General features: G+C 47.8%; 3 protein-coding genes across 8 annotated transcripts; all 3 read right to left on the bottom strand.

Annotated features, from left to right (window-relative positions):
* Window positions 1-4,719: 4,719 nt before the first annotated feature.
* On the bottom strand, window positions 4,720-46,196 carry ST14 (ST14 transmembrane serine protease matriptase). 3 transcript variants are annotated; one of them, XM_020874684.2, is made up of 19 exons: window positions 46,049-46,196; window positions 20,937-21,096; window positions 20,706-20,833; window positions 20,416-20,486; window positions 19,704-19,861; window positions 19,471-19,506; window positions 18,962-19,202; window positions 15,074-15,213; window positions 14,802-14,899; window positions 14,126-14,235; window positions 13,913-14,043; window positions 12,439-12,543; window positions 12,108-12,218; window positions 11,897-12,010; window positions 11,573-11,695; window positions 10,695-10,881; window positions 5,881-6,155; window positions 5,500-5,636; window positions 4,720-5,361 (listed from the first exon to the last, which is right to left on the bottom strand). In XM_020874684.2, exons 2-19 carry the CDS (start codon window positions 21,091-21,093, stop codon window positions 5,200-5,202), a joined length of 2,484 nt encoding a protein of 827 aa, XP_020730343.2. In that variant the 5' UTR covers window positions 21,094-21,096; window positions 46,049-46,196; the 3' UTR covers window positions 4,720-5,199. The 3 variants fall into 3 exon arrangements, with proteins under 3 accessions (XP_020730343.2, XP_070313515.1, XP_070313516.1); XM_070457414.1 differs by lacking the exon at window positions 46,049-46,196 and adding an exon at window positions 41,800-42,040; XM_070457415.1 differs by lacking the exon at window positions 46,049-46,196 and adding an exon at window positions 30,942-31,130.
* A 5,241-nt stretch (window positions 46,197-51,437) lies between these two features.
* Window positions 51,438-52,135, bottom strand: LOC110125581 (cytochrome c oxidase assembly protein COX16 homolog, mitochondrial). Its single transcript, XM_070457101.1, has one exon. It carries the CDS (start codon window positions 52,015-52,017, stop codon window positions 51,694-51,696), a length of 324 nt encoding a protein of 107 aa, XP_070313202.1. The 5' UTR covers window positions 52,018-52,135; the 3' UTR covers window positions 51,438-51,693.
* A 10,860-nt stretch (window positions 52,136-62,995) lies between these two features.
* APLP2 (amyloid beta precursor like protein 2) lies at window positions 62,996-124,509 on the bottom strand. Of its 4 annotated transcripts, XM_020874689.2 has the most exons (18): window positions 124,295-124,509; window positions 91,405-91,578; window positions 90,442-90,565; window positions 85,562-85,674; window positions 84,219-84,421; window positions 83,432-83,634; window positions 82,223-82,390; window positions 79,294-79,424; window positions 78,355-78,429; window positions 76,897-77,055; window positions 76,074-76,202; window positions 72,821-72,920; window positions 71,275-71,427; window positions 69,914-69,949; window positions 67,296-67,381; window positions 66,746-66,820; window positions 66,100-66,255; window positions 62,996-64,414 (listed from the first exon to the last, which is right to left on the bottom strand). In XM_020874689.2, exons 1-18 carry the CDS (start codon window positions 124,397-124,399, stop codon window positions 64,313-64,315), a joined length of 2,292 nt encoding a protein of 763 aa, XP_020730348.2. In that variant the 5' UTR covers window positions 124,400-124,509; the 3' UTR covers window positions 62,996-64,312. The 4 variants fall into 4 exon arrangements, with proteins under 4 accessions (XP_020730348.2, XP_020730350.2, XP_020730351.2 ...); XM_020874691.2 differs by lacking the exon at window positions 69,914-69,949; XM_020874692.2 differs by lacking the exon at window positions 82,223-82,390.
* Between the last annotated feature and the right edge of the window lie 11,083 nt (window positions 124,510-135,592).

The raw sequence follows: 135,592 nt of genomic DNA, 5'->3' as shown, positions 1-135,592 counted from the left end.
CTTCCTGCCTCTCACTCTCATCCTCAGCGATGGACCACAGCTGATGCGAGCTGCTGGTGGAGGAGTGACACTCCTCAGCAACTTCCCCAGACCTTGACATGAACACGACTGAGAAGCCAGAAAACAGCCCCAGGGAGAAAAGGCCGACAGGACTGTTTCCACATATTGTCCGTGTATGCTCAATCGTCTCCAACCCTTTGTGGCCCCATGGACTGTGGCCCACCAGGCTCCTCTGTCTGTGGGATTCTCCAGGTGAGAATACTGGAGTGCGTTGCCATTTCCTTTCCCAGAGGATCTTCCCAAAACATTAAGTGGGATGAAATAAATCCACGCCTTGTGAAAAGCCACCCAAGGAGCTTCTGTGGGCCCTCTACTCATCCCCCCCAACCCATCCCAAGAAGAAAGAAAAGAGGATACTGCATCCCCATGGTAGTGACGATCCCAGCCCCCTGGGCCTCCCGTAAACCTGCTCCAGCCTAGGAGTCTGCCAAGCGAGGCGGCGCCACATGCAGAGGTAGCGCCTGCCAGCCTCTCCAGGATGGTGGGCTTCCCATGGGGACCACTGCCCGGGAAATTCACATCCTGGAGTGGCCTGGAAGAGGAAGCACAGCACGGCCCCCCAGAAGGCTGCCTTCACGGGGCCCACATGTGGTGTTCCCACACTTGGCAACACAGGGACGTGAAATACTCACGGTGAATTGGGTGGGAGAGGGTCATGGAGAGAAGTTGCCCACCACGCCTTCCTTCTGGACGTGGCTGCGTCAGCCACTGCACCTGTGACGTGCAGAGCGTGGGCGCCCTCTGCTGCCCTCACCTAGAATGGGCCCCAGGGCGGAAGAATCTCTGCCTTTAACCCAAACTTACAAACTATATATATGTACGCATGTGGTTGGCTGCACCATACTAAGTTCACCAGGTCTTAGCTGCAGCACATGGAATCTCTTAGCTGCAGCGTGTGGGATCTAGTTCCCTGATCAGGCATTGAACTTGGGCCCCTTGTGAACACAGAGCCTTTAGATCATGAGGGAAATCCCAAACTTACAAAATATTTATTAAGCCTAATCAAAAGGCTTTTGTTTACAATAAATACCTAGTGAAGACAATTCAGACTGTTAACCACTCACATATTTTTCAAAAGCCCTTAAACTAGAATGAGATGGACCGTCTTCTCAGCTCTAGGGGTGATACTCCCCCCCCGGTCCTGGTTGAAAGTCCCTGTCATTGGTGACCAGAAGTACTTCTGTCCCTCACACATGCTCATTTCATGGCTCGCTCTTCGGAAGAATCTTGAGAAAGGGGATTTCCTGGACTCAGCTGGCTTTCCGTCAGCCCCTCTATTCCAGGCTCTCCTCCAAGCCCAGGTGCCCCATCACTTTTGGTCTCTGTTCCTTTTGCTCCAGCTTCCCCCACGGCCAGCCAACGCTCAGCAGAAATGGCTCCAGGGAGGAAAGTGGGGCCAGAATAATTGATCTTTCTGAATCACAGGTCAGAACATGTTGTTCAGCTGCCCAAAGGCGAGACCTCAAGGAAACATTTTCTCCCTCTAGTCCATGCTAGCCTCGGGCAAGGGGACAAGGGAAAAGCAGATGGTTTGGCCCCTGAGAGAAGGAAATACCCAGGGGCTGCTGGGGCTGGCCAAGGAAATGGGGGCGGGAAAGATTTTTAAATGCTGTAGGAGCCCTTCCAGAGCCCAGCTAGCTCATTTTGACCTCGTCCACGTGTGCCTGAGCCAGGGAGCTGATCACCTGGCAAGAGGTCCCGGATCCCTGAGGCTTCAGGTGGGGAGTGCCTTGCTCCCGGAAGGCAGTGCAGGACGTTACTACACAGTGGCTGGAATTCATCCTTCCTCTTTTCTACTTTTTTTTTTTCTCTCTACTTCTTTTTACATGTAGTTGTTCTTTTCTTTTTTTAAAAAAATATTTATTTTGCCACATCAGGTCATAGTCATTTCTCAGCCTTTTGGCTAAGATCCAGTGTGGGGGCTTCCCAGGTGACTGCCAGTGCAGGAGATACAAGAGACTCAGGTTTGATCCCTGGGTCAGGAATATCCCTGGGAGAAGGGAATGGCAACCCACTCCAGGCCTCCCTTGCGGCTCAGCTGGTAAAGAATCCGCCTGCAATTCGGGAGAGCGGGGTTCAACCCTTGGGTTGGGAAGATCCCCTGGAGAAGGGAAAGGCTACCCACTTCAGTATTCTGGCCTGGAGATACTATACAGTCCATGGGAATGCAGAGTTGGATATGACTGTGTGACTATCACTTTCAGTTTCCTGTATCCTTGGCGGGAGTATCCCATGGGCAGATGAGCTTGGCAGGCTAGTCCGTGGGGTCGCAGAGAGTTGGACATGACTGAGGAGAGCACATGGGATCTTTCACTGTGGTGTGTGGACTCTAGGGCACGTGGGCTTAGCTGCCCCATTGCATGTGGGATCTTAATTCCACAACCAGGGATTGAACCCACATCCCCTGCATTGGAAGGCGAATTCTTAACCACTGGACCATGAGGGAAGTCTGGATTCCTCTTCTCTTTCGGAGGAACCCTGAAGCAGATGCTCCGGTGAGGAAGCAGTGATGGAATACACACACAGCACTCAGCACATGACGCCCCTTGTTACTGACCCCTCCTAGATACCATGGGAGCAGCTGATCAGCAGTGGGAGACAGACATACAGATGCCCCGATGACTTCTAACAGTCAGCAGGGCAGGTGTGTGGACGTGGGTGTCCTCGTACCTGGCACTCTGTCTCCCAAGGTTAAGCAGGTTCCTACCCACCAGACCTTCGAGTTTCTTTCCAGCTGTGAGATTGAATGGAGGTGTCCTCTCAGTTCTAAAACTCAGGCAGCTGTTATACCCCACCAAGTAACTGGGGGAGGCACACAGTCATCTTGCCAGGCACCCGGAAAGGACACCAGCATAGGCCCAGGAGACAGGTGGCCAGATCTGGGGACCCCACACCTCCCAGGAAAGTGAACCCCCAACCTACCACTGCCCGTTTCCCCTGTCACGAAGGGCACAGGCCAGCCCTCGGCAAAATCTTGTTGAATTGACCACTTCCTTCTCCATCTTCCCTCTGCTATCAATAAGCTTGTTACCATCTTCTTGCAAGTCACATAGATTTCAATTTTCTCTAGTCTATTTGTACACATTTTTCCTGCCCTATTAGTTATCTGGACAGTACTTAGGTTATGAAATTCAAAGAGGTATTGGATGCCCTGTTTATCCTGGGAGCCTGTGGTCCCTGACAGGAGAGAGACGGAGAGACCTTCCCCACCCTTCTCTCTGGACCTGGTCCTTCTTGCCCACCCCACCCCAGCCTCCTTCCCCCGCCCCACTCCACAGCCCCACCACACACAGCTCTTTGGAAAAAGAGCACAGGCTAAGGGGAGAAGAGTTTCCTTTTTGAGTTAAACAAGTTCGTATGAAGTTCCAGCAAAGAGGTCTGGCGGAGAGACTGAGTTATTCTGGACCACAGGGGCGTGGGCAGGGAAAATGCTGATAACCTCAAGGTGAGGGAAGCATGCGGTGGAGGGAAGCAGAGAGCCAAGGGGAAGGGCGAGCTGGGCTTGCACCCCAGGAAAATACACAGCCCTCCCGCTGGAAGGTTCTGAGACAATGGAACAGACAGACAATGGGGTTGATTCCACCTCGCCTGGAAACAGTCTGGACCCTGACTTTTTAGGAAACAGCTGGAAGTGAGGGCAAAGGACAGACTGAACAGTCTCCCACAGGGTAGTGATGACATGGGAGTGTGCACCCTCTGAAGACAGAGAGGGGAAAACATGATGGTACAGACTGAAATCCTCAGAGCTGGGGGGTTTTCACCAAAATGCAGGCATTGCCGTAGGCATGTCAGACCCTGAAGCATCAGTGCCTCGTCAAATGCTAACCTGAGACTCAAGGCTGCTCTTTCCTCAGCCTCTCTCTTGCGGTGGGGGGTGGGGTGGTGCAGACAGCCTGAACTTAAAGACAGCCTAAACCCAGGCCTCCCCTCAGGCACAGCCTGCTTGCTCCTGCTTTTCCTGATGTTGTGAGAGTCAGCTCACCCTCCTTCCATCCGCCATGAGCTCAGTGGGCTAGTCCCGGGGCGGAGGCTGGCCACCCCGCAGGCCTAGAGGAAGGGCCACTCACTCAAAACCTCTCTGACAACGTCCCTCCCCAGCGGCAGTGCCCGTGTTTGTCATCTTCTGCAAGGACTCTTTGGACCACCTTCTAGGTAATCCCAGGATGTAAGCGCAGGTGATAAATATTTAAATTCTGCTCTGGGGTTTGATCTCATCATCTGAGTGGTATCTGGTGGCTTTCCAAACTCTGTTCCTGATTGCCACCCTAAGGAATCCCAGACCGGCAACCAGATACCTGACCTGGCAGCATGTCCCCACCCGCTTCCAACAGACACCTTCCCCTTCCCTCCCTCAGCCAACCACCTTTACAGGGCAAGAGGAGATGCCCAAGGGCTGATGCAAACCCAGGAGCATCCTCACCACCTGGGACTTCGCTGAGGCTCCTGTCCTGGGGTGCTTCACACCCTCCCCCCACCCTCCCGTCTGGGGAGCCTCAGATAAGAGCAGAAACATAGCTCCCTGCTGGCCCTGGGGAGGTCACGGGGCACTGTGGTCCCCGCTCTCAGCCCGACCCTTTAGGATCTGGGCTGAGGAGAATTTAAACCCAATTTCTTGCTAGTGGAGCTAGAAGAGCCCATCAAGTCCAATAAGAAAAAAAATTACCTAAAAAGAAATAAAGCGTTTTACTTATACACACAAATACACACAGTGAACCCCACCCTGGGAGCCGGTAAGACATTCTGATCCTGGACCCGGCTGACGTCCAGGGCCTTTGGGCCTGGGCTTCCTGAAGACTGTGACCCTGGGGGCGCCACCAGCCCCACCGAGGGGTCCCAGAGGCCACATGACAGCTGCTTCCGTGCTCCAGGACCAAGCGAAGCAGGCCAGCTTGGAGCGGGGAGGTTCCGTCCTCCAACGCGCCTCCCGGCACAGCCGGGTCCTCGCCGCACAGCCGGGTCTTACCCCCCACCCCCACCCCCACTTACGAGGCTGAGCTGGAAGAGAGCACCCCCCCCCATCCGCAGTCTCGGGGATCAGTTCACAGTCTGGGTTCCGGGGCCCGAGGCGGGGTCGTGCGGAGCAATCCCGTCCTCGGCCCACAGGTGTGCACCTGGGGTGACCGCGGCTGGACCTCGCATCTATACACCGATCTGCTCTTTAATCCAGTCCCGGAACACAGGGAGCCTCGTGTACACACCGGGCTTGTTCCTCTGCGCGCAGCCCTCGCCCCAGCTCACCACGCCAGCCTGAAACATCCGCCCATCCGCCTCCGGGCTGGACAGGGGGCCCCCGGAGTCGCCCTGCGGAGAAAGCAGGCCTTGGAAAGGCGTGCCTCCACCATGGTCGCCACCCCCCACCCCACTCCCACCATGCCAGCTCTGCCCCACCCCACGTCCCCACGCGTCCCCCCGCCCCCTGCGTCCCTGCACCACGCCCACCTGGCAGGCGTCCACGCCGCCGCTGAGGTAGCCCACACAAATCATGCGTGGGGTGATCTGCTGCGGCAGCAGGTGCTCACAAGTGGTCTGGTTGATGACCCGGATCTCGCCCTTCTGCAGGATCATAGCCCCCTGGCCTGCCGAGGAGCAAGGGCAGACATGGGCAGCTCGCCAAGCTGGGCCACGGAGGCAGGACCCGGGTCCAGGGCTCACGGAGCTGGGTGGGATGCTGCGCAGCCAGACACAGTGGTCAGGGTGTCCTGACCAGCGCGGGGGGCGGGGGGGAACCCTGGGAAGGCGTGTGGGAAAGGAAGGGACAGAAGGACAGACACGAAGCCCCCGAATCCCAGCGGTGGGAGCAGACCCTCGGCCCCCACTCACCGGCCTCCTGCGTATGGCCCCAGCCGGTGACCCAGATGGCCTTGCCGGTGGGGAAGGTGTGGTCGGCCGCGGGCAGGCAGATGGGCCGGATGGTGGCGCTGTACTCCACCGGCCGGTCCAGTTGCAGCAGCGCGATGTCGTAGTCGTAGGTGAAGTCGTTGAAGAACGGGTGCGTGATGATGCGCTGCAGCCCGCGCTCCTGCACCCCCGGGGCGCTGCGCTTGCTCTGGTCATGCAGGCCCAGGTAGGCCGTCCACACGCTGTGTTCCGAGTACCTGCAGCGGGCAGCGAGGGCCCAAGAGGGAGGCCTGAGCCAGGACCCCAGCCAGATGCCCCGCCCCAAGCCTGCACCCACTTGGAGACAATGCTCAGAGGCCTTCCTTCCTGCTGCCCTCTCTCAATACACTCTTATCTCACTACTAAAAATATCCCCCTTCTTAACCTACCCTTCCTGCCCGGAGAGATTCTTGAGAGGCCCCTGGACAGCAAGGAGATCAAACTAATCAATCCCATAGGAAATGAACCCTGAATATTCACTGGAAGGACTGATCCTGAAGCTGAAGCTCCAATACTTTGGCCCCCTGATGCGAACAACCGACTCACTGGAAAAGACCCTGATGCTGGGAAAGAGTCCGGGCAGGAGGAAAAGGGGACAACAGAGGATGAGGTGGTTGGATGGCATCACCGATTCAATGGATATGAACTTGGGCAAACTCTAAGAGATGGTGAGGGACAGGGGGGCCTGGCGTGCTGCAGTCCATGGGGTGACAGAGACGTGACATGGCGACTGAACAACAGTAAGCAGGATGAAAATAGCACATCAATCCAAGTACTTCTCTAGTGCAGCGGTACATATTTTAAGTACCAAATGTGCTGAAAAGTAGATGAAACTTTGTCTCCCAGGTTTGTAGATGGTAGAAGGATGCAGCAATTCTGACCATGGCACATAGGAGGACTGAACCCATAAGGACAAGACCCTGCTGTTGCTGGGAGACAGGGAGATGCCGGCAGGCAGAGGTGGAAGAAGAGGAGAACTTGAACTGGGAGGAGGGCATGGCAACCCACTCCAGTATGCTTGCCTGGAGAATCTCCATGGACAGAGGAGCCTGGCGGGCTACAGTCCATAGGGCCTCAAAGAGTCAGACATGTCTTAGTGACTAAGCAACAAAAAACACCAACGGGGGAAGTACCTTTATAATGGAGAAAGCTGGTGGACATCACCCTAACCAAGTAACCAGACTTTTCTCCAAACTGTCCTCCATTGATGGGGACTCGTGTACTTCTTGAGAACACATCACCTGTGCAGCGTTTCCTGACCAAAAAAATATTGAACCTAACTCTCCTCATGAAGCAACAACCAGGAAAATCCACATCAAGAGACATTCTACAGAACAGCAGCTAGGACTTCTCAAAAATGTGATGCCATAAAAGAACAAAAATTAAAAGGCTGGGAGAGACTATTCTACACTTAACGAGACTAGCATTGTAAAGCAACTACTCTCCAATTTTAAAAAAAAAAAAAAAAAAACTAATAACTAAAACAAAGCATATCCCTTGACTGGATCCTAGACTTTTTAAAAAAAACGGGAGAATTGGAGGACTCAGAAACCAGGCCATATGCCAGCTAATGGTGCTATGTCAATGCACTTGTTTCTGGGTGATGACTGTATGGTGGTGACGTGGGAGGATTTCCTTGTTCCTGGGGGAGACCAGTGGCTGTACTTAGGACAGAAGCGCCATGAAGGCTGCACCTAACTAGGAAATGGCTCAGAAGGGTGTATGCGAACGTCTCGGGAAGCACGGCTGAGATGTGACCCGCGCGATGGATGAGTATAGTGTCTGAGAGAAGAAAGAATCTGGGAAGACTTTGGTGTCAGTCAGCAGAGAGGGCCTGGAACTTCCAGAAGACAAGAGAAAAAGAAGCAGGGGAAGAAAAGACCAAGTGTGAAAGCCCCCGCAAGGTCATGAAGAACGCTGGTCGTGTCGAGGCAGCGAGCGACACTGCATGCTGCACCGTCACATGTGCATCGTGCTGGATGGCCGGCAGGGAAAGAATCAAGAAGGTCACGCGTCAAGAGGTAACTCAGCAGACAGCTTGACAGCAGCACGAAGCACCTGCAGTAAGCCCATCCCGTTGAGGCCCGAGTCAAAAAGCAGAGGTCGACCAGTCAACCAGAACAAGCACTCTTCCAGAGGCTGACATGCTAAGTCATCCTATCCCCAGACACCCCATCAAGGTGGTCATGGGCCACCGACTCAACCCGGCAGCCTGTGCTCTTGACACATGATGCTACCTCCCAGGAACAGCCTGGGGTCACCTGCTGACTTAAAATGTGTGCAAAGTACCTGCACTTCAGGTCCTAGCATACTTCACCCCTGCCTGTCCCTGCTCACAGCCCTGCCTTTACCTGGAAGGTCTGAGTCACCCGGTCCAGTGACAAACACCCTCGCGTTTCAACACCAGACTGGACACCCTGCCCACACAGGCACTCCCCAGCGGTCACGCTCCCCAGCCTTCAGGGGAGCTCTAACCCCACACACTGGGCCCTCGACAGCCTCTCTCACACATGTGCACATGTACACAGGTGTGTACCTTGTCCCCCGGCCCCGGGACACCTGTAAGAGCAGGGACCAAGTCTACTTCAGCCGTGTCTTCCCAGCCAGTGATAACAATGGTGCTGAGTGCATTCACCGACAGAAGGGAGACTGCTGAGCAGGAGAAGATGAAGGAAAAGGAAACAAGAAATGAGAAGATGCAGCAGGGAAGCCAGGGCCTGGGGGCGGGTGCTTCAGGAAGCACTTCCCAGCTCACCCGGCTGAAACAGGGTGGAAATAGGACTGCGGTAACCAAGGGGGTGCACAGTGCTTGATCTTGGCTTCTTCTCAGGGGAATACCTAGCTCTGGGGCTGGGCCAGGAAAATACAAGATGAGCATGGAGCACCAAGCAGTGTCAGCAGGGAGGTGGCTCAGGAGAACAAAAGAAGTGGGGGGCATGTCAAAGGGAGCCAGGAGCCAGCCTGGAGAGTTCCCACTGGCCAGCCCCACAACAGTCAAGAGACAGCACACAACACGGTACCAATACACACACGAGTCCCTGCACACATAAACAGATGATTAAATAAACACACGGGAGAGAAGGGACAAATCCTCCTTACAGAACAACGCCAAACTGACTCACTTCCAAAGAAGAGAGACCAGAAGAGGGAGATCCAGGGAGGGAGTGGAGGAAACTGGCATCAGCCTCTGAACCAGATGACCAAGCCGAGCATCACCAGCGATCAGCCACGGTGACATCATTTACCTGCTGATAAGACATGGCTGTCTTCCAGACACTCATGACCCCAGGCTAACCATGAGAACAACGTCAGCACCCACCGACCTTCAGACAGTCCAGGTCACGAAACACACACAAAGACGACCGAGAAACGGTCCGGGACAGAGGAGACTGGGGAGACAGGGCGGCAGACGCTAAGGGGGCACCTGGACGGACGCTTGCTGCAGAAAGGACACTGGTATGAAACTGGCACCTGGGGTGGGGGGCGGGAGAGGAGCCCTGGGGCAGCCCCGAGGCGAGTTTCTAGTACGGAACTGTGTGTTTCTCGGAGCTCACAAACGCAGCACGATAACATCAAGGGAAAGTATGTGTGGGGGGTGGTATAGTGAATTCTGTCCTGTCTTTGCAAGTTGTCCACATTCCAAAATGATAAGTTCATTCTAAACTTTCCTCAGTAGGTTCCCACCACCCCGAGAAGAAAGCAGCTCACTTCTGCCCAGGGTGGTGTGGAGTGTGATAGTGAGAAGACAGGCCACGTTTCACCCACCCAGCCAGGCCCGGTGACCACCGCTGATCCCGAGCCCCCACAGGCCGCTGGGACCCCTCCAGCACATGCACCTGTCAGGCCCCACCATCTGGACACAGGCCTACTTCCTGCTGTGGGCCCTTCCTGTCCCAAAAGTCCATGGTGCTCGTTCTCTCTCTTTGCAAAAGGGTGACCGTGGCAGCCTGGGTACCCTCCTCCATCACCCTGGGTCCCCTCCTCCCACAGCTGCCCAGGGCTGGAAGGCTGGCGCCCGGCAGGAAGGGCCTGAGGGAGGGGGGCCCTCTGAGCCCTCAGTCTCACTCCCACAGCCGATGGCCTGGGCGGGCTGGACCCAAATCACAAAGAGCCCCAGCCCCGGGCCGCCTGCTCCCGCTAAGCCGCCCTGAGAGGCCAGCTCGGCCCAGTGACGTGCCTGGTGACCCTTCCCGGGGTGGGTTTGGGTCTGCACAGGCACCAGCATGGGCTCAGCGCTTCATCGTCACCCTCATGTTTCCTTCTCACACCTCTCAGCCTACAAATCACAGCATCACCATGAGCCCCCAGGAGCCTCAGGCTCAGAAAACTTGCCCATGGCAGCCTGGCAGCCTAGAGCTGGGCCGTGGATCTGAGGGCCCTGAGGGGGGATCATACCCTGCAGACACTGACCGCTCAGGCTCAGGAATCCACACACTGGGGCTACAGTCTGGTTCTGCTGCTTAACAGCTGTACAACCTCAGGCAAATATCCTTACCTCTCTGATCCTCTGCTTCTGTAAGACAGGCACACATGAGACCTGCCCGCCTGGCTTTTAGAAGAGGTACTGAGAGCCCGCTGGACAAGCAGGGTCTCCCACTAAACACTTAGTGTTTCCGTTACCAAGCCCCACCCCTCCAGTCCTGCTCCTGCCTCACCTAGGCAGGACTCACAGACACAGGGCCTTTCCACCCCAGGAAACACAGAGGGGCCCCACTCAGGGCCCTGGAGAGGCCTCCTGGCTCCTGCCTGTGACCCACCTGAATCCTCTGTTGTCGATGAAGCAGTGTGCGGCGGACACCATCCAGCTGGGGGAGATGAGAGAGGCCCCGCACAGGTGGCCTTGGCCCAGGGCGTGGAGGCTCACCTGCCAAGGCCACTCGCCTTGGTCTGAATTCTCACCTCCGACGACTCGGGACTGCCTGGTGAACGACCGCCGCCCACAGTCTGGGAGAGCCAGAGGCAGGAGTCATGGGGTGGGAGTGGGGGGGGCAGGGGTAGCCCCGCTAGACCAGCCTCCTGGCCCCTCTCCCTGGCCCCGGACTCAAAACCCTCACTCCCCACCCCTGAGCTCCTGCACAGGTGCCATCGCGGGCCTTCAGACCCTGCTGGTTTGCTGAGATTTAATTTGGGTGTCATTTGCCTAGATGTCCTCACTGGGTGCTGAAGGACACAGCTCTCAGAGACAAGAGCGATGGGTGACGGCAAGTCAGAAGGGCCCAGCTCTGCACACACTGAACCTGTGGCTAGCGCTTCTGAAATATGCAAGGGGCTGCAAATATGGGCAGGGTGTGGACAGAACCCTGCCCAGGGCTCCAGGAGCTGTGCTCTCTCCTCCAGGTAGCATGGAGAAGCCCGGCCTTGCCCCCATGGCCAGGTCTACAAAGCAGGAGTCAGCCCAGCACTGCAGCCCGGCCACAGAGGCCTGACATACTAGCTGCCCTGGGCCTTGTCTCTAGGATCAGAGCTGCCGGTGAGACAGCACCTGGGTGCCAGTCAGCAAAGTCATCCTTTCCTCCAGGCAGACACATCCTCTCCCCGGGACACAGCTGGGTGAGTGAGGCCCTGGTGTGATTTCTGCCTCTGTATGCGCCTTGCTCAGTGAACCTGCACAACTGTACGCAGCAGCCCTGCTCACCACAGTCCTTCTCATCCGAGCCATCAGCACAGTCCTCGTTCCCGTCACACTGGGGGTTGCTCTTGTCCACACAGAGCCCGTTGAGGCAGCGGTAGGTGTGTTTGGTGCAGGTGACGACTTTCACTGTTCGAGCAGGAGGACATAGGGGAGGCAATCCATTCTCTGGGGCACCCGACCTGATGCCCCTCTCTTAGGCCTGCCCCACCCACCCACAGTGACACCCACTCTCCTCCTGGCCCTTCTGGACGATTCTCTCCCAGCTGACACCCTTTCTCATCATGCTCCACATTGAGTGACCCTGTGGGAGGCGGGCCCCGGCCTCACCGTCTTGGCACTTGGCCTCATCGGACCCGTCGCCACAGTCGTCCTTCCTGTCACACTGCTGGCTCTGAGGGAGGCACCTCCCGTTGTCACACTTGAAGGCATCGGGCGGGCAGCCTGGGGAGCACAGGGACTCAGCAGGGACTCGAGGGCCAGCAGCAAGGCCACGGGGAGCTGGGCAGAGACCCCCCAGCCCGCCCCCGGCCACGCTCACTGCAGCCCTCCTCGTCGCTGCCGTCCTCACAGTCCTTCACGGAGTCACAGACCCAGAACAGGGGCTTGCAGAACTTGTCCCTGCACGTGAACTGGTAGGTGGCGTTGCACTCTGGAGGGGCGGGCAGGCAGTTAGATGCCAGGCTCACTCGGTACTCAGCCACTCGCCGCGCGCCCCTGGGGATCCCATCCCGCCCAGTTGTGGAGGCTGACTCAGCGCCATGGGCTGCAAAGGACAGGAACGACCCCCACCCCCCCAGCTGGGGCCTTCCCGCTCGGGGTCGCAGGCAGAAGCCGGGCACAGAGCGGGCAGAGGACGCCAGGGGACTCACTGCAGTCGAGCTCATCACTGTAGTCAGTGCAGTCGGCCCAGCCATCACAGCGAAGTTCCTTCCGGATACACCGCCCCGTGTTACACATGAAACTGCCTGGGCACGCTGCGGGCAGAGGGTAGGCCTGAAGTCCACAGCCACCCCCATCACCTCGACTGCTGGCTTCCTGACCTTGCAGCCAGCCGCTCTGGGTGCCAGAGACCTCCCAGCCCAGCCCCCAGTTCAGAGGAGTGAGGCTGCAGCTGGGGGTCTCCAGGCCCACTGAGCTCTGGCAAGGGGTTCCTACAACCGGTGTGGCGGCCGGAGAAGGTGGGGAAGGCGCTGGTTGAGGTCCCTCCTGGCCCCCATGACCAGGAGGCCCCGGGAAGAGCAGAGAGAGGCCGGCAGGTGTGCACTGATTTCTACTGCCCTGTGTCCTTAGCCGGCCATGACCCCAAGCACCAGGCTCCCCATCGGCAACCCAGAGCAGCAGCCACTCAGCAGACAGATGACATGCGTGTCCTCCCCCAGGCACTGGGAATCGCTGGATCTCCTTAATTCTAAGATGTTTCCACACTTGAACGTGTCTGAAACTAGGATGTGTCTGACAACTGATGTCATCGGGCAGAGGACAAATTGAGAGGAACCTGTTTCCCTTTCTCTGCACAAGTAGCTTTGTCACTTACCAAAGGGGTTTGCTCATCTGATTACACTTCGGGTGGTGAGCCATGCAGCTGAATGTGAACTTAAATTTGGATGCTTGTGTGCAGTTAAAGTGTCTTCCAAAAGGTTATTCTATGATTTGTTATTGTTTACTAGCTAAGTCGTGTTCCACTCTGCGACGACATGGACTGCAGCCTGCCAGGCTCCTCACTCCATAGGACTTCCCAGCCATGAATACTGCAGTGGGTTGCCATTTCCTTCTCCAGGGGATCTTCTCAGACCAGGGATTGAACCTGCATCTCCTGCATTGGCAGTTTCTTGACCATTGGTAGCCACCTGGGAAGCCCTATTCTATGATACAAGGTTCAAACAAACAAAAAACCCCACTGTGGACAGAGAAAAACTGATATTCACAGCAGACAGTGAAATTAAAGGCCATGGAAACAGTTAAGATCTCTTCAGTAGAGATCTCACAATTCTCAGAGCTAGGAGTGGTTCATGCGATGATCCATGCCTCAGTGTGCTGTCTCAAAAGCATGCTATTCATCTGACAGCTGCTGAAAGGCCAGAGACAAGCACAGATTCTCAAAGTGGTGCAGAGCCAAAGGGACAGTGGCCCAAAGGCACTTTGGGTTCCCCGGCCTGAGGGGCTGCTCCCAGGGACCTAAGGTCACTGTTGCCTCTTTTTTTCTCAAAAAGCTACTGCAATGACTGAGATGCACCCTACGGGGTCTGGTGGCTCAGCGTCAGAAATGCCAATGAGATGCAGAACGGACGGCCAATCTCGGGTCGCCCCTCCAGCCAGGCCCCGCTTCCTGAGCACGATACTCACGGTCATGGGCATCGAAGGACAGGAACTCTGCCAGGAATCCGGTGTCGGTGTAGGACTGGTCCGAGTGGAAGTGGACGGTGATCTTGTTGCTTCTGCTGCTGGCGACAAACTGCGGCCTCTCTCCGCAGTACCTGGGGGCGGCGGGCAGCTCAGCGGAGGAAGAGGATCCACCCGGGGCTGGGGCACCCCCACTCACCCTCCCCTGGCACTCACTTCTCCCCGTTGATCTCCACGTAATCCTTGGTGCAGGAGCCCACTGGGACATTGGGCTCCTGCAGGAAGAAGGCTTTGAAGCGCACTTTCACGTTTTTGTTGCTGGGCACCTGCAGAGAAAGATGCTGCTGTGGGCCTGATTCTGCACAGCCTCCCTCTTTCCTGGGCTGGGGGGGAAGGGAGGGGTTCTTTCCTCCCACCTGCCTGCCTGCCCACCCGCCTGCAGGGCAGTGAGGACACGGCAGGAGGGAGCTGGAAGGAAGCCCCTCCCGACTCGCCAGCAGCACACACACTGTGGTGTTCTAAAGAAGGCTGGGCAGTTCTCCCACATCACTGACTGGACAGCGAGCGTCTCCTGCCATCCAGTGAGTGTGTCCTCCTCTGCATGGCACTCGCTGTCCCCACAGCTCCTCTAGGAGGTCCCAGAGCCAGCTGCATCCCAGACCCGGGTCCCTCCGGCAGGCACCGGCCACAGGAGGGGTTGAGTTTGGGTCTGCTGGACGCTGCTTTGAAAACTACCCCGCCCACAGCCTCCACACACACCCCTTAGGAGTGGCCAAAGGTGCTCACTGCCCTCTCTCCTGCCTCCCTGGAGCACCCCCAACCCCTTCCCCTTTCCTCCCCCCATCTACCCCTCAACCAGCTTCTCTAACCCCCCACAGCACACAGCTCCCACCTCAATGTGCCAGGTACAGTTGACATTGGGCGGGTAGTGGCCTGGATAGTAGGGGCTGTTAAATGTCCCCTGGGCTGCCCGCAAGTAGCCTCCACAGCCTGGAAGGAAAGGCAGAGAGACGCATGTGACGACTGAGGTCCCAGGAGGGCAAGGGGCCCTGAGGAGCCGGCCGGCCTCCCTCAAGCCTGGGCACCAGACGCCCCACTTCCAGGAGGGCCTGAGCTTCAAACCCCACAGCCCCGAGGCCTGTCCCCGCCTGGGCCGCCTCTTACTGCTCATCCGGGGCAGCTGGAAGAACACAGCCTCGAAGCCGGGGTGCCTGCGCTTGGTGCTGGTCACCAGCGTGATGAGCAGGACGTTCTGGGAGGAGAGGAAGGTCAGGTTGTAGGAGGGAGGGTAGGTCCCACACAGCCTGCGGGGCAGAAGGGGGAGTGTTATGGGAGACACAGAATCCCAGCAGCCATTTAAGTGAAGATCTCCTCATAAGACTGTCTTTGTTTATAAACAACTCAGAAACACTGAACAGCTAATGATAGAGGACTCGCTAAGCAGTTAACAGCAGAAACTGTTAACACTAACACTTACTAAGAATATGCCAGGCACCGTCCTTACTGCTTCTATATCCATTAACTCAAGTATTCATCACAACAACCATTAAATACTATTACCCCATTTTACAGATAAGGAAACAGAGGCGAAACAGGTGAAATAGCTTGCCCAAGACTGCACAGCTGATACGTGGCAGGACTAAATGAAAAAACATAGAATGGGAGATAATATTAGCAGGTGATACAACCCACAAGGGATTAATCTGCAAAATATACAAACAGCTCATGCAGCTCAATATCAAAAACAAAAAACAAACAAAAGAAACAATAAAAAAATGGGCAAAATATCTAAATAGACATTTCTCCAAAGAAGACATAAGACAAGGCCAAAAAGCACATGAAAGGATACGCAACACAGCTAAATATTAGAGAAATGAAAATCAAAACTACAGTGAGGTATCAGCTCACACTGGTCAGAATGGCCATCATCAAAAAGTCTACAAACAGGAAACACTGGAGAAGGTATGGAGAAAAGAATCCTTCCTACACTATTGATGGGAATGTAAATTAGTGCAGCCACTATGGAAAACAGTATGGAGGCCTTAGCTAAACAAAAATAGAGCTATCATATGACCCAGCAATCTCACTCCTGAGCAAATATCCAGAAAAGATGAAAAGCATAATTTGAAAAGATACATGCACCGGAAAGTTCATAGCAGCACTATTTACAGTAGCCACAATGTGGAAGCAACCCAAATATCCACTGACAGATGAATGGATAAGGAAGATGTAGTACGTACATACAATGGAGTATTCATTCAGTCACAAAAAGGAATGAAATAATGCCATTTCCAGCAAAATGGACCTAGAGATCATCATCCTAAGTGAAGTAAATCAGTCAGAGAAACAAAAATACCCTATGATATCACTTATGTGTTGAATCTAAAAACAATTATACAAATGAACTTATTTATAAAACAGAAAGAGACTCCCAGATAAAGAAAAGAAATTTCTGGTTACCAAAGAGGGACGGGAGGGAGGGATAAATTAAGAGATTGGGATTAACAGATACACACCACTATATATAATCAACAAGGACCTACTGTATAGCACAGGGAACTCTACTTGATCCTCTGTAATAACCTATATAGGAAAATAATCTGAAAAAAGAATAGATATAGATATGCATAGCTGAATCACTTATATACTTATATACTATTAACAGTGTAATAGGTTATACTATACTAACCTATACTCGGAATAGGTTAATAGGTTATACTCTGTAATAACCTATATAGGAAAATAATCTGAAAAAAGAAGAGATCTAGATATGCATAGCTGAATCACTTTGCTCTACACCTGAAACGAACACAACACTGTAAACAACCACACTCCAATATGAAATAAAACATGTTTTTTAATTTTTTAAATGAGTGAATAAGTCAATGATGGAAAAAATCTCCGTCCACCAAATAAAGCAGCAGGACTGAATCTCAGACTCGTCACTTGGGCACCGGAGCCCTCACTGCTAATGAGCATGGCATATGAGCTGACCGACACCACCACCATTAACAGTGACACAGACATGCCACTCATCTGGGAGGGCCATCATAACAAGCTTCATCTTTACACAGCAGACAATGCGACCAGGTGTGCCATATAATCCTACTTTTAAATAAATACACAAAGCAAAAAAAAACCTGCAAGAAGGTACAACACACATTTAACAGTGACCATTTCCAGATGGTAAGATTATGAGTGGTGTCTGTTCTATCTGCGCATGTCTGTTCTACCCTCGGCCTCTCAGGACCAGGTACTTACTGGTTGTACAGACGATCAGTTAAAGAAAGAGAAAGAAACCCGGCATGAAAGGGGTGTTTAGATAGAAGTCCTGGCTGCAAAGCTGTGGCAGCAGATGGCTCTCTCTGGGTTTCGGCCTCAAGTTTAGCCCCTTATTAATCACAAAACATCTGTCCAGCTCATTTCTATAGACAACAATCAAAGGCTCCGGTCCACTAAGTCCAAGGCGGCGGGGGGAGCTGAGTGGAGGCAGTTCACCCCTACCTGCAGACTCTGATTCACCTCAGCACCCCCCAACAGGTGTATTATGCCTTTTTTAAAATAATTTATTTCATTTTTGGCTGCGCTAGGTCTTCGTCGCTTTTGCTTGGGCTTTCTCTAGTTTTGGAGAGCGGGAGCTGCTCTTCAGCTGTGGTGCACAGGCTTCTCACTGCAGGGGCTTGCTTCTCTTGCTGCAGAGCAGAGGCTTGAGGGTGCACGGGCTTCTGCAGCTGCGGCACGTGGGCTCGGCAGCTGTGAGTCCTGGGCTCCAGGGCACAGGCTCAATAGTTGTGGTGCACGGGTTCAACTGCCCTGCAGCACGTGGTATCTTCCCAGACCAAGGATGGAACCCCTCTCCTGCAATCGCAGGTGGATTCTTTACCACTGAGCCACCAGGAAAGCCTCTAGGCCTTTCCTAATTGAAGCGTAGTTGATTTACAGTGTTTCTGGTGTACAGCCAAGTGACTCAGTTATACATATATATGTTCTATTTTGGACTCTTTTCCATTATAGGTTATTACAAGATATTCAATATAGTTCCCTGTGCTTATGTATTTTATATACAGTGATGTGTATCTATTATGCCTTTTTATTTCCTATAATTCTGATGCTCTGACCCCTGGGGGCTTGCTAATCCTGGAAAGGTAGCCTTCCCCCTCCCTGCCCCCCAGGGCTAGTCAATCCCTCGAGACAGTAAAGACTCGGGCAAGACTTTTACATGCAGACAAACCGGAGCCCACACCCCAACACCTTCTCTGTGGGGCTCTTCTGCTGGAGACCACTTTCTACCTCGCCTAATTGCCCAGGTACCAGTCTAGTGGAGACGGCCCCAGGCTGCAGAGGCTGCTGGAGTTACTCAAACCAACCCATCCTAAGGTGTAACTCTGCCTTGCCTTTCCTGCAGAATCCACACAAAGGTTCTTGCCCACGTTATCCTCCAGGCCCCTCTGCTTCCTGAACAACCCTGGTGCCGCGCCCTGTCGCCCTGTGTGGCTCCTCCTCTCAGCAACTGTCAGCTTGTGAGTAACAAACTGTCTTTTCAACAGCAGTCATCTCCCATCTGTAGGCCTAGGCATCACTGAGCAACAATAAAACCTTCATTCACAATAGCAAGGGCTGGGGGAGGGGGAACTTCCCTGGTGGTCCAGCAGCTAGGACTTGGCATTTTCACTGCCATGGCCTGGGTTCAATCCCTGGTTGGGGAACTAAAATCCTGCAAGCCTTATGGTGTGGCCAAAAATAAAAATAAAAAAGAGAGAAAGAAAAAAATACAGTAGTAGGCAGCACCTTCACAGTGGCAGGTAAAGGACAGATAAAGGAGCACCCTGCTCACCAGCATCTAAGGACCCATGGGCCTCCAGCACCCTTGCCAAGGCTGACAGTCACCTCTAGATGCCCCCTGCAGCTCATGCTGAGGACCACGCCACCCCCGCTCTGTGATGCCTGCAAGTTGGCTGTGGCCTGAAGCGTCAACCTCCACAGCGGTCATGCCGGAGGCTCAGCCCGCCACGGGCAGCCCACTGCCCACCTCCACTCGCCCGGGACACTCACTGCACCACGGCCCGGGGTTCCACGGGGCTCAGGGTGTCATACACCATGACCAAGTCACTGCCACGTTCATCGCAGGTGGAGACATCGAAGCTGCGGAAGGTGAGGCTCAGCACAGAGTCAGCGTCCCCCCGCAGCGTCCACTGGCAGCGGGCGTGAGATGGGTAGGGGCTGTCGGGGAAGCCAGGCGTGCTGAAGCGGGTGGGCTCGCTGCCCTGGGCGTGCAAGGCAAAGCTGCAGCTGTCTGTGCGGGGCAAGAGGACACAGGGCAGAACTGGGCAGGAGAGCCACCATGACCCCCGCCCACAGGGGTGCAGCCAGGCCTGGCCTCTCTGAGGTGCCCCAGGCTGCTCTGGACCCAGGAGAGGCCAGGAAGGGGGTTTGTCCTGGCCTGAGAGAGGCAGAAGGATGTGCTGGCCATCACCACGTGTGACTCTGGGGGACCCCCTTGACTGAGCGGGCATCTGGCCACATCGCTTCCCTTCTCCTTTGGGAGGAGGGCAGATACTTACTGTCCTGGGTGTTCTGTGCTATTCTGGGGTCACTGGCTGAAGAACAAGAGGGAGAAGAAAGCACTTACTCATGCAGTCCATTTCCTCATTCCCCTAGAGGGAGGTGCCCGGCCGGCTCGCAGTCTCTTCTCCCAGGCACTGACTCCGGGAGAGCTGAGGCCCCCACACCAGCCCAGGAGCAGGCCGTGCTCCAGGCCGGACCAACACCCACCCCTGGTGCCCCCTGCACTCACGGAAGGCCACCACCGAGGTCATCACGAAGGAGCTCATGGAACGGGCTCGGGGCGGCACTGTGACCATGCGCTTCTCCGCCATGGCCTGCTCGGCTTCCTTCACCAGGTGCTTGGGGATGTCGAACTCTGACCAGTAGTAGGCGATGACGCTGCCCTCGCTGGGGAGAGAGGGGAGAGCCTGAGACCCCGGGGCCCACACCTTCCCGGGTGCTCAGTGAAGACGGGGCAGGATTAAGAGCCTCCCGGCTGGAGGAGACACTCACCAAGAGACCTTCTCCAGGCCAGTCCCCCCCATGCTGCCCTAGGCTCTAGTATGCCCACCCACCTGCTGACCCCTGAGCCAGAGGCCTGGGCCCTTGATTCTCATAGTCTCACACCCAACCAGACTTGCTGGGGTTGCAGCTCAGGCTCGGGAGTGACAGAAAGCCTGGAGTGGAGTGTGGGTTCTCCCTCTAGCCTGGGCGCACTGACAGCTCGAGTCTCTTTCCTGAACCTGAAAGGGGCTGATGGTGCCGCCTGCCATACTGCCTCCATAGAAGATTAAATGAGACTAGCAAAATCTAAAGTACTTTCCGGATAAACTCAGAAGAAGGACTGGCGGGCATCTTGGCTCTTCAAGCAGGGCCTCACGGTCTCATCACCCCGGCGGGCCCCACACCCTGCCTGCCCCCTGCAGCGGACCCCCCTTCCCGCCAACCCTCCCAGCACCCACCTGAAGGCGGTCACAGTCGACGTCTTGTAGTAGGGGCCCAGGACCGGGATCCCGCTGTATAAGAACTTCAGCTGAGGGAAGGAGAGGAGGCTGATGGCGGGCCAGAGAGCGCCAAGGACCCCGGCCCCCAGCCCCCAGCCCAGGCCGCACCCTCCCTCCTGGGACCTGGGCCCCCTTCCCAGGTGCTGGAGAGCCCCTGTCACACGTCTGAGGGCAGCATGGGCCTCCTTTCTGCCAGGCGGAGGTGGGGGTGCCAGAGTCGACAGCAGCGCTGGGGAGCCGGGACTCACCGCCTCCTTCACCTTCTTGGCCAGGTTCGCAAACTCAGTGGAGTTAGAGTTCTCGTAGGCATCCAGGAAGTTCTCGTTCCGGACACTCAGGTAGCCGTTGAAGATCTTCTGGACTCGCACGTTCCGGTCTGCGAGAGACCCGGGGAGGACGGTGGTCAGGAGGGACCTCAGCCAGCCCGGGGAGCGCACCCTGCCGTCTCCTCTCCCTCCCCCCCGAGGAGGGTCACTCACCCTGGAAGTGCCACGCCAGGAGCCCCGCCAGGAGGGACAGCGCCAGGAAGGCGGCCAGCACGGCCACCAGAACCACCCACCGCCGCGGGCCGCCCTTCTCCACCTTCCTGCTGTTGTTGGCCGGCAAGAACTCCACGCCCTCCTCACAGCCATCCATATTCTGCAGAGAGATCAATGCACGGCCGTCAGAACCCCCAGCTCTGCACCCTGCCAGCCCCGCTGGGGAAGGACAGCTCCAGGCTCTTGGGTCCACCTGTGCCAGAAAAGCCGGGAGGCCGGAGCAGCGGCCTACCCTCCGGGCATCCTCAGGCACACACTGCCTGAGAACTGTGAGTGTAAATAAAAATGAAACAAGCAGCCCGTCTGAGCTCAGTCAGTGGAGACTGTCACCTCCGTGAGTCACCTCGGACGTGGGAGGAGGGCCAGGCGTGGGAGGAGCCAGCCCATCCCAGGGATCACCCCCTCAGCACCACCCGGCAAGCTGCACTGTACACACTGACCCCAATCCTTGCTCCACCAGTGTGGAACCAGCCAGAGTAAAAAGGCAGTAACCCGGTCATCTCTGCCGTGCCACGGCAGGACAAGTCTCTCTGCCTTGAGCCTGAAGTCTCCCAGCCCAGGACACCATGGTGAGCTGGGAAGGCCAGGTCTCTACTGGAATCCACACATGTCCATGCTCAGACGCAAGAGCATGAAAAACAAACGAAACTTCCAACAAATAGGACGGTGTTGGGAGGGGGCCTCCAGGACTAGGGGACACAACTACGGACACGGAGGTGGGGTGTCTGCAGCAGGCGATGGCAGGTAGGCAAACTCATCTGCCTACAGCACACAGGCTATCTGCCGCCCTAAACCCTGGGGAGGGGCTGTGCCCTTTCAGAGTTAACTGCCTCATGCCCACTCCAACAGGGTTTGCCGTAAAAGCAAAAGCCCCACCCCAAATTCCACAGAGGTGCCCATTTACTGTTTTCAGACGTGGCTGTTTTCGTGTGAACGTCATATTTGTACTTGAGCTGACATTTCCTGGTTTGTCACATTCAGACATCATTGCACGGCTTACTCGCTGCTGTGAGAGTTTCTCCCCACGCCTGCACATTTGGGTACCTGTATCTAGAATTTAATTTCCTAATGGGTTATGTTTGTGACTTTATCTAATATCAAACCCAGACATACATCCCATAGCTAACCCTACCATGACCATCATGCTACAATACATAAACGCATCAAACCAAAACATTGTGCCCCTCAAAATTACATCTCAAAACGAAGTAAAATTTTAAAAACAAAAAAGAAGCACACCCCAGAGTCAACCACTTAAGATGTTTTCAACCTGCTTGTTCTGGAATTTGTCTCCATATTTTCTGAATAATATGCCAATACCACCAACTCGATTCATCTATAAAATATAATCAGCTGACTTATATTACGGTAATGTGTATTTCAAAGTCCTTCCTTCTGTCTTTCACTCATCTTCCCAAAAGATACAGAGCTAAAGTTTAAAAAAAATTATATCCATACTCTTATGTTTTCATTATCAGTCTTGAGAATATTGTTCACTATAGTTTCCTTCTCACTACAATTGATTTGTTTTTCCTGCTGTGAATATTCATTTACTCGGGTTTTTTTTTTCTCTTTTTCACATATATCTAAGTCTTTCCATACAACCTAAGCGCTCTGTAACGTTCTTCTCACCTTCCACATAAACTCTGTCAAAGAACCTCTCATTTCATTTTCCTCTTGGAGGTACTCTGTCCTTTCCCGTAGCTGCTGTCTGGAACTTCCCCCACCACCATGACTCTGGGGAGTTCCTGAATTCAACTTCCTCTTGGGTGGATAGCATCTGTGACTTTTAGGATTATAGTTCCCCGACCAGGAATTGAACCCAGGGTCATGGCAATGAAAGCATCGAGTCCTAACCACTGGACTACCAGGGAACTTCCAATTCCCTCTTGCATTAAAACCCCTATTTCCTGGATTCCATGTCTTCATTTCTGTTGGCTTACTTCATTTTGGTGGACACATACTTCAGTAGTTTCTAGAGACGGACATTTCTTGCAACTTTGTATGTTTCAGAAGGACCTTAACTCTGTACTCATGTTTGTTGATGTCTGGGCTAGGTATAATTCAAATAATTTTCACTTAGAATTTTGAAGTCCCCAGTGTTCTACAGTTTTAATTATGCTTTGCAGAAATAAGATAATAGTAAAAATCCATCATTTTTTATTCGTAATTTGTTGTCTTTCTCTGAAAATCTTGAGGAAGTGCTCGGAATTGAGTCTTTCAACTTCACAATGCTAAGCTCTCCATCTGCCCTTTGAGCTTGGAAAGTCATATCTTTCAGTCTGGGAAAGTTTCCTGTGTTATTTTAGATTATGTTCTCCCCTTTATCTTCTCTTTTCTCTTTCGATAAGTCCTACTATATGGATCCTTTATTTATCCTTTCTCTGCTACTATTATTCATCTTGGGTTTTAATCTTTCTACTGAGTTTTTCACTTCTGCTATCAAAACTTTCATCTCCAAAAGTTCTGACTTGTTCTCTGACTTTTGGATGCAAAAATCTTCTCATCCTGATATTTCTATTGCATAACTTTTCTCAATAGAGAAACTGCTGTTGACTTTCTCTTTTGTGTTGAAGGCTTTCCTTAAATGCCTAAGAATAGGAGGCTATTTGCTCAGATTCAAGAATGAAGTCCTAAAGGTTGTTTGGAAGCTCTGTGGACATGGCTGGCCACAGGTGGCTTCACTTTGGGCCACAATTCAGTGACTAGCCAGATACTTTAATGGACCCTCCCCACTGCTAGGCTGCGTAGATCTTTTCTATGGGATGGCTTAGTTACTGTAGAGAATAATTTTCTAATCTCCGGGATGGGGTAATTTAAACCTAGCCACTAGCATTCAGAACATGGGAGAGAAGAGACCTATGACTGTTTTCGCCCTCACTGCAGCTCTCTGGCACCCAGTGTCCTCGAGTCTGAAGAAATCAATTTCCCATCCCTTCTAGAGGATGTGTGGGTAGGAGCATTTTTGTTTGGAGTGGAGGTGGGGCTCTGGAGATTTCTAATAATGTCCTTCCCTGTCTCACCTTTATCCTCTATAAATACCTGAGCCCCATTCCTGAGTCTGGCAGAGGACGTTACCAGAGAAATACTAGAAGCATATTTCCAAGTATTAAAGAGTCGTATCCCTTCAAAGGGCTCACTGAATAATGAGAAAGATAAATGAAAAAGCACACATAACAAAATACACCATGATGAAGTTTCAGAACACCGAGGTTTAAAAGTACATCCTCTATTGCATGATGTGACCAACCAGGGCTTCATTTCCAAAATATCCGAACAGCTCATACAACCCAGTAACAAAAAACAAACACCTCAATCAAAAAATGGGTAGAACACCGAACCAGCCATTTCAAAGAAATGCCTAAGAATAGCCAACAGGCACATGAGACGATGCTCAACCTAGATAATTATTAGAGAACTGCAAATCAAAACTACAATGAGGTATCACAGGTATTTACTGGTCAGAATGGCCATCATCAAAAATCTATAAATAATAAATGTTGAACAAGGTGTGGAGAAAGGGAAACCCTCTTCCTGTTGGTGGGAATGTAAACTGCTTCATCCACTATTGAAAACAGTATGGAGATTCTTCAAAACACTAAAAACAGAGTTGCCATGTGATCTCACAATCACACCTGGGCCTATATTGGAATAAAACTGTAACTCAAAAAGATACATGTTCCCCTGTTCAGGGCAGCACTATTCACAGTAGCCAAGATACGGGAACAACCTAAATGCTGACCAAAGATGAATGGATGAAGAAGATATAGTATATTTATACAATGGAATATTACTCGGCCATAAAAAAGAATGAAATATTGTCATTTGCAGCAACATGGATGAACCTAGGGATTATCATACTGAGTGAAGTAAGTCAGACAAATACCATATGATATCACTTATATGTGGAATCTAAAAATTGATACAAATGAATCCAGCAAACTTTCATGGTCATGGGTTGGAAGACTCAAGATAGTTTCTTCAGTTGCCTACAGCATGAACACTATCTTGATCAAAACCTCAGCAGGTTATTCCAGAAATTGATGAGCTGCTTCTGAAATTCGTACACAACAAGATCTGAAAAAGAACAAACTGAAGGACTTATATCGCCTTATCTTGAGATTTACTGCAAAGACAACAAATCTTTTTTTTAAGTCAAGCATTTCATTTCCAAGAGTGACTTTTATTCTTAGATGGTTCTTTTTTTAACCATAGTCTTTTCGATACTATGAATTCACCACCTTCTTGTTCTTTCTTAGGATCCCAACTTGATTGTTTTTATATGATCTTCAGAATCATGTCTTTGCCCATCTAGGTTGCAGGTTTGCTTTAAATGTCCAATGGTCCTTGGTTGTCTAAACATACTGGAAAATGAAAAACTAGTAAGGCTTTAGCTAGACTCTGAGCAAACTGTGTGTCTATGTTTATATGTGTTGGAAGAAATGTAACAGAATAATAGTTTATTCAGTTTATTTTCAGCGTACAGGGTAACTTCACAACAGTTTTCTTACTCAAGCCCCACAACAACCCAGAAAGCATTCAGGACAGGTATCCTCACTACCATTCTACAGAAAGGCAGGGAGAAAGGATGACTTTGTGGGATCACACAGCCACGAGGTGGCGCTCCAGATTTGACCTTCATCTTCGGCCTCCCTGGATCAGCATCCAGAACTCGGGGAGCAAGTATTCTGGGAAATGGGAAAGCAAACTCCTTGGGAAGGAAAGGTGGCTGACAGCATGGACAGTGGACGCCAGGGGCAACCCCGGGCTGGCTGCGGAGCACGGTGTCAGCGGTCGGGCTGGCTCCTAAGTCTGTTCATCCCTGCAGTGTGAATCCTGGGCTCCGATCAGCCCAGAAATGCTGTTTAATCAGTAACTAGATGACCTCTTTTATTACCCTACTCTTGGCTCCATTTTCAGGTATATGAGAGATCATCTTGCCTAACCCAGTCATTTTACTGATAAAGAGACTGAGGCTGAGAGACAGGGAGTGACCTGTCCAAAGTCACAAGGGAGGTCTTGCTGCTGTTGTTCATCACTAAGTCGTGTCCGATTCTTTGTGACCCCATGGACTGCAGCAGGCCAGGCTTCCCAGTCCTTCACCATCTCCTGGAGTTGACTCAAACTCATCTCCATTGAGTCGGTGATGTCATCAAACCATCTCAACCTCTGTCACCCTTTTCTCCTTTTGCCTTCAATCTTTCCCAGCATCAGGGTCTTTTCTAATGAGTCAGCTCTTCCCATCAGCTGGCCAAAGTGTTGAAGCTTCAGCTTCAGTCCTTCCAGTGAATATTCAGGACAGATTTTCTTTAGAATTGACTAGCTGGATCTCCTTGCTGTCCAAAGGACTCTCAAGAGTCTTCTCCGACACCACAATTTGAAAGCATCAGTTCTTCAGCACTCAGCCTTCTTTATGGTCCAACTCTTACATCTGTACATGACTACTGGAAAAACCATAGCTTTGACTCTATGGACCTTTGTTGGCAAAGTGATGTCTCCGCTTCACAGAGGGAGTGAAGCCAGTAAAACAACAAAGAGGGACAAGCCACACCAACCCTTGTGGCTGGCATTTTACAGATGCATGGGACCGGGAGGCCCCCAGGGAAATAGGAGGCAGGCAGTTCCCACCAGCTCAGGCTCAACGGCAAACATAGCCTTCTCCCTACGTGCAACCACCTCTACAGGCCACAGATCCGACGGAAGAGTGAGGATGCGCATGCACACCTGGGCCGCTCCTTTCTCTTTCATAAAGTAAACACGTTTGCAGGTGCACACATAAAACCCAGTGCTGTGCTGTGAAGCAGGCGCTGGCCTACCACAAACAGAGGCCATACAATGCTCAAGGCCTCTTCTCACCAGCCGGCTTGAGTCAGATCCTGGAGGCTCAAGGCCAACTCAGAAAAGAGAGTGAGCAACGACTGCCTGGAGAACAGACAGACATCACAGGTGCACACGAAGCTCCTGGAGGATGACCCAGGGAGCGGGACACTGGGGCAAATCAGATCGCCACCGTGTCCACCCGACTTCCTGGAGAGATGGGGGGACACCACCCAAAGACCCAGGAGGAGAGACATGTAAGCCCTGGAGAATACCATATTTTCTGCCGGTTTAAAGCACGCCAATGCAAATGATGTCTATCCTCCCCAAAGTCAGGGGTTGTCCAAAAAATGAATTTATAGATGGTAAAAAGGGAAAGGTATATTTTATTTGATGTTATAGGAAAGATCCTTGTGGGCTTCCCTGGTGGCTCAGTAGTAAAGAATCCTCCTGCCAGCGCAGGACACGTGGGTTCGATTCCTGGATCAGGGAAGATCCCCTGGAGAAGGGAACGGCAGCCAACTCCAGTATTCTTGCCTGGAGAATCCGGGACAGAGGAGCCTGGAGGGCTACAGTCCATGGGGTTGCAAAGAGTTGGACATGACTGAGTGACTAAACAACAGACCCTTGTGGCCACCCTACTTCTGTTAAGTACCAAACTCACCAGAGCTAAAAGCTACATGCTTGGCAAGCAAAACTGTGTCCAAGTCAGCCTCAGAAGCCTCTGGGCAGCACCCTTCGCCCGGTTCCCCTGGATGGGCTGGGACCGCTGCTCGCCCGCCAGGCCGGCTCTCCCACCGGCTCCAGGGACCAGCAGATCCAGAGCCAGCAGCTGCAGCTGGCAGGTCATTATGGTCCTTGCGGGAGAACAGCTACTGGTAAGTGCTCGTGTTTACAAACAACAGAAACGACAGTAATGACCCCAAAATCCACATGAGACTCCAGTCAAAACAGGGAATAAATCAATCTTCACACCAGGCTCTCCTTTTTAAGACTGTTCCTCATTTGGCCAACATTGGGTGTGATCTGTTAGGAAGGCCAGGGATGAAGCTGAGGCTGAAGAAGTCGCGGGGAGTCCTGGGAGGGGCCGCAAAACGCCCTCAACGTGATGCCTGGTGATGTGCTCCTGCAGCTGAGGATCAAGGTCAAGGCAGAAGTGATGTCACTGGCTGCAGACACTGACCTGAGGCTAGACAGGGTGGCTGGCTTCAAGCGCCACTCCCAGCTCCACCATGAACTGCTGGTCACGGGTTCGGTCACTCAGTATACCCACCAGGTGGGACAGATTTCAGTTCTTTTGTAAGAGTTATTTATTCTTTATTTTTGACTGTTTGGGGTCTTAATTGCACACAGGCTTTCTCAAGTTGAGGAGAGTGGAGGCTACTGTCTAGTCGCAGTGCACGGCTCTAGGGCACGGGCTCAGTACTTGGAGCACACGGGTTAGCTGCTCTGCAACATGTAGGATCGTCCCAGAACAGGGATCGAACCTGTGTCCCCAGCATTGGCAGGTGGATTCTTAACAACTGGACCACCAGGGAAGCCCAGGATGGATGCCAATTCCATGATGAGAACCAGAAAATATCCGTGAGATGGTTCAAACAAGAAAGCACGGTGTGCATGCCTGCAATCATTTCCCCAGGTGAGGGTCCATCTTGTGCGACTTCGAAGATGCCTTTATTTTCAAGAGGAAAAGAAAAAGCCAGCATAACTCTCTTGGCCACTCCCCAATGCCAGGTTGAGTTGGATCCTGGCCAGAGTCCCTAGAAACTCAGCATGACTCAAGGCCACCAGAGATGACAGAGCAAGGAGTGAATTCCAAAACCTAACACTGTATTTGTCACCCTGGGAGATGCTAAGCACAGTACAATGCATAGCACTGAGATACCAGGGGTGAAACTGAAGAAAGGCCCCTTCTTCAATTTGCTAGTTATGAAAGGACCCTGTCTCCAGGCAGGAGGGCCCTACTTAGATGGGCTCTCTCCAGTTAAATCAGCACCATGGGCTTCCCTGGTGGTCCAGTGGATAAGAATCCATGTTGCAATGCAAGGCATACTGGTTTGATCCCTGGTCCGAGAAGATCCCATATGCCTCGGAGCAGCCTCAATGCCACAACCACTGAGCCAAGCGCTAGGGCCCACGAGCCCACAACTACGGAAGCCCACGTGCCCTAAAGCCTGTGCTCCACAACAGAGAAGCCACTGCAGTGAGAAGCCCGTGCACCTCAACTAGAGTCGTCCCCGCTCTCTGCAAGTAGGAAAAAACCCAGGCGCAGCAATGAAGACCCAGCACAGCCAAAGACTAAATAAATACATCATAAAAAACCAGCACCCATCAAAAAAACCTCGAGCGGCTGTGGGCAGAAAGCAGCCGACATGCAGGCTCTCAAGGGCAGGGACTTCACTCACTCTGCGGTCACTGCAATCCCGGCCCCACACAATGACCAGTACAGAAAGGACACTTGATCCGCTCGTCACAGGATGACCGAAGCAACAGAAGAGAAGGGGAAAGACGCCCACATCAGAATCCACTCACTCACCAGCCCTGGGGTGACTGATTTCCCCAAAGAAGCCAGATTCTCAAAAAGCAGGAGGCTCCCCTCGATCGTACCACCCCAGCATTTCCCAGACTTGCCTGCTTGTGAAAAATAATGATTAAAATACATCAGCGAAAGGAGCATAGCGCTTGCCCGGCATCCAGATCCCCTGGCCCCTCTCCCGGGAGGTTCCGATGCTGCAGGCAAGGGCATGGCCTCCGGGTCTGCAAGCTTAACCCGCATCCCAGGTCATTCTCGGGAAATGGATCTGGAGAGTACCAGCTGCCTACCCTTTCCTGGAGGCTGCTGGCCCGGCCCACCCACCTCCCCTCTCAGTGAGAAGAGCTGGCCGGCCAGGTCATGTCAGTTTCAGTCGGCCTATTTTAAGCAACCACCTGGGATGCAAGGTACCTGCAAGAGGGGCTGGACTTGGCGCCCAAGCTCAGGGCCCTCCCACACAGCTTATGAGCAGCACCCAGAAGTCCCGGAGGCTGCCAGCAGACACACACTGCCAGCCAAGGCTCATCAGCGGCTGATGGGATCCCTGAGCTCTCTGCCTTCTTGTTGCTCGATCCTCTGACCCTTCCCTTTCAACCTGGTCACTTTTCTCAGCTGCTGACCTGCCGGGAAATGGGTGAGGCAGCAGGGCCCTACAGAGGATCCAGAATTACCTGCAGATCTGTGACCCCAAGGCATCCAGGAGAACAGAAAGCTGACCCAGAACCAACGGCTCCCACTGGAGGAAATAAAGCCAAACTCCGTACACCTGGTCAGAGTCAGACGGAAAGTTCCCAGGGTCTGACTCAGTCGACCGTGGGCACTGCGGGCCAGGACCCGGTGATTCTCTGCCAGTCAGCATCCGGCTCCTGCAGGTTTCATGCCTGTATCCCCTCCCCATTGCTGGCACTGCCCAGGGCCCCGCCTGGCCACACCACTGTGGCCCTAGGACCACACACACCTGCAACCAGACTCGGCAGACACAAGCCTCTTCTTTCTTTCACGAGGGGTCGGGGTGGGGGGATTTCTACCCCTCCAACACTGGCCTAGGCGTGCTGACCTTGTCCTCAGCCAGGCAGCCCCCAGACCTGTGAGGAAGTACGTCAGTGCCCATCCCGCCACCCTGAAAGACTCGGCTCCCATCACCACCTCCGAAGCCCAGGGTGTCCCCGAGGACAAAGCCAGGGCCCAGCCTCTCCAGGAAGTGTCTGTGGACCACCTCAGTCCACAGTCTTTGTCTCTGGAACCTCTCCTCCCTTAGACCCTTGGCATCAGTGATATCCCCAGGGCACAGCGGGCAGGCAGGCAGGCCTGGGAGGCCAGGCGCCCCAGTTTCCTCTTCCTACTGCTTCTGTCCCCCACACTCTCTACCCTTGACTTTGCCCAGGGTTAGAACCTGATTGACAGACTGACTGAAGGACTTCCCTCTTCACAGCCAGAATTAAGTAGCCTAGCCAAGACAGGTTCCAGGGCCCAGGGAACTTTCCAGACCTGTCTGCACTCCTCTGGAAGGGGAAAGCAAGCTCAGTCTACACCCCAGGGATCAGCTGACAGCTCGCCAAGCTCTCTGGTGTCAGCCACCCCGCCACGTACCATACCTTCAGCATCTAACTTTAGATCCTCCTGGTCTCTTCCTCTCCCAGTCCTCAGTTAAATGCTCCCCCTCTTTTGTAATTCCAAGCACAGAATTCTATCTCAGATGGGCTCCAAGATTCATAACAGAGCAGCACCCCTCAATACAGCCAGTCTTTTTGATCCCACAAAGTTTGCCCCCACCATGTCCTTTTTGGTCAGAAACCCTCTTCCTGGGCCAGCCACGCCCACCTTTCTCCTGTCACCTGACCGGCAGCAGAAGTATCTGCCTGCTGGGGCAGAACCAGGCACATTCCCCCAGAAGCTAAACCAGAAAGAAACTGAACAAAAAAGGAAGAAATCAAGAAGACTAAGAAGCTAACAAAGGAGAAACTGAAGACAGAGGTGAAAGCAGCACCATGTAATTTCTTCTCATCTTTCTTCTTGACTTTTTTCTCACTGAACCCACATTCCAGTTTCATGGGATAGTGCTTTTTTAGTCGTTAACACTTTTGTTGAGATCACTGTAAATTCAAACTCAGTCATAAGAAATAATACCAAGATCCCTTGTACGCTTCACCCAGTCTCCCTCAATGTTACCATCTCCTAAGACTATAACACCATGACACTGCTATAACCCACAGATCTGATTCAGATTTCCCATTTTACTTGTACTCATTATTAAGTTCCATAAGATTTTATCACTGGTGTATGTCTGTATCTACCAACAGTCAGGATTCTGAACCAAGACTTCCCTGGCAGTCCAGTGGTTAAGACTACTCACTTTCAGCGCAGCAGGCATGGATTCAACCCCATGGACTGTAACCCACCAGACTCCTCTGTCCATAGGATTCTCCAGGCAAGAATACTGGAGTGGACTGCCATTTCCTTCTCCAGAGGATCTTCCTGATGCGGGGATCGAACCCGAGTCTCCTGCATTACAGGCAAATTCTTTACCATCTGAGCCACCAGGAAGGCCCCGGGAATGTTAGAACAGTGAAAGTGTGAAAGTGTTAGTTGCTCAGTCGTGTCCGACTCTTTGCGACCCTACCGACTGCAGCCCGCCAGGCTCCTCTGTCCATGGGATTCTCCAGGCACGAATGCCGGAGTGCGTTGCCATTTCCTTCTCCAGGGCCAGGAACATTAGCTCAACTACAAATCTAGCAGTTTGGGAGAAGGCACTGAATATGCAAAGAAGAAAGCCCCATCACCAGGGAGAGGCCTGGAGGCCCCAGTCTATGATTACAATCTGTGCAAGGACAGAGCCAGGAGAGAACACGGTTCCGCAGTTCTCCTGTCCCTTCCCCTGGGGGCCACCCTTTCTGGGAGAAATAGCTTCTTTTTTGGCTCAGGCCAGCGTTACAAAGTTATCCCCTCCCCCAGGGCGCTCGGCATCACAGTAGCCCAGCATATTAGCATTACAATAGAACCAGGCTTCCCAGGTGGCTCAGAGGTTAAAGCATCTGCCTGCGATGTGGGATACCTGGGTTTGATCCCTGGCTCAGGAAGATCCCCTGGAGAAGGAAACAGCAACCCACTCCAGTATTCTTGCCTGGAGAATCCCATGGACGGAGGAGCCTGGTGGGCGACAGTCCACGGGGTTGCAAACAGTGGGACACGACGGAGCAGCTTCACTTCTTCAGAACCAGCCTCATTCCTCCCAGCTCCTCCAGCTCCAAGCATCTACAGAAACACTCCTCTGGGTCTGCTCTTTGTCCAGCTCAAATGCTCAACTCAACCAACTGTTCAAACTGAACCTCTGGTCATCTGGTGCCACTTCACAGGAGCGACGTTCCTGTTAAGACCTAGAACCCAGAATTCAGCAGCAGAATTCGAATGGGTCGGGGCTGTTCATCAACTTCTTCCCTTAGCCCCCAGGCTCTGTTTCCATTCATTGTTCCATAACACAGGCCATTAGCACACACAAATACCACAAATAAAATAACAATCAGAATGGCACATCCACAGCAATCAAGAATGTTTTTTCAAAGAGTAGATAATAATGTGGAAAAAACTCTCCTTAAAAAAGTCAAAGTCAGTGTTGGACCCTTCCCACCCTTCCAAACTCCCGCTTAGGTGCCTCCTCTGAGAAGTTCCCCAGGAAAGCCCTGCCGCTTCTGGTCTCCCCAGCATCCCAAGCACAGTTCCAGCCGCAGCTGGTCAGCATCTCAGGGTCAACCACCTGCTCCTTAAGCATGGAGGCAGGAGCGGGAGGGAGCCGTGTCTTGTTCCACAATCCTAGCATGCATAAAGATCTGCAATAAATGTGTGATGGATTAGTTCATTACAATCATGCCTTTAGCGGCAGAACAGGAAGAACATTATGATTCCATCTGGGAAAGAATACATGTACATATATATATTAATATCCACAGAAGTATTGGTTCATGCATAGAAGACTGTAGGGGAATAGAAACCAAACCACTTACAGGGATTATGAAACCTGGGAGAGAGATTATTTCAGAGGAATTTCACTGTGTATATTTCTGCATTGCTCAACTTTTTAAAAAAAGTCCTGAGGCATCCCTGGTGGTCCAGTGGTTAAGAATCTGCCTGCCAATGCAGGAGACACAGGTTCCATCTGCGAGTTTGATCCCTGGTCAGGGAAGATCCCACATGCAGTGGAGCAACTAAATCCGTGCGTCACAACTACTGAGCCCACATGTGCTACTGAATCCCACGCGCCCTAGAGCCCGTGCTCCGCAACAAGAGAAGCCACCGCAATGAGAAGTCTGCACAAGAGCAGCCCCTGCTCGCCACAACTAGAGAAAACCCACACAGCCAAAAATAAATAAAAGTCCTCTCCTAACTCCAATAATCAGAAAGAAGAAAGCAACTTTTTAATAGAAAATATACACAGGCAATACCAAGATATTAAAAAGCCTCTCTAGAGAATTCCCTGGCGGTCCAGGGGTTAGGACTGCATGCTTTCACTGCTGAGGGCCTGGGTTCAACCCCTGGTCAGGGAACTAAGATCCCACAAGCTGTGCAGTGTGGCCAAAGATAAATAAAATAAAATATGAAAATAATTGTTTAAAGTATGACCAAGTAAAAACGCTGCGGAGCGGGGAGATTTACTTGACATTTTAGGGAGACACATTACAGGCCTGGCTTCACAACTCAAAACTCTGGGTCTGCCGTGGCGCCCTGCTGGCTCCCTGGCCTCCTCCGGTCCCAGCCGTGGGAGGCTGAAGGCGTGGCATCTGCAATCAGGGTGGTGCGCTCACTCTCAGCAAAGCCGGACACAGTGCTATTCTGTGCGGCCTCCCCGGCAGGCAGCCCAGGGCCTTCTGACTCATGATTAAGTCAGCCCAGGTGTCAGCCTTTCCCTCCCGGTAGGATGCCACCGACAGAGCCGATTTCTCCAACACCACGTCAGAGCTGTTCCGATACAAGAAACGACACAGGAAGGACACAGGGGCAGCCCCAAGGCCACCGCCCTGAGCGACCCGGGTGCGTGAGGGCAGCCTCGTGGGCACAGCTGTGCAGCGAGACACTCATTCCTCCAGCCTGCAGTCTTCCACTCTGCCCTGCAGACAGGAGGCCGAGATGCCTTCCAGAACATACACCACACATGTACAACAACACACTAGGTAAAACCCCTGTACGTGGCACAGACTGCACAGAGCATGCCAAACATAAACAATCTGATTGGTTTCCTCTGGCAGGTGAAGTTCTTCTAAAATTCCCATTATGGGCTTCCCTGGAGACTCAGTGGTATAGAATCTGCCTGCCAATGCAGGGTTTGATCCCTCGTCGGGGAATGGAGCAAGAGCAACTCAGACCGTGTGCCACAACTCCTGAGCCTGTGCTCTAGAGGAGTCGAGACTACTGAAGCCCATGTGCCCTTGAGCAGGTGCTCCGGAGCAAGAGAAGCCACCGCAATGAGAAATCTGCGCAGCGCAACGAAGAGTAGCGCCCACTAGCCGCAACTAGAGAAAGCCCACACAGCAACCAAGACCCAGCACAGCCAAAAATAAATAAATTTTTTTTAAAAATGTTTTTAATGCCTGTAATGATTTTTAACCATGTGTATCCTAAACAGAAGCTACATTTTTCAGTGTCATCTCCACTTGGTCTCCTGGTTTACTAGGTGAGGTTTACCAACCTCATCAAAGGAGAAACCAGTCGGGTGTGGTGTGACAGGTTGGCAGTGGACCCATGGTTGGCGCCTGGTGCTCAGGACCCTGTCCAACCACGTGTTCCAGGGCTTTGTTGGGGATGTGCGTCAATCACCCACCCTCTGGAATACAACTGTACAATGGCTTTACGGTTAAGGCCGTAGACTTTGAAGTCGCACAGATCTAGGTTTGAACTCTCACTCTGCTTCTAACTGCCTTTCGGCCATTCAGTTCAGTTCAGTTCTGTCACTCAGTTGTGTCCCACTCTTGGTGACCCCCATGGACTGCAGCACTCCAGGCTTCCCCGTCCATCACCAACTCCTGAAGCTTGCTCAAACTCATGTCCATTGAGTTGGGGATTCCATCCAACCATCTTATCCTCTGTCGTCCCCTTCTCCTCCTGCCTTCAATCTTGCCCAGCATCAGAGTCTTTTCAAATGAGTCAGTTCTTGCCATCAGGTGGCCAAAGTATTGGAGTTTCAGCTTCAGCATCAGTCAGTCTTTCCAATGAATATTCAGGACCGATTTTCTTTACAATAGACTGGTTGGATCTTCTTGCTGTCCAAGGGACTCTCAAGAGTCTTCTCCAACACCACAGTTCAAAAGCATCAATTCTTCGGCGCTCAGCTTTCTTTACAGTCCAACACTCACATCCATATGTGACTACTGGAAAAACCATAGCTTTGACTAGACAGAACTGTGTCAGCAAAGCAATATCTCTGCTTTTTAATATGCTTTCTAGGTTGGTCATAGCTTTTCTTATAAGGAGCAAGTGTCTTTTAAATTCATGGCTGCAGTCACCATCTACAGTGATTCTGGAGCCCCCCAAAATAAAGTCTGTCACTGTTTCCATTGTTTCCCCATCTGTTTGCCATGAGCTGATGGAACTGGATGCCATGATCTTCGGTTTTTGAATGCTGAGTTTTAAGTCAGCTTTTTCACTCTCCTCTTTCACCTTCATCAAGAGGTTCTTTAGTTCCTCTTCACTTTCTGCCATTAGAGTGGTATCATCTGCATATATGAGGTTGTTAATATTTCTCCTGGCAATCTTGATTCGAACTTGTGCATCATCTAGCCCAGCATTTCACATGATGTACTCTTTATATAAGTTAAATATGCAGGTGACAATACACAGCCTTGACATACTCCTTTCCTGATTGGGAACCAGTCTGTTGTTCCATGTCCAGTTCTAACTGTTGCTTTGTGAGTTGCATCCAAATTTCTCAGGAGGCAGGTAAGGTGGTCTGGTATTCCCATCTCTTGAAGAATTTTTCAGTTTGTTGTGATCTACACAATCAAAGGCTTTGGTGTAATCAATAAAGTAGAAGTAGATGTTTTCCTGGAACTCTCTTGCTTTTTCGATGATCCAACGGATGTTGGCGATTTGATCTCTGGTTTCTCTGCCTTTTCTAAATCGAGCTTGAACATTCGGAAGTTCACAGTTCACGTACTATTGAAGCTTGGCTTGGGAGAATTTTGAGCATTACTTTGCTAGCATGTGAGATGATTGCAATTGTGTGGTAGTCTGAACATTCTTTGGCCTTGCCTTTCTTTGGGATTGGGCCATTATGCAAACCTTTTGAATCTCAGTACTGTCATCTGTGGGGGCTTCCCAGGAGGCGCAGTGGCAAACAAGCCACCTCCCAAGGCAGGAGAGGCAAAAGACACAGATGTGATCCCTGGTGGGGAAGATCCCCTGGAGGAGGAAATGGCAATCCACTTCAGTATTCTTCCTTGGAGACTCCAATGGACAGAGGAGCCTGGTGGGCTACAGTCCATGGGGTCACAAAGAATCAGACAGGACTGAACGACTGAGCACACGCACACACACATGGTCATCTATAAACTAGGCATTTTTCTCCTATAGTTGCTGTGAGGATAAAGAATAAACCAAAGTGCTCATATTTAGTCATGGGTAGTAAGGACTGTCATCCTACTCTTCTTCACCTTTCACCACCATCACCACCAACTCAAGAGAACAAAGGATCCAAGATTCTGAGCCGTTAGTCAACCATCACAAGGATTCTAAAGATTCTGTTGCTAAGCCTAGAAGAACAAGTAAATTCTGAAAACGCGAGCTTCCAAGATGGAATTCTCAGTAGGACTCTGCTTCTAGAAAAGTTCTTAGCAAAGAAAAAAGGGCAAATACTGCCCATGAACATTGGGCAAACCCCAAACACTCTTCTCACCACTGCCAGCCAGGGTGAGAGTTCCATGAGCCTCTCAGAAGTTTCCAGTGACCCTTCCTATACTACCAAATGGTTATTACAAATATGTTAGTCCCACAAAGTCCCAAGAAGAAAAATCCATCTTCTTACCAAATCAAATCAGCTATTACCCTTAGTGCTTCATCCCTTCCTGAGCCCACTGGGCTACTAGCCCTGTCTTTCACTGAGGCGGTCCAAGTGGAATACAGCAAAGCCAGACTGCTTGGGTTCAAATCCTGATCTCACCACTGTTTTGCTCTGTGACCTTAGGCAAGTTACTTAGTCTCTCTGTGCTCCACTTCCTTCACTTACAAAAGGATAATAATAATAGTACTGATGCTAAGAGGTATAATACGTGGTCCATGCTCAATAAACTCAGCAGCATGCATGTGGTCAGAAGCCACATCTTTGGGACCTGGGCTCCTTGGGGGCTTGTCACAGTCACTACTTTTCCAAGAACAGACTTTCTCTTTTAGGAGACATAAGCCAATAGCCTGGGCAGAACCACAGGCCAAAGAAGGAGGTGGTACCAGGGGAACTCCAGAACCAAGACAGCCACAGACCATGGCTGGCCGCGAGAGGCTCAGGTGCGGGCGGAGGGAGGGGGCTGTGATGAGACGCACCCCCACCAAGGAGCCAGCTCATGGCCACTCCCAGGGGTTTGCAGGCGACACAGGCTTCTTCCTTGGGCAGCTGTCAAGCTAGTGTCATCTTCTCTTACCCTCAGTTTCCCCATGTCCTAAATGAAGGCCATGGATTTCCAGGTCTTCCCAGGACCGAGGTGGAGGGAAGGCTGGGTAAGAGCTGAGGAACACAGGCTTCCTGTCCATTCACAGCACTCAAGGTCTCAGTACCCCCCCCAGCCCCTCACCGCACACACCTCCCAGCACAGGGCCTTCTTCTTCCGGAGGGGCCAGCACAAAACCAAGAAAGAGGGAAGTGCTTAAAGTTCTGTTTTGTGTGGCGGGAGGGAGAAAGGGTCAAGTAGCCGGTCTCAGCACCATTTCCCTTTCCCAGGAGGACCTTGCTCATAGAAGGCGAGTGAAGGGAGGAGAAATAAAGACTGTAAGAGGGTCTCCATCACTGGACAGACATTCCCTGTGTTCCGGAGGCAGGCCACACACCTATACACCAGGCTGCACCTTATAAAGGGCTTGCATGTAAATTACCCCTTTTAAAAGCCTGTAACATGCATATCATTTTTATAACATAGAAACTGAGGCATAGAGATATTAGGTAACATCTCTGAGATCACCTGGAGAGAAAGCAGTGGCACCAGGTCTTGGCTCCACATTAAACATTCCTGTCACCACGTCACAGGTGGCTCTGGCTATAATTCACCTACCCTGGTCCTTCAAGCCTTAGTCAGACACCCTCCTAAGTGGCCCCTCAGCTTTTCCAGACCCAGTTCTTGCCATGAAGAATCAAATATCTCTGTGCTACACTATGGTATCACTGACTCAATGGACATGAGTTTGAGCAAACTCTGGCAGATAGTGAATGACAGAGAAGCCTGGCAGAGACTGTGTGGCTGGGCTCTCCCTCAGGACTACTGCCCAGGGCCTGGCACTTGCTCTGTCGATGGGCACCTAATAACTATCTGTCATGTGGATGACCAACTAACAAAGAGAGGAGACCCTGAGAATAACCAGAAGTGCAGAGTCTGGCCCCCGAGACATCTGATTTTGACCCCACCAAATCTGCTCTCCCAATCCTTGTCTCTGCATGCCGAGGGGACACTGAGTCTCACCTGGGCAACACCGACTTGAGAAAGAACCCAGGACTCCTTCCAAGCAGCTGCCTGGCCACCATGTAAGGTTCGACTGGGGCCAAGACACCCAGTGAGGCAGGCTTCCCAGTTATCGTCAGTGTCCATGATAACTGACATCCGTGCCCCTACTCTCATGCAGGCTGGGCTCACGGTCCCCAGACAGGACATGTACATCAGGTCTCTGCAAACACTGGGGAACATATAGGTGACCACCTCCCACTTAATAGTAATAGGATCAGGTGGAGGGCGCTGGGGCCAGAGTCATCAGCCTTGGGAAGGAGGCAGCCAGATCCAAGCATCACCAAACAGAACCTTTCTCCCTCCACGAAGGGATGGAAGTGGCCAGGAGAAAGGAGCTCAAAAGCAACAGCACTCCTGAGGGACTCAGCGTGACCCGGACTGGCTCTGCTGACGCAGAGGACAAGCCCAGGGGCAGCTGCTGCGCTCCTGGTCGGAAGAGCCAAGGCAGAGTCCGCAGACCCTGGCTGCAAACACGGCAGGGTGATCCAGAGGGTGAGAGAGCTGGGGAGGCATGAAGCAGGAAGGTACAAGGGGAGACTTCCTGGAGAAACTGAAATGAGCTTTGGGCACAGCAAGCTACTTTCTTCAGGACAGTGTTAAGCAACTGCTCAGTCATGTCTGACTCTTGGCCACCCCATGGACTATAGCCCACCAGGCTCCTCTGTGCATGGGATTCGCTGGGCAAGAATACTGGAGTGGGTAAAAAAAAAAAGAATACTGGAGTGGGTAGCCATTTCCTTCTCCAAAGGATCTTCCCATCCCAGGGATTGAACCTGGGTTTCCTGCATTGTAGGCAGATTCTTTGCTGTCTGGGGAACCAGGGGAGCCCAGAGTCACATCTAATTTTCATGCACATCTCTTAGCATGGCTCTCAAGAGCATAAGGGCCTCCAGGGAAATAACCAGATCTTATTTGTCTTTGAGAGCCCAGCCCAAGACCAGGACATGGTACTGCCGGTTCCAAGGAGGTTGGCGGGAGGAAAGATGGAAAAAACGGCAGAACTGACATGGAGAGTGGATGAGCTTCACGGAAGGTGAGAAATGAAGAGGCACCAAAGGGGAAGGAAGTGAGGGCTGACGGGTGGCCGTGGGAGCTCAAAGGCCAGTGTGGCGTGTGGGCAGTGTCAGCTGGAGAGGGTCCCTGGAAGGGAAGTAAGGAAGTGGGAGAGAAGAAAAACAGTCCTGAAATAACACCACCAGACAGCAGGCTCTCTGCTGAGAACGCAGGACTCTAGAGCCCCTATAACAGGCAATTATCAGGGATTCGCAAACATGGGAATTACGGAAAGGAAACAGAGGCAGGCCACTCGGCTGCATCAGCCACCAGCAGGGCAGACAATTGGCCACAGACCCCAGCCTCCAGACTGGGTGCTGAGTCCTGCTTCCTCCCGCACGGGGTGGACAAGTGGAGAAAACAGAGTGCGCACCTCAGGTGCGATTGGTGGCTCAGCGCACCAGGGCAGACCCAGAATCCAGTCTTTGGCAAGCTCCCTCAGTCCGCACGCCCCTGGGGAAACGGACTGGTCCGTGAGACCTCCCGAATCAGGCCCAATGCAGGCCCAGCCGCCGAGCGCGGGCCAGTAGAGACTCTCACTGGCCCCAGGATCCCGGGAGAGAGGGGGACAGGCCCCTGTTTGCAGAGCCCCGAACAGCTTCTGCCTCTCAGCAGCCCTCAGCACCGGTGACCTGGTGTGCAGGGGACGCTAGGGGCCCCCACTACAGGGAGGTGGAGGCCTGGCTGCCAGTCCTGCCTGGGCACTGACACCGAGAGTGACATTTTACTGCCATCTGTAAAGAAACTTAACAACCCATTTCCACTCTCTATGGTAAGATTTAATGTTTCCAAGTTCCCGACTCATTAGAAAAGACCGTGAGGCTGGGAAAGATTGAAGGCAGAAAAGGGGTGGGGGGGCGCGACAGAGGATGAGACGGTTGGTTGGCATCACCACTGACATGAGTTTGAGCAAACTCCAGGAGATGGAGAAGGACAAGGAAGCCTGGTGTGCTGCAGTCCATGGGGTCGCAAAGAGTCAGACACAACGGAGCGGGACAGAGCGACGGAACAACAGCAACAAAGATTCTTTCCGCCAAATGAGAGCTCCCTGTTTCAGGGTCTCCGACAGGTTCAAGACACAGGTTCCCACTTCCTTCCCAAAGGGCGCCATCCGCTTTCCGAGAAGACCAATCAAGCCCCACCCTGGAGTCCTAAGCTCCAGTTTCTACGGCAACCGAAGCTCTGGGCTCCCGGTTGCCTTCTGCCTGGGGGGCTTAGATGCCTTCTGACCAGCAAGACAAGAGCAAATTCCCGCAGCGGCCAAGGATTCCAGAACGCCAGAGCGGCCTGGAAACTTCCCTCCCTTGCCCAAACCCCCGCTCGCAGCCTGCGCCGCGGCTTCCTTCCCGAGGCGCACGGACAGCGCGGAGATAACCAGATGCAGAGACGAGCCCACTTCCAGGCCAGGGAACGGCCCGGGGTTGGGGTGGAGGAGAGGACCGGGGGAGGGGACTGCGGGGCTGAGCCGAAGGTCCGGCCAGGCACCCGCCAAGCAGGAAATTCCACCTGTCCGGCCGGCGCCGCGGTCACAAACCGGCAGCGCAGCGGCTCCCTCGGCCGAGACAAGCGCGGCGCTGCCGGTTCCCCGGTCCCCCTGGTCCCCCCGGCGCCCAAGCCCCCCCCCGATTCCCCTGCCCCCCGGCCGCCCCCCGGAGCCCCCCGACCCCCGAGCCCCCGCGCGTCCCGCCTCGACGGCGCCCGCGCCGCCCACCTCCGGCCGCGAGCTGTACTTGAGTCCAGCGCCGAGGCCACCGGAGCCTCCTGCGCCCCTGCGCTCCCTCTCGCTCTTCATGGTCCCGGAGGCCGTGGGGCTCTGGCCATCGCCGGGGGGCCGGGGCCGGGGCGCGGGATGGGCCTCCTTCAGGTCGCAGGCCCAGCGCTCCGGCCGCCCAGGCTCCGCCCGGCCCTTCCTGTCGCGCGCAGGTAGTTTCAGGGTGTGGCTCCCAGGTCGCCCCGCCCCGACCTCGGCGCCGCCGCACCTTCCCGGCCCGTGCTCGCCCCGCCCACTCCTCCCCCGCCCCCCACTCCTGCCCCATCTCTGCCCCCTCCCCTCCCCATTCTCTGCCCCCACCCCATCCCCGCCCCCACCCACCGGGCTCGCGGCCGCCTCCTCCCCTGGGGAACCGGGAAGCGCGGCCACCTCCCGGAGGCTGACTACCTGCCCGGTGGTGGCCCTCGGCTCGAACAGGCCCACGGGAAGGAACGAGCGATGGCGAAACTTAACCCCCCTGCCCTCCTCCTCACCTAGAAGTGGCCCTTTCCGCTGGAAGACAGTCGCCCAGCCGCCTCTTGGAGGCCCGCCACGATTTCCCTCCGTCCCTGCCTCCCTCCATCTTCAAACTCTCCCCACCTTGCTCCACATCCAGGTCCCACGTAGAACCCTTCCAAACCCAAACAGAACTCAGAACCGCCCTTGGGGCAGCCTGCCGCTCCAGCCACTGCCCTCAGCTCCCTCCTGCCAGCAGCTGCCCGCCCAGCCCTCCCCAAGTTCTTCAACTCTGGGCCCTCTTCTCTGTCCCTGGCTCCATCACCCATCTGCAGCATCTGATACCCATACGGGCCTCCAATGCCCACCTTCCCTGGATTGTAGTCCTACTTTCTTGCCCCTAAATATCAAGGTTCCCAAAGCTCTCTTTTTCAGCCTCTTTTTCCTCTACACTTTCTCAGCAACTCATCTTGTGGTTTCAAGGAGGTAAATCTGGGATTTCCCTGGTGGTTCAGTGGCTAAGATTCAGGGGGCCAGGGTCAATCCCTGGTCAGGGAACTAGATCCCACATGCTGCAATTAAGACCTGGCGAAGCCAAATAAATATTTTTAAAAACTCACAAAGCCAACATGCCCTGCATTGTTAAAATAACTTAAAAATAAAAAGGAGGTAAGCCTGCCTTCCTAGCATTGACATCACAAAAGAGTGGCAATCTGGCATTAATAGTTCTTTGGGAACTTCTCCATGCTCTACTGGTATTACACAGTCAACAAGTAATACTGAGCACAGACTGTGTTTTGCTCTAGGTACTGGGAGACAAGAGTAAACAAAATAAAAGCCCTGCTTTGCAGCTAGGAAATGTCCTAGTCAAGGCTATGGTTTCTCCAGTAGTCATGTATGAATGTGAGAGTTGGGCTATAAAGAAAGCTGAGCCCCAAAGAACTGATGCTTTTGAACTGTGGTGTTGGAGAAGACTCTTGAGAGTCCCTTGGACTACAAGGAGATCCAACCAGTCAATCCTAAAGGAAATCAGTCCTGAATATTCATTGGAAGGACTGATGCTGAAGCTCCAATACTTTGGCCACCTATGTGAAGAACTGACTCATTTGAAAAGACCCTGATGCTGGGAAAGATTGATGGCAGGAGGAGAAGAGGACAGAGGATGAGATGGTTGGATGGCATCACCTACTCGATGGACCTGAGTTGGAGTAGGCTCAGGAGTTGATGATGGACAGAGAAGCCTGGCGTGCTGCAGTTCATGGGGTCTCAAAGAGTTGGACACGACTGAGCAACTGAACTAAACTGAACTGAACTTGCAGTCGGCAAGCTCCAAATGTCCTTCCCAGACTTGTTCATCTTGCACTGTTTCCTCCAGCTTTAATATGATCATTCTCCTAGGCTCCAAACCTGGGAATAATCTCTGACTCTCTACCCTCTTTTGCATCTCGTATGTAATTTGTTCCAGACCTCACCAAGTCTTTTTCTTAAGTGAGTGATGTGTAGTGTCCTCTCTTTCCTCTCCATTTAGAGGATCCCACTCCAAGCTCTTACCCACCGTTGCCTGGATTAGAAAGTGAAAGTGAAAGTCACTCAGTCGTGCCCAACTCTGTGCAACCCCCATGGACTATACAGTCAATGGAATTCGCAAGGTCAGAACACTGAAGTGGGTAGCCTTTCCCTCCTCCAGGGGATCTTCCCAAGCCAGGGATTGAACCCAGGTCTCCCGTATTGCAGGCAGATTCTTTTTGCCTGGATTAGTGTAAGAATCAAATGGAGAACGCACCCACCGTGTCCGTGGAGACAAGCCGTGCTGCTGCGCTCTGGCCTGAGGCGCCAGGGCACCTAGACAGGGAGGAGGTCAGCTCCATAGTCTGAGCCACTGTCCAGACAGTGGCCCAGACTATGAGCAAGAGGATCCCTTCAGCAGTAAATAAGATAAAACAACTTCTTAAAGATAAGCCTGAGGACTTTCCTGCTGGTCCGGTGGCTAAGACTTCACACCAACAGTACTGAGGATCCAGGTTCAATCCCTCGTCAGGAAACTAGATTCTACAAGCCACAACAGAAAAAGATCCTGCATGCCACAACTAAGATCTGGTACAGTCAAATATATATATATATATATATATATATATATATATATATATATATATATAATTTTTTTTTTTAAAGATAAGCCTGAACACATAGTTTTGAAAATTGGTGTCCCAACAAGGGGTTGTAATGGCCTTTCCTGCGTGCTAGAATATACAAAGACAAAAGGAAACTGTGACAAAGAAATTGTTCAAGATGGAGTCAGACTGTTCATCAAGAAGAAAGCACAGCTAGCACTCTTAGAAACAGAAACGGATGATGCTGAAGACACATTGTTTGTGTTCAATAACCCAAACATCAAAGGAAGGTGTGGCTACCGAGAAAGCTTAATATTTGACTCTTCAGGACTATGCAGTCTGTGAGCCCCAGGAGAACTGCAGAAGCTCCAAGGTTTATTGAAGAAACCACGTGACTATCACATGCTTAAGGTCTGCAGTATCTGGCCACCCTACAAGGAGAACAAAGTGATGCATTTTGAAAAAAAAAAAAATAATAATAAGCAAATGGATCTCCTGCCTCCAGTTTGGCCACCCTTTTATCTCTCCTACACATGGCAGTCAGATCACTCATCGTACATCGCAGCTCCTTTAAAACCCTCGGTGTTGGACTTCCCTGGCGGTCCAGTGGTTGGGAATCTGCCTGCCAATGCAGGGGACACAGGTTCAATCCCTGATCCAGGAAGATTCCACATGTCAAAGATTCCACAACTAAGTGTGCCTCAACTACTGAGCCCACAGAGAGCCCGAGAGCTGCAACAAAGACCAGCGCAGCCAGTAAATAAATAAATGAAGCCCACAGTGTCTCCTGGATCAAATCCTGGACCTCCTTGCCTGGCTGTCACAGTGTGACCTGTCTTCCTTTGCTAACTCACCTCCCAGCACTCCTACTGGAATCCCTTCTCGGCAGCCAGACTTCCCCACTATTGCACTCTTCCTAATGCTTCTCACCCACTGGAAGCCTTTCTCCTTCACAGACATCTCTGCACATCAGGAGAAAATCACCTGCACAACAATAGTCATTTGTATTCTTCACAGAATATTTGTAGGTCTCTGCCTTCTAGGCACAGGTTAGCATTTGCAGTTAGATGTGGCCATATGGCTAGCTGTGGGCAGGGAAATGACAAATAGCAAATGATACACACCTCTTCCTGGTAGGAGCATGAGGAGGCAATGCACAACCCCAAAGTCATCTAGGCAAGACCCCCATCACCCCACAGCGCAGTTGCAGTGAGCAGAGATAAATTGTGGTATGTATCACCTTTTCTTTGCATTTCTGTCAATGTCTTATGTACCTTTGAGTCCTCAGAGCCTAGCACACTGATTGGCACAGTAAATCATGTCCACTGAATAAGTAGCAAAAAAAAAAAATCTGCCACCTTCCACCGTATGAAGCATTCTAAAGCTAAATAGAAGATGTCAGAAAGTAATTTTCTGCATAGTGGGACAAAATCACCCACGGAATTTGTAGATGTACAAAGTAGGTGCTCTGCAGTTACCAGTGATGCAGTATTCTTCAGATAGGGTAGATGATCGAAAGTAACCCACCCAAGTAATGAAAAGGAGAGACACTCATGGCACTGAAACTGCTGCTCCACCCCCACCCCACACACAGAAGAAGCGTCTCCTGTTGTCTGCCAGGTTCCTTCAGCATCCCCTCTTACCTCATGGAGCTGTGAATGCCTTACACGTAGAAGGCGCCCAGTGCTGTCATTTGAATGCAATGTCCATGTGTGTGTTTACTGCAATCCCAGATTAAAAGAAGGTGATGCAGGGCCAAGAGCCTTCCCATGACACTGTGTCCTGTCAGCTTACTGACTGCACACCATGCATGTGACAGAGGAAGAAGTGTAACCACATATCCTAACACTAAACCCATGACATTTGAGGTCAGTGCCTCTGTTCCTAAATGGTACGTGAAAAAAGCCAAGAGCAGAAGCCTGATCTTCGTAATATGCTCACATGCTCATCAGTTTCATGGCCTCGTGCTTTCCTGCAGCCACGTTTAGAGACCTCTTACGTGGACCAGGAAAATCAAAACACCCTGGTGTGCAAGCTCTAGTTGAGAAGAGCTCCGGATTCTGGGGGAGCTGAGGGGGATAGATGAACTCTGCCTGTGACACCTTCATAGGAGTGACATTTGGGCTGAATTTGGATTTCACCGGGACAAGGAGAGATGGCAGGGTGGGGTGATAAGGGGAAGATGCCAGGAGGATGCGGTGTTGCTGTCAAGGTGAGGGGCGTGGGTGGGCTTCCTGCAGGGAGATGGCAGAATCCTTGTGGCCACCAGACAATGGTTATTTAGAATCTAGTGCATGTTTACCCTCCACAGGGAAGTAGGTGTCAAATACAGTCCTTGTTCTAGAAGGTTAGGATACATTCACAGACGAGGGCTCCCTAACTGGTTGACTCTGCTCTCCCCCACTCTTTTCAGACCTCCTTGAGTGCAAACTGGTCCTCACAGGAGTGGCAACTGCAGGCAGGCCTGGCATGATCTGCCTCACCTGGGTTTGCACCCGATCTCATCACCTTGAGCAGCAGAGCTCAAATGATTTTAAACTTGAGCTGGAGCTGCCTGACATGGCCCCCACTCCCTTCCACGCCATCATCCATTGAAGCCAATGTCTTTCAGCCTGTGGCCAGGTCCACACATGAACACACTATGGCCCCAGGGACGTTTGGGTGATTGGAGCAGCCATCTGAGGAGGCCCCCATGGACAGAGTCCCGGGGTCAGGAAGAGCAGGACTTACGGGGGAGGGGATGGCAGCTTTGGACACGGAGTGTTTGTGGGGGAAGAGAAAGGTGATGGTAGAGGCTGTGTGACACGGGTTCGAGTCTGGACACACCCCTTAGGAGCGTGAGAACATGGCTGTAGCCGACAGGCTGTCTGCTTTCAGGTTTCCTCTGTGACCATTTAGAAACAGACGCGCTTACCCACATGCATAATTTATGAGGATTAAAGCAAGCAGGTTTAGCGTCAGGATATGTGGTTACACTTCTTCCTCTGTCACACGCATGGTGTGCACTCAGTAAGCTGATGCGACACAGTGTCGGGGAAGGGTCTTGGCCTGCATCGCCTTCTCTCAGCCTGGAATCTCAGTAAATGCATGGCATGCGCATTGCATTCAAATGACAGCACTGGGTGCCTTCCATGTGCAAGCCATTCACAGCTCCATGAGATAAGAGGGGATACTGAAGGAGCCTGGGAGGTGGTATGAGACACCCCTTTTGTGGGCAGAGTCGGGGGGCAGCTTTCAGGGCCACGAGTGTCTCTTTTATGTTACTTCAGATCTGCCCATCTTAGTAATATTGGCTTCATCCGTTTAATGAAAAAATTGTGAAGACATCTCTGGGGACTCCCCTGGAGATCCAGTGGTTAAGACTCCAAAGTCACAGGTTTGATCCCTGCCTGGGAAATGAAGACCCCCGCATGCTGTGGGGGTCTTCAAAATAAATTAAGACAAAAATTGATGCCAAAAAAAAAAAAAATCCATGATGCAGGCACACACACACACACACACACACACACATACACACAAGACATCACTGACTTCCTTTTCTTTGTCCCACTCAGCCACAAGAAACAAATCGGTCAGTTTTACCCCCAAATGTATTTGGAATCTGTCTACTCCTCCATTTTTCTACTATGTCTCTCTATTCCAAGCCATTGTATTCTCCTTCCTGGACTACACATGACCTCCTGAAGCACTGCCTTCTTCCACTTGGTTCCACTCCAGCCCGTTGTGATGACAGATACATGGCGCTACATCTGCCACCTCTCAAAACACAAAGCGCCTGACTTCCCTGGTGGTGCAGTAGTGAAGAATCCACCGGCCAATGCAGGGGACATAGGTTCACCCCCTGGTCCAGGAATATCCCACATGCCACGGGGAAACTAACCCCACGAGCCCCCACTACTGAAGCCCGTGTGCCCTAGAGACTGTGCTCCGCAACAAAAGAAGCCACTGCAACGAGAAGCCCACTCACCACAGCTAGAGAGCAGCCCCCGCTCCACAGCTAGAGAGAAGCCGGAGCAGTAACGAAGCCCCAGCACTGCCAAAAATAAATAAATAAAAATTTTAAAAATAGTAATAAATTTTAAGAAACCCCACAAAGCTCCTGAGGGCCAGGATTGGTATCTGCTTGTTCCCCAGCTCATACTCAATAAATGTTTGTTAGATTATTGATTTACTTACTTTTATTCAGCATTCATTCAACACGTTTATTGTATATTTACAGCATGTTTGGTACTGCTCTAGCGTGGAGGATACAAGGGCCTATAGGAGGGAAAATGTTCCTTTTCAGAAACTGTTCCTACTGTCATGGGAGCTTACGTTGTAGTTGTGGGGGTCAGGGGGAGTAAACACTTAAAGAAGAAGATAATTTGATAGAGATACACGCTATGAAGTGTTAAATTATTTTAAAACTAAACGGATAAGTGAAAACATTTTCTGGTTTTATGTTGTCACTTAAAACTTTTTGTTGTTAAATGCAACACAAATATAGAAAACAGCATAAAATAAATACACAGTGTTCTGGATGACTCTCAGGCAACAGCATCTTGTCAACACAGCCCACCCTGAGCCTCCATGTGTGGTCCCCAAACAACCCCCCTTCCCCCGACTAGCTGTGATCCCACCTCTCTGGGGATTGCTTGCGTGTTTTTTTAGTGTGGTTTTTATCATGCAGGCTTGAATCTCTGCGCATCAGGGTTTAGTTTCAACCTGCTTTTGGTTTGTCTGTTTTGTTTCAAATATGTTTTTTTGGTCTCTTTTAATCTAGAGATTCCTTTTTTTCTTCCTTTACGATTTATTTACTAAAGAAATCAAACCATTTGTCCTGCAGACTTTCCACAGACAGGATTTTTGTGAATTGTCTTCTCCAATTGTTGTCTATTTAGTGAATTTCCTCTCCATTTGTATTTTCTACAAATTGTAGTATCTAGAGACTTGAGCTTCCCAGGTGGCTTAGTGGTAAAGAATCCTGCCAATGCTGGAGATGCAAGAGACACAGGTTCAATCCCTAGGTCTGGAAGATCCCCTGGAGGAAGAAATGGCAACCCACTCCAGTATTCTTGCCTGGAGAATCCCATGGACAGAGGAGCCTGGCGGGCTACAGTTCATGGGGTCACAAAGAGTCAGACACTACTGAAGTGAACAGAGGCTTAATCAGATAAAGGTTGGATTGTTTTTTGTTTTTTAATTAATTAGTTTTCTGGCTGCATTGCATGGCATGTAGGATCTTAGTTCCCCAACCAGGGATGGAACCTGCACCCTCTGCTGTGGAAGAGTCTCAACCACTGGACCTTCAGGGAAGTCCCAGTTTGATTGTTTTTTGGAGGGAAGATGCTTAATAGGTGGTGATGTGTCTTTCAAGTGAGGTCCATGCCTGACTATCCAAGTCTCAGTTTGATTGTTTTTTGGAGGGAAGATGCTTAATAGGTGGTGATGTATCTTTCAAGTGAGGTCCATGCCTGACTATCTCGTTCTGTTTTTCTAGTTCCATGCTTAGGTTCTAAATTCAGGAAGTGTAACCAGTAGTGTTTTAACTTATCATCCCTTGTTTATTTACATGCTGAAATACTTCTAAATAGGGAAATTTATCATCTATGTGGTTACCCGGTGGTAATGTTTCTACAGGAAGGGGAGAGTAAAGTCCTATTGTTGGTGGTCAGTCACCAAGTCAAGTTCAACTCTTTGTGACCCCATGGACTGCATGCCAGTCTTCCCTTACCCTTCACTATCTCCCAGAGTTTGCTCAGACTCACGTCCATTGAGTTGGTGATGCCATCCAATCATCTTATCCTCTGTCACGCTCTTCTCCTTCTGTCCTAAAGGCCTGACTCTCCCTCTACAGCAGTTTTCAAAATAATCAGTTCCCTAGCATCTTCCAAAGGAACCAATTGGTGTTTGCTTTGTTTTCGTATTATTATGACTTCTTGGATTTAAAAGTATTTGATATGTTTTGGTTCATTGCCATTTTTATGCTATTGATGTTCAAACTCTCCCCTCTGTGATCAGCAGGAATGTCTTCAAGTGAGTTCTGACTCATTTTTGATCCATTCTTCCTCATCTTTGATCATTCTTTGCTTTCTGGCCAGATATTTCAGATGCACCTTGTACATGCTCTGCCTATACATGCAATCAGCCATTTTTCCAAGACATCCTGTTGTCTTTTCATTGAGTTAGACAAGGCTGTGGTCCACGTGATCAGTTTGATTAGTTTTCTGTGATTGTGGTTTTCATTCTCTCCACCCTCTGACGAATAAGGATAAGAAGCTTATGGAAGCTTCCTGATGGGAAAGACTGACTGTGGGGGAAACAGTCTTGTTCTGATGGGCGGGGCCATGCTCAGTAAATCATTAATCCAATTTTCTGTTGATGGGTGAGGCTGTGTTCCCTCCCTGTTGTTTGACCTGAGACCAAACTATGGTGGAGGTAATGAACATAATGGCGACCTCCTTCAAAAGGTCCCCTTCACGCACTGCCACACTCAGTGGCCCTGCAGCAGGCCACCGCCAACCCACGCCTCTGCTGGAGACTCTTGGACACTCACAGGCAAGTCTGGGTCAGTCTCTTGTGGGGTCACTGCTCCTTTCTCCTTTCTCACTATGAACAAAGCTAGTGGAGGTGATGGAATTCCAGTTGAGCTATTTCAAATCCTAAAAGATGATGCTGTTAAAGTGCTGCATTCAATAGGCCAGCAAATTTGGAAAACTAAGCAGTGGCCACAGGACTGAAAAAGGTCAGTTTTCATTCCAATCCCAAAGAAAGGCAATCCCAAAGAGTGTTCAAACTACCACATAACTGCTCTCATCTCACATTCTAGCTAAGTAATGCTCAAAATTCTCCAAGCCAGCCTTCAACAGTACCTGAACCATAAACTTTCAGACATTCAAGCTGGATTTAGAAAAGGCAGAGGAACCAGAGATCAAATTGCCAACATCCGCTGGATCATTGAAAAAGCAAGAGAGTTCCAGAAAAACATCTACTTCTGCTTTATTGACCATGCCAAAGCCTTTGACTGTGTGGATCACAACAAACTGTGGAAAATTCTTTTTTTTTTTTTTTTTTTTTAGCAGTATTCACATGTTTATTGAGCAGTAAAAAATATATATGGTCAACATTGTTTCTTTCATTTGCCAATGCAAGAGCTGGGCCTTATACAAACCTGTACTTGACAAATTACTCTTATCTAGGCTTCTGCAGGTCTGGAATTTTCTCTTCATTGGATAGGAGTATATGGTTGGAATTCCAGTTGATAACATTTTTATTAAAAATAAAAAAAGTAAAAACAGAATCAGCATGGTCAAGTTGTCTTATTAGTCTTAAGGATTTCTGGATTTCGTCCTTGGAGGAGATCAGGATCTTCCCAAGGCCTGGGTCCTCGAATATTTTTCCAGTCATCAAAGGTGGAATCCTTTATTTTCTCATATTCTGATTCCAATGATACTTTATTCATTTTCAGCTTTTTTTCTAACTCAGGATCAATTTTAATCTTCACAGCATCATAACGAATTTGAGAAAACTCACGAAGACCGAAAGAACCTCCAACAATCAGCAACAACATGGGAACTCCGTAGCGAAGGGTCTTACTCTTGCGCAGGGCACGCCTCACTGCGTAGGCGAACATGACTGAACTGTCTGAGTTGTTTGGCCTCCAAACAGGCCCAGCGTGGCCTTCCGAATCTCAGTAGCTCCGCTACGAAGACGTCCTTGACTCACCTCTTTTCCTTGGCCTCCCAGTGCTGAATCTTCAACAAACTGTGGAAAATTCTTAAAGAGATGGGAATACCAGACCATCTTACCTGCCTCCTGAGAAATCTGTATGCAGGTCAAGGAGAAACAGTTATAACCGGACATGGAACAACACACTGGTTCCAAATCCGGAAAGGAGTATGTCAAAGCTGTATATTGTCACCCTGCTGCTTATTTAACTTATATGCAGAGTACATCATGAGAAACACTGGGCTGGATGAAGCACAAGCTGGAATCAAGATTGCTGGGAGAAATGTCAATAACCTCAGATATGCAGATGACACCATCCTTATGGCAGAAAGGGAAGAAGAACTAAAGAGCCTCTTTTTTTTTCTCTAAAGAGCCTCTTGATGAAGGTAAAAGAGGAGAGTGAAAAAGTTGGCTTAAAACTCAGTATTCAGAAAACTAAGATCATGGCATCTGGTCCCATCACTTCATGGCAAATAGATGGGGAAACAATGGAAACAGTGACAGACTTTATTTTGGGGGGCTCCAAAGTCACTGCAGATGGTGACTGCAGCCATGAAATTAAAAGACGGATGCTCCTTGGAAGAAAAGCTATGATCAACCTAGACAGCACATTAAAAAGCAGAGACGTTACTTTGCCAACAAAGGTCCATCTAGTTAAAGCTCTGGTTTTTCCAGTAGTCATGTATGGATGTGAGAATTGGACCATAAAGAAAGCTGAGCAACAAAGAATTGATGCTTTTGTACTAGTGTTGGAGATGACTCTTGAGAGTCCCTTGGACTGCAAGGAGATTCAACCAGTCAATCCTAAAGGAAATCAGTCCTGAATAGTCATCAGAAGGACTGATGCTGAAGCTGAAACTCCAATACTTTGGCCACCTAATGCGAAGAACTGACTCATTGGAAAAGACACTGATGCTGGGCAAGATTGAAGGCAGGAGGAGAAGAGGATGCCAGAGGATGAGATGGTTGGATGGCATCACCGACTCGATGGACATGAGTTTGAGCATGCTCCAGGAGTTGGTGATGGACAGGGAAGCGGGGTGTGCTGCAGATCATGGGGTTGCAGAGTCAGGCACGACTGAGCGACTCAAGTGAACTGTTATCTTTTAGGGAAAAACAGCATTTCAAGACAATCATCAGGCCACCAGGGATGTTTATCACTACTGAGGTAGTCACTTTCTAGGGCTTTTGGAGGACAAAGCTAGGAAATTTTTTAAAGAGATAAAACACCCAACAAATTCACATTGATATTTCTGATTCAAATTTAGGACCTAGTGTAGTACCGACTAGAGCATCTTATGTCTGTATTTTCCTTTTTTCTACACTGAGAGTCCTTCTCATGTTACTTTTTGCTTTTGTTTTTTGTGTTATCTCCTTTGTTTTCTTTTTTAAAAAAGATTTATTTATTTATCACTGGCTGTGCTGGGTTTTCATTGCCATGGGCAGGCTTTCTCTAGTTGCAGAGAGTGGGGGCTATGATCTAATTGTGGTGCATGGGCTTCTCGTTGCAGTGGCTCCTCTTGTTTCAGAGCATGGGCTGTAGACGCTTGGGCTTTAGTAGTTGTGGAGCACAGGCTAAGTCACTATGCGGCATGTGGGATCTTCCCAGACCAGGAATCGAACCACTGTCCCTGCATTAGCAGGGAGATTCTTTACTACTTAGCCACCAGGGAAGTCCTGCACTATCTGCTTTATTAAGGGAAGACAACAGGTACCATTTTCTCGCTAGAGTTCAGTGAGTTTGCCCTAAATGCAGTTTTTGTCAACTTGCCAGCTCACGAACAACAGAATGCTCTAGCTAATTTGAGTGAAAAAGAAGAGAGAGAATTATTAAAAAGATTCTTAGGAAGCTCATAGAATCTCTGGGCAGGTAAGAGAGGCAAGAAGGGAGGAGACACAGCCAGGAATATGACCTGACACAGCACAGGGCTGCTTGGAAAGTCCCACTGCCCCCATCCTAGGGAGACAGCTCATCCCAGTGACATTGACCATGGGTGCCCATCATGCCTCCCTGCTGCCGGGAAGCTGTGTGTTCTGCGGTCAGGATAACCAGAGAGTGGTCTCCGGGCTCTCCTTTTTCCCTCTTGAGTAAGCCTCTTGTAAGTGCCTCTCTGGTAGGTGACACCTGTGCCCTCCCCCTGAGCCAGCTGATAAGTCAAGTTCTGTTCCTGCCTTGGGCAGACAGAATGTGTAATATAGAAATTCAACATCGAAGAGCTGCTCCAAAAACACCCCGTGGTGTCTCTGGAGGGGGTGGATGCAGGCACTCTGAGCTGGCAGTCTCGGAGCCTCTCTAGACATGTGTTTTATTACTAGCTACTCTGGTTAGCACCACTGTGAATTTCTGCCTTGACCACATGGTCAACACGTCAAGGTTCATCCTTTCCTTCACCTGATATTTGTGGCTGCCCTCTGACCTGGGGTGCTGCATGGGGCCTCCATGGGTTTGGTTGGTTGGTTGGTTGTTTTCTAAATCAAAGTGCCCAATGCATTTGCTTGTATTCTGAGTCCAGTGCTCATTCACCAGGTTAAAGGAACTCTATGTTTTAAGCAAATAATGCAAATAAATGTGCACGTGGCTTTACAAGATTCTTGCAGCATATTTTCTTTACTGCAAAGAACAAGAAAATGACAAGATTGACGTTTCTACTTCTAATACAATCCCTTCACTGGTCATGTTATCATGTTACAAATATTATCATCTGATAAGAAGTTGGTAAGAATGTTTTATTTTTTGGTTAGGTGGCTTTCAGGATCCTTGTTCCCTGACTAGGGATTGAACCCAGGCCATCAGCAGTGAAAGCAAGGAGTCCTAACCACTGGACTTGCCAAAAAGTTCTAAATTATCAAGACTATGGATTTACATTGCACATTAATAATGTCCACTTACAACGTACATTTAACAATGATGTTCCTCATTCTAAGTGTATGTCGAGTCAGGTGGCACTGACGGATATTTCAAGACCAGCATGATTAATGTCATTTAAAAATTTAATATCCAGAACATGAAGACAAGCCACTACAATTTTTTCAATGCTTAAAGTCATGCAATATTCAATTACATCATTTACAAAATTTCATTAAGGAATGATAAATACACACCTTGAGGTTCTTAATTAAATGGCAAAGACAGAAAGCCATAAACCATTATAGAATCATTTTGTCCTGCCGCAGTAATAAAAAGGCTGAAATAAAACACAGAAGTGACATGGCGGCAGCATAATCCATGGTCCTGTCAGCAAGTGCTGTTGGAGGAAGGTGGATTTGAAGAAACAAGCAGAAAGCCATGTTAGACTATGTTTGGATGAAGTACAACCCAATTTATGGTATGTTGTTTTGTTGTTGTTTAGTCACTTAAGTCGTGTCCAACTCTTTTGTGACCCCATGGACTATAGGCCACCAGGCTCCTCTCTGTCCATGGGATTTCTCAGTCCAGAATACTGGAGTTGGTTGTCATTTCCTTCTCCAGGGGATCTTCCTGACCCAGGGATTGAACCCATGTCTCCTGCATTGCTTAGACGGCAGGAGACCTGGGTTCGATCCCTGGGTTGGGAAGGTTTCCTGGAGGAAGGCACAGCAACCCACTCTAGTGTTCTTGCCTGGAGAATCCCATGGACAGAGGAGCCTGCAGGGCTATAGTCCATGGGGTTGCAAAGAGTCGGACATGGCTGAACGACTAACACTCCTACACTGCAGGCAGATTCTTTACCAATGAGCCATATAGTATTTGCCAATTATTTTAATCAGGAAGTACATAACTACTTTGTTTTTTTTAATCAATCCCTGTGTTCTGGGAAAAGATGTTTTTAACAAATAACACTAACTCACATTCACTGAGCTCATTTGTACTGGGCATTGGTGTAGCTTTAGCATCTTTCCCTGTGGTCACTCACTCCTGATGCAACAGGCTAGTGCTGTTCCACCCCATTTCTTCAGATGGAGAAACTAAGGCACAGAGCAGTTATGCAACCTCCCCAAGGTCACCAGTCAGTAGGTGGCCAAATTAGAAAAAGCATCACGAGATTTGGCTTCAGAATTCCCACTTGTGACATGATAGCTACCTCTTCAATTTTATTTGTGGGAAAGAATGTAGTATGCAAAATCTGGGAAATGTAATACTTTGACTGGGGAAATCAAGTCAGTCAGTTTAGTCGTTCAGTTGTGTCCAACTCCTTGCAACCCCATGGACTGCAGCACGCCAGGCTTCCCTGTCCATCACCAACTCCCAGAGCTTATTTTTTCAAACTCATGTCCATCGAGTCGGTGATGCCATCCAACCATCTCATCCTCTGTCATCCCCTTCTCCTCCTGCCTTCAATCTTTCCCAACATCAGGGTCTTTCCCAGTGAGTCAGTTCTTCGCATCAGGTGGCCAAAGTATTGGAATTTCAGCTTCAGTATCAGTCCTTCCAATGAAAATTCAGGACTGATTTCCTTTAGGACTGATTTCCTTTAGGGAAATGAAGTATCCCCAGATAAAGTTTGGCACTAGAAACCATCAAGCGCAATGCTACCAAATATCTCCAACCAACAGAGTTATTCTGGTTAGAATCAAGAACATTTAAATACAAATCTTCACCATATTTTTAAATAAGGCAGGAAGTACCCAAGAAAACATTTCGTACCTTGCAGAGAGATTCATCCTGTGACAAAGTATTTAGAGTTGTACTTAATGATGTTAAACTGTTTTCTGTTTTTCATTTTATTTAATTAATCTACTTTTGGCTGTGTTGGGTCTTCCTTGCTGTGCTGGCTTTTCTCTAGTTGCGGTAGTGGAGGCTGCTCTCTCGTTGAGGTGTGCGGGCTTCTCACTGCGGTGGCTTCTCTTGTTGGTGAACATCGGCTCTGGACACACGGGTCAGTAGGTGCAGCTCCCGGCTCTAGAGCGCAGGCTCATTAGTTGAGGCGCATGGGCTTTGCTGCTCTGAGGCTTGTGAGATCTTCCCAGACCACAGATCAAACTGGCGTCTCCCGCATTGGAAGGCAGATTCTTAACCACTGAGCCACCAGGGAAGCCCTTTTGTTTGCTTTTTAAGCTAAAAAAAAAGCCTGTTCCAATTTGCTTTCTCTAAAGAAGACTATGCTGTGGAGAAATTTGAAAACCAGCATCTGGAAAGTTTTCCATTAGTAGATAATTCTGCTATCAAAAGTGGTGTCTCACCTGAAAGACCCATTTGTATACTTAAACTCGGGAGTGGAATTGGTAGATAGGATTGGAAATTAAGTATTGTACTGTTAACAGGCATGGCCAAAGATAACTTCTCCCATCCTAGCCTGTTTTTGCAAGGTCTCCCTTCCAGCTTAAAAAAAAAAAAAAAAGCTTTATTGAGGTATAATTGACATACAATAAACTGAACATATTAGAAATGTACACTCTGATAAGTCTGATACATGTCAGGCTTACACAACCCTGAAACCATCACCACACTCAAGAACTCTTTCAGCTTTGATAGCCATGAGATATAATAATGAAACAAGCAGACTTTAGAACTAGACTTTCTAATTGCTCTGTTGCAAAGTGTTAGGACATGATTTGAAAATAAGGTGTGGCACAGCATAACTCCCCACTTCTTAAGCACATAACTATGTCCTTCTAGGGAGGGGAGAGGAGAGAGACTCCACAGTGGAGAAATTGACAAATGCACCTACAGGTGCGTTATTAAGGCCAAGATAGTGGAAATCATGCGGACAGCTCATACCGTTGACATGCTGTGATGAGCATGGCATTTGGCTGTGGTCTTCCTCCCCAGTAACACACAACCGTAGGGTCTTATCATGATAAAAAAAAAAAAAGTGTAACCAATCCTGGTAGAAGAGCATCCCACAGTATGCCTGACCTGTACTCCTCAAAGCCATCAAAAAAGAGGAAAGTGTGAGAAAATCTCTATAGTCAAAAGGAGCTTAAAGAGACATGTTTTCCCAAAAGCTTTACTTTTGTTTTAGGTTCGAAGGATTCATTAATAATCAAACCACTGTTGCACATATAAACAATTTTCTATGGAAGATTATGACCTAATTTCAATGGACTTCCCTAGTGGTTCAGACAGTAAAGCGTCTGTCTACAATGCGGGAGACGCGGGTTCGATCCCTGGGTCGGGAAGATCCCTAGTCATTAAAAGAAAAGAAACAACAGACAAAAGTAATAGCACACACATCACCAAATTGGGCTGACCAAAATCCAGAATTAAGCAGCACTGCTAAGTCCCTTGTTAACAGCAATTTGGAGTCCCATTTGGGAAAGGCCCCCTGGGCAGTGCATCCACCTTTCGGGGAGACTTCAAATTGCAGTTTTGGGGGCTCCTGCCTATAATCCCAGGATTATATCATCATCAGATGGCGTACAAAAAATGCAGCTTTACAAAGCTGTTTCACAACTTTTGTGAGTCACAAGAATTCTTAGACCTCAGGGGATTGGCGAGAACTCCAGGGGCTCAAAAGAATTCCAAGACCCACTCCCTTTCTCATCTAAAGTGCTGCCTGATTGCTGTGCTTGCAGGTGAGCAGGTACAGAATCTGAGCAGAGTCAGAAGCAAAGTCAGAGGCCTGCTCTTCTGCTTCTGAAGCCTGAACAAGACTTCCTCCATTTTGACTTCCCTAACAAGACACACCTAAAAATGTGATATCCTGGGACAGAGAAAGGACATTGGGTAAAAACTAAAGAAATGTGAATCATCTATGGACTTTAGTCCAAGAGGAAGAATGAAAACAATCGCTTTGCTTCCACTGAAACGAGTAACATTTCACTAGACCTGAAAGGCTTTGTTCCTTTAGTAAATAAAATTTGAGGGGGAAATTTCATCTTTTTTACGCTTCCCAAATTTCCATTTATAAGTGCATATATATACTTTTTAAATGACTATCTAAGACACATATTTAAAAGGTTTTGGAGTGCTGGTAGGTGAGAATGTAAATAGTGGTGGTGCAACCACTATGGAATACTGTATGGACATTCCTCAAAAAGGTAAAAATAGAAATACCATTACAAAAATGTTTTATTGATGGAGATTGCTGCTGTAAAGAGCGAGCCACTGTCTTAGTTCAGCAGACCTGGGTTAAGTGGGCCGAGACCTTCCGGAGATTGATCAAGAAGCCTTGCTCCACCCATTTCAAGGATGCTAGAAAAATGTTTACTGTTTGGTCAAGTCCTGTCCCCTCCTCTGGATACCTGGACCATGCCCCTCAGGAAGGCACAGCTGTGTTTGTAAAGGCCTGCTGGACCCAGTGCCCACAGAGGGCAGGAGAGACACCATTTCCCCTTGTTCACTGAAGCTAAGAGGGCACAGTGCCAGCTGGCCCTGTTTTACAAGGACCACTTCACCGTTTGTCCCAGAAAATTACTGCATACCCCACAGACTTTGGCTCTGTGCAGGAGCATGTGAGCTGGTGGCTATGTGTCAGCTGTGAAACGAGGGTGGGACAGGGAAGCCACGGGGCCTTCTGGTTCCTTCTCTCTACTCTCAAGTGTCCATTTCTAACAGTCATGTAAGGCCATATGTTCCTTTGGAGGGGACCCCGGGGCCTCCCCAAATATGAGCAACTCATCACACCCCAACCTCTCTCTTAAATCAGAGCAATCAGAGTCGCAGCAACTGAAACCAGAGGTTAGTGGGACACCTGGGCTGGCTCAGACCTGACTGCCAGGTTCCGATTGTCACTGAGAGCAGACGCGGGAGGTAGGAGGACCTCACGCCAAAGTCCGCAGGTGCTGCGGGCGCCGGAGGCCGCCAGGAGGGGGCGGGCCCCGCTCCCCAGAGGCAAGGCTGAGTCACCTGCAGAAACCGGGAGTGGAGTGAGTTTCTCCTAGGACGGCGTGGGGGAAGGTGCCGCCAGGGAGCGGAGTGTAGCTGGCTTAGACGAGGCTTGCTGCCTTGCCTATGCTTCCTTTTTTTTTTTTTTAATTTACTTACTTATTTGGCTGCACCAGGTCTTATTCGCAGCAGGTGGGATCTGGTTCCCTGACCAGGGATTGAACACAGACCCCAGCATTGGGAGCACTGGACCACCAGGGAAGTTCACATCTCCTTTCAAAATTAAAAAACTTAAATCTCCATAGAGCTTCTACACATCTAGAGTTCTCCATCATTCCAGGGTGAGGAGGACATGGGAGCCTCGTTGCCAGGACATTCAGATCCACCTTCAGCTCCCTCTGCACGGACCCCGCTCGGGGTAACAGAACCTACTGCTGTTTCACCAGTGCCCCCCACCCCGCGTCTCTGAGACCCACTGTCAACAGGGGCGTGGGTGATGGACACTGGTGCTAAAAGCTGGCGAGCTGGAGGGGCCCTGGCTGACAGGCGCCGCGTGTGGGGTGACTCTGGCCCCCCCCCCCCCCCCCCCCCCCCCCCCGTTTCCCAGGACTGACATCCCCTGGGCAGGAGTTGTCATTCCTCACCTCTGTGTGTAAGACAATAGCCCCCTGTGAAGTCCAGACAATAAAATGAGGCAACGCATTCAAAGCAGCCAGCAGATGGCAGGCGCTGACCCAAGCGAAGCAGGTCTGTTAGATTTGGGAGGGAATCCTAATGAATGCAGACCCACACATCCCAGCTTGTATTGCTGAGGGCCAACTGAAGACACCCTTTGGAATTCAGAGACACTGGCTTCAAAGAAATGAAGTTTCTATTTCCCCAACTTCCTGGCAGCAGTTGTGAGGTCGATGCAGGAGGGAGGGGCACATGGGGACCAGCTGATGGCAACAAAGAACCAGCCTGTTTAACTGGTTTGTCCCAAGGCATTTCCTGGCCAGAGGCTCATAAAACGCACACCCCCTATTCCAGTATCTAAAGAAAATGCATACACCATGTATGTGCACACATGTACATGGATATGCCCACAGACATGCAGTGGGATCCTGACAGCACCATAGAAGTAAAGCTGCATCACACTCTACTAGGGTGAGGACTGCTGAGATCAGCCCCTGAATTTACTCAGGAGCAGGCGGAAGTTAGAAAGACTTCCATCACAGTGAAAATCACCCCCGGGCACAATACACTGAAAGCAGGTGTTGAGTAAACAAACCTCCTTCAATGAGAAAACAGTGCCTGCTAGTGGCAGATTATTTAAGAAACTCAGAAACGAAGGCTGCAAACCTTTCTTAAAAATTCAGCCCCAAGCTCTACTCACCGTTGCCAGGATCAAGAAGAAAAGTCTCATGTTAATAAACAATTGTTATTTTACTGCACCAAACCCTTCCTTCACTTTCTGATTTACTTTTTTAAATAATCATGTAGTTTATCCTTACGTTTGATCAAATGATCACTACACATTTATAGGAATTCAGACGGTAAAGAATCCACCTGCAATACAGGAGACCTGGGTTCCATGCCAGGGTCAGGAAGACCCCCTGAAGAAGGGAATCACTACCCACTCCAGTATTCTTGCCTGGAGAATTCCATGGACAGAGGAGTCTGGTGGGCTCTGGTCCATGGAGCCACAAAGAGTTGGACGTGACTGAGCAACTAACACTTTCATTTTCAAAGAAAGTCAAGAGCTCAAAAGGAAATAGGTATATGAAGAACAGTATGAGATCCCTTAAAACACTGGGAGTAAATCTACCATATGACCCAGAAACCCCACTACTGGGCACACATCCTGAGAAAACCACAATTTTAAAAGACACATATCCCAACACTCATTGCAGCACTGTTGACAATAGCCAGGACATGGAAGCAACCTAGATGTCCACTGACGAATTGATAAAGAGGTTGTGGTACATATACACAACAGAGTGTTACTCAGATGTAAAAAAACAGAACAAATTTGAGTCTTGGTTCTAGTGAGGTGGATGAGTCTCGAGCCTGTTACAGGGCGAAGTCAGTCAGATAGATACAGTATATTAACGCATATGTATGGAATCTAGATAAATGGTATTAATGAACCTTTTGCAGGGAAGAAATGGAGATACAGATGTAGAGGATGGACTTGTGGACACAGTGGGGGAGTGAGTCAGTGGGACGAACGAAGAAAGCACCATCAAAGTACACTATCCTGTGTAAAAGAGACAGCTGGTGGGAAGTTGCTATATAACACAGGAACCCAGGCTCCTGCTCTGTGATGATCTAGAGGGGCGGGATGGGAGAAAGGGAGGAAGGCTCGTGAGGGAGGGGGCATGTGTATAATTTCCAGCTGACTCACACTGTAGTACGGCTAAAACCGACACGATGTTGTAAAAATTAAGAAAAAACAAAAATAATAATACTAAAGGAAACAGGCAAGTTAGAGAAGGAATACTTTAAAAATCCTACTGCACAAACTCAGATGGATTTGTCCTCATAAAAAGAAGAAATGTTATAAGAAATTTTAAGATAAAGCCAGAAGGGCATTCCCAGGCAGTCCAGGGGTTGAGACACTGCAGGGGGCACAGCTTCGATCCCTGACAGGGGGACCAAGATCCCACATGCCACCAGGGATCAAACATCCCACATGTGCATCAAGGAAGGGAGGGAGACGTAGACAGCAAGAAAGCAAGCAGCTCTTATGGAATTTAAAAACATAATTACAAAACTCACTAGAAAGGTAACAATAGGTAAAGGAATCACCCAGATTACAGACTATAAGGAAAAAGAAGCAATCGGGGGAGTTTTAACTAGTTATAGTTTTAAAAAACATAAAATACAGTGGAAGAAATCATTACAGAAATAATGAAAGATTATTTTTCTGAGATCAAAAAAGTCACAAGCTTTGAGGTTGAAGGAACTGTTCCTCTTTTTTAATTTTTTAGATGAAAAATGCAACTCAAGCCCAGGAGTCCAGCCCGCTGGACCAATTCCTGCCTCCGCCGAGTGATCAGTGACCCTCCAGAAAAGGAAGCCACCCACCCTCCGGGGTGGAGGGCTGAAGCCGTCACCACGAGTAACGCCAGGCCAATGACACACGGAGTCCTGGTGGAAGTTAAAGTATTTATTGATGTGTTTAAACTCTGTACATTCTCCACAGATCAGATTAAGGAGTTTGTAGGTGAAGTTTATCTGTGCATAGTGGGAAGAGACATGGATGGGTAAAGGGGAGGAAGAAGAAAAAAAACATCACAGGGAAATAGAAAAAAAAGATACACCACAGGTTACCAGAACCTTCTGAATCAAAAAAAAAAAAAAGGAAAAGAAGCAGCTGTGAGCAGCAACATCAACTACACAAGCATCACAGAGACTCATGTGAACGAAACGAAACTTTTGGAGCTTCCATGGGGTCTACAGGTCATTTCGTGTACAGCTTGGAACCTCCACCTTCCACAGAAAAGCAAACCTCCCCGGTCCTCCCCGGGCCGCTGGCCGTCTCTTCTGCCGTCTCCTCCCAGTGGATGGTGCGGACCAGTGCCTTGGCAGGGGAGGGGGGCCGGGAATTACCCAGAGAGGAAAACAGCACATCTAGACATCACTTGGGAAGGACGTGCGTGGTCAGAAGCTACGGTGAGTCAACGGCAGACAGAGGAAGGACGTCAGGTACCAACGACAGGCTAATTTCTGTGGAAGAACTGGATTGAGAAGGAGCGCAGCAGTGGGCCTGCTCTGCACACACAGGCTTGCGGAGAGATGCTGAAGCGCAAATGCTTGCTCTGAGCGCCTCTCTGGTGACAGGACTTGTGTGAAGACACCCTGGTACCCAGCGGTGGGAGCACCAGACCTCCGAGAAAGGGTCCTTCAAAGGAATTTTGAGAGGGGATGGTGATGTACTTTAAGGACCAATAATTACGGCTCCTGATTCGGCTTGTCAGCAACCTTCTGAAAGCCCATTTAAATGGAATACTGCCTCTTCTTCTTTTTTTTTAAATAAAAACCAGGACAGTGAGCCTTAAAGAGCTGGTTTACACAGTGCAGCTGGAACAAACGGCCTGCATGTAGCATGTTCAGTCTATCATTGACAATCAACATTTCCATTTCAATAGAGAGCATGTGTGAGACGATACAACAGAAGTGAGATTCCTGATTAATTTAAAAAAAGAAAACTACATCAGTCAAATATCTGCAATAGATCATTTGTTCATTTAAGGTTTATATATCATATATTGTTATATTAACATTTTTTTCGCCCATTTAAAAGAATGGAAATTGTGACTCTACAGTAGTACTTTATAGTCTTAATGCTCCAGGAGATCTGAGTGTCGAGGAACTCCTCTGGAAGTCACTGTCGGTCCATCGTCCATCCAGACCTCTGGACGTCTGCTGCCCGCCCAACCTCCCTCCACAGGCGCTGCGCTTCCCCTGCTTAAATCTGCATCTGCTCCAGGTATTTGTAGGTTGGGTTTTCGTAGCCATGGTTCTGCATCTTGCTCAGGTGACGCTCTTCTGGGGTGAGCATCGGGTCGACCTGGAGGAACAAAGATAGCAGTCACTGTGTGAACATAGGAGAACATGCCAGGGCGTCAGAAGACATGAATTGTGTGATCCCCGGGGATCACGAGGATGGACCAGACAAGAGCAGGCGGTGAGGACCCAGGAGGAGAAGAAAGAAAAGAGGGTCAGCGGGCTTCCCTGGTGGTCCAGTGGTTAAGAATCCGCCTTGCAATGCGGGGGATACAGGCTTGATCCCTGGTTGGGGAACTAAGATCCCACATGCCGTGGAGCAACGACGCCCACACGATGCAACTACTGAGGCCTCGCGCCCCAACAAGCGCTCTTGTGTTGCAAAGACAGATCCCGCACGCCGCAGTGAAGACCAGGTGCTGCAACTGAGACCCGACGAAGCCAAAGAAATAACGGGGAGGCATGGGCACAGGAGCTGGGATGGAGAGCTCCGCTTCCAGCAGCAGGGTCTGGGGGAGCGGCAGAGGCACCACGCTGGGCTGCGAAGGCGGCCAAGAAGCCCCTGAAGTCGCCCAAGAAGCCAGCCAAGGAGATGGACGAGGAAGGTGAGGCATTCGAGCATAAACAGAAGGAGGAGCAGAAGACACCTGAAGAGCTAAAAGGGAAGGTCATGGCGAAAGGACCCCTGGCCACAAGTGGAATTAAGGAATCTGGCAAATAGTAAGCTGTTCCTTGTGTCCGAGGCAGTGATGACCCTTAGTTCCATTCCTGTGCAGACATCCGCATTTCCCGCCATAGCAGCTGCTACACCTCTAGGTAGGATAAAGTATTGTCCTGGAACATTTTGTACATTTAAAACTTTTTATAAAAAAAAAAATGCAATAATAAAAGAAACGAGGGTCAGAGAGGCCAGCCTCCTGAAACCTAGAGTCCACGCTGGAGGGAACGGTGAGCTGAATCTACAGCAAGTCTCTGCTCGGCTGTGTCTACAAGGGGCGGCCTGGGCGAGGGCGAGCCAAGCCAGCAGCCAAGACCAGATGACCTCAGGTCTCCTCCAGCTCTGGAATCCTACCCTCTGATCAGTGTCCAGCAGCAGGTGAAACCAGATAACTAAGTGCATTTGGACTAATTTTCCCAAGCGCAATCTATTCCTTACCATACTCATTTTCTGGAATCAAGACACCATGGGCCTTCCCAGCACCCACTAAAAACTAGTGCTAAGTAAACAGTTCTGAATACAAATGAGCAAAAGATGGGTCAGAAAACAATCTGGTCTGGCTTTTTCTGAATTTCCTGCTGCTTTTTTTCCCCTACTGAAAAATAAGAGTGTTATTCCTCTTTCATATTTTTAAGACTCGGTTCACTCACACAGCCACTGTTACCTGATCTGTCCTATACCTACCTGGTTTGCTCCTTAGAAAATAAGTCAAAAGAAGCAAACTAATAATAAATAGATATGAAAAAGTTTAAAAAACCAGTATTAGCAGTCCTTCATTCTCAAACATCTAATATCCTTAAAAAAAAAAGGCAAACACTAAGGAAACAATTTGAGAAAACCATTTTCTCAGCATAAAATGCTCTTACGACTGCCTCACATTCACAGTCAAAGCCCAAATTAATGTTAAATGTTGGTGACAGCCCTTGTGACTGGATCAGCTTAATTCAGCAGGGGCTGACTGCCAAGACGGGAGCCGATAACACAGTGATTAAGCTGATGCTCAGGTCCTGTCCAGCTCATCGATGGCTCACCTCCACGATGCCATGGCTGATGCTGCCGTACTGCCTCCTCCTCAGCATCACGAGGCTGATGACGATGATGGTGGCGATGGCCACTGCGATGACCAGCAGGCCGATGAGGGCGCTGCTGCTCAGGCTGAAGTCCTCCCGCAGCGGCCCCACAGACTCCTGCAGCAACAGAACAGACAGGCCACAGGGTGTGAGAGGCGACAAGCCCACAGGGGCGCCAGGACCCTGCTGCCCAAGTAACCATCCAGGTGGGGAGGGCCCCCATCCTTTCCCTCCAGGGACAAACCCAGGTCTCCTGCTTTGCAGGCTGATTCTTTCCCATCTGAGCAACAAGAGAAACCCAAGAATATTGGAGCGGGTAGCCTATCCCTTCTCCAGCAGATCTTCCCGACCTAGGAATCAAACTGGGGTCTCCTGCATTGCAGGTGACTTCTTTACCAACTGGAGCTATCAGGGAAGCCCCTCCTTTCCCTTCATGGGGATGCTAATCTTTCTTATCTGAAAGTACAGGAAAATGGGGGACGAGGGACCTTGATAACTTAAAAGAGCAGGCGCTGCTTCGTCTTCCCCCTGTACTGAGAGGGCGGGAGAGGAAAACAGGTAAGGCTGACCTGAGACTTGCCATCAGGTTTTGGAGCAAAACACATACCGGTTCTTCCTCGAGGCCTCCGACTCTCTCAGCATTGAAAATCATCTCCTTCACGTCCAGGGTCTCATCAATGACCTGAAACGGTGGGAAAATGTCACCCACTGAGTGGGAGGGGGAGTTTGGCATAGAGATCACTACTTCTTTGCTGCTCCACATACCATTTGGTGGAGGGAAACAGACACTGGATGGACACCCAGTAACCCATCAGTTCTGCCATGTTCACCTAGGTCCCCTCACCGAACCCCTTAACAAAGCAGCAGGTGTGGGTGCAAAATTACTGTATAGCAGTTGGTCTTTTAAGAAACAGCCTCTCACATTTGTTCATACCCTTAGTTGCAAATATTATTTTCCACTGTAGAGCAAGAGATGAGCTACTGCTGAAAGAATTGCTCCATCTCACACTCAGATGCTGAAGAACACGGCACAACTGCGGGGGCAGTGGGAGCCCACCCTGTGCTTCCCTATGGGCTGGGACACGCGCAGGTCCACAGGGGAGCGTCCGGTCGTTCTCCGAGTTAACTGGGACATGGAGCAGGGAGAAGAGGCTCACCATGTTTTCATCCACTTTCTTCTTGCTGTTGATCACCTTCTCCTCGGCCCCGATCAGTCCTCCGTCCTGCTCTCCCAGCGCGGATCCTGTGTGCAGAGAGCGCAGCTGTCTCCCGAGGTGGGCTGATGTCACGTCCGCCTCACGGAAGCGGCAGACTCCCTCCCGAGGGTCAGGGAGCCCCCAGCGCATGCCCCCACCCCCGGCTCTCGATGTGCTACTTGCTCCCAGCCTGGAGGATGCGCTATGCTCCACAGGGATGAGGGACACAGGACCGATGGGTGTCATGTGACAGGAAGAGGATGTGGTGCTCACTGTGTAAGCCTTCAGGAGAGAACGCGCTTTGAACTACAGATAGAAACTGGGTCCAAAGGCCTTACAGCATCACAAAACCCTCGACCCCTCTGTGATATCATCAAGCACCTACTAACCCCTTGCTCCTTTGCCACTGGGGCTCTGAATGGAAGAACTGTCATCCCTGGACGCCCACCTCGAGCACCATCTTTCTGCTGAAACACCCTCCCTCCCCTCGTACCTGCCCATCTGTCCTTCAAGCTGCAGATCTTTTGGGGGAGACATTCCCAGGTCATGGTACTTAAAAGTCACTGTGTGTGATGACTGGTCTTGTTCTGTCTCTCACTACGCTGTAACCCTCCTGGGCCTGGATCAGACCATCACACCCTGAACAGGAAGGAGGCATTCCCTACACAGGGAGAACTCTAACACCAGGCCGGACGGCACCTCTCCATAAACAGAGCAAGAATGTCAACTGTCCTCTTGTCAAGGTCAGACATCGCCTGAGCCAGCGTCACCTGCGCGTGGCACTCTGAAGGACAGCGAGAGGAAGAGTGAGGTACAGTCCTCTAGTTTTAGCTCTAAAGCATGTGACTTCTAGCTCTCTTTTGAGTGTCTGGTTAATAATAACAAACACAGTGCTATATAGATGCCTGTGACCTGAGCCTTTTACAAACAGATCAACCTGGCAACACACTTGGCATTCTAAGGCGACCATGGCAGGTGAGTCAGATGCTGATATGGGTATCTACAAAGCTACTGTCCATGGGCTGCCAGAGGCCCGGCCACAGAGAGCTCTCCAGCTCACAGCCAGACTTGGGCTGGACCCAGAGCCTCCAGTCACTACACTGCAGCTTTTGAACCCCAGGCTAGATGACATTTCACTCATTAGAATACAGCCAGAAACCAGGCAACTTTCCCCCCAAAGCTTTCATTTTAAAAGAGTCACAACTTGATTCGAGGGCGAGTTAAAGCAGGGCTGGCTTCTGCAGCCTCAGAACGTCAATGAAATAGTAAGGCTATATTTCAGCGCACTGATGCTCACGACCAAGCCCGATCTATTCGAACTGCTCCTCCCATCCCTCTCTCTCTCGTCAGAATTTCAAAGGTCCTAAGGGCAGGATCCTAATTGAAAAACGCGGCACTGAACCAATGGACTTAAAGCCCTACTGCCAGTGCGCAGACTGTCCTAACACATTTTTGGTGGTACAACCCATGTGTTTCTTAAATGCTGACCAAAACCACTTTGGTCATATAGAATGAATAATCAGGTGATGTTAAGGGACCAAAAGTTAACATTTAAACTATTCCAGTGAATAACAGCTGAAGCATAAAGGTGAAAGCCAGTTAAAGACTTTTAGAAAATTCGTCTTCATCTAAACATATGCGCTGCTCAGAAGAATGTCCTCCAGTGACGGAGAGGAACATCCAAGGGAATAAAACCAAGCTCACACACCCTTGTATTCTGAAAAACAACACACACACCACCTCCAACCCTTCTGCCAGGGCACAGCACACAGCAGTCAGTCTGTGTGTCCTTGTTGACAAGAGACTCTGGAGGCTGGGCCACCCACCCACCTGGAAATGCTGCAGCCACACTGCATTCCATGAAATAGAAGCACCATGGACTCAGAAGACTTGAAGAAGCCAGGTTCAAATTCTGGCTCCTCTACTTTTAAGCTCATGACTTAACTCATGGAAGTTGAGGATTCTTCAACTGCCTTATCTAGAAAAGAAAGTTAAGACCCCTATCTCCAATGTGTGCAGTGGGTTACATGAGATCAAGGTTGCAAGCATGCAGCCTGTGCCCACACACAGTTAACTGTCTGAAAACTGGACACTTATTACATCAGAAGTTCACTTGTCTCAACCTGTTTCATCCATCAGCTTCTACTATGTCCTAAGGGATGCTACATCTCAGGGGACATGAGACAGCTGGAAACAGACACCTGGGCATGGATGAAAAGCAAGGGACAGCTAAGAAGAAAGGCAAAAGATGCAAGTGGGAGCGGCAGAAAAGAGCGGTAAAATAAAAATGACTCTCCACCTGACCACAAGTGTGTTTTTAACTTCTGCCAGCAACTGGCAACTAACCCGTTTAAACTGGATATACTTTTAAAGTCCACCCAGATTAAAAGGGTTTATGAAGAATCTACTTTGGTTGCTCGATATTCAGGTGCCGGAGGTCTGGCTGCGCCGGCTCCCCTCACAGCCACATCTGAAGGGATGAGGTGGAAGAAGTTAGTGATGGGATGAAGCAGAGCATGAAACTTCTGGGCAAATGCAGGGGATGAAGGCCTTAGAGGGAACATCTATGACAAACCAACCTTTCTTCATTGGGTGGTACAACTCCGGCTGAGAGTCTAGCAGAAAGGAAAGCAACAAAAACAAAACAGCACAAGAGGAGATTAAGGAAAAAAAAAATGCCTTCTTTCAAAATTCCTACCTTAGACCTTCTCTGTAACATAAACAAAAGGCATGCTTCCTTACAAAAGGGGCCTGCGCTTCCCCATAAGCAAACAGCATCGTGAGAGCTACAGCAAAAGACTGGAGGGGAAGTAAAGAAGGCAGGCGGTCTTGGGTCTTTAGGGGGGAGGGGGTGGGGGGCTCCTGTGAGATTTCTACATCATTTAGCTTAGCCCCAAGTTATCTTTCTGAGAAAGTAACAGAAACACAAGTTAGTCCTGGTCGTGGTTTTCCAAGGAGACAAGGTCCTAGTTCACAAATGTCTAAGATGCCCCCGCCAGTAACAAGCTATGAAGCAGGGACCCTTGCAGCTCTGTGGGTGAGTGAGGTCCCCATGAGCTGGGGAGTGAGGCTCTTTGTCCAGCTCCTTCCTCGGATTCTCTTGTACTATCAGAGGCTCAGCTGTTCTGAGTCGGCACCTCTGAGACAGTTGGTTTAGAAGACTCTTGTGTTTGGGGTCTGGAGGCCGAAATGGATGCCTTCTTTCTCGGGCCTCCATGGTGGCATCACTGGATCTGGGCCCAGGACTCAGGACTGCCTCAACTCAGGCTCCAGTCCTTCCTCCCCACCTATGAGCTATGTGACCCTCCACAGACACTGACCCTCTTTAAACCCTGGATCCCCCAACAGGAACACTTCCAGTCCCTTCCTGAGAGCATTGTTTTGGGGAAGACAATATACAGGAGAGCACCCACATACAGAGGCTGGAGTGTGTGGAGGTCCTGACAGCAGTGGCTACTGTTTTTATCATCACCGTCATCAGCCACGACAGCAGCAGACAAATAAATGGAAGCTGACTGCACACCCTGGCCTCAGGGCCTGGGATCGGCCGCCTGTTTATTTCTGGTACAGACGCACGGCTCTGAGAGCCCACTGCAGACCCGGGAAGTAGCAGGGAGCCTCCCATCACCTACTTCCCAGGACCAAGAGGCAAAGGCAAGGACAGCTGAGGACACCAAAGTGCTATTTAAGCTGCAAAGGGGCCTCCACATCTCAGCCTCACACACTGGAGGCAGCTGGTGGACCTGGACAAGCTTCCGAGGTTCTGAAGGCACCCCAGTTGGAAGATGCTTGGTGGACCCCATCCCCTGGCCTGCCCAAGCCATATAGGGAACACAGCCCCCGACGCTCCCACCATGCCCTCCATCTGATTTCCATTTTCTAACCGTGTCCCTCCCTGCCCTTGGTCCCACTGCTGGGCTGGCCTGTTCTGCACACGCACCTTCATTCTCAGGCAGGGATGGGAAGGGATGGAGGGGGCGGAACGGTGGGATCTCGTCGCTCTCCTCAGAGCTCACCCGCACGTCCACGGGGGTTTCTGAGAAGGAGGAGCTGAACTGGTCCATGTCGGCTCGCTGTTCTTGAAGCAGTTCATCTGACAAAGACAGACGCCCAGAAGCCACGTTTTCAGAAGGATATTGTTTCCTGGCACGGGACAGCCTGAACAGGACTAATCTGGTCGGATGCGAGCTCTGCTTAAAGGGGAGTCTCACCAGTTTATAGTTCAGGCCACAACCTGTTCCTTTCACCTGAGGGTGCACCCCTGACTCTGTAGACTGCAGAACCCCAGCACTGGGAACCCCTGGGCTCCTTCCTGAGCACCCCTCTCTCCTCTAGCAACTCGCTTGGATGAAGTGCTTTCCTCCAATGACACAGTGGTAAATACCATCCATGGATCACAACCCCCACAGCTGTGTCTTGCACCTACAGCCCCGGGCTCTGGCTCATCCACCTGATAGCCGACCACTTACTATCCGAGGGCAGTTTCCATTTTAACAAGTGAAGACCATGCTTTACCTCGGCACTATCTGGCCCCATCACTCACTCAGCTGCTCACGAGAATCAGGGCATATCCGGCGCTTTTCTTCCCCTTACCCCCTGCCCCACCCACCCTATCAGCACATCCTGTTCACCCTTCCTCTGAAAGGCACCCTCAAGACCACCCACCCCTCCAGCTCCTCCGTTCCTGTCTCAGGGTACTCAGCCAGCCCGTCTGCCCTGGCTTTTTACAACTGCTTTCTGGTGACTTCCAATTTTCATCAACCCTTGACACAGCAACCTAGTAATGTTTTAAAAATTCACATTTTTTAAAAAAAGCATAATCCAGATATAGTCACTCGCTAGTTTAAAACCCTTGAGCAGCTTTCTGTTATCCCAGAATAAAGTCCAAACTCCTTGATTTCGCTAAAATCTCTCAACTTCAGGCTCTGCAGTCATCACTGCCTGTGCTTGGTGTTTTCCTGCTGGGGGTCTCTGCAGGGAGGGCTCCTCCTCATCACTCGACCACCCGGCCCTGCCCCCAGGCAGCCTGACCACCAGGCACCTCCCTGGCCCACCCTTCCACCTCCAGCACAGGACACACCCCCCCAGACACTCATCTTCCTGTCTCTTCTCGCCTCCTACAACGTGAGCTCCCAGAGGTCTGTCTGGTGCACGCTCTACTCTGTGACACACAGTAGACACGACAAACATTTGTTGAATAAATGAAGGGAAAGACCAGAAGAGGGAGAGGAAGTGAGAATGGTGTAAACAGGTGCCTTGAAATATACCAGCAATTACAGAGGCGAGGGTAAGAGGACGCACGCCCAGTCCCTTGCAATTTCACACCCTAGATTTCTCTTCCGGTAACAAGAGTCAAGGTCAGTGAAACTCTGGGCTCTGTGGCTGCCAGCCCAGGACTTGACCACGTGAGCCTGTGCGCACTAACGCCCAGCCTCCTTTCTCTAATCCGGCACGGTCTGACCTTGACACCCACAGCTGGCACCCACCGATTTCCTCTTGGATCTCTTGGGCCACATACGGGACTTTGTAGAGCAGGGAGAGACTCTGGTTCCGCCGTTCTTCAATCACATGGAGATGCGTCATCACCTGCGAGCACGAGGTGGGGGAGAGGCTGTGTCACCGGAACAGCCGGGGCCTGCCGGACACCCACATGCTCTACAGCAAAGCAGCTGGTCAGAGGGGTGGTAGGACCCCCTCCCCCATATTCACTGATCACTGCGGTGCAAGAACCTGTGGTACTTACTCTCAGTGACTTAAGGATTCATCCACAGAGTGCTCCAAGTTAAGGGAAACTTTCAAAAACTTTAAAAAAATGTCATTACTCGACTGTTTTGTAAAAAAAAAAAAAAAAAAAAACAAACACAAAACCCTGATTTGCACAGTCAGACACTCAGGAAGGTTTTTCTGAGTGAAAGAGGAAACCAGTTGGTCAGTTTTTAACACCGGCCAGACTAGATGAAGTAAGGAAAGAATGAAATCACTGGTTAAAAAGTAGATTCCGGGGGTGGGACCATTCATGGATTTTGCTTAGTGAAGCAGCTGCTTGAAATGATTATCACTGTGAGCAAGAGAACAGGTGATTCCTGTTTAACTAAACAGGGTTTCCCTGGTAGCTCAGGTGGTAAAGAATCCGCCTGCCATGCAAGAGACAGGTTCGCCCTCTGGGTCAGGAAAATCCGCCTGGAGTTGGAAATGGCAACCCACTCCAGTAGTCTTGCCTGTGAAATCCCATGGACAGAGGAGCCTGGTAGGCTGGAGTCCATGGAGTCACAAAGAGTCAGACGTGACTCAGTGACTAAGTGACTTTCAGACATGACTGAGTGACTTTCACTTTAACTAAACAAATTATGCCTCCAAAACTTCACACTGAGGTATAAACAAACCTGATTTAATGGGTGATAAGAAAGACATATCTACCATGTCTTCCATGCTCATTTCTTTTCTGAATGCAAAAGTTACAAAGTAGTTCATCCAAAAAAAGAGGGAAAAAAAGTCATTAAAGTGGTCCCTGAATTTCAGAGCTTTTTATGGTGGAATTGGAGAAGGAAATAAATGGCAGCTCACTCCAGTACTCTTGCCTGGAAAATCTCATGGACGGAGGAGCCTGGTAGGCTACAGTTCTTGGGGTCGTAAAGAGTTGGACACAACTGAGCTACTTCACTATGGTGGAAATAAGATTTGGGCTACCTCCGTCCCCATGACACAGTGAGTGTGAGGCAGGTGGCCATAGACCACACAAGGTCCTCAAGAAGGCTATTCCCACCAGTTACACCTGCAGCCACCAAGCTGTTCCTCGTGGAGAGGGCGCTCTGAGCCAAATGGATTAATTATGTGGGCTTGAAGCCATTAACGTGAAGGGTCAAAATGGAAACAAGTTAAATGGAAAGAGGCTTTTATTGTAGATTGATGTCTCTCTGACCTTTAAAAGCAAGGATGAAAGCAATTTAATTTTACACTTGCCATTCTTTCAATCAAGTAAATTGATGGGAAAGCACCAGAGTTGAGTGCCTTAGAGAAAAAATGCAAATGGAAGGGAACCATCAGCTGCCGGGTCTGGTCTCAGCAGTGGTGACACTGTCGCAGTCAGAGGATGGTTTCCACGAGGACAAGACCGATTGCAGGCCGGGACACTGGGCATCAGGCTTTTCGGAGGACCCCCCACCCCCCACCCCGCCCCGGGAACTGCAGAGTGAGAGGGCGGCAGCCCATCAACCATGCCTCAAACCAAAGTGCACATGATCTAAGAGGCTCAGCGTGTTCAGGGTTTTCTAGTTTACATAACACGACAGGGGACAGGCAAAAGGCTAGTGTAATCTGGGGGCTGAGCTGCCCCAGAACTAAGGGCTTTGAGCCGACGGTAAACATCACACAGCAGAGATGCTCTGCCTCCCTGGGCCCTCACTCGTGTGGCACCTGCCTCCTGGCTTGAAGGTTTACTGACCACACTGACCGAGGTCTCATCTGTCCTTCTACTCTAACCACACGAAACAGGATGTTTCTCTGTAAAATACTACCGAATAGTCTAGTTTAAAAAAAAAAAAAAGAAATGTGATTAAATTAAAAAAAAAAATAGTAGACCTGAAAAATTCTAACTTCTGTCAGGATGCAAGCTTTCCCCACCTGAGCTTCCTGGAAGCTGCCCGGAGTCTGCTGGCCTTTCCTCCTTCTCTCCTACACCGTCCACCTTCAAACAAAGCCTCAGCTCCAGGTCCAACAGAGGCCCCGCGTCCCCACATCCTTCCCACTTTTTAGGAGCCTGATTCCTTTCACTGGCTGGACACTCAGCGGCCAGGGTGGGCCCGTATGTTAAAAGACAATTCTCTATCTTTACAGCTCACATAAGTAACACCACACAACCGTGAGCTGCTCAAGGGCACACAAGGATTCAAGTGTGCGGTCAGATACTGGAGCAGAACCAGGCAGCGAATGGGGCTGGAGGGGAACCACCCAGGGCCTCTGGGAAGTTCCCCCACAGTTACACCATGCAAGCAACAGGAGGCGGGAGGGGACAGGTCCCCAGCCTGTGCACGCCAAGTCCCCATAGCCTGCAGAGCACTGGATTTAGAATACAGAAAGTGATAGAGTAAGACCACTTATATCATTTCAAGGCCCTCGAGGAAAACTAACAGGCGAACTGTTTTAAAGGAAGCTAGCGGTCTTGTAGGCAAGTTCATTCCTATGAACACAAGAGTAAAACTCAAGTTCATATAAAGACAAAACCAGAATGAGAAAGCAGGTCCAGAAACAACCTGCTTTCAACCTACAGACAAGTGCAGAGATTGGTGGGATACAGGAGGGGACAAGATGAGGGAGCTAACAGCATCTAAACAACGAAACTGAACAAGAGTCCAGTTTTTAAGATGTGCTTGATATAGAGTCGGCCAAAATATTCGTTCAGGTTCTTGTACCATCTTATGCAAAAACCCAAATGAACTTTCTGGACAACTCAATATTTGCCTAGAAAGAGATTTTAAATGCTAATTCTGGTGGTACCCTTAACCAGTAATGAACTGAAAGAAACTGACTTAACTTGTCAATACAACTATCCATTTCTAAACTCCCAGAAACAATTTAAATAGAACATACTTAATATTAAAAAGTATGGGAAACATATGTCTAAATTAGTACCTTTGCAAAACCCAGCTCTTGTACCTACTGACTCTCAAAATAAAAGGTCATTCTCCGAGGACTAATTACAAGCTGCACTGGCCAGAGCAGTCTCCCCACCGTCTGCCCTACCTGGGACCTCATCTGGGCCGCCTTCTCAGGGTCGACAGCCAGCACATGCTGGTAGTGACGGAGGGTGTGGAGGCGGTCTTTGTTCTCAGCACGGACGTAGCGCCGCAAGGCCTGCAGGATGCGATGGGGCTGCAAGACAGAACGGGGGTTTTCACATCCAGAGACTATAGAACTGAAAACAGGCAGGAAAATGAAGCTTTAAGAACTCACTGAGAATGTCAGCCTCAGCAAGGCACAGGAATGAAACCTGTACTTGTAAAAACTTTCAGTTACCAAGTAATAAGAAGCTACCTTTCTAAGCAAGGTACCAAAAGCTAAGTTCCACAGTTACAGAGGCTCCTCTATAGACAGTATTTCCCAGAACCTCTAGCTGACTTCCTCTTCTAGCCCAATCTATGCTGTTTCCTGAGTTCAGCATCTGATGCTGCAAATACAAGCCAGGCTATCCTTGTGTCACTCAGGAAAGACCTCACTTGCTTAAGGAGGATACAGACAAACACCCTGTCCCCCCAGAGCAAGGCAAGTCAGAGCTGAGGGATCAAGTCAAGCAGCACTGGCAGAAAAGAGCTGTGATATAAACTTCCTCATCGTCTGATTTAAAATAGAATTGGTTCAAAAGTCTTCATCCATGGAAGGCATGTTTTTATTGTTTGGAAGTAAGGCTACTATAAAAATGCAAAAATTGGAGAACTACCAACTAGCACCCCGAGGTTCTGCTTTTCCAGGGGAAGCTGTGTCTGCACCGCTGGTGGCCCCAAGCCGGAAGTGGTCCCACACAGGTCCCACACAGGCCACCCTGGGCTTCAGGGCTGGGCGTGCTCACCCGCGGAGGGTCGGACTGCAGGGCCGCCAGGTAGTTCTCCAGCGCCACCCGGCGGCGGTCGTTGAGCATGGCCTCCACACGCGCCAGGTGCGTCTCCACCAGCTGCTGCTTCTCGCTGGCTGCCTCCTTCTCCAGCGCCTTCACCATGGCCTGGAAGTGCTGAAGGAGAGAAAGAAGGAACTACGTGGGATGCATGCGCCTGTGGGCGTGCATGCACACGAGGTGGACCCCATTCTGCCTCTCTGTGCCCAGTGCCCCTGCAAGAGGCACAGACTTGGGGGAGCAGGGGTTGGGTCTGAGGGTTCTTAGAGGTGACCTTGAACATTGCAGGGGTTGAAGGCACCAATCCTCCTTGGTCAAAGGGCCTGTGTAACTAACTTACAGTCAGCCCTCCCTATGTGCAGTCCCGCATCCACGGATTCACCCCACCATGGAGGGAGCGTTGCTGTGATGTCTACCACTGAAAACATCCATGTGTGGGGGGACCCTGTGTTCAAAGGCTGACTGTACTTCTCCATCTAACCAGAGCACATAAATCTGGGTGTCATGCAGGCTCCTCAGCACCTTTAGGGACGGAAATCCCAGCACGCCAAGCCCAGGCCTGGGCTCTCCACATGCACTGCGAGAAACAGAAAGCTGTCTTTCCTACACTGTAATAAGGCACCCCCAAACCACAGACCAATGGGGGATAGGCTGCAACACACAGTCCAACCCCAGGGCAGGCGATGCTGACCATTCACACCATGTGGTGAAGGGCAGGCTCCCTGCAGGTGCCAGGCCAGGTCTGCAAACAAAACTTAAGGCTGGAGAGCTGAGACCCCCCCACAAAGAGTGCACTGGCTATGCATAAACGGACACTCATGGGTTTTCTAGGTTACTGGCGACAAAGCAAAGGTGATTCAACATCACGAGCAGAGAGATTTTGGCTAAACATAAACACAAGCTGACCTAAACAGCAACCAGTTTCATGAGTCCCAAAACAGTCCTGTCAACGCCCTCCTCTAGTCAAGGGGAAGGCAGCTGCTGAGGTTCTAAGATTACATTCTTACATCCAAAGTTAGAGATGAACTGGTATCAGAGAGCTCTATTTTCTGCCTTTGACTTTAATTAAGTCTGCCAAGGGGAAAAAAAAAAGCATTCAGTATTGCAGAGAGCAAGGCACAGCCTAAGAAGGACGATGCCCGAGGACTTGCCAGGAGAGAACACAGCTGAGCAGAGGTTACTTCTGGGCATGAAAGGTGTGTGCGCTCTGCCCTGGGTTTTGGTTTCCCTCCACGGCACGTGAGCAACTCCAGAGAACACCACTGGGAGGGAAGACAAAGCAGGCCAGCGAGAACCTCCCCGTGACATGAGCTCTCAACTAAAAGGGGGTGTCATCGTCCACCTTGTGGGGAGTCTGGCCCTGACCATATCCTGAAGGGTCTGCCTGGGGCCCCCTCCCTGGAGGACATGTCTCACCTGAATGAGAGTCTGCCTCTCTGCTTTGGGGAGGTTCTTCGCTTGAAGTTCAGCCTCTTCCCATTCCTTCTTCACCTGGAACAAAGGTCAAAGCCACTATGATCAGATGATCACTGGACCAGCAGTCCCATTTCCTAAAAATACTGCGGGGCCCTGAACATGATGTGGGAAGACGCACAAAGAGTGCGCGGCCCACGCGCCCACGAGCTCAAGGTCTGTCCCAGGTCGGCTGCCTCAGAAGACGCTGGCGTCAGTGCCCCCCAGGGGCAGCCCCATTTCACGGCTGCCTCGTCCATAACCTCGGGTGTGTTATTTGCCAGACTCTGTGCCTCAGGCTCCTCACAAGAAAGGGGAGGAGGGCTAACACCTGCTTCTCAGAACAGCAACAGATTTCTCCCAGCATACAAGCCAGCACAGGTGATGTGAGGCTGCTACCCAGACCTGGCAAAATCGCCCCTTTTCAACTTTCTTTCAACCCTTTTGAGTAAGTCTAGGAGAAAGCTGCACTTCCATGGTGCTCCTGTTGTTCTGACACAACTCCTTTAAGGAAAAGAAACCCATAGACTCAGACCTTCAGCAGGCAACAGTATCTAGCCGGAATGTTCTAACACTGCTTTCATCTAATATATGTTAGTATGGTTACCCTGCTCTAATGATAAATGATACTAGCTTTCTACTTACAATATTGATAGAGAATTCCCTTCTTCAAAAATAAAAAACTTAAAAAAAAACAAGCAGAAGGTAATGTTGACAGGAAGTGCCCCCGGCAGAGTGGAGCCCTGGAGGGGTGACCCCCATCGCGGAGCTGTGGGAGGGGCGGGCACGGTCCCGTCCAGGGGCCAGCCCCACTCACACGCGCACGCCTCACCTGAGGAGGTGGCGTCCCTTTGCTTCAACTAGGAAGCCCTGGCGCCACCCAGGGAAGGGACCCAGGCTTACCCTGTCCATCCGGTTGCGGTGGCGGATCTCCAGCTGTTCCTTGGCCTTCTGGAAGCGTGCGTGCTCATTGTCGTCTGCAGACGTCTCGAAATACACGTCGACGTCATTGGTGGGCAGAGGAGTTGGGGGAGCTGCAACAGAACGACCGGAGGGTTCTCTCCAGGGCCTGGCCTGGTGCTGAAGCTGCACTGTGCTTGGGTCGAAGCCCTGCTGGGCCTGCTGGAGGGACCGGTGTGAGTCCCTCAAGGTGGCGGCGCGCCCGTCTGGCGGGACTCCGCCCTGTCTTCCTTACCCCAAATCCAGCCGCCAGGCCCGTCTGCAACCCCGGTACCTTCAGAACTAGCGAGGTTCCTACTCGGGACTTCAAACCTTAAAACCTAAAACCACCTACCCGACCTACCCTTCTGGTTACTGAGTGCATCTGACCAGAGACGGGGCTGACGGCAGACGTGCAAAGGCGCTGCAGGGCTCAGGGTGCCTTTTCTCCAGCTATTTTTAGGTCACAATTCACGCTGGGCCACTGATTCAACTGTACATTCGTTGAATGTACAGACTGGGCAGAGGAAGTCCAAACGCCCCAGCTGCCTCTGCTCAGTTTTCAGTCCCACGGGAGGACCCTCAGCCCAGCCCCACGGCAGGGACAACACGTCTGACAAGGACTCGCCGTCAAAGTGAAAACACTCCGGGCTTTTCCGTCCATGATGCTCAAGGGCCTCACCTGGCCACCACCCAGAGAACAGCCCATTAGAACAAACACTCCACATGCCTAGTCCAAGTTCCTGGTGGCCCCAGGCAGGTGAGTGTCTGCACAAAGGAGCTTATCCGCATCCAGGAGGTGAAGGCGACAGGTTTACTTACTTAGCCTCTTAAGAAATACCGGTGGAGACGCTGAACACCCCAACTCACTGGGGATTTCCCAGGGCAGGGAGGAATGTCAGGCAGCCTGCTCACACAACTTGTTCTGTCGGTCACACTCGAGAGCCACGTGGACAGCCAAAGCCAAATTCAACAAATTTCAATTCGGAGACACACTCACCCAATTTCCAGAACTGCGTAACTTTAACACAACGTGAGCGCAACTGGCAAATTGATGAGTGTGAGCACAAGCCAGCCAGCCATTCCACGTCCTTCTGTCTGGGCATCTCCCATTCACCCTCCTACTGAGTTTTAAACCTAAAAGCTGTGGCTCAAAGTCTTGTCAAGAATATTTGGTTCCTACATTAAGTTTAAATAAGGTCTCAACAGCCAATTTGCAGACTGTAACTAAGTCAGAATCTATATAGATTGCTTCAGAAACCACGTTCCCCACGACACTCAGGAGTGTTTCAAAGCACTGAAGTCCAACAATGCCAACAAGCACGTTGCTCAGTGATGTAGGCCCGCAGCTTAAAGGCTTACGTGTTGGAGACAGAGCCTTTGGTTCATATCACTGGGCCGGACAAAGATAATGTAAGCGCAAGCTGCCTCCTCTGCCCCAGAATAGAAAGGGCACAGGAGCAGCAGACCTGGAGGTCTGGTTCTGCAGATGATGGACTCGGACCCGGAACCACACGCCCTCTGTGTGCAAGCAAACGGCCCAGGAAGCTGGCACACTCGCAGGCGCTGGTCCCTTTCAAGGGACAGTGACGCTACCAGGTTCCAAAGCACTGCAGTCAGGGGCCCCACAAGTGCACGGACACACTGCTTCTCCTTGCACAGTAACAGGGGACTCCAGCCCTGCAGACTTCAAAACCGTTCCTGCTCTGACCACCTGCCATCGCCTGGTGTCTCTTACCGCCCCGTCAACATTTGATCCTTTGGGTAAAGACTGTGCCTCACGTTCAACATGATCTTTAATGACCCCGATTCCTCAGGTTTCCACCACGAACAACGCTTTCTCGCCCCTTAGTTTAAGGAGTTTAACAAAGCAGGAAGAATCACTGTAATGTCTAGCTCTCTCTCCCGAACAAAAAAGTTTCTGCCACCAATGTCCCCTAAGGGCTCCCCCCCCTCATCTTTTCATTTCAAATAAAACCTCCACAGAGTAGCAGCTACGATGGAAGCACTAACAGTATACCATACCATATTAAGAGGGAACAAAAGGGCCTGAAGGAAACCTTCGAATGAAAAGCCATCAGATGCTACAGCCAAAAATCTTCAGAGCAAATGACAAGGACCGGCAATGAGCGTGAGAATCAGAAGGCAGGAGGGTCTGTCAGCCAGAGAGTTCCCCTGCACATGGGTCAGAACTGCTCCAGACGAGAATCTTCAACAGGAAAAGGGCTAACTACGAAGAAAAGAACCCTATTGACGTCTGAGTGAACCAGACTCCACCGAATGTGGAATTTCCTTTGTGACCAAAGAAAACAAACCAAAACCCCGTTGCTTCCTAAAGCTCTGTGGGACCCAGGGACCCCCCCAGAATACTGGGGAAACAGTCACCACCTCTTGTCTGCAAAGCGGGCTCCCTGGAGTGCATAAAGATGTTCCAATGTCCTCGGCAGCCCAAAATGTCCTTACGGTCACCTCCTTGGAGAGCAGGCGTCCCCCTGAGCGAGCATGTGCAGAGCTCACGGCCTGTCCGAGTGCCCTTCATGCCTTGCAGCGTCTGACGGCAGAGGGCAGGGCCTCCTTCCCAACCGACACAGGGGCTCCGATGAGACAGGGCCGGCCCCGGGTTCGCCCCTCGGGCACGGAGGGCACACCACCCCTCCGCCATCACCTCCGTCATCACCACCATCACCTCCTCCACCACCTCCTCCACCTCCAGGCCCACGGCGAGCACAGGACACAGAAAACCGAGCTGACAGCTGCCGACAGGAAAGCAGATCTAGATCTAGGAAGCACAGAGAGGAGGGCAGACGACCGACAGTGACACCGGGTGGGCGGGGAGCACCACACAGACGCGGCCACGAGGACGCCGGGGGACAGCACGCCGGACGGGACTTACTCATCGCTTTACACACAGCCATACAATAATCCTCAGACTCAAAATTGTTCCTGTTGCCGCCGCAGCCACCATATATAAAGCGCACGCACTTCCCCTTGGAGAGGTCGAAGTACCAGCGGGGCATCACGGCCCGGCACGGCCCCGTCAGCGCCTCCTGGGAGCAGACAGCTGTGTGGAAATGGTCAGAAGGTCAGCGGGGCGGGGGAGCGGCTTCGGGGCTTCACAAAGCTACAGACCGGCAAGGGGAGAAGGGCTGAGTGACACTGGACCTCAGCGATGGCCAAGACAGGGTGGGACCTGGGCGTCCGGGCCAACGCCGGCCCCCTCTTCCCAGCCATCGCTGAGCGTGAGGTCCTCTTGCTTCCCAAAGCAAGGGAGAGCCCTGGGCCCTGTCGCAGAGAGCAGTGCTTTCTGCCCTGTCTGGAGCTTAGAGAGGGAAAGGGCTGATGTGGAGGAATTCCCCAGCGCACAGCTCGGGAGCCTCATGTTTCTGGTCTGTGTAGTGGGGATAGCTGCCTGCCTTGGCCGTCTCGGGGGCGCCCGGGGCAGAAGGAGACAGTGCAGGTGCAGAGGCAGTTTCAGTGGCAGTCACCATTGTAAACACTACTCAGGCCCCTTGAAAGGGCCAGTGTACATTTTCTGTTCTCCAAGGTTAATCACAAACTTCTAGACTCATTAAGTCATTGGCTCCTGGCTGAACCCTAAACAATTCTTCAGCTCTTAACTGGCTTCAAATATACGGTCAGCAGGGGGCTGCACAGAAGTGGTCTGGAACATTCACTTTTTATTTGACAGTGAAATTGAAAGGGCCTTGATCCCTTACCAGCAGGTCATCAAATTCCAGATGCCCCGATGGCCAAGCAGGGCAGCCTACAGATTGGAAAAGAACCAAAGAAGTGACGTCCACTCCAGAACCTGGGACCTGGGCCTCACTGAGGAAGGGGCTCCTGTGCGGGAACATCTCCGGCTGGACGTGGGAGAATCCTGTCGGAGGGCAGACCACGTGGCCTCTCTGATTCTTTAAGTCCTCACAATGCACATCACAGGTTCCTGACTCCATCTGTCTGCTGCCAGACCCGGGAGCACCCAGAGCTGACCTCCCCTTTGGGCAGGAAGCTGCCCTCCTGGGACCTACCTGGGAGGCAAGCAGCCTGTAAGTGAATGAAAGAATATTAACAGGTTATAAGTGTGACTGCCAGGCGGGTCTACCTCTGACGTCATGCGTGATCTCCTCCTCCACGGCGGCCCCGTCGCTGCCAGGCTCGGTGGGGCTCTCCTCGTTGTAGTCATCTCCCTTGAAGGAGTCGTAGTAGTAGTCTCGGTCTTCCACCACCTCCTCCCCCTCCTCCTCGTCGTCCTCATCTGCAGCTGCCTCTGTGAAGTCTTCCAGATCTGCTTCGGTAGGGAACTCACTAAAGGTCACAACAAGAAAGGAAGGTCACCGCCAACTGCTGCGCACAGAGAACCACCGACTCCCTTCCCTGCCCTGAGACGCGGAAGACAAAGGCAGGGAGTAATAAGTTCAGCCCATCCCTGTGGCTCAGACGGTGGAAAAGAATCCTGTAACGCAGGAGACCCAGGTTCGATCCCTGGGTTGGGAAGATCCCCTGGAGGAGGAAATGACAACCCACTCCAGAATTCTTGCCTGGGTAATCCCATGGACAGAGGAGCCAGGTGGGCTACAGTCCATGGGGTCGCAAGGAGTCAGACACGACTGAGTGACTAACACTTTCACTTTTTCCCTTTCACAGGGAGCTATGCTGCTCAAAGCCCTGAGCCCGGCCACCTCATCAGGAGCTGACCGCCAGGGAGCAGGGGCCGCGAGATCATGCAGGAAGGCACGTGGCCAGGAGGACAGGTGGATGAAGGCCACTGGTGTGCCTGGGCTCGGCCACAGTCGAGTGAGATGTGCTGGCCCGGCTCCGCAGGAACAGGCTTCACCCAGAAGCCTGGGTGTGGCAGCCACAGCTCCCCACAGGCTTAGGACGGAGCTCACCTTTTATAAACATCGTAGTCTTCCTCCTCATCCTCGTCGTCGTCGTCGTCATCATCGTCGTCCTCCTCGTCCTCTTTGGACACCGAGGTTTGGACCACCTTTGTCTGCGGGCAGCAGACGTACTCGGTGCCGTGGAACTGATCCACCCCGCAGGGCAGCAGCATGCCGTAGCTGTACAAGGTCATCCCCTGAGTGAGGCAGGCCTGGGGGCCCGGGACCGAGGTCAGGAGACAGCAGTGTGCTCGGAGACCCCCGCGCCTACCCCAGTTCTCTCAGGACACGGCAATGTGCTCGGAGACCCCCACGCCTACCCCAGCTCTCTCAGGACACGGCAGTGTGCTCGGAGACCCCCGCGCCTACCCCTAGCTCTCTCAGGAGACAGCAGTGTGCTCGGAGACCCCCGCGCCTACCCCAGCTCTCTCAGGACACGGCAGTGTGCTCGGAGACCCCCGCGCCTACCCCAGCTCTCTCAGGACATGGCAGTGTGCTCGGAGACCCCCGCGCCTACCCCTAGCTCTCTCAGGAGACAGCAGTGTGCTCGGAGACCCCCGAGCCTATCCCAGCTCTCTCAGGAGACAGCAGTGTGCTCAGAGACCCCCACCCCTAGCTCCCTTCAGAAAACATCCTCACCAAATCACAATGTTAAGCCTTTCTCATGGACACATTTATTTTTTTGCCGAGAAGTTGTGACGCTACTACTTTACAGATTTACAAATTTCACTTAACCTGCAATGGGAAAATGTCATCTGGCCCAAAACAACGAAAGCCCAAAGGTGGAAAAAATTAAGGCTGGGGTGGTGGTGGTGTTGGTGGTTTCTTTGAATAATTATCAACACTGGTTAACAGTGGTCAGTAATAACATACATTCTTCAGTGGTGAGGAATTCAAATTACTTCACAATTAGACAAAATAAAGGCAACTGACTGGAAAAACTAACTAAACTTGGAGGACAAGCTAGGGAAGTTCATTCTCCTCAGAGGAAGAATGAAATGACTTCTAGTCCTGTCAGTATGCACATCCACACAGATTTTCTGTAATTGGATATTTCCACACAGGCCTTGGGGTCTGAGGCGGCCTTACTGGATGCCCTGCCGAGAGCTTCTTAACGATCCTTTTAATATCCTTGCCTCCAGGTGCTGGACTGTTAATACTGTACTTCCTTACCAAAATATGTATTCTTCTTTCAACTTAGAAGATACAAGTAACTGTAAACTTTGATGAGATAAAGGGGAAAAAACTGAGTTAAGATTATGGTAAGAAGATTATTATTTTTCTGGAGAAACATGCTATTCTCTCTCCCAAAAGCAGCAGCAGCCCCTGACTTCTGCTGTCCAGCTTTTTACCTCTTTGACCACCGTGTGCCAGCGCTGGTGATTCTCGCACACCTCCATCTGCTCCTTGTGGAAAAACAGGCACTTCTCTGGAACTAGCAGAACATCACTGACAAATTCACCCACTGGAAAAGAGCAGCTTTGTCAGGAGCAAATCTGATCACAATTCAAGGTGAAAACGGCCTGAGTGCAGGTTACTGGGACGGTCACGCAGCCACATGCAGACGGGAGCAGTCTCTGATGTGCGTGAGCTGAGCTGAAGCTCATCTGTAGAAGCCAACTGGACATTTCAGCTCCACATCAGCAGACACAAGAGCTCGACACCCCGCCGCAGCTGTGACGCCAGGACTTCCTTACTCCTCCCCGCCCTCCATTCCTTACTCCCAGCAGGCCTGCAGCATCCGGCAGGGGAAATGGGAAGAGGAGCCCATCAAGACCTCAAACACACACAGCAACTCCCCACCAGCTCTGACTTCACACCAACAACAGTCCCAGCCTCTCACTTCTCTATTTCTGCCCACATTGGGTCGAGTAACAAAATGTCCAGGAAACTGAGACTGCCTGTTCTCCCAAAGTACAGGTGAACTTTACTTTAGCCCTACAGACACCTTGCTCTAAGACAAACCACCACTGTGATGACTGATCCAGGTACAGACCATCAGTGGAGGGTGAACGATGAAGGGGGAGAGATGCCTTTGTAGAGGGAAGGTTTGGCAGACACGACTTTACCCGAATGAGTGATAAGCTGATGGAGGTCATGTTCTGAGAACACATCACCTAGACTGTCTTTCTGCTACAGTCATCTGGATCTAATTATACACAATGAGAGGATGAGATAGTTGGACGGTATCACCAACTCAATAGACATGAGTTTTGGGAGTTGGTGATGGATAAGGAAGCCTGGTATGCTGCAGTCCATGGGTGATAAAGAATTGGACACGACTGAGCGACGGAACTGAATTGATACACAACAATATGACAGAACCATATTCAGAGACATTGTGTTAAACAAAGGGCCTAGACTGTCAAAAATATTATTGTCATAAAAGATATAGGAACTTCCTTAGGGGTCCAGAGATTAAGACTCCACTCTTCCACTGCAGGGGGCACAGGTTCGATACCTGGTTGGGGAACAAAGACCCCACATGCTGCCAAAAGAATAAATAAAAGATTCAAAAGAAAAAAGCTGAGGAACTGTCTAATTAAATATATCACCCTTTTTGCAAGGGAGCTGCAAAGGACAATATTTGAACACTTAGGACAGTTGTCCCAAGTGTGACTGCTATATCACAGTCATAACACAAGAATGCCCTTGCTCTTAAGAAGTTGAAAGCTACTTCGAGGTGAACTATCATAAAGTCCCAACTCACTTTCAAATGGTCTAACAATGAAAAGTAAGTAAACTGCACAAAATAGACAGAGTAAGATGGATAAGGCAAAACTGGAAGCCCAGGTAACAGGTATAGAGTTCACGACTGCATTTATCATAGATCTGAAACTTCTCAAAAATAAAAAGCTGGGGGGAAATTACACATAGCTGCTTAGAAAATAGAGCCCTTATCTTTTAGAAATACATGCTGAAATATTAAAAAAAAAAAAAAAGGTATCTGTGATTTGTTTCCAAATAATGAGGGGTTGGTGGGAGTGGGCCACAGACGGGGTAAGACGGGGCAATGGGCCTATGGAGGTTAAGGCGATGATTCTGTGTCTGGGTATGTTTGTAATGTAATAAAAGGCCAGACACTCTGGGTCAATAGGTACAAGGTGGGCCTCAGTGATCCGCATTCAACGAACATCCCAGGCTTTTCTGATGCATCATGGACAGGCCCCACGGGGCCCGAGTGCAGGATACTGAGATGGTGCTGGGCTCGGGGGAGACGCGGTAAGTAGGGAGGGGAAAGGAGGCGGGCAGGCTCAGCTCTGACGTCTTACAACAGCAACAACAACAAAATAACAAAGAGGAAAACCTAATAAAGAAACTGTCTGGCAAGAAAGGTCTTGGGGGAATTCCCTGGCGGTCCAGTGGTTAGAACCTGGTGTGCTCACTGCCAGGCCCTGGGTTCAATCCCTAGCTGGGGAACTAAGATCCCACAAGTCAAGAGGCAAGGCCAAAAAAAAAAAAAAAGAAGAAAAGAAAAGTTGTAGGGCCTGAACTGGAGTGAAGTCTGCTTGTATACCAGTTTCCCAGCCTCATCACAGCCTCAGGCCTCAATCTCTGGGAGGCCAGGGGCAGCCCCCGACCTGCTGTGAGGGGGGATACGCTCTCCTGTTGTCACTAGCAGCTGCCCCGCATCAAAACAGCCCTCCACAGGGCAGTGAGGTTTCACTCCGCTATTAGCACAGGGACTTTGGGGGCCCAATAGCTCAATTTGACACTAATGCAGGAACACAAAGGTGAATTAGACACGGTGCTGCCCTCGAGGGCCCCAAAGGCCCCAGGGAGCTAGAAATAAAGTTTACCATCAGCCAGGCTTTAGTATAAGCAAAGCCCAGTGGCAAACCAGAATTCAGCTCCACTGGGGAAGCAATCTGAGGCTCAATCTAAGGAGAAATCGCTTGAATTCTGACATCCAAGTAGTGGCTCTCATTGTTGACAGTAACTGTATTTACTAGGCAATATATTTATTTTTGGTTTTTATTTTGGCCCCGCCTCGAGGCTTCTGAGAACAAGACATCACAGCAACCATCCCCATCCAAAAATCCTTCCTGAAATAAACAAGGACAGAAACAGCCACAGGCTCACAGAGTTCTCTTCTTCAGGTGCAGGAGTCCGTCTGTATATAAATGTCAGAGATGACTAACTCCTTCCCCAAAAATACTAGCACCTTTGCCTCTTCACACTTTACCAACTCTGTACCACTCGGACCAACCTATTTAGATAAAATTTTACGGCTAATGAGGCAACTAGTAGTAACGTAAGCTATAAGATTCAGTTTGAGGGGGAACATTGAAGTGTGACTTCTCATTGAATATACTAAGTACCAGTGAAAAACAGCCACACTGGGAAAGACCAAGTTGCAAAGGCTTATGGACAAGGATGCAAAAGGAAGAAATGATTGCTAGGTAGCATCCATCTATTGTGTACAAATATTCAAGAATGCTCTTTGATTTCCTTAAGTTTGAGAGTTTTACAGAGAATGAATGAAACCTCATACCCAGAGATTCCTTACAGCCAAATGCAATGAAAAAACATCTTCAAAACCACATCACACAAAACCTTTCAAGAGCGTCACACCACTGTAGGGTGCTCAATTTTCAATAAACCGTGTTAAGTGCACACAGTGTCCTCCTTTCCCCCACTCAACATTTTTAAAACAAAGTAATTACTATGTATTTTAAATACTGTTACTCAGGTGCTGCCTCTATTAGTTTGCTACATGTGAGAAGAGAAAAGCAACGAATCCCACCTTAGGAAAGGTTTTAATGAAGGGAGGGAGGGGAACAGGTTAATGGTTAACAGAAACAGCCACACAGACACAGAGAACAAAGCAGTGGGTACCTCCGGGGAAGGGAGGGCGGGAGGACCTGGGAGAGGACTGACACATACACACTATTGTGTATAAAACAGGTAACCAATGAGAACGGACTCTGCAGCAAAAGGCGCTCTCCTCAGCGCTCTATGGAGACCTGAACAGGGAGGAAATCCAAACAAGATGTGCAAACATGGCTGATTCACTTTGCTGTACAACACAAACTAACACAATATTGTAAAGCAACTATCCTCCAATAAATATTAATTTAAAAATAAATACAGAACTGCAGAGGCTGTCTACTTTTTATTAAACTTTTAATTTTATATTGGGATATAGCTGATTAACAATGTTGCAATAGTTTCAGCTGAACAGCAAAGGGACTCAGCCAGACATATACATGTATCCATTCTCCCCCAACCTCCTCTCCCATCCAGGCTGCACAGAACTCTGCAGGCTGTCTACGCTTAATACTCTGTGTTCGTCCTATTATGGATCATCAAAAATGGATTATTTTGCCCCATTAAGCTTCTATGACCAAATCTGCCGAAGTCACCAAGGTTACAGATGTGTGAACATAATTCAGGTGTGTTGACGATGAGTGGTCAGGATGAACACACTCACTATGTAAACATTTGGAACAACCCTCCTTCTGGGTGATAAAATGTCACAGTGGTCCCCAAGGTCACTCTGACTGTTCATACAAATGCATGGAGTCAGGAACACCCTTATCAGCTGAGCCTTCAGAAGGGCAGGCGGCACAGGGCCTAGCCGAGGCCGCCCTGGCTGTCCACAGCAGCCACGACTCACTCCTTCGGCTCCTGAACACTAAGCACGGAGTCTGATCTGGCTGGCGACACAGGGCTTCAGCAAAATGTGTGCACGAAGTAAGAGGACCAGAAGACCACCCCTCAGACTGCCGCAGCACTACGCACGCTAGGACTGTTAACAGTCATTTCAGACTCTCGACGTGGACACAGCTGGGCCTCTCTGAGGGCAGCACGCTCACTCAGGGCTATAGAGAAGGCTCATCCTGAGAAGTCAGAGGACACCCACATGGGAGAGGCAGAGTGAGCAACAAACGAGTCATCTATCAACACCAGAAAGCTGCGAGTGTTCAAAGGTCCCCTGATAAATTCCTACAGCCCTTGGCGTCTAAGCAGATGAGGCTATCTCACTGTGAGCTGAGAGAAAATGAAATGTAAGGGACTTCCCTGGCGGCCCAGTGGTTAAAACTTCACCTTCCAACGCAGGGGGACACAGGTTCAATCCCCGGTCGGGGAGATAAGGTCTCACAAGCTATGTAACATGGCCAAAAAATAAAAATTAAAAATATTTTAAGTTTTTTTAAAAAAGAAAAGAAAATGTGATACTGGGGACCCTGACTCCCTGAGCGGTACCCAGAGGCCCCAGGATGCTCACCGAGACACTTGAAGGGGATCACGATGTGGCTCTTGCACTGCTTCTTGTCCCTCCGGCACCAGTTGTCCACGCTGACCGGCTGGTTTGCCTCCATCACATTTGTGATCTGTAGCTCTGGATACATCTGCAAGGAACAGGGAACACGCACGGTAAACGGACTTTGTCCATAAGAGACAGACACTCGCCAGTGACTGAGGGCGAGGGTCTGTGTGCTCAGCTTCGCCATCGTCCTCTGTGAAGGTGAAGACCCTTCTGCTGCTGGTTCCAGCTGAACTCCTCCTCAAGTACAGACATTCTGTGACCATCAGCTTTCTTTCGACAGGCAGACTTTGGAGCACTTCTAACACATCTCCTGTTTAAAAGGACCTATAGAAGCAACAAGCATTCACCCCGAAACGAGTCTATTAGGTATCAAGTCCACTTATAGGAGATGTGTAAATAGCCAAGTTCATGAACTAAAACATTTGAAAGGCAAGTCTATGGAAGTGTCTGTTAATGAAACTAGAGAATAATATTCCAGCCCTGACCCCAAAGGCTAGTTTTGGTAAGAAGTTAAAACATCTCATATCCTTTTCTACATCAAGTGTTGACCTGAAAGGTCTGTTCAATCAGACCTGAGATAATCCCTTACAATACTGGTGGCTCCTGGCTACAACCTACAAGTGCAAAACACAAGTGCACATGTGACACTGGGCCTGCTTCACATCTTCCTGTGACACGTGGGAAGCCAAAGCTGCATCTCTATGGCCCTGGTCAAGCTCCTGCAGTATTCCTTCCAGAAAGCCCCAAGAGCTTGCAGCATGCCTGGGCCAGGCACACATTCAGAACAAAAGCCTGCTGCCTGGTCATTACCAGCTTGGTCTTAGGTCAAAAGAGAATGACAGAGCACCTGTTTCTAAGCTTACTAGGCTCACACATGACCCAGAAAGAAAAGCATCTTTACGCTTCAGAAAGCACGCTCACCTCCTGACAGTACTGGAGAACTTCTTCTTTTGTGCCAAAGCAGCTCTGGGTGCCCGCTGGGTCAGGCTCCCACCTCCCAGTCTGGATGTTTACATGCATGTTTAACTTCCCACAGAACATTGCGATCTGAGGCTCAGCGACAGCGAATCCTGTTCCAGCGCTGGCTGCGAGGGCCTATGGAGGGAAAACAATTCCAGGGTCACTCCCAGGAGGCGGGCGCAGAGGCGGCTGTGACAGTACAACTGACGTTTTAAAACTCTTCATTAGTTACTATTTCTTCTTCATAAAGAAATCCTTTTCCCAGGAACAAAGCCAGTACAAAAAAAGACCTTCGGACATCTATGGTCAACAGAAAGGTGGGTGAGAAACATAACCCCCTCTCCACATCTGGATACTTCTGACCTGGGAACGGATCATCAGCCTGCAGTCCCCTCCAACACAAGCAAATCCATTTCCCAGCCCAGAACACACCAAGCCACAGGGTACAGAATGACAGAAGTTCCAGGGATTGTACTCAATCTACTCACACAACAAAACTTTATTGAGCAGCTACTATCTTTGCACAGCAGCATGCTAAATGCTTAACACACAATGACAAGCCAAAGATTATGTTCCCTGCCTGCAAGGGCTTATAGTCTAGTCTACAGTCGACTCTCACACAGAAAGTGTGATCCCACCCCAGACATCCTGAGGAGGAAGAGAACGCAGAGCTGGAGGAGCCTACGGTACAAAACAGGGATGTGACGTAGCCTGCGTAGGAGGTGGACCGGGGGAGCATCCCAAAGAGTGAGACTGGGACAGCTCTGGGCATCCATGTGGGGAGTGTCGACTGAGAGTCTGTTGAGGGCCCAAGGGAGGTGGGCAGCACACAGGGTCCAGATCGGACAGTCCTTAGACCGAGGAAGGATGGAGTGCTGAGCATTTTAAGCACAGACAACATTTCCAAATGCAGCTCTGATGCTCTCTGTATGCAGGGGAATGGCTTGGGAGATGGAGAAATAACAGTAGCTCAGGTAAGACACCCCCGGGAGACAGGAAGCCTCGGCGACGACGGTTAGGGGGTGCGATACATGAAAAGGGAACCCTAAGAGGGACTTCAAGAACAATTTCATCTCGTGCTAGGAAAAAAACCCCAGCTATTTGTACCCATTAACAGCTCACAAATTACAGGTGAGAAAAAACATTTAGGTATGATGACTAAGGCTCCTGCAGTCTCACGCACTAGAAAAAAACACAGGCATCTCTGCATCTGCAGATATACCAATATTGATAGCAACATCCACAATAAAGTTTTGTTGTCTCTCCTAATATAAAGGTTCTTTCAAAACAGAACTTAAACATCTTTTTAAAAACGTGAAAACTTGAGAGTCGGGTTCAATTATATGGTCTATTATGATCTTTTCAAAAAGAGCAAAGAGCATTAATACTAAATGGTTTTCCTAATAACAGAAGAAAGCAGATCTTGCTTTTAAAATATACAGAAAGTCGTGTTTTCCAGGCAAGTCTCCTTGATCTGTGCTGATGGACAGATTACAGACATGAATGGTCCTTCCAATCAGAAGCATACGTTCGATTATGAAATACCACCTTTTCCAGGACCAATTTACCACCTACGCAAGTTTTGCTTTGCAGTTTATTAAAATCAGCCTGCTTTCCACTAGCATGAGACAAGGAAGCACGAACACTTGCTTGATCGTTGGGGGAAAGCTAATCTGCATCTAAAATGTTGCCAAGATCAGTCAGGGCTGAGAAACACCTCAATGAGATCCAATGAGGAGAACAGTCAGCAACTTTATTAAGTAGAATAGATCGTTGCCCTACTGTGAGGAATAATCATTTACTAAAGTAGAAGACAGATACTACGCCTTCAGAATAACTGATTGTGAAGCTACATACTGGGGTTAAGTCCTGTCTACTCCAAAGAAAGAAAAAAATGTTTAAGGTACCTGTGAAAAGAACGCACAAGTAGTACCCTAATGCAGGGGTCCCCAACCTTAGGGGATGCCTGCTTCTCTGAGGTGGAGCTGATGTCATGACAGAAATAAAGTGCACAATAAATGTGCTTGGATCCTCTCAAAAGCACCCCCTCACCCCGGTTTCTGGTGTCAAAAAGGTTGGGGACCACTGCCCTAGTGGCATTTAATTCAAATAGATCATTAAAAGGTATAAAGATGCCTAAGACAAATATGCTTAATTCTCACACTGAGCTGGAGATATGCACAAAAAGTGCCTCTTGTACTGCTCATTCTTCTTCTGGGAGCCATACTAAGGATCAGGGCTAGTAACCCGAGTTACGATGCGGAGGGAAACGCGCATACAGCACACGAGGGGGTACATACGGGGACAGAGGGGCGCAAACCCCAGGCTGCACTCTGCACTGAAATCAGTATTCTCAGCAAATTCCTTCCTTCTAACTCTTCAAAAGCTTAGACAGAAATAAACAATCAACAGGTCAGGAAATAGTATTTCCTAGTAGCTTAGACGTTTAGTCATGCCTAACTCTTTGTGACCTCATGAACAGTAGCCCGCCAGGCTCCTCTGTCCATGGAATTCTCCAGGTAAGAATACTGGAGTGGGTTGCCCTGCCCTCCTCCAGGGGATCTTTCCAACCCAGTGATCAAACTTGCATCTCTTACATCTCCTGCATTGTAGGTGGATTCTTTACTATTGTGCCACCTGGGAAGCCCAGTGTTTCTTAAACCTGCCACAAATGAACTACCATGGTTAAATGTGAAAGACCTGAGCAACAGTTTCTAAATTCTGGACTAGACTTATGGATATATACAACAACATGGCTAAATCTGAAATCAGACTCGTGGTTATCCATAAAAGAGTTAACGACTGGGAAAAAGGACAAGAATATTTTTGAACAATGAATTTTTTTTTTTTAAGTTTTAGTCTGGTAATAATTGCATGCATATAAACATTTTTCGCAACTCAAAAAATGGTATATTCTAATAGTAAACAAGTGGAATGCCAGGGTGGGATCTCAGGGGTGGTATCTCGTCTTTCAGAAGTACAGGGACAAGGGAGGGAAGTCATTTGCCTCTTACATTCCAAAAATGAATACAGGCAGGAAGCAGTGTCAGTTACGTGAGGTCACCCAGGCCACAGAGGGGGCGTGGTCAAGATCATGCAGGCAAATGCCCGTCACACGGCAGATGTCCATGTGTGGTGTTGGCTGAAAGACCACAAAGGTTCTGACTGTATGAATGCTCAGTTTACGGGTCAACCACGGAGGTCAGTACATTGGTAGTAAGTGCACTTGATCTTTGTGTAGAGATAGTCAACAGCATCTTCCCCAAAGAGGATCTCAAACACCCAAGGGTAAAGCAGCAGGAAGCAGCAGCTTGCAGCCACAGCTCCTCACATCAGTTACCACCAAGGGAAAGGAGGGCAACTGGAATCGGTCCAGACAGCTCATATGCTGCCGTGATTCACTTCTGAGTTCAGAAAGATTAATCCTTGTGGTCATCAGAGACTCTCAAGAAGGTATCATTTGGAATATAAAAAGCCTCTGCGGACAACGTCCAGGAATCAACTAATCAAACATACCCTAACCTCACCTAGAGTACAACAGGATTTTTTTGTTGTTGTTTTTCCTGTAATCCTTGTGCTTTCCTTTGAAAATGCTCTTATTTAACGTGCTCTCCATTTTCTGAAGCAAACACTGTGCTTTGATCCATTACATCAACATATAAATCAATCTGCTTCTTAAATCTAACATGTTACAAATGGGATTTTGCTGCCAAGTCAGCACTCCTGACATCCTGTGAACCTGGAATCCTCCACCAGAGAAAATGAATGCCCCGTGCCAGGGCGCTGTGGCCGGCCCTTGATCTGTGCACGCTGCAGCACTTTCAAGGCTTTGAGTACAAATTGCATCAACTGCTTTCCTAGCCCAGCACTTCCACTTTACTTAATAATTCATTCTTAATAAGAAATCCCATTCTATTAATTTGGCTCAGGAAAAGAGTTTAGCTACCTGAGGATGGAAATTCAACTTGGTTAAAAGTGCTTCTAGTCACTTGGTTGAAAACCTGAAATGGCTTAAAGCAACAAATAAATAGGGACAAACAGAAATCTCATCCTAATGCTGATCAAGGGTCTTTAGGCATCACCCCAGGAGAAGCATCTCCTGGGCCCACCTCAGCCCCATCTCCCTTCACAAAACTGCTCCCCTATCCAAAGCAAACAGGTAATCCATTGCTTCCTCACTAAAGCTACTGCCCCAGGATCTGATTTGGCCCCAGGCTCTGTTGAGAGTGCCTGCCCTGGAGGGAGCATCCTTCAGAGAGCAGGGCTTTATCCCGTCCCTGAGCGAGTCTGTTCCCTGGCACAGGAAGTGCTCCCGTGGTCTGGTCCAGGGCCACACGGCTTCAGCTCCCACCACATCACTGAACGAGCAGCGCCTACTTACCGTTGCACAGGAGTGACATCGAGACTGACTCTTCCTCAAAGACACTCCTTTTTAAAAAACGAAGCCAGTAAATGACAAGCTACTCATGGATGTGAAGACCCTGTATTCATTTCTGTCTGCTCAAGTTCTGAATGGCACTTCACAATTTCTAAATTAAAATGACTTAAGTCTGTGTCCACAAACCTATGGCTAAGATTTACTTAATCGAGCAAAGTTTAACAAAATCCATAGTTTCAAGGTTATTGCCCCAATATATTAACCACAAAAGGGAAGACAAATGACTTCACAAGTGGAGACGCTGCTGTGTCTCCAGCAATAATTCACGTTAAGAGGACAGATGAGCAGAGATGCACTGATGGCTGTCCCAAACTGGAGGCAATGGACAAAAAGAACAGATGCAGAGTGGGAACCCAGACAGCATCCTCGAAGCGGACACTGGAGGAGACCTGGAGCCGGATGTGAACAAGCCTGTGAGTCAGTTAACAGCACTGTACCAGTGTCCACCTCCCAGCGCTGATAACTGCGCGAGGGTTACGTCAGGTGTCAACACGAAGAGAAGCACAGTGTTGACGTACGGGGGAACTCTCTCCAGTATTTCTGCAACTTTTAAAATACTCTAAAATTAGTTCAAAATAAAACAGCTTTGGTTTTTTAAATCCTCTTCTTCCCTTGCCTGAGTCTGACTGTGGCTGCATGGTTTCAATCTGTCAAAAGAAAATGAAACATTTTGGCAGGACAACTAGCAAGTATAATCAAGCAGGCCCAATACCTGAAAAACTGTTTATTCTGAACACATAATGTAGTAAAACCCCATGTATATATAGATTATATCTGATTTCTCTCCAGTGGGGGGGGGGGGGGGCGGACTACTATAATCCTGCCCAAAACGTAATGTGTAAGAGACCCCAATTCTGTTACTGTCCAAAAGGGTGACTGTAGTCTGATGCCCCAATCACGTCTTCCTCAGCAAGAGTGAAGCTTTCCATTGAACAAAGCTCCAGGGACTTCCCTGGGGGTCCAGTGGTTAAGAATCTGCCTTGCAATGCAGGGGACACAGGTTCGATCCCTGGTCTGGGAACTGGGATCCTTCAAGAAATGGGACAATGAAGCCCACTGGGTACCACAACTATCGAGCCTGCACTCTGGAGCCCGCATGCTGCCACTGGAGAGTAGCCTCTGCTCGCTGCAACTAGACAAAGTCCAAGCGCAGCCGCCAAGAGCCTGTGTGCCGCGACAGAAAGCCGGGGGGCCAAAAATAAATCAATAAAAATAGAAAAGCTCCAGGCTTCAAACATTTTAACCTACTATTTAATAAAATAGCAGGATTCTTGTTAAGCATTTTCCAGCTTTGGAAGCAGAGAAGCCTGCGCTTAAAAGGGAGTTTACATTACACCAGCTAAAAATCCTTGGTCTCCCTTCCTTTTTTCTTAACATTTGGACTTAATTCTAGTTAGAAACTGGTGAATTAGGTTAGGCGGAAGAACTCTAAATGTAAAAGGCCATTTTTCTTCCACTGACATATGCCAGCTGTCAGGTATCATTTTCCCAGGCAGTAATTTATACAAATGATCCTGCTTTTATTAGAGCTCTAAATATTCAAGTATAAATGAGGTATCAATTCCAAGACTGAAAGCAGTTTAGAGTGTCTCCAAGGCTTTTGACAGGAATGTGGTGGTCTGTCCATCTGGGCTACACTGGGAAGGATACAAGCATTAAGGTTTAAGAGCAGTCTTTAAGCGTTTCAGAGATGAGAGCTAAGAGTCTTTATTAAGTTACTGAAATACAGAAAACACTTTCATATATATATGTAAAAAAAAAGCAGAACAGTGTTTATGGATCTAGAATTCTCAAATGAACAAATTCTCTACAGGTTCCTGTGCTTCTTGCCGATTGCCCATAATAAAATAGGAATTCTACGAAACTGACTTCCTCGGTACAGAGGTCCTAGGGACAATAGCTTTGCCAACCATCACCTCCTGACCCCAGAGCAAGTGCATGACATGATGGCTAAGAGCGCCGGCTGCACGGGGCGGACAAAGTGCGCCCGAGTTCTGGCCCCACCGCTGATGCGCTGTGCCACGTTTGGGAGCTTACCTAAGTTACCTCCTGGACCCCAGTCTCCTGTCTGTAAAAAGGAGGACAATAGTAACTAGATACCATAGTGATGTTCTGGGGTTTAATGAGTTTCACACACATAAAGTGCTTGAAATAGTGCTTGTTACACAGGAGTTCTTCAAGTGTTGGTGGCTAATATCATCAGGCTTTGAACTTCTCTATCTGTAAAATAGGGCTACTGACACACTACTCCTCTCAGGCCTGTTGTGGGATTAAATTAAGAGAATGCACATAAGCTCTAAGCAAAACTCCTGACTCAAACGTCAGCATTGTTATCATCGGCTGGCTCTTGAAGGCATCATTCTCTCAGGCCATAAGAACAGGGGCTTAAAGTCATGGGTGTACCACATGACCAGTCACGTCCCCACAATCCGTGAAATGGGGTGAAGATGGCACCTTCCTTCTCTACCTTTGAAATCTGGATGCACCAGAGTGGGCTGCATTCACACTCCATGTTTTATTTTGAGGGAATTCAGTCATCAAAGGTTCACAAGACGATGCAGTGCCAGGCTACCACATAAAAAGGGAAGCACCGGGGTTGCTGGCTTCCCAGTTCTGGTTTTGCTTCCTGCGGAAAGTGAGCTCAAGATGAATCTGTGTTTCCCATCAAAAGGACACTATGCATTTCCCTAAATCTTGAGGGCTGTTCTCTTGATGTAACTGGCTAAGTAGTCTTGTGGAGGTTACTTCTCTCCTGACCCATTATCCCTTTCGGGTGACGTGAATACAGCGTTACCCAAATGTTAGCTGTTTCAATAAATGACACCCATGGTATCAGCTCTGGCTCCCATTACAGCAGACAGAAGTCATGCTCCTGTAACTCTCGACACACGAGATACAGCTTGCAAAAGACAGCTTCCTCACTACGTAAAAATCTGCCTGATTCCCAAGCAAAACCTGTTGTGTTCTGAAGGCTGTGACCTGCAGAGGTCAGAAAGTGGGATGGCGGAGTGAATAGTAACATCAGATCTCCATGGTGTGAACCTGGCCTTCCCCTTGGCAATCACTGGCCAGTATTACCCAGGCAGCAACCAAAGGCCTGAGGAACAAACAGCCCAGGCAGTCTTGGCAGGGGTGGGGAATAGGTATGTTTCCTAAACCTTAAAAGACTTAAATGATTTCAAGTTTCTAACACCGAGAAGTACAAAGATTAAATATTATTCATTAAATATGTTCACTCCCAAATCATTCTTATGGACTCACAGATGACAGAAACAATACAAACGATGGAGCATTTTCTGTGGCATAGGTGAGCACAAACCTGGCAATATTCTCAGAAATTATAAGCATACTTCTAACTGATCTGATGCTAATATTAAATGCATTAGGTCAATCATTAAAAATTAGGTAATTTGGAGGCATATTTTGAGTATTTTATATACTTGAAACACAATAAATCACACCTCTTTTAATAAATTCTATTCTTCAGATAGACTTATTTCGCTAAAATAAAAATACTTAGTGATTTTACCAAGGTTAAAATGGGTAACTATCCAACATGTCAGCTCTGGTTGCAATGCTCTGACTTCAAGATGTTCTAACCACAAACATGATCAGTCAATGTCAGAAACTGGAACTGATTTCACTGGATCTGGGAAAAGATAAAGCAAACCCATGCAGATGCAAACATCCCCACGTAAATATTCAGGTCGGTTTTTCTTGGTGTTGGAAAGCAGGGGATTCCCAAACACTTGTTGGAGGCTGCTGCAGTCTGTAACATGGTCCTCATGCAAGGATGAGAAGCCTGGTGAGCAGGTGCACACACGGATGCCGACAGTGCTAGCTGCTAACTGCCCTACTTGAGAAGTGACTGCCCTGAGTTCTAAGGCACTCTTCTTTCTACCTTCTGTTTTAAAACATTTTTCATAGGATGACAGCAGTAGAAAATGGGTAGTCTATTTTTAAAAATATATTCCTTCCATAGTATTAAGAGCTGACAACCTTACCAAAAAATTTTTTCTTAGCTTTACTATCCCATGAAAAACAAAGCTGCTTATTTCTAAGGTTCTGTGATGCTGAATGGAAAGGGCAGAAATTCTTTATAAACAGAAAATAAGACAATTTGCCAGGATGACTTGCACAAGGCAGGGAGAGGAAATGCACATTTGAAAATACAAAAAATGCCAATTTCCATGTGCGATTCTGTGAAACATGTCACTGCTTACTAGGTCAAGCAACAACCACACACTAATCTTCATATAACCAATCACTATAACTTCTAAAGTCCATTAAAACTGCTGAGAAAATAACACAAATATGAGAGAGATCCGCCCTCTCCAAGTTCAAAGCAAGTCAGAAAGCCATCTCCTCCATGATTTATGTAGCATTATCAGCTCACACCAGGTCTGCCTGCAGACAGTAATTCTTCCTGTCTGGGACCCATGCCCATGAGCACTATTGTAATTATCAGCAATCTAAAAAAATAAAGTAATAAAGCGAGTATGAGCAGCTAGGCAGTGTGTTTACTGCTTGCTGTCTCTGCCATTAATTAGCCTTCCTGGGTGCCAGCCACCTAACCACTAAATAAATGCAGGAAGGAAAGCAGGAAAAGCTACACATGAGTAAAAAGAATAAATAAAAAGGGTATCAACATCTGTGTGAACGTTCCCCACCAGGAAAAGCACAAAAGCACTCGTGTTCCAGTGGTCAGGTGGGCCCTGGGGACACTGTATCCATGCTGCTCTCTGCAATCCACTCCACCCATAGCATCTGAACCATCTCCAGGCAGAACACAGCACACACACTCATGTTCCCGGAGATTCCATCTCTTGATGACTCCAGCTATCTGTCCCCTCCTCCCTCCATCACCCCACCAGGCACTGGGTGCCACCCTTCTGGGCACAGGCCAGGGTCCCTCTTGCCTCAAGGCACCTAGAACTCACATCTCACCTTTCAGGACCCAGTTCAAATGTGCCTCCTTCTGGGGGCCCTTCCCAAGGACAGGCCCCAACCTGTTGGGTGTTTTATTTTCCCATCAAGCAATTCAAAACCACCCTCCAATAGAATGCAGGTTCCTGGGGGCAAATAGGGGGGCTCTCCGGGTGCTCTAACTGCATCTGCAAATAGCACCCAGAACCTAGTAGGTAATCACTCACACCCAAGGAGGTGACTGTCTGATTCTAAAACCTCTGCTCTTGTTTTTTTCCCCAAGACATGTAGTTAAACTGATAAGAATTAGCAGATACGGCTCAGTGGCGATTTCTACATGATGAACACTGCTGGTCTTCACATCGGTACATACATAATGAATGAACAAGCTAAATGAAAAAAAGAAACCCAGGCAGTGTAACAAGGCTTCATTTTTAAAATTTTATTGTCATCTGAGTCCAGCTGCCTAGCCCAAAAAGCCACCACCACCCCGAGGCGGGTCCTCGGGGGCGCCCCTCGCAGCCCTTTCCCCCACTATTTGCCGCCTCGATTCTAAACGACAAGTGTACCTCTGCACCTTTTCAGTCCAGACATTCTCCATCAGCTTTCTATTAGAAAGGACTGAATTCATACGACCAGACCCTCTGTTCATCCACCCTCTTCCCTGTGCCCTGTTGGTTAAATCAATCTCCTGTTGACACAATTATGACATGAGAAGCTATGGTCACAGCGCCTTCCTTAGGCGTCTCCCCCCTCAGTCTCGGCAAGGCCGCCTCTTCCTTCACTTCCCCGTTCCGGTGGCTGGTGGGCTTCCCCGGTGGCTAGGCAAGAAAGAACCCGCCTGCCACTGCAGGAGATGCAGGAGGCACGGGTTCAATGCCCGGGTCAGGAAGATCCCCTGGAGGAGGGCGTGGCTACCCACTCCAGTCTTCTTGCCTGGAGAACCCACAGAGAGAGGAGCCTGACGGGCTACAAAGAGTCAGACACGACAGTGTGTTCGCACTGATGGCTGGCACTCGGTCTGTCTGGAAGATATTCAGAGAAGGCTGGAGGAAGACAACACACCGTCCTCCCGCTCCGCCTGTGCGATGACTCTCCAGGAGAGACGCAGCACATCCAGCACTCCTGGGGCTCCGCTCACAACCGTCCTGAAAACTCCTCCCTTCCCTCCTGTTCCCTTCCTCGCCCCTTCTTGCCTGACCACCGTGTCAGTGGTTCACAGCTTCCCATGCGCTCCTGGGAGAAGGTGTGTGGTTGCTGAGTTTCAAACATGATGGGTCTCAAAATAAGCTTTTATTTTATGCGCACACTTTGTTGGCCATTTGGATAAGCTCTAAATTGTAACGACACAACTTTGCCTCAGAATTTAACGGGTGGAACTACTGTCTTCCAGATTCCAGCATTGCTGTTCATACATTTGCCAGTTTGACCCTTAGTTTGCTGTGGAGGTTTGGTTTTTCCTACATGGAAGTAAAATTTTACCAATCTCTGGTATCCTGAAATTTGACTATAACGAGCCTTGGTCTGGTTCTTGTCACTCACTTGCCTGACCTTTCACTGGGGTCACATCAGTGTGAAACATTCAATCCTGGGTTTCTTTCTTCTTTCTGAAATTCTCAGCAGGTGCATCTTACCTTTATCTTTTGTAGTTTCTGTTCCTTCTTTCATAAAGATTTCTAACCAGATTTTAAATGTCTGATATCACCTTTCTAATAACCAACAACTCTTCCCTTTTCTCTTGGTCTTTTTTTGTTGTTGCAAAACTATTTCACAGTGCCAATACCCTCTCCTTCCTGAAATAAGCATCAAGACCCTACTGAAGTTATCTGTCTGTTCCCTGCACGGTCTTCACGTTGCTTTCTCCCCATCATTTTGGCTCTGGCTCACGGTGTCCCTGAAGTAGCTGTGACCCTAAGTCATCTACCTCTGTATTAAAGAAGGGGACACTGAAAAGCTGGCTGGATGTCTTCAGCACATGGAAAGAACTTGTCCACAGAGGAATTCTACAGCTCCCCAACTTGGGGCCCGAGCCCGGCTGTCGTGGGTCTGGGGGGCCTGACTTCCCCCTCTCAGTGCCTCGTGCTCTGCTGGGCCTGGGGTCCCAGAGTAATCTGTGGTCTTCTCCTGGGGTGCAGAGTGGGGGTGGTTTTCATTCATGAGTATTAATTATTCATAATGGCAACCCACTCCAGTATTCTTGCCTGGAGAATCCCATGGACAGAGGAGCCTGCTGGGCTACAGTTCATGGGGTTGCAAAGAATCGGACACAACTGAGTAAGTGAGCAAACACACACACAGATATAACTGAATTAAACAAAATGTATTGTCAAAGCTCATTTCACCTATTTTTGCTTTTAAAAAAAATGTCAACTGGAAAAAGTTACATTTCATATAAGGCTTGCCTTTCTATCTAGTGACAGGGCTGTTAAGTGTTCAGCTAACACTGTGCTGGGAATAACTTTTTTTCATTCACCTGTAGGCTCCATTTAATTGCATTTTCCTTTCTTCCATTATGAAGGAAGAGTTTCTGGCCATTACAAGAATGGAGTGCTTGGACAGTTAAGTAGGTGAGAGCCACAAAGCTTCCCTGAAGAGGCCAGGCTAGACAAGTGGTTACCAGTAAAATAACAAACAGGAATTAAGACAGGAAAAAGGACCTTGAGACATTTCTTCCTAAAAGGGGGATTTAGTGTAAGTTATGTAAGTGGGTGAAGCAGGGCCAGGAGCCAAAGCTCTTATTTTATCCAACTGCTGGAGGGTGGGGGAGGGGAGGATGATTTGCCTCCATCTCCCAGCTCTTTAGACCTACAAACAGTAAAAGAAGCCTGATTGAGACATTAACAAAACTCGACTAGACAAAACAGAAACAAACAAAAAACCCACTCTTCTAGGCTTCTGACAACTACAGAATCAAATGCACGGTGCTGACATCACCCAGGAGTTGATTCAATTATTTCTGTTTTGAGTCAACACACATTTCCAACAACCTTAGAAGAGCAGACTCCAGAGGAAACAAAATGAAAGAGTCACAAGTTCTCACCCACAAGGAGGCTTGGCTGGTAAGGAAGACAACATGTAAATAGAATAAATCCTAATACAAGAGGAAAGAGTCGCAGACTCTGTCACATAGGAGATCCCAACTTTACTGTCCAACTGGTTCCTAAATGGCAGTTAAAAGTGAAGCCACAGTAGAAGGTACATGACAGGACCCCTATCTTATGTAGGTATAATATCATAAATTGGGAGTCTATTCCTGACCAAATATGAAAATAAAGAGAAACAAGGACAGAAACGAGTGTTGTTATAAACTTAAGTATCTTGATCGTAAGAGTTCTTTATCTTTTATGGGATGGAGTGGCCGAGGCTTCTTAAAATATTTAAACCTAGTGAAGAACAGAGAAGATGGCATCTCTTTCCCTTGAAAACGTCCCTGTGGCAGGCGTGAGCATCCTCTGTCGCTCTGACAACCATACCGCCTCTTCCAGTCTACATGCCTGGATGGTTCTCACTGCTGGTTCACTGCACGTGAATGCCTCAATCACGTCCAGGAGGGATGCAGGCATCTTCCCCAAGATGTGTTCAGCAATTTTTTACTCCCAATCTCAAGTAACTTTTCTAGAAACCTCCGTGATGTCTCCAGACCAATGTTTATAACCTTCCCCTGAGCATTAACTTTCTTAAACATCTAATCATTTTTTCCTGGAGCAATTAAACCATCCTTTCCTTGTGCTAAAAGCTCCACCCGCTGATGATTTACAGACACTGCCCAATCAAGCTTAATCAACTACTCTGTATAATAACATGCCCTTTTAACTTAAATTCAGACACTCCACAAAAGTAATTCAATAAAAGGCAGATGAGAGCATGACAACCATCAGCAAACTCCAACTACATTTTGAATGAAAAAAATGACAACCACCTTGATAAATCATTTTATGTATTCCCAAACAATTAAAAAGTACCAGATAGTCAGGAAGCAACAGTTAGAGTTAGAACTGGACATGGAACAACAGACTGGTTCCAAATCCGGAAAGGAGTACGTCAAGACTGTATACCCACTTATTTAACTTATATGCAGAGTACATTATGAGAAATGCTGGGCTGGAGGAAGCATAAGCTGGAATTAAGATTTTTGGGAGAAATATCAATAACCTCAGATATGCAGATGACACCACCCTTATGGTAGAAAGTGAAGAAGAACTAAAGAGCCTCTTGATGAAAGTGAAAGAGGAGAGTGAAAAAGTTGGCTTAAAGCTCAACATTCAGAAAACTAAGATCATGGCATCCGGTCCCATCACTTCATGGCAAATGGATGGGGAAACAGTGGAAGCTGTGGCTGACTTTATTTTTTGGGGCTCCAAAATCACTGCAGATGGTGATTGCAGCCATGAAATTAAAAGATGCGTTACTCCTTGGAAGGAAAGCTATGACCAGCCTAGACAACATATTAAAAAGCAAAGACATTACTTTGTCAACAAAGATTCGTCTAGTCAAGGGTATGGTTTGTCCAGTAGTCATGTATGGATGTGAGAGGAGGACTATAAAGAAAGCCGAGAGCTGAAGAATTGATGCTTTTGAACTGTGGTGTTGGAGAAGACTCTTGACAGTCCCTTGGACTGCAAGGAGATCCAACCAGTCCATCCTAAAGGAGATCAGTCCTGGGTGTTCATTGGAAGGACTGATGCTGAAGCTGAAACTCCAATACTTTGGCCACCTGATGCGAAGAGCTGACTCATTTGAAAGACCCTGATGCTGGGAAAGACTCAGGGCAGGAGGAGAAGGGGACGCCAGAGGATGAGATGGTTGGATGGCATCACTGACTCAATGGACATGGGTTTGGGTAGACTCTGGGAGTTGGTGATAGACAGGGAGGCCTGGTGTGCTGCAGTTCATGGGGTTGCAAAGAGTTGGACACGACTGAGTGACTGAACTGAAATAGTCTTTTTTATTTTAATGTATCTTTAAAAGCCACAACCATATCTATATGTATCTATATGCCTATATACACGTGTATTTACACACGTACAAATTTTTCAACAATTCTTAAAAATTCACCCAATGAGAATTGATATAGCTTGGGTGCATCAACAACCAAACCACTTTAAAAAAAACTAACTCTACTAAAAGTAAAGAGTTTACATGTTCTTGGTAACAGTTAGACCAGCCTCTAAATGACAGCAACTCAAGCAATGAAGGAAGAAAATTATTTCTTCCAACAAACATAGTGTCCTTAACTAAAGAAAAGGTCTCTGAAGTATTCAAGCACTGGGGGAAAATAAAGTATTTAAGAACTGAAGTAATTTTCAACAGATATGAAAATATGTACAGAACACACACTGTCTAAAAAAGTCCCTTATTTTTTTCTTCTAGTCTTACAGTCATCAGAATTAGTTCACCTTGAAACCTTCAAAAACTGGCAGGCCAGCAGCTATTTGGTAACTTAGTGTGTGAGTGACCCAATGAGTGTCCGACTCTTTGCAACCCCAAGAACCGTAGCCTGTCACACTCCTATGTCCATGGGATTCTCTAGGCAAGAATACTGGAGTAGGTTGCCATGCCCTCCTCCAGGGGATCTTCCTGACCGAGGGATTGAACCAGTGTCCTTTATGTTTCGCATTGGCTGGTGGTTCTTTCACTACTAGCACCACCTGGGATGCCCCTTGGCAACTTAGTACCCAAGTCCAATTTGGGCAATCCAAGTTGGCTACTAGAATGATTTTCCTTCACCTTCCTCGGGAACAGCTACTAAGAGTTCAATGGAAGAATTTTCAAAATGCATTTCTAATGCCTGATACTAGGATGAAAACAAGTGTTCCTGTTAGGTTAAAGTGAATTCTTTGGCTTTAGGAAAAAACTGGTTTCAAATATTTCCAAACATACGTAAGACTAATAGTAACCCACATAACATCACAAAGCCACACCTTATTCTCAGTAATATTTAACATGATAATATTTTACTTGGCCAACAATGAACTTTACCTACGCTGGTACAAAATGATGTAATCGAGGTCCTGTATTTCTTCCAAACATTTTGTCCCATAAAACTCTAAAATGTTCCAAACAGTGATGTGATATCCAAAAGAAATCTATCTTCACAAATTACCAAGGAAAAAGGACACTAGAAGTGGTACAGCTATAACATTATCTTAACTTACTGCAACAAACACCGCTACCGCGAATCGACTTAGAGTCTCCGAGTCTAGAGCTTTTCGGAGACAAACACAGAAGCTGCTCGCCAGATATCAGATCTCTGTGGGGATGTTTCAGTGAGGATCCATTTGTCCAGCAGGAACTGGCACTGGGCTTACAATTTGCCTGAACCCCCACCAGCCAGTGACAAGTCTGCCTCTTCACCAACACACACACACACACACACACACAAAACCACATGTAATAGCTCAGCCTGGCTGGGAGTTTATCAGCTCTGAGTCCGTGCTTTGCATTTAATCCTTTAAAATCAATACTTAAAACATTTCAATCCAATTTTAATCTGTCCTGACTACTATTTCCACTGTTTAAAAACAACACTAACAACACTCAGTCTCAATGACTTGCATCAATTCACAAGATTAATCTTTCAAAATACTAGCCCAGTAGGATATTTTATTAATGTAGTCCCAAGAATCTAATCAAGCCTCAAATAATCATTTTTCTTAAAGAGCTGCTGTGAGAGAGAGGGAAAAAAGAGTTGCTGAAAAGAAAAACATTCATAGAGCATTAAGTGGAAGTCCTCTTCAAAAGGACATAGGAAAGGGCAGTGGCGAATTGGCTGGTTTGCCAGCCAATCAGGGAAGATTCTGCTATGAAATGCGGCTTGCAATTCACCTGAAAATGAGTAATACATAGTTATTGCAAGAGGTAGTTTCAAGCCAACTTTCTCCATTTTCAGCAAGGGTTGAAAACTCTGTACCTCTGAATGACAGAGTAGATGGGGGTGTAAGACAAATGATAAGCCACACCCAGTCACCGAAGGGGAGACCAGAGGCTCTTACAAATAAATGGGGCCTGCTGTTGCCAGATTTCCAATTTCTTCAAACACTGGAAAGGAATGTTTAAGACAAAAGTCCACAGTATTTGGAAACGGTGATGTTTAATTTGAACATAAAATACAATGATGCCCAAGACAGTGAAAGCCAAACAAAACTTGGAGTTTGAGTAGGTCCTATTTTGTCTTCAAGCGTCAAGTGTTCAGTCTCTACGGGAGGGAATGTACCCAGAGGCTTCATAAGAGGGGCCACAGTTAATCTGTAAAGCATACAATTCATCAAACAACTAACATCCAGAAGTCATAGTATAAACTAAAATTAATTATATTCTGTCGATTAAAATAAATTTGATGGTAATAATCTACTTTGAAGACCTTTGGCACCTAAGGATTGGAAGTCTTAATATTATTAAGATGACAATTCTACTCAATCTATTAATTCAATGCAATCCCCATAAACATCTCAAGAGCATATTCTGCAGAGGAAAAAAACTTCTGAAATTCATATGGAACTGCACAATCTTGAAAAAGACTCTCACTTCCTGATTTCACAACAAAGCAACAGTAAATAAAACTATGTGGTACTGGCATAAAACAACAGATGTACAGAACAGAGAGCTCAGAAATAAACTCTTGAATATATAGTCAAATGACTTTTTACAAGGGTGCCAAGACCATTCAACAGAGAAAGTCTTTTCAACAAACACTGCTGGGAAAACTGCATAGTCACCTGCAAAAGAATGAAGCTGGACTCTTAAGTCATATATAAAAATTAACTCAAAATAAAAGATCTAAATATAAAGGCTAAAAAGATAAAACTCTTAGAAGAAAATATAAGGAAAAACTTTCACAACATTGATTTGGCAATGATTTCGATTACATATGATAACAAAAGTACAGTCAATACAAGGAAAAATAGCTAAACCACACTTCAAAAAAAAAAACCTTTGTTTTAAAATCACAGATCTGGTAAGGGATTGATAGCCAGAAAATTTGTGAGCTCTTACAACTCAACAACCATCATCACAAAAACCCAATTCAAAAATAAGTAAAAGAGTTGAATAGAAATTTTTCCAAAGAAGATGCAAACGGCCAAAAAGAAAAGGCTTTCAACATCACTAATCATTAGGGAAATGCAAATTAAAACCACAGTAAGATACCACATTAAGATGGCTTAATATTAAAAAAAAAAAAAAAAAGGGCAACAAGTGTCGGCCAAGATGTAGAGAAATTGGAACCCTTGTCTCTGATGGTGGCAATGTAAAATGGAGCAGCGCTTCTCAAGAAGTTAAAAAACATAGAAATTACTGTATGATCTAGCAATACGCAAAAGAACTGAAAGCAGGAACTTACTGGAGGACAATGTAAAAATACCTGGAAGTAAACCCTATAAATAGTTTCTTTAAAAAAGATAAGCTAGATTAAAATAATCTATTTTTAAAAGACTGGAAAAGTGCTATCATTTTTTTAACCACCTAAAAGACTTCTTTCATTTATCATCACAGGAACTGTATGTTGCCCTCAGCTGTGTGTTGTATGTTCTGCAAAGTGCCCTGCATACAGCATTTTAATAAATGTCTGCCAACAACAAGGACCATGAGGAACTTCAAATGAACCAGTTACCAGGGAAAGCTTTCAATTTTTGAGCAAGTTACATACAATAGTTCTTTTAAGTGTCAATTTGAGATACAGCTAAAAGGATTTTTTCATAAAAGTTATTTACTGCATACTGTTTACATTAGTGAAAATTTAGAAATGTAAATTATAAAAAAATTATAGAGAAGACTCTTGTTTTTACATATAATCCTAAAAAGACAGGCAAGTTCAAAGACATACATGTGATTTGGGGGGATTCTGCCACTAGAAAGCTAATGATTTATACAAATCTCAATTACTTCCATTGTTTTAGGAAAAAAGTTATTCTTGAAAACTTAATTCTAGCATTTTATAAACATTCCTTAGCTCTTTCTACATAATTGAGCCCACTGCATGTTCACCTCAATTCAGACTCAGCCTAGAAAGCACCAAATAAGCACCAACTCCATCAAACCGTATGCTGTGCATCAATAAAATAAGGGCAAAAATGCAGGAAAACACTCAAATTATAGTTGCAATAGTGCTGCAAATATCCAACCACTGGCTGGTAGGCAGTATTCTCATGCAGTAACTCAGATTATTTGTGCATCAACTTAAACAGTCCAAATTCAGAATATAGAAGGCAACTAAAGTAGTGGATAGTGCACATTTTCTTTTTTTGGACGGAGTTCAAATGCCCCAAACCATGAAAGATGATTCAATTTAAAGCAATGCTGTAAAATATTTAATGGGTTGGAAAGTTATTCAATATGTCAAAAGGAAGGAAAACAGACTATAAACATAGTAAGAGGGAATCCATTCTTTCTAAAAAAACACAGACTGGGAAAATTTTAAAGTTTTTTATCTGGCAAATTACAGTTAATTTATTTGTTTTGTTTTAGCTTTACCTATATTTTCCAGATTTTTCACAATGACCATATATTTTTTCTTTAACACAGGATACACACTGAGTCACTACAGCAATCATTTTTGTAAAGAATCAATTTATAATCTCAGTCATTTTTAATGAAAGATATTAAGATGTAGCAAATAGGTTCCTGAGATGATACATACTCAAGTCATAATGCACAATGACTGTAAGCCTAAATTCTATGATCTGATAGTGATTCGGTGGTAGAGAAAGATGGAGAAATAACCTCAAAACAACTTTCTTTACTTTCTGATTACTAAGAATCACCTGCTGCAAATTTCTACCTGAACGGGACTGTGGTTAGGTAATATCCACAAACCCGTGGTGGTCCCATGCTGACCTGAGATACCCCTTTCTGGGGCCTCTGCTCAGGCTACCTTTCTACCACTAAGCACAACCTTGAGAGCCAGTTCATCACTTGCGGATTATAACCAAGATCAAGTCACTTTATCTGTGTATGCTTTAGTTCCTGTATCTGTGAAACAGGAATAACCACAGTACCTGTCTCAGAAGGTAGTTCAAAGGTCTCAATGAGTATGTGTAAAACTATACATAGTAATTGCACCATAAATACAACTATCACTATTCTGACTACTTCAACTGCCACCAGAATCTGCCACCCTACTCTTGCTGTCTACTCTTTCCCCCTAACTACTTAAAGTAACATAAGTTCTCTCTGTAAACTCCCAGCAGATATCTAATTTCAAGGGAATTAATTTCCAGTTATGGTCAACTACATAATTCAGACCAATCCTCCTGATAAGGACAGCGAGAAAAGCACATATTTTTTAAAAAGCATTTAGTTAAAGGCAGTAGGAACCTAAAAAGACAGTGAAGATTTCCCAAGTCTGTAACCAGGGGAGGATGAAAACCCAAGGCGATGAATAAAGCGCAGAGGGCTTTGTTCCTCTGGGGATGATGAAAAATCCTGAAAGATGCAGCTAAGCAGTCCTTTAACAGCCTGAAGGATCAAACAGAAAGGGCTGGAGTCCAGGGCAGGAGGCAGAGGGGAAACACGTTAGCGGTTTGGACTGAGACCCCAACACACGCTGAATCTAGAAGGGTAATCCAGAAACTGACAGGACTTCACAGAGACTGCAGCTCAGCTTCTGTTTCTCTCAATTCGTAAACAAAAGTGAGATCCTAGATTGCCAGTTCATCACACCCCAGGTAGAAGCAAATCACTCCCTGGAGTTTAACAGCCCCAGCCTCAAACTCATCTATAAGCATTTGTATCAAAAAAATATATGGCACATTATCAAAAATAATCTGACAAATGAGATAAAGGAACATGAATAAATAACCAGCAGAAAGAGAAAATAGAAAAGACACACAGGGACCCCAGACACAAGAAGTACCAGACACAGACTTTAAGTATACTTTTCATTTTCAAAGACACAAATAAAGAATTTCATCTGTAATCAGGAAACAATTGAAAAAAAAAAATCAACCAACCAATCTTGAATTATAAAACTGAAAACTACAATAATTAAATTTAATTCAATGGATGGGACTTCATGGTAAACAGAAAGATGGGTCAAAATGAAAAGCTATCAGATGAGGCATGAAAAAACACACAGGCTAGGGCAACAGTGTCTAAGATGTCTGTTTTTGGAGTCCCGAGGGAAAGGAGAGAAGTACGCAGAAGCAGTATTTAAAGACTTAAATACTTAGATGGTGGTTGAGAATTTTCTAAAACTGATAAAAGAACAAACCACAGATTCGAAGAGCTCTACAAGGAAGATAGTTAGCCTCTCATAACTTCAGATTCTGTATCCACGGATTGAAGATACTCAGGGAAAAAAATTTCCGTAGGCCAATAACTATCTACATAGCATTTACACTGTATTTACAACTATCTACATAGTATTTATACTGTATTCACAACTATCTACATAGCGTTTACATTGTATTTACAACTATCTACACAGCATGCAAAAACGAAGATCATGGCATCCGGTCCCAACACTTCATGGCAAATCGATGGGGAAACAATGGAAACAATGATAGATTTTCTTGGACTCCAAAATCACTGCAGACGGTGACTGCAGTCATGAAATTAAAAGACCCTTGCTCCGTGGAAGAAAAGCTGTGACAAACCAAAACAGCATATTAAAAGTGAAAGTCACTCAGTCATGTGAGACTCTTTGCAACCCCACCATGGACTATATATATAGTCCATGGAATTCTCCAGGCCAGAATACTGGAGTGGGTATTTCTCCAGCGGATCTTCCCCGTCCCAGGAATCCAAACAGGGTCTCCTGCATTGCAGGCAGATTCTTTACCAACTGAGGTATCAGGGAAGCATATTAAAAAGCAGAGACATTGCTTAGTCAACAAAGTCCATAAAGTCAAAGCTAGTCGTGTATGGATGTGACAGCTGGGCCATAAAGAAGGCTGAGCACCAAAGAATTGATGCTTTTGAACTGTGGTGTTGGAGAAGACTCTTGAGAGTCCCTTGGGCAACAAGCAGATCAAACCAGTCAATCCTAAAGGAAATCAGTTCTGAATATTCACTGGAAGGACTGATGCTGCAGCTGAAGCTCCAATACTTTGGCCACCTCTTGCGAAGAGCCAACTCATTGGAAAAGACCCTGATGCAGGGAAAGACTGAAGGCAGGAGGAGAAGGGGACGACAGAAGATGAGATGGTTGGATGGCATCACCGACTTGATGGACATGAGTTTGAGCAAGCTCCAGGAAATAGTGAAGGACAGGGAAGCCTGGCATGCTGCAGTCCATGGGGTCACAAAAAGTAGGACGTGGGTGAGTGACTGAACAACAACAACAATATTTACAACTATCTACATAGCATGTACATTGCATTTGGTATTATAAGTAATCTAGAGGTTACTGCATAGGAGAATATTCACAGGTTACAAGCAAGTACTACACCATTTTATATAACAGACGTGAGCATCACAGACTTTGGTACGGGGGGAAGGGGAGTCCTGGAACCAATTCTCCAATGATACAAACGGGCTATACATTTTTAAAAAATCCACACCTAGGTACACAGTAAAATTGCTGAAAATCAGATTCAAAGAGAAGGTCTAATAAGTAGTCAGGGACAAGAAATACATTACCTTCAAAGGAACACCAATCTGACAGTTAATTCCAGTAAGCTATTGATAATACTCAACATCAGGATAGATTATTAAATATCAAGAAACAGAATAATGAGTAAGATCTTCAAAATGATGAAAGAAATTATATCCCCAATGAACCTGTCTTGCAAGGAAGACACTAAAACAGATATTTGGTGAAAGAATATATGTCACTAGCCAATCTTAAGAAAATTCTGAAGTGTGTCTTGCAAGACAAAAAATTACCTGAAAAAGAAGCTTAGAGATACAAAATGCATGAAGAATAACAAAGAGAATATATAAATCCAAATCCGGGGCTCTCAATCTCACTGTAAATTTTAATCACTGGGAAGAGTTTTTAAGAAATATTAATGGTTCACACCCTCTCTCAAGAGACCTTGATGTAATTTGTCTGAATTGGAGTGTAGGCAATCTGTGCTTTGTAAACATTTCCCCAGATGATACCACTGTGCCTCCAGAGTTGATAACCACTGATGCTAAGTTCATTTAACTGTGTAAAACACAGTATGAGGTCTTCCGGGGTTTACATGAAATTAACATATATAACAACAATGGCAAAAATGTTGAGGGGAGGTTAAAGTGTTCTAATCTTCTATTCCTGGAAGACGGTAAAAGTACCAATTAGTATAAAACACTGATAAGTGAAAGATATTCAAACGTCTAAAGCAACCACTAAAGGGAGAACAAAAGATGATGAAAATATGTTCTGAAGTAATACGAGAAAGAAGTAAAATCAGAACCACTTTCAAAGGAACTGAGTAAGGGGATAAACATAGCAACCTGAATGTCCACCGACAGGTGAAAGTATAAAGGAAATACACACACACAGTGGAAAGCTATTTGGCCACAAAAAGTATATCCTACCATTTACAACAACATGGATGGACCTCGAGAGCATTATATAAAGTGAAGTAAGTCAGACAGAGAAAGATAAACGCTGCATAGTCTCATTTGTGGACTCTAAAAACACTGATTTCATAAATATAGAGAAAAGATCACTTGTCAGATGTGTGGAGTGAAGGGTGAGGGGTGGAGGGTGAGCAAAATGTGTGAAAGCAGTTCAAAGGTACAGGTTTCTCTAAGGTATAAGGTACTAGTTATAATAGAAGTTAAGTCTGGGGAACCAACATACAGCACAGTGACTGTAACTACCCACACTGTACTGCACATTTGAGAGTTGCTAAGAGAGTAAATCTTAAACGTTGTCTCACACACACACGACAAGTCACCATGAGGTGGTGGATGTTAAGCAGACTTAGTGTGGTTCTCATCTCACAAAACGTGAGCATGCGTGTTCAGTCGCTCAGTCGTGTCCAACTGTGTGCGACCCCATGGACCATAGGCTCCTGTGTACACACAAATATTAAATCATTATGTTGTGCACCTGAAACTAATATAAAGTTGTATACCACTTATACTTCAGTTTAAAAAAAAACAAACAGAATTAGCAGAACAAAACAAAAAGCACTAAATAAGACAGTAGATGATAACCCAAATACCTTAGCAATCATGTTAAATGTAAAAGACAAACACTGTTTCCTAAGTCTGCAAAAGAAGAGACAACCACAAACACATCTAAAACAAAAAAATATGGAAATGCTAGACAAAGTACTGATAAAGGCAAAAACTTTACTGGAGATAACACGGGAGAATATAGCTATGAGAGGTTCAATTCCTTAGGAAGAGAGAGCAATTTTAAACCTGTATACTCCTAATAATGACAGCTTCAAACTAGCCAAAGCAAACAGAATGACAAGGAGAAACACTTTTCCAAAATCGCCATGGCAGATTTTTTTTTTTTTTTTTGGCCAATCCACACAGCGCGTGGGATCTCTGACCAGAGATCACGTCCAAACCCTCTGCACTGGAAGCGCAGTCTTAACCCCTGGACTGCCACGGAAGTCCACAGTGGGAGATTTCTAACATACCTTTCTCAGCCAAAGAAAAAAGATTTAAAAAATAATTAGGGATAAAGATCTGAACAACAATGAAAACAGTATGATCAGAAGACATATAAACACTGTCAGTAACAACTACAGAATAAACATTTTCTCTATGCACACAAGAAAAATTTTATCATCAACTGGACCATGAAGCAAGTCTCAACAAGTTTCAAAAAACTGAAATCATACAGACTAATACTCTGACCACAAAGCAGTTAACTTAGAAATGAACAGCCTAAAAGACAGCCAGATAACCTTCTCCACATCTCTGGAAATTAAGAAACGTACTTCTAAATTACCTGTAAAAAAAAAAAATTAAGTCACAATGGAAAAATCTATTGTTTTACTTGAATGATAATGAAAATATTATATATCCAAACTTGTATCTTGTTTAAGGGTACAAATTTGTAAACAATAGTTAAAGACTAGAGGCCTAATTCTCAGCACAGTGATTACAGTCCATAATACTGCTTTGTAAACAGCAAAGTTGCTAAAAGACTGGATCATAATTGCTCTCACTACCAAAAAGAATTTTTACTTATGGATGATAGAGGTGGTAGCAGCACCAGTGACACAGTGGTAAACATACTGCAGTATGTAAATGTATCAAACCAGAACACTGTACAGCTTGAACTTACGTGATGTTATACACAATGGGCTTCCCTGGTGGCTCTGACGGTAAAGTGTCCGCCTGCAATGAAGGAGAGAGTCTGCCTGCGATGCAGGAGACCAGGGTTCAATCCCTGGGCCGGGAAGATTCCCTGGAGAAGGGAATGGCAACCCGCTCCAGTACTCTCGCCTGGAGAATTCCATGAGCAGAGGAACCTGGCAGACTACAGTACGCAGGGTTGCAAAGAGTCAGACGTGACTGAGCAACACACACACATCTCTCCTTTGTTAAAAATATTAAATAGAAAGCTAAAAAACGTTATGAATTGCAGCTAAAGCCCTGTTCAGAGGAAAATATATAGCTTTAAATAAATTAGAAGAAAAGAAAAAGCTGAAAAAAATAAAGCAGTCATCTCAAAGTGCTAGGGGAAAAAATTAGACCTGTGAAAAGACCTAGGAAAAGAATAATAATGGACAGAAAGTAATGAAATAGAAAGTAAACATACAGAAAATAGGAAAGAGGCAATGAAAATATCAACTTTATTTCTACAACCACAACAAAATAACCAAAATTTTAAGATGCCATTTATAATAGCACTCAAAAAAAAAGCAGATATCTATAAATAAATCTAGCATTCTATATATAAGATTTCTATGCAAAAAGCTTTAAAACACTGAGGTTGATTAGAGAGACCTAAACAAAGGCATCTGTCATGTTTCTGGGTTGGAAGACTCAATATTAGAAAAATGTCTATTTTTCCTAACTGACAACTATAGACTCAATGAAACCTGAATCTAAATTCCAACAAATGCTGTTTTTGGTTAAATGCAGCCAACGTATTATGTAAAGAAAAGGGTCAAAGAGCAGTCAAGACACTAATGAAGACAATCCAAGTAGAAGGGCTTGCTCCAATAGGTCTAAAACCTTATACTAAGCACAGTCATTAAGACAGTGTGGACTTGGTACACGGATAGACAGTGGATTAGGACAGCTCAGAAATAGACTCGCACATACAGAGATATAAATTAACAGAGGTGATAGGGGAGAACAGGAGGGAATGGCGACCTTGACATTTAAATGGTACAAGCTGGGTAACTATGTGAAAAACAATAAATAAGTAAAAAGACCAATACTTCATATCTACACAACAATGAGTTTCAGGGAAACTGTGGCTCCAAATGTGACAGTCAAACAGAAGGCCCTTGGTAGGCAACACAGGAGAATAACTGCCCCCCGAATGTCCTCGGGGGGCAAACTTCTCACATGTGACACAAGAAGTACCTGTCATAATTTTTTAAAAAGTAAAACTGATAAATTAGACATTAAAATGAAGAACTTCTAAAGACATCATGAAGAAGAGGGTAAAAAGGCAAGTAGCAGAAGGGGTAGTGTTATCTCAATAACCTCAAACTGGAGACATCCCAAATGTCCATCAACAGCAAAACAAACTGTGGTTTCTTCATAGACAGGAGTACTATACAGCTGTGGAAACAGGCGAACCACAGCTACAATCAGTAATCCAAATGATCCTCAAAAACATGTCCAATGAAAGCAGCCAGAAACTCAAGAAAACATACTGAGGGATTCCATTTACTTAAAGACTAGAAAGCAAAAAAGGTTAAATTACAGTGTTTCGGGATGAATGCCTGGATAGTAAAACTATAAAGAAGAAAGGCAAGACCTAATCACCATAAAGGTGAGGCTAACAAGGGGCAATGGGAATGGGAATGGGAATGCTCTATTTCTGGACCTTGGCAGTGGTTACAGAAGCATCTGTTTTACGAAAATACACTGAGTTATACTTTTTTTTCCCCTTTGTGTATTTAAGTTGTAAAAAGCTCAAAAAGACTCCAGGCTTTCCATGTGGGTGTGTAAGGCTGTGATGGGGCCATAGCACCTTTCACAGGCACCAGTCTGTCCTTACTTCCATTTCAAATACCCTAGCATTCTTACCTTCTAAAATTCTCTAAAACACGCCAACAATTTGCACTCTGCACTGATCTCTGAAAGCCTGGGATCCAAAGAGATGAAAGGGTTCTCTCACAGCACAGGAACATGAATGGGAATGCTGAATTCCCAACTCAAGATAAGAGTTACTTCCAGAAAGGAAGATTAATGGAATGGGGGTTCAAAGAAGGCCTATTATAATGCTTTACTTCTCTATCCATAGTGTTTTAGTTCTTAAAAAAAAAAAGTTAAAAGCAAAGACGGGAAGTGCTAAAATTTAACAAAACTGGGTGGTGGATAAGTGGATATGAGTACCTTTTACATACTTACCATGCTATGCTGGTGATATTCCTAATGAAACGGAATAAAAGGTACTACACTCTTTACACTTATTAGCTCATTTCTTTCTCCATGTAAAAGTTCTGCGTGAGCCTAAGTTAAGTCATACTTAGCCTTCCAGAGACAATATATAAAAATCTGAAAATGTTTATGCTCTTCATCACCCACATTAAAATCCATGTTTTCTTCTTCTCTAGGCTAAATATCTCCCTTATAAATTTTCAGGTACTTCTCCATTCAACCATTCTGTTCTGGATGGCAACATCCTAACAAACCATGGGAAAGCCTTCTTCGATGTCTCAATTCCACCAGCAAACTTTTAACTCACAGGTAACTTGCTGCTACTGCTGCTAAGTCGCTTCAGTCGTGTCCGACTCTGTGTGACCTCATAGACGGCAGCCCACCAGGCTCCCCCGTCCCTGAGATTCTCCAGGCAAGAACACAGGAGTGGGTTTAGGTAAGAACAAATGCACTCTTTTCCTTTCCAGCCAGACCAGCCGTATGTAGCAGATGTTGGGCTGTTATCTACCCAACATGCACAGCACTCTTTCCCATCAGAAGCCAGTGTGCAGTCTAAGCCTATCACAGCACCACCACCACGAATCACCCATGTCTGCTTCAGCTGGAAGCACCTGATATCATTCAGCCCAGTTGATGAGCTCCGAGAAAAACCCCATGATCCCCTGGATGTTACCACAGCAGAGCCTGTGCTCCGAAACTGCAGCACCCTTGTGCAACCCCAAGAAGTGCCAGGCTGAGGAAGGCAGAGCAGAAAGGCTGTGGCGGGGCTGTTCAATTAACCCACACCACAGGTGCCCACTCCAAATGATGACTGACTTTTTTCTGGACCACAATCTTATTCTAGTCGTATGGGTTACTGTGTTAGCCTCTTTCTAATAGTTCGTTTACCAACAAGGCCAGTGACTGGAAATCTGGTGCCAATAACCTTTTCCCTTCCAAAGAATCCCATACACTGATTTTGATAAGATGGTGGTCTTATCAAGACCACAGGTGGTCAGAGTTTCTTTCCTTAAATTTTTGTATCAGAATACAAAGACAAAACAAGCTTACTATTGAAAAAAAAAAAAAAAGAACTTGCACATTATACAGAAAAGCATTAGTTTTTTTTTAATCCATGGAAAATGTAAAACGGCAAGGTCTCCTTTAATTACAACTTTCAAAGAAAACCACTGTTAGCAGTTTGGCAATACATGGATTCATGATACAGTATCTATGAAATTAGTTCCTTTTAAAGAAAATATTCCTATCAGATTTCCTGATGGTAGAGAAAATAGGTAAACAAGAGTGAAAAAAAAAAAAAAAAAAGAAATATGCAACCCAAATAGAAATGCCATGAAACACCCCGATATAAAAGGGGCAACAACTTAATAGGACAGACCAGTTCTCACCCTGGCCTTGCTGGCCTCTCCTGACTCCCTGCTTCAGGTGTGGATGAGAAGACCTACTTTACCAGACTTCTGGGGACTTATGTAAGATGCTGTACCCACATGAGTTCTGTAGTCTTTTTGTTTGCTGCAGTTTGTTTTTCTCCACCTGCACATGAGAACCCCCTGGGGAGCCCATGACAATGAGATTCCCAGATGTCCTCAAGGAGAATCTCTGGGGGTGGGGCCTGAAAGTCACAGGCAAGTGCGCTTTGCAGGGGAAAAGGCATGAGGCATATCTGGTTTTATTACTGCACTCTTTAGCCTCTAACGCAGAACCTGGTAACAGTGTTCAACAAACATTAGTGGGATGGATAACAAATGAAGAGTTGTATTTTAAAAACAGATTAGTTACGTTGCAAAAGATTCCATGAAAAAAGGCTTCCATGATGCTTATGTAAGAAAATGTCTCTAGGCAAAAAAGCAGTTATTAGCTGTACTTGATACAGAGAACTGGAACTCATTTCTATTTCGTTCACTTTCCATCTCAGACCATAAATCAAGGTGCACTATACTAAATTTAATTAAGAGTCAAGGTAATCTAGTTTACCTCACTAAAAAAACAACTCATGGGAATTGGATTATGGGCGATTTCCAACTCTCAAATGGCCTCCCTCCACAGACTCTACAATCACTGTTCAAAAATGTATCCCTTTTTAATCACACAGAAAACTATTTTCTTTCAGTAGTTCATTTTACGACAATTCAAAATACTAATTGTTAGGTACCAGCTTTAATAAGCAATCTGTCTGTCACTTTGATAAAAATGTATGTACCTGGTAGTCACAGGAGGCTAGACACCACCAACACATTCACAGTGAAATTTCCACGGACAACACAATGATCTCAGGTTATTTTTCACTTCTTATTCTTCAAATGCATTTAAAATTTCTACAATGAATATGCACTCCCTAAGTAATTTTTCTTGTAATTTTAAACAGAAAATGCAAAAGCCCAATAATTTAGTAAGAGTAATATAATTGAGGAATCCTGAAAGGTTTTCAAGTTTTTATTTTCCAGAGTCAAAACAAGATCAGGTAAGCTTAAGATATTATATTTGGAAAAAAATTAACCCTTCACGTACTACTACCAAGAATTCTAAAGCTCTTTAACTTAAAAAAAAAAGTTTTCAAATTCTATGAAGGACATTATTGGTTCTGCTGGCAAAAAGGAATACAGAGAGTAGATTTGATCCAAGTATTGTATCGAAGTTAAATTTCTTTAAGCTCATAACCAAACAGGTTATGCAGGACACAGTCCTTGGTTCTCAGGTTCTTAGGTAATACATTTGGAAGTTTTCAGGGGTAGAGGGGCAAGATGTATGCAATTTGCTCCCTTTGCTTGTTTGCAAAAGATATATAATTACACAATGAATGACAAAACAAATGCTGAATAGGGGGAAATGTTAAACTGATGAATCTGGGTAGAGGATATAAGAGTGTTTCCTACAATTTTTGCAATTTTTTGTAAGCCTGAAATTATTTCCAAATAGAAACTGTAATTGAAAAAAGTTAACAGAAAAAAAATACTCAAAGCTGTTAAGATCATACTGGACCAACTTTAAGCAAGGCTTTATTGTGAGGGAAAAAAACATTTAAAAACTGTGCTAATAAAAACACTCACACAGCACCAACTTTAAAAAATAAATTAAATTAGCACCACCCAGGAGAAATATGAGTCATATATGTTATATTTGAAACAGGTGAGACTAATTTTAATATAATTTACTTAGGCATTGTGTAAAATATCATCATCCAATGCAATCAATACAACAATTACAAATCAGTTATTTTACAAGGTTGTTCATAGCAAGTCTTCAAAATGTGGAGTGCATCTGGCACCTACAGATAATCTCAATTCACATGCTAAATTTCACAGGAAATATCTGACTCGCATTTACATTTATAAAATGTAGTTTAAAAAGTAGACTCATATAAAAAGTTGTTTCCAATCACTGAACTGAGTATTGTTTTTAAATGTAAATTAGCTAAAATTAAACAAAATGGAAAATTCATTCCTCAATCATTATAGCCACCACTGCAAGTGGCTACCCTGCAGGACAGCCCCGCTTTAGATGATGAAGACAAACCCCATCAAAGGAGGATTTGCCAAAACTTAGCACATCACATTTATCAAAGGATTTTAACACAGTTATAATAAAGTAAAAGCTGATGCTTCTATCAGAGGCATTGGTATTTGTCCAGGTCATAATCAGACATTGCCTCTACCATCACTTAAATACCAGCACAAAGCTTCTTGATATTCTGCCTCAGATGTCATACTATGAGTTTCCTGAATATTGGCTACCAAAGGGCCCACTCATTTTAAAATGTGGTGGAATGAACTCGAGTTCTGGCTCTCAGAAGCCTCAGTGTCCACTGCACAGAGTGCAGGATTTCAGCACGAATACCACAAGGGAGCAGGCCCTCAAATGAACTTGTCTCGGATTTAACAGAGGAAGTGACCCCGAATACAGAGATTCTTTTTCTTTCCTTTTAAACAGGTGTATGAGATTAATTCAGTCAACACCAAGCAACACTCAAGATTTGCCAATCAATAACTCTGTGCCAAGCAATCTGATGAGGGATTTGGCTAGAATCCCTTTGGCTAATCTCAGTAAGGACCATCTCAAAGAGAATCCTGATTTAGGCCATTCTCATCTAAACCAAGGCTCAGGCAGCCCTTTGCCTAGAAGTTAGTAAACAAAATCAAATTATATATGTATGAAGGAAATTCTGCCTCTTGAACAAAAGAAAAAAAGCATTTGAAAGATAATTTAGTAAGGGTGGGCAAAAATACAGCTCCAAAGATGAGAAGTTTCCTAAAACCGCATGCAAACACCATTTTAGGGAATGTCTAATTCCTACTTTCTGTCTAGTCGGACTTTCCGATTGAACAACGATGTGGATAATAATCAAACTTAATCCACAACAGCTAATTCTGGTATTGTTCACTGCTCTTTCTCGGCAGGCAAACAAGTGCCTGTTTAGACCTGAAAGGAAGATATTCTTGAAAACTGATGAACCCTTGATTGTGAATTCACTAGTGCCTGAAGTTACTCATACCTCTGGGAAGTGAGGTAAAAGAATGTGAACAATGGTTTGTGACATCCTGCCCTAAGAGTTAAATTCTATGTTCCAAACAAAAGCTTTTTCCTTTCCCTTCCACCGCACTCATCTAGAGTGCTTCCCTGCGACACCATATCGTAGATCACAGACATAACTCTAACCACTGCGTGGAAACGAAAAGAATCCTAATCTAAAAGTATGCTTACATAAGCATTAACTATTTCTACTTGAAACTTCCTCCACCACCACCCCGCCCCCCGCCCCTGAAGAATCAAAGCTTTAAGCAGGATGAATAGGACGTTTTAAGCTGTTCCACTGGAGGTTTGTTCTAGAGTCGATTGTTTCTAATCGTGGAAATATTTCCACTTTCTGCAGAAGAACACGTTCTAACTGTGGGTTTTTATTAGAAACTCTTCAGTCAATGCCTGTGTAATCAAATCCAGTCTCACTTCTCTCTGAAATTAGCCAACTCCGCAGAAAGCCATTGTAATTTGCAAAAGAGCGAAGAGGAGAAATGAACTACACCAGAAACACACATTCCAGTCCGACAGATCAAGCACTATTTCGAGATGGCAAGTAAAAATAAAGCCCCACGGCTCCATTGTGGACAGAAAGGTTTCTACAAGCGGCCAGGTCCAGGCCACAAGGCAGGACCCCCTGACCCCAGCAGGCAAGCACCCGACCACCGCCCGGCACAGACGTGTGTGTCCGCGAGGTCGCCAGGTGCGGGCAAACTACTTACGCCGAAAAAGTACGATTCAACCAGAGTTTTTACAACGTATTCACGGGTACTGTCCCTGCTCGCTGAAACCCACCACAAAAGGGAACAACGCCGACAGCAGACAAGGGTTTCCCCTGGTTCATCAGATTCAGGCAACCGAATTGTATTTAACAATCCCTCCCGAAGGTCCGACGCCAGAGCCGGGATCCGGAGCGGGAGGCGCACAGGAAGCAGAGGGCGCACCCGCTGCGGGGAGCGGAGTCGCTCCCGTGCCGCCCGGGAGGCGCTGTCCCGGCGCCCGCATCCCCGCGGCCCGGCCCACTCGCCAACAAAGGCCGCATCCGCCGTTCCCGGGTGGAAAGCCGGGGTGCCGCACGGGGGCCGGGTCAGTACGGCCGCCCCCGGAGCGAGCCCAGCCGCACCGTGTCTCGGGCTGCAGGGCGCACGGCAGAGGCTCGCGCGGTCCCGGGGGACGGCGGAGTGGGACTCTGGGCTTCGCAGGGTCCGCAGAGGATGTGGCGGCGCCGCGGGCGGGATGGGGGCTGGGGCGGCCGAGGCGGCCCGCTGCCCCCCGCAACCCCGATGCCTTTCATTTGGCCTCTGCGGCGGCGGAGACAGCCCGACCTCCAGCGCCAAGCACTGCGCCAAGCCGGGGCGGGCGGGGGAGGCGCTCCAGACCCGCCGCAGCGCCGGACCACCCCCACCGCCCCGCGCGCCGCGACCCCCTCCCGGCCCGGACCCCGCGGCCCGCCCGCCCGCAGGCCGCGCTCCCCCGCGGGCGCAGGATAAAGGGCTCGGGCGCTCGCCCGGTCCCCACCTCAATGTAGCCGGCCAGCGCCGCGGCGGGAGCTGTGAGCCCGAGCAGCAGCACGACCAGGAGTTTGCCCGTGGCCGCGGTGGCCGCGGTCCCGGTGGCGGCCATCCCTCGCCGGGTGGCTCTAGCGCTCGGCTCTCAAGCTCACACAGACGGACCCAGCAGTGTTCCCACCGCGACCCAGAAGCATCTGAAGCTTGTCCGCCGCCGCCCCTAGGGTTTTACACCGACCGGAACTGACTTCACAAAACCACACCCTCCATCTTCGGCGCCCAGTGCCGACCCGCAGAACCTCCGCAAGACACAGCCCCTCGTTCAGCCCAAACCCAATCAGGGGACGGAAGAGCCCTCCCCTCCCGCCGCTCCAGCCGCGCACCCCGCCCGGTCCCGCCCCCAGCTGCTGACGCCCCGCCCCGCCGGGCCCCGGCTGCTCCGGGATGCGGGGGTGTGCGCCGGGTTGGGGGGGCCCGGGCGGGGTGCGCTTGGGCCGCCAGCACCCTCCTGGTTATCTGCCCGCACTGCGCCCTTCTGTTCTCCTGCAGCCGCCCGACACCAGACACGCCCCGCTGCCCGCCCCTGCGGGCTATTTTCCAGATTCCTTCGGGTACCACCCTCTTCGGGGTTCCGACAATGATTTTATGAAAAACAGGATTTTTTTTTTTTTTTTTTTAAGGAAAAACAGGATGAATTGTTCCGAGTCCAGGCAGGTTTGCAGAAGGCCGTCCTCCCGGACAGAGGAAGGGCTGCAAGAGGCTGCGTTCCTCCGCCCCAACAACCCCCGCAGGGCGCGCCCCGTCCCTGCCCGCCGCTCGCCCAGAGCCGCTGTTTGCAAGCTCTCGACCGCTGGTCCTTAGGCCTCAGCCTTCCTCCTCCTTGCCGGCGGCCACTAGAGCCCGGGATAGCTCCCTCCCACCGGAGACCAGCGGTGCGAGGACCACGTTGACCTCAGAGCCCAGGTCCAGGCCTTCCTCCTGTGTTTCAGGGAGAGATCGTTTTTCTTTCTTGTTCGGTTGACGATCGCTAGCAAGAGACCTGCTTCTCTCTGCCTGCGTGCCCCGCTGCGCTTCCACTCCAGCTGGGAGACACCATACTGCTCGGTTCACAGCGGGCACGGCCTCGCGGTGCTGGGGCACCGCCGGCTTTGTTTCCTGTCTGCAGCCGTGAGGTTTATGGACCAGCCTCTGCAGCGTCCTTGCTCGTTTCCAAATAGATAGAGAGCGGGGTCTCTAACCACAGGAAAGACGGTAAAAGCGAAGAGACAGTGTCCAACCAGGAGAACGCCGGACTTTCCAGCCCCACTGCAGACGTGCCCGGTCCTGGACTTGAACAGGCTCTGCCCCATTCCCCAAAGACAGCCCGCACCTTTCCATTACAGAGCCGTCTCGGTGCCTGCACTGTCCTCCCTCCCGTTACCTGTTGTAAACATCTTCCTCTTCGTCTGCTCGCCTCTGCTTCTCAACCCCCACAGCCCTGTTCTCTACGATGACACTTGCTACCCTTGGTTGTTGTTTAGTCCCTCATTTGTGCCTCTTTGCCGCCCGTGAACTGTAGCCCGCCAGGCTTCTCTGTCCATGGGATTCTCCAGGCAAGAAGGCTGGAGTGGGTAGCCATTTACAACCCCAGGGGATCTTCACAACCCGGGATGGACCCTGTGTCTCCTGCCCTGGCAGGCGGGTTCTTTACCGTCTGAGCTACCAGGAAAGCCCACTTGCTCCTCTGGTTCTTTCCAAAGCTCTCCTACCACTGACAAGACACGGGTAGGTCACAGTGCAGGTCCCCTCATCCTGGACACGCAGCCTCATGTTTGTGCAGCATCATGGAAAATCCGTTCTGCGGGATTCTGGCCCTAGTTCAGCCTTCATCTGTTGGTATGGACTGAAGTATATCCTCTCTAACATTCATGCCCGCTGAGGCCTTGACCCCCCAAATGATGGTGTTTGGAGATGGAGCCTTTGGGAGGTAATTAGGGTTAGATGAGCTCATGAGCAGCCCTCAAGAGGGGATTAAAAGTGCAGTGTTTGTTATTCAGTCCTATCTGACTCTTTGTGTGACCCCATGGAGTTTAACCCTGCAGAATTCTTGTCCATGTGGTTCTCCAGGCAAGAATACTGGAGTGTGTTGCCATTCTCTTCTCCAGAGCATCTTCCCCACCCAGAGATCAAACCCCAGTCTTCTGCATTGCAGACGGATTCTTTACCATCTGAGCTGCCGGGGAAGCCCTGAAGGGGGGATTAGTGCCCTTCTAAGAAGAGAACAGAGAGCTTGTTCCATGCTCACCCACCTGCCCCCACCCCCGACGCGTGATGGCCAGCGAGAAGGCCAAGAAGAGAGCCCTTATCATCAGAAAGCCAGGCTGGCCAGCATCATGCTCTTCGACTTCACAGCCTCCACAACTGTGAGAAAGATCTTCCTGCTGTTTAGCTACCCAGTCTGTGATATTATGTTCTGGCAGCCAGAGTCGACTGGTGCAGCCCTGTAACTATGGACAAATCCTTCATCATGTGACTATCTTCCCATTCCTGTCAAATGGGAATGTTAAGAAGCTGTCTTAATTCACCAATTTGTGTGATTCAATGAAAAAAATGTACAAGAGTGGAAAGCATGAAGTACAACTTTCTGTGAAAATATGCACGGAAATGGTATCAAGTGACTGTGAAAGACCTAATTCTACTTTGGAGCCTTGGGTGGGTCCTAAGGACGCTCTGAGACCTGTTTCCTTGCCCACAAAATTAGGGACTCATCTCAGAGATGCCTAAATTTCTATGACTCTAAATGCTAAGGGAAAAGAAAGTGAAATTCCCTGAGTTCAAAGTTGTGGCCCTTTCAGGACTGTGTATTCAAGGATGAGCTTTAATATCATGGGATAGAAAGATTTGTAGAAAAGTAACCTGGGGGGGGGGGCGTTTCTATCTAAAATTAGTTAGATCCTGGGGACTTCCCTGGTGGTCTAGTGGTTAAGACTCCATGCTTTCAGTGCGGGGATGTGGGTTCCATCCCTGGTCAGGAAATTGGGATCCCACATGAAAAAAATAAATAAACCCTTTAATTTATTTTAATAAATAAATAAATAAATAAATAAAATAAAATTAGTTAGGTCCTGAAAGAAGCTTATTTGCATTTTCAGGTCACTGAAGGATCATTAATAAAACTTTATTGCCCTGTTCATCAATGTTCTTGACTTCAAAATGTTACTCTCCCTTAACTAAGTGACACTCATGGAAGCGTACCTAGTCTTGCAATTTTCAAATGATAATTTTTCACCCTAAATATGCTCATGTCAGTGACCAAGTCATGTGAAGGGCACTGTTTTCACATTACCCTTTGTTAACAAAAGGAAAAGGCCTAACATAACCTTATATTTCTCCTCTCTTCTTGAGAATCAGACTTCCTTCTAAAAGAGTTATCTTTTTTTTTTTTTTTTTTAAATTTTTATTAGTTGGAGGCTAATTACTTTACATCATTACAGTAGTTTTTGTTATACATTGATATGAATTAGCCATGGATTTACATGTATTCCCCATCCCAGTCCCCCCTCCCACCTCCCTCTCCACCCGATCCCTCTGGGTCTTCCCAGTGCACCAGGCCCGAGCACTTGTCTCATGTACCCAACCTGAGCTGGTTATCCGTTTCACCCTAGATAATATACATGTTTCAATGCTGTTCTCCTGAAACATCCCACCCTCTCCTTCTCCCCGAGTCCACAAGTCTGTTCCATATGAACACTTAAGTTGTGTGCATTTCATTTTGGGGGGAAGAAAAGTGGTTTATGTCCCTAAATGTATCCTCATATGAGCAGTGCTCACTCATCCGTTTGATACGTCTTCAGATGAGGTAAATCTAGCTAGAGCGGTTGCTCCCAGATCAGGAGGATGCTTTTCAAAAAATCAACGAAGAAGTTTTATAAAAAGACAAATTCCTGAGCTCCTACCTCAGAAAATTTGAATCACTAAGGCTAACGTGACATAAGGGATTCAGGATATTTTTTAAAGCTCTCCAGGGAATTCTAATCCACTAATGATTGAGAGCTTGATTCTTGAACATCATGGATCAGTAAAACAAAATTTTTAAAATTGGAGTAGCATTGAAACTTACCAGTGTTTTCAGATATAGAGAACAGACTTGTGGTTGCCAAGGGTGGGGGAGAGGTGGATTAGGAGTTTGGGATTAGCGGATGCAAACTATTATATATAGAATGGATAAACAAGGTCCTACTGTATAGCAGAGGGAACTATATTCAATACCCTATGATAAACCATAATGGAAAATAATATAAAATATATATACATACATATAACGGAATCACTTTGCTGTACCGCAGAAATGAGCACACCATTGTAAATCAACTATTTACAATTGCCAGTGTTTCAGTTTTCTAAATAAAATGTTAAGACATGACCGAAGAATTGATGCTTTTGAACTGTGGTGTTGGAGAAGACTCTTAAGAGTCCCTTGGACTGCAAGGAGATCAAACCAGTCCATCCTAAAGGAGGTCAGTTCTGAATATTCACTGGAAGGACTGATGCTGAAGCTGAAGCTCCAATACTTTGGCCCCCTGATGCAAAGAGCTGACTCATTTGAAAAGACCCTGATGCTGGGAAAGATTGAGGGTAGGAGGAGAAGGGGACAACAGAGGATGAGATGGTTGGATGGCATCACCGACTCAATGGACATGGGTTTGGGTAAACTCCGGGAGTTGGTGACGGACAAGGAGGCCTGGCATGCTGCAGTTCATGGGGTTGCAAAGAGTCGGACACGACTGAGCCACTGAACTGAACTGATATGTTATCACCACTGTTTCATTAAAGAACACTTAACAACAATAAAAACTAAGAATGGTCATAATTTTACAATTTCAAAGATGGGTGCAATGTAAATTTTTAATAACTTGCTACATTACTTTTTCTCATCACAAATCAGAATGGTGAATACTTTATAGTCGAATGGCCATGGTTTAACACAGGTGTTTGAACATTGCAGTGTGGGCCATAAATATGAACTGGTTGTAAGCTTGGCCTTGGCCTGTAATGGTAGCCTTTAAATATACAATATCCAGGAATTTCCCTGGTTGTCCAGTGGCTAAGACTCCTTGTTTCCAGTGCTGGGGGCTCCAGGTTTGATACCTGGGCAGGCAACTAGATCCCACATGCTGCAACTAAATAGTTTGCATGCTGCAACTAAATATTCCACGTGCCACAACTAGAAAATCCTGCATGCCAAAACTATGACCTGGCACAGCCAAATAAATAAATAAAAATAAATAGTAAAGAAAAATGTTGTTCCTTTTTAAAATTTTATAAATAAACAAATAAGCCATACTCAGAATGCATCCTCTGACCCCCAAACCCACCCCAGCATCCATGGCTAACTTGCTTCCACTAGAACCTACTCACGGACGTTTCCTGCTCTCCCCCTTCTCCCCCAAGGCTGAGCTGACACACCTCCTCTGTGTTCCCCAAAACATTCTGCACATACCCCTGACACGCTGTTTGTAAACTAAACATCAATCTTTTATTTTTATTTGTTTTTTCTTTTATTATATCATGAAGGGAGGAGTCAGGGTGGCTTCATTTCTGTACCTCCACATAGTGCTTATACTTAATAGACGTTCAAAAAATATTTGTGGAGGGAACACATAACTAAATGAGCTTTACAATCTAGCAGAGAGGATAAAACCTGTGCATGCATAAGGATAGCACTAAGTGCAAAGTCATAAATGGCCCAAGAGAACTGTCTGTGTTCTTTAAGGAATAAATTGGAGGAAGAAGCTGGTTACATCTGGCTGAGGACATCAGGCAAAGATCATAGAGGATCTTATATCTCAGACTTCCTGTAATATACAAAGGATGTGCAGGAGAGTACAGAAAACATGGAAGGAATAATGCAAGCAAAGACATAGCATGGAAGAAACACAGTCATGTAAAAATATGTGAGTAGGGCTTCCCTGGTGGTCCAGTGGCTAGGACTCTGTGCTTCCAATGCAGGTTCAATTCCTGGTTAGGGGACTAGATCCCACAATGCAGCAACTGAAATGTCTTGTGTGCTGAAACTAAGACTTGGTGCGTAAATGAGTAAATAAAAATAAATATTTTTTAAAAAGGATATGTGAGTATTTCACTTCATTGGAGCATTTGTAATAAATAGGAAATATAAGATGGTTGATCAGGTTACCTAAAAGATCCTAAGGAGCCATAGATATCTCTATTATTTACAGAAAAGCCACCCTGCAAATATGTAACTCAAGAGAAATTAGAGAGACTTCCCTGTGGTTGAGTGACTAAGACTCTGTGCTTCCAATGCAGGGAGCCTGAGTTCGATCCCTGGTCAGGGAACTAGATCTCACATGCTACAACTAAGACCTGGCAGTCAAATAAATCAATAAATACTTCTTTACACACACACACACACACACTCAAAGAGAAATTAGAAAGTTCCCTAGGTCTCTCATATTTCTTTCCTGCTTGGAAGACTTCCAGGTTCCCTTGGCCACTGATGTTGAACAGCTTGGATCACTTCTCTCAGGGACCCTCTGTAAGAAGCAGAAAGGTTTAATTTTATGGGAGTTTCAGCTTCGGGCTTCCCAGGCGGCTCAGTGGTAAAGAATCCGCCTGCCAATGCAAGAGACATGGGTTCAACCCCCGGGTCAGAAAGATCCCCTGGAGAAGGAAATGGCAACCCACTCCAGTATTCTTGCCTGGAGAATCCCACGGACAGAGAGAGGAGCCTGGAGGGCTACAGTCCATGGGGTCATAAAGAGTCAGACACAACGGAGCAACTGAGCGTGCAAGAGTTTCAGCTTCAGGCTTTATAAAGCCTGTTATGTATAAAGCCTGTACAAAGTCTCTCTTACACTTCCTACTGGCCTAAATCAAAATAGGACTTGATTTTCAATCAAGTCAAATAAACAAAAATATCAAGTTACTTAAAAATCAATACAGGGCACCCAAATTCAATCATGCCAGAGCAGGGTCTAGACAGAAGAAAGAAGCTGACACTGGAGTTTTCATGCAAATATCTTTTGTTTTCAATGATAATATTGATTTAACTGATTACCATCTGGATGTGTAGGTGTGGCTGAAATATAGTGCTTGAAAAATAACTTTAAACACATGACATGTATAGCCTATGTTTTGTTTTGCTGGTAGACTGGTTGACAGGCTTGATGCAAACAAGTTGTGAATCTTGGGTGTCCTCGTACAGACAAACGTGAGATTTTGACAGTCCCTACTGAGGTCTTGGAGGAGACCCGGGCAAGAGAGTGGTCCTAGAGTTTAGTTAGCTCTGCAGAAAATCTGCCTCTGGCTGCAAATCACTTTTGGAGGACTTGTTATTGCATGTGGCTCTGTCTGTTTACCTTCCTTTATTTGTTGTCCCTGATTCTTCATTTGAAAGGACACATCCCATTCCCTCCTTGTACAGAGGAGGCTGTTCTGCCTCTGTGCAACGGCTATTTTCTCAGCTGTCCATAATGACACCACATTTTCTAGTGTTGTTGTTCGATGCTTTTTAAAATGATTTCCCCTGCTTTCAGTGTGGAAAATATAAAGTGATGATAAAAACCTCAGTGCTGAGAATTGCTTACACTAAAAGTTCTTCTTGGTGATTTCTACATGGGACTTGCTTTTCAGAAAAGTGGATGTGAAATTACTCAGCTTGAGAAGTCCCAAGTCATAGCTTGAATGTGTTGATATTTGGGGCATCTTTCTACCCTGTACAGAGATCCTTTCTATAATAGCCATCATGGTAGCATGGAGAAGCTCAGAGTTCTATGATTGAAATTTTGTCTTTATCAAGGAAATCTTCATCATTTATGTGATGATGATTGTTATATTCCATCTTGCCCTCCCCATTCTTGAAGTCTTGTTCTTCAAGTACACAGATTCATTTCTGTCACCATTTACATGCAACATTGTTAATCAGACCTTCTTTACACCTCTTTATAAATTTCAATTTACTAATCAGCCTCTAAAAACCCTAGACTCCGGGGACTTCTCCCGAGCTCCTGATGCAAGGGGCCTGGGTTCCACCCCTCATCAGGGAACTAGATCCCGCATGCCGCAACCCAGCACAGTCTAAATAAATAAATAATAAAAATGTGAACTTCAAAACCGAGCACAATACTTCACATGCTGCATAGAGCATAATGTTTTTCTGGACAGTGTACATTTCATCAATAAGCAAGCCCTAACATTTCCTGATGAGGAAAGTCACATAAAAATTCATTCGGAAGACGTTTAGTTAGCACCTGCAGCACACCATGTACTTTAGTTGGGATATAAAGTGAAATAAGATATGCTTCTTGTTCTCAATTTGCTTAATAAATACAGGTTGTTTGTTCAATATGAAAAAGTGTGATGACAACAGAGAAAACGTCCCAAGTAAGAAGATGTTTTTACCAAGTTTGAAAAGACGGGCGTCACCTGGACAAAGAAGGCAGCTATGGCTAGCCGAGGCATTGGTCTGGGTATGGACAGGGAAACATGAAGAGACATGATCTACATGGGAGCAACAGGAGAAGTGGGATCATGAAAAATAAGGATCCTCACTAAAGATTTTGAACCTTATCTTGACAGATCTGGGGAACCATTAAATAACGGTCAGATTTGCACTTTAGAAAAATCTGTCAGCAGGAGGACAGATGAGGGATTCATCAGACCAGGAGGCTATTGAAATCATCCAGGGAAGACCCAATGACAGGCTGAACTAGGGCAGAAGATGTAGAACTGCAGAGAAGAGGGACTTCCCTGCTGGTCCAGTGGTTCAGATTTTGCCTTCCAACGCAAGGCATGTGGGTCTGATACTTGGTCAGGGATCTAAGATCCCACATGCCTTGTGGCAAAAACACTGGAATATAAAACAGAAGCAATATTGTAACGAATTCAATAAAGACTTTACAAAGAAAAAGAAAGAAGTGCAGAAGACAGTGACACGGGTCAGAAAGTGCCCCACTCAATGACTGGGGAATACAAGAGAAATGCCAACTGGGGAAAAAGGACCTCATAGCAGAGAAAAAGGAAGCAGGGACTTTAGACTCAGATAAACTTTAAGGTTCGAATACCTGCTCTGTAATTTCTGGTTGTGTGGACTTAAATGATTTAGTTCCATCAAAGATGAGAATTTTCTTGGCAAAATAGGATACTTTCACCTTTTCAGCAGGAATCTTACAAAGACTAAATAGAATAATGGCTAAAGTGTTTATGTGTTTAGCTCATTGTGTAGTACATGATAAGTTCTTGATACAACACAGTAGGTAAATGTGGCTGGCTGTTTATGGTGGTGGTTACCATCCTCCTAAAATTCAGCAAAACAGAATTCAGGAGGAGGAGCAAGCTTAGGGGAAGAGATAATGATATTACCATAGTAGTTCATATCTGTATAGTGCTTGTCAATTTTCAAATGTCTCTCGTATCCATTATCTCACTTCAAGTTCAAAAGAGTCCCACTGCAAGTCCCACTTATTTCATTTCTAGGACTCCATCCTAGGAAAGTAATACAAAATGAGAATAAAGGATGGAAAAATGCTTATGAAATAAGGTAAATGTTTTAAAGGCAGAGAATACAAAAGTTGTGTATGTAGAATGATTTCAGTTTTATATTTAAAATAGACTGGAAGAAAATGAACCAAAATATTTTTTTCTAGGGAGTGAGATTATAAATGATTTTTTAAATCTTCTCAACATATTTCTGTGTTTTTTGGATGTTCTATATGGATAGATAACATTCTATAATTACTTTTACAATGGTAAAAGGAATGATGCCCTTCTCTTTTGTTTTCCATTGTCTTATCAATAATGCTTTGTTAAGTAGATTAGCCATTATTATTTTCTTTGTTTTATAATATTAACACTTTCAATAATAATAACTATAACACATAGCACTCACTACCTGCAAGTCATTGTTCTAAACATCTTTAAAAATATTGTTTAGATGTGAGTTTAGAATTTATTAGAATTATCTCAATTTTGTGTTTCCAGCTGTAAATAATAGAAATGTGTACTCAACATGGTTTAAACAAAAGTTGTAAATTAAGGTTTATGTAACTGGAAAAATTTAAAGGTGAAAATGTGGAGAGAGGGCATGGTTCCAGTCAGAACTGAGGCTCACATCTCTGATTCTCCTGGTTCTCCTCATTTGGCAACTTCATCCACAGGCTAAAAGTGAGGCATCCGCAACCATTTTGGATCCTGTTCTACATACTCTCAGGAAATTGTCCAGGAGAAAAGACAGCTTCTGACCCAGGCTTCCAAATGAGAGTCCTAAGATTCTGTGGTTGGACAACTTAGGTCACATACCCACTCCTGACTCAAAAACTGGAAGTGTAAGGTGGGAAGAAGGGCAACATGTAATGTGCTGAGTATCTTGGTGCTAGTGATAAAGAATCCACCTGCCAGTGCAGGTGATGCAAGAGACATGGGTTCAATCTCTGGGTTGGTAAGATCCCTTGGAGCAGGAAATGGTAACCTACTCCAGTATTCCTGCCTGAAAGATTCCATGGACAGAGGACCCTGGCAGGCTATATATAGTTCATGGGGCTGCAGAGAGTCAGACACGACTAAGCGCACACACACACAGATTTTTTTTCTTAAGTCTTTATCGAATTTGTTCAAATATTGCTTCTGCTTTTTTATGTTTTGGGGGTTCTTTTTTTTTGGCTGCAAGAAATGTGGGATTCTGGTTCCCTGACCAGGGTCCACACTGGCACCCCCTGCACTGGAAGATGAAGTACCAACCGCTGGACCGCCACACATATCCTGTGCTGGACGTCTTAAATCAGCGGGGCCTCCAAGGAACTGGAGGCAGAGGGAGATGGGGAAGGGGTGATAATGGAATGAAAATCAAATGTGAAGGGAGAATTGGAGGAAGTATACTGGGTAGGATATAGACAATGTCAGTTACTTTATTTCTCAACATTGAGTTTAGGTTGGATCTTTCTGTCTAGTTAGCTAGAAATTTGACCTTTCCTTCTTCCCAACTGTCCTTCCAGGACCATTATTTTGATTCTCTATGTGTTATCCTGTGCATCATTGGATAGAAGTGGATGACGCAGTCTGTGAAACCCCTCAGCTTTAGATCACCTGGAAACCTTTGAGTTGAAGGTAACATGTGGAACAAGCTATGTACAGTGGTCTTTTCTTTCTCTTATACTGACAATGATTGCTTGTCGTTTCAGTTAGGAAATGTCTGGGAGTGAGCCCAGCCAGCTTCTCTGGCAGAGGCTCATGGGGTAAGAGGGAGTTTATGCGATCCCGCTGTCTATTTCTGTTTTTTGTTTGTTGTTGTTTTGCCCTGTTTTTTATATAAAAG

Source organism: Odocoileus virginianus, chromosome 28 (assembly GCF_023699985.2).
Source record: "Odocoileus virginianus isolate 20LAN1187 ecotype Illinois chromosome 28, Ovbor_1.2, whole genome shotgun sequence".
NCBI lineage: Eukaryota > Metazoa > Chordata > Mammalia > Artiodactyla > Cervidae > Odocoileus > Odocoileus virginianus.
Note: the sequence above shows the minus strand (reverse complement) of the source record. Positions and strands in the feature narration are given on the sequence as shown.

Coding starts and splice junctions, on each gene's coding strand:
- ST14 (XM_070457414.1), bottom strand. CDS start 41,880: ATGAAGAGCGAGAGGGAGCGCAGGGGCGCAGGAGGCTCCGGTGGCCTC. Junction 20,834..20,936: donor CCTGGCGTGGCACTTCCAGG/GTGAGTGACCCT, acceptor GGTCTCTCGCAG/ACCGGAACGTGCGAGTCCAG. Junction 14,236..14,801: donor ACTGTACCTGGCACATTGAG/GTGGGAGCTGTG, acceptor CTTTCTCTGCAG/GTGCCCAGCAACAAAAACGT.
- LOC110125581 (XM_070457101.1), bottom strand. CDS start 52,017: ATGTTCGCCTACGCAGTGAGGCGTGCCCTGCGCAAGAGTAAGACCCTT.
- APLP2 (XM_020874689.2), bottom strand. CDS start 124,399: ATGGCCGCCACCGGGACCGCGGCCACCGCGGCCACGGGCAAACTCCTG. Junction 91,579..124,294: donor CGCTGGCCGGCTACATTGAG/GTGGGGACCGGG, acceptor TTCCCTCCATAG/GCCCTCGCAGCCAGCGCTGG. Junction 85,675..90,441: donor GATCCCCTTCAAGTGTCTCG/GTGAGCATCCTG, acceptor GCTCTTTTCCAG/TGGGTGAATTTGTCAGTGAT.